Source organism: Mustela lutreola, chromosome 1 (genome assembly GCF_030435805.1).
Source record: "Mustela lutreola isolate mMusLut2 chromosome 1, mMusLut2.pri, whole genome shotgun sequence".
NCBI lineage: Eukaryota > Metazoa > Chordata > Mammalia > Carnivora > Mustelidae > Mustela > Mustela lutreola.
The window spans coordinates 90,896,251-91,036,971 of NC_081290.1; the positions used below are offsets into that span (position 1 = coordinate 90,896,251).

At 35.8% G+C, this 140,721-nt stretch overlaps 3 protein-coding genes and 1 long non-coding RNA gene across 9 annotated transcripts; 2 read left to right on the plus strand and 2 right to left on the minus strand.

Annotated features, from left to right (window-relative positions):
- The first annotated feature begins 2,120 nt into the window (after window positions 1–2,120).
- C1H4orf3 (chromosome 1 C4orf3 homolog) lies at window positions 2,121–5,264 on the plus strand. The gene is made up of 2 exons (XM_059169483.1): window positions 2,121–2,433; window positions 3,905–5,264. Coding segments are annotated over exons 1-2 (207 nt in total). The 5' UTR covers window positions 2,121–2,227; the 3' UTR covers window positions 3,906–5,264.
- Window positions 5,265–6,149: 885 nt separating this feature from the next.
- USP53 (ubiquitin specific peptidase 53) lies at window positions 6,150–73,553 on the minus strand. 3 transcript variants are annotated; one of them, XM_059169417.1, is made up of 16 exons: window positions 73,324–73,551; window positions 57,558–58,225; window positions 46,971–47,063; window positions 42,765–42,899; window positions 39,796–39,909; window positions 39,589–39,671; window positions 36,832–36,937; window positions 35,548–35,694; window positions 34,606–34,755; window positions 24,446–24,608; window positions 23,482–23,634; window positions 21,404–21,550; window positions 19,616–20,354; window positions 18,451–18,527; window positions 10,688–10,790; window positions 6,150–9,766 (listed from the first exon to the last, which is right to left on the minus strand). In XM_059169417.1, the coding sequence occupies exons 2-16, from the start codon at window positions 57,699–57,701 to the stop codon at window positions 8,782–8,784; spliced, it is 3,339 nt and encodes a 1,112-aa protein (XP_059025400.1). In that variant the 5' UTR covers window positions 57,702–58,225; window positions 73,324–73,551; the 3' UTR covers window positions 6,150–8,781. The 3 variants fall into 3 exon arrangements, with proteins under 3 accessions (XP_059025400.1, XP_059025409.1, XP_059025414.1); XM_059169426.1 differs by lacking the exon at window positions 23,482–23,634 and having other exon boundaries at window positions 73,324–73,553; XM_059169431.1 differs by lacking the exon at window positions 57,558–58,225 and having other exon boundaries at window positions 73,324–73,549.
- Window positions 73,554–73,674: 121 nt separating this feature from the next.
- On the plus strand, window positions 73,675–74,158 carry LOC131828673 (uncharacterized). The gene is made up of 2 exons (XR_009352538.1): window positions 73,675–73,834; window positions 73,941–74,158. It is a non-coding gene; the product is annotated as an uncharacterized LOC131828673 (long non-coding RNA).
- A 15,030-nt stretch (window positions 74,159–89,188) lies between these two features.
- Window positions 89,189–124,730, minus strand: MYOZ2 (myozenin 2). Of its 4 annotated transcripts, XM_059169533.1 has the most exons (7): window positions 123,945–124,031; window positions 123,026–123,098; window positions 112,447–112,672; window positions 108,066–108,235; window positions 102,155–102,284; window positions 96,554–96,737; window positions 89,189–89,583 (listed from the first exon to the last, which is right to left on the minus strand). In XM_059169533.1, exons 4-7 carry the CDS (start codon window positions 108,222–108,224, stop codon window positions 89,349–89,351), a joined length of 708 nt encoding a protein of 235 aa, XP_059025516.1. In that variant the 5' UTR covers window positions 108,225–108,235; window positions 112,447–112,672; window positions 123,026–123,098; window positions 123,945–124,031; the 3' UTR covers window positions 89,189–89,348. The 4 variants fall into 4 exon arrangements, with proteins under 4 accessions (XP_059025516.1, XP_059025497.1, XP_059025507.1 ...); XM_059169514.1 differs by lacking the exons at window positions 112,447–112,672; window positions 123,026–123,098 and adding an exon at window positions 124,576–124,730 and having other exon boundaries at window positions 123,945–124,036; XM_059169524.1 differs by lacking the exon at window positions 112,447–112,672.
- Window positions 124,731–140,721: the final 15,991 nt, after the last annotated feature.

A 140,721-nucleotide genomic window follows, 5' to 3' on the forward strand; every position in this document is an offset into this window, starting at 1 on the left:
ACCACCAGATTTCATGGCAGGCTCCAAAGCCACCCTTGTGTAACCCAGGAGCAGCTGAACCACCGAAGGCCAAAAATTACAAATTGGGAACCCCAAAATTTGCACTCACCTGGTCACATAACAAAACCAAGCCTTACAGCTGCTAAAGCCTAATTGCAGGCCTCTTCTATCTGATCTTTCACAATCTGTTCTGCTCCTATAGACTGACAGGGATACCCGGAGGATGGAAATGGGCAGGTCACCACATGACAGGTGACAAGATCACCAAACCCCAACTTAGTAAGTCACAAGTTTCATTCTGACCTTATCCATGAACAATGCTGGTCTTTTTATCTTAGGTGATAATAAGGTAATAAAGAGTTCCACCTAGATGGTCAAGAGGATGTGAACTCAGATTCCTGACACTCTCTATAACCAGGTACTCCACCTTAAATGCCAGCCAAATTACAAACTTGGGTTCCTTTGATCATAAAATAGAGCCACATAAATATACCAGACATGATGTTACAGAAAACTGGCTTGTATATCACAATTCTAAGTTTTTATGAATATTGACCTCCCTTTTCCCAGGCTTTGGAACTTATGAGTTGGAAAGGCTGTTCTAAATCTTTCCACAGAAATGGAACAAGAGTTCAGTATCACCACACAAACACTGGAAGCCACTCTATGAGAAGTTGATTATTTAGGCTCTGTTATACTCCAAAGGTACCTCGCCCTGGACACACTGACAGTCCAAAAGGAGAAGCGTATGCAATCATTACTGAAGAATGCTTCTTCTGTGTAAACTGCTTGGGACAAATTGTGTCTAACCTGACCCTTTGAAAGACAAGATAAACGCCCTCCATCAGATCAAGGAGGTCCAGCCATTCTGTTGGACTGACCTATTTCCGGGGACAGGAGACTGATTTAATGGGGGCATGAGGAAATGTGCTTGGATTTGTCATTTCCTATTTATTCTTATTCTAATCTATGCTCTTCTTTTCCTTTGCAGATAGATCCCTCCCCACTTGGTTGCTAACCCAATTCTTTCCACAACCACAATGCAACTTTTATGAGAAACATCTAAGGAATTTTCAGACAGAGGAAATGAAGTTCAGAGCATGTCACTCCAAAATACACACCCTACAAGTGGCATACTGATTAAATTAAAGGAGCTTGAGAAACAGTAGGTGCAAGAGGGTCACTGCGACTTTCCTGAATTCTTCCTGACAGGAGATAAAGCTCTCCTGGGAAAGGTGCCCTCCCTCTACCAGGAGGAAGAAAAACAGTCTTGTCACCGGAGATGGGGAATCAGGCTGAGAAACCTGTGCAAACCAACCTCGTTACACTAATGTTTATCTTCCTAGTCATTCTTCCACAGTTTGCTACCCCTGACCCAAACCCTCTGTCTCACGTGATTCGTTGTCTACAAGGTATAAAACGTTCCATTCTGGTCATTCTTTGAGTGCTCATTCTCTTGCCGAGGTTCTCACATACATGTTTTTTAAAAAAATTTAATAAAACTTGTGTGCATTTCTCCTGTTTGTCTGTCTTATGTCAGTTTAATTTCTGGACCCTGTTGAAGACCCAAAGAGGGTAGGTAGAGAATTTTCCCTCCCTTACAGTGGTCAGTCGTTTTCTTTCTGCTAGCACTCTAATCTCATAGGGGACCACACTTCCAACCCTTTGGGTTATTCTACACGCAACATTCTCGTGATTTGCTCTCTGGCCCCCTAAGAAACTCACACTCATAATACGTCTGTCTCATTATAGCTTTCACAGGATTAAATAAGTGTAACGTGTTATATACACAAAACAAAACCTATTAAGAGGGGGTCCTAAACCTGGTATAAGGGACCCCAAAGAGCAGGGATAAGGAAAGGGGACTGCGGGGAGTGGCAGGGTAGAATCCATCACCTGAGAGGAATGGGACTTGATAGTGACTTCTGACGAGGCGAACGCCTTTTCCTTCCAACGAAACCTGTCTAACCGGCTTTTCCCCAGGGGCGGGCGGACCAGCTTACTCCGCTCCCCGGTGGTGGCCGAGCTGCCTGCCGGCTGTCACGGAGACAGCGGACTTTCGGGCGGCGCCTGCGCGTTGGAAGAAGAGGGCACCAGGCCGGCTTCCGGCGATGAAGAACGCGCATGCGTAGGCGGCCAGACTGGGGCGGGTTTAACGCAAGGTGAACGCGGAAGTAGGGTCCTTGTTTTTCTGGCTACTCGGTCTGTGTGGGGTTCCTGGTGCGAGATGGAGGCGGGCGCAGCTGCGGAAGATGGTCCGGACGGTCCTCGGGAGCGGCGAGGCTTGGATGAAGCTGGGAGGCAGCAGCAGAACCACGAAGTGCGATCTCAATCCCGGGCCGACCGGTTTCCAAAGCATTCCTACTGGTTGGATCTCTGGCTCTTCATCCTCTTCGATGTAGTGCTGTTTATCTTCGTCTATCTTTTACCATGGTGAGTACTCTGAACGCAGGGTTGAACCGGTAGGGAGTTTACCACCACAGTTGGGGGGGTGGGGAGCAAGGTAACCGAATTCCAGAGAGTATGGTATGCCCGATAATATAGCTGGTGAATGGCGGGGTGGAGAGGCGGGTGGTGTTGGGGTCGGGTTGAGGCTGGAGTGAAAGTGTTCTTCCCTGGCACCTCAGTGAGCGTCTTCAAAGAGGTGTGGGAGAAACTTGGCTTCCTAATTTTTCTTCTGTTTTGGATTGAAAAGAGCTGGATTTGACTATCTGCACTACCACAAAAAAATTAAAGAAGTTATTTAGCTTTTCTGAGCTTTATTTTTCCATTTACCATTTGGGGCCATAATAACAAGGTCATAGGGGTGTAGCGAGAATTAAATGAGGATTTTCTCTAAAAGCGATTCGCATTTTTGCCTGGCAACAGCAAGCGCTTGACTAAAGGTGTTGTTACTATAACTACAGTTTGACCTCTAGGAGGCCAGGTAGGTATCTCAAACAGGTCCAAGCCTGAACGACTACTAACTTCTTACCAAAATGTACTTATTTTTCAGTGTCCGTATTTCAGTAAATGTTAACTTTATTCATTCAGTACTCCTGCCAGAAGCCTGGGACTCTGATTGTCCCCTTTTGCTTACACCCACACATCCCAAAACACCCAACTGTTAAATCACAAAATTCTGTAGGTTCCACTTGCAAAATCCTTGCTCTCCATTTTCATTGCCACTGACTCTGAAAAGACATTTTTGGAAGAGGATAAGGGGAGGAAAAGTAGAGAAGGCGCTGGGGAGCAGAACAAGAAGAGGGACAAGGACTGAGGTGATAGGAAAAGTTCAGGAGAGAAGCAGTGAGTTGAAGGGCGGGGCTGTGGAAGAAAAGCAGTGCAGCTCATTTGGACATTAGGGAGCTCTCTTGGACTTTGGAGTTGTTGACTTATCATAAATTAACTTTTCTCAATCATTATGCTTATGAGTTTGCAATCCATGATAGGCAATTATGTCTTCTTTCCCCGCCCCAAAATTTTGGCAAAGATTTGGGCATGACCTCCTCGTATCTAAGACCCCATTGTCACTGATTTCTTGGATGTGTTAGATTAGAAGGCAGAGGGTTGAGTGGAGTGAATGGAAGAGGTGGATATTTCTATAAAATACTCTGCCAGACTATTTGTAGAGTTTTCACTCTCCTCTACTTCCCCTCCTTTTTTGGTAGAGACTGATACCTCAAATACAGTGTTTTGTTTTGTTTTAATGAGTTTTCAGCTCTGGATGGAAAAATGAAAAGAAGAAGAAAGAAAATGGAAGCAGTAGGAGGAATAGTCCAGGTCTTTTTTTTTCTCTCTTATCAATACATAAATCATTTAGGAACAGGAAAGTGACTGAGACAATCTAGATTTTCAGGTATTGGGTCTAAAATATTAAATCTGGAAGGAGGAAACATTGTTGACAAATATTTGGTTTTTACAGAATGGTTTGCCTGATGTCTAGATTAAGAAGTTGACTCCTGGAGTGGATTCTGAAAATGACTGCAAACTTCTTGAACAAAGAAGACAGGGTTGTGCAACAGAATTTCAAACTCGGAGGAACTTTTTTTTTTATTTTACATACTCTTGTTACTCCTTTTGGGGACTATAGTAAGTGGGTAATGATCTCACCCATTCATAGCTAAGTTCTTAAAATTACTCTGATTCATGTTTAAAAGCTTTTCAAACATCTGATGGCTTTATAGGGGCTGAATATTAAAGTATTTATACATAAAGGTTTAGGGTATTCATTAAGAAATATGGTAATGTCTTGCCTTTAACAGTTTAAGTGTTAACCCGGGTTTAGTATGATGCAAAAATGTGGTAAAATATTAAGATGAAGTATTTAAAAATAAACTACTTAAAAACAAGGGTGAAAAAAAGGAGTTAGAGCTGTACAGAAAATGCAGGCCCACAGTGTACTGGCTGTAAGTAACAGTTTAATTTTTAAATTAAGTGGGCCTCAGTTAACAGTTACCAGATTGATAAAGTCCCAGAGAAAGCATACTATCCAACTGTGCATGTCCTCTTACCTGGATGTCCCCTTCCTTCCTTTTAAGTTCTTGAACTTCCCTAAAATAGGACTGTGTTTGAAACCCATTTTTTATTCTTGTGGTTTTATAAAGAATGCTTGCCAAAATATGAGGCTTTTTGTTTGTTTTTTAAATAATGTCTGTACCTTAAATACTTCAGCAAAGTCATTTCAACAAATATTTGAGCACTTACTCTGGGCCAGATGTAGTAGTGAGGAAAAAAGACAAAAATTTTCATGGAGCTTGCATTCTTTTATTTATCTAACAGTGTTAGTAATAATTTACATTCTAGGAGTGATCAGCTAGTGTTTAACAGAAAGGTCACACTTCCAAAGCAGCTACTAAAAGCCCTTCGGAAGCTATTCCTATTACATAACAGATACTTCTTTATGTAATGGATGTTAGAAAGGGGCTCTTGTTGAAATTGGTGACATTTGATACATGTGAATTGCCTAAATATTTTGAGGATATTCACCTCCCTTAGAAATAGGGCATAGATCTGGTGAACTCTATACCTTCTCTCTTTTAGAATGACTTTAGAATGAAATCCAGGACTGATTTTGGAAGATTTTAGTTGCCAATTGCCAAGTACAAGGTAACAATTATGCATCCAGGGTATTGCATCTACTTGAGAGAGAACCTTTTATGCAGAGGTTGATGCATCAAAAGAAACACAAAATTGGAATTTTATTGAGTATACCAAACAGTATGAACTGTTTTTCTGCTGTTTGCTAATAATTTTGTCCAATAAATGTTTATTATGTAGCTAAATTTGGTCTGATTTTGGATTTTGCATTTGTTTAAACAAATTACTTGGTAAGTAGCAGGGTTTAGAAAGGATTACCAGTTCTCATGTAGCTTAATGTTGGGTTATACACAAAATTTTATAATCCGTACTATGTTTCTGAGCCTGAAATCAGCCTACTACCACAAATACTGAATATTCTGAAAATTTCTAGCAGAGGGAATGTAGCAAGGTCTTGCTGTTATGACATGACTGTAAATGGCATACAAAAATGGTTCCAGCAGGAGGGCTGAGTCGTTTCTACAGCTAATGAATAAGAAATTATACCTACTGTGCCATCTCAAGTATAGTGAGTCCTTACACCACCCACACTTGAAGGCTAAATGGGTAAAGGGTAACTAAATGCATAAGGCTAAAGGATGAATGGGACCCCAAGAAAAATTGGCAAACTTGCTATGATGAAAACAAAGAATAACATCAATGTTTTAATCTGATAAATTTTAATCTGATAAATTCCTTTGTAAGTTTCAAAAACTTAATTTCATATAAATGAAATGATTATTTTAATAACCATTTGAAATGAACTGGCTGACCAGTTATTATGGCAAAGTCTTTAGGATTTACTTGTCTGTGAACCTGAAAATTTAGGATAGAAACATCTCCATGTATCTAGTCCCTAAATGGCATGGGGATACATTCAGAGACTACAGGATTATTTATTTAAGGTCTTTAAGGTTACTTAATATAAATTATGTTCTAGGATAAGGATCCTCAAACTGGCCAATGGGTCAAATTTGGCCTACTGCCTCTTTTGATCAGGCCTATGAGCTAGGGATGATTTTTACATTTTAAAACGGTTGTAAAAAAAAAATGACTATGTCATAATGTAAAAATTATATGAAACCCATGTGTCAATGTCAAAGTTTTATTAGAACACAAACATGCCATTCACTTACATACCATTTATGGCTTCTCTCACTACAGTGGCAGAACTGGAGCTGTTTGTTACAAAGACCCTGTGGTCCACCAAGACCAAATTATTTACTATGTGGCTCTTTATGGAAAGTTTGCCAACTCCTATAGGAGCCCTGCTTTAGACCTCACTGCAGTTACACTTTTAGGAGCCTCTAGTGATAATATTTTATAATTAGTGATAGTCCAAGTACCCTTGAACTTTAAGTTGATTTACATTTCTCATAAAATACATAATCAACATGTGAGGAGAGGAAGCCACAATTTATGAATGCACAGAAAAGTCCAAACATGTTAACTTAAAAATCAGTTTATCTTAAAAAAAATTCTGAACCGAAAGAAACTGATTTCACAGAAAAATAGAACAGTCTGAAGATACGTATTTTGAACATTACAATAATTATTGGTTGCATTATTTCAGAAGTTACCATAATTTTATAACAAGAAGAAAACACCTACAAAAATTAGGTACTCTAGAAATTTATTTTACCTGTGAATAGTTAATAATTATGTATTCAAATCTATATCTGGAGTGTTGAATCAACAAAAACAGTTTCTGGTTTTGTTAGTACTATTACATGATTCAAGTAGTTTCAGCTGGACAGTACTTTTAAAAAGAGCCAAAATGAGATTTCTATTTTGATGTTGCAACTCAAATGTTGAGTTGAAAATACATATCTATGAGACTGCTGTTAAATACAAGATACTAGTGTGTATAGGTGTCAAATAATACATTTTTAACTGGACATCTTGACCAAATAGAAATCTTAGAAAAAAACTAGACAGTGTTTTTCAAAGTTACTAAAAATGCTTGAAACCCATTTTGTAATATTTTACAATGTTATAAAAGTAGTAATTAAATACAATATTTCAAATACAATTTTAAAAACTTTACAGTATTTACAAGCCTTCCATACTAAAAGTTATGTTAAAAATAAGCTTTCTTAAAAGATAAAAGTTTAATATAGTCCATATTCAAGTATTTCTAAGTTAAGAGAATATAAAGTAATAATCACATACTGTTATGGTTAGAAAAGGCAAGTAAAAACTTCTCTAAGTGGAAGACAATAATTGACCAAGATTTCTTAACTGGGTAAGATTAGGTTTTTACAAACAATTATTTTATAGTTATCTAGGAATACTTATTTTTAATCATTTACATTTTAGAATATTTTAATTTATGGAGTTGGTCAAACATTAATTTAGTAATCAGTTTACAGAATTAAGTTATATGTATAAAATTTATTAATGTAAGAAAATTTTTAATTTTGCAGTTCTCAATTTTCCTACATGGACAATACAACACTTAGCCACAATATGTTTACCAACTTAGTACAAAATAAAATGACAACTAATGAAATAAGGCAATTAATGTAACTTAATTTCATTTAGAAGGTCATCATGATAATGGAAAATTCTTTTACTTAAAGAAAAAAAAAAAAGTCCTCTCCATGAAAGTAGGGTAAAAGGACTGTTTAGAGAAGAAAAATGGAAGGGATGCTCAAATTAATACATTTCATTAATACTAAACCCTCTATATGAAAGTAGAAATTGGATCTGGAACCCAGAAATACTCGGATTCAAGAATCTGAAAATCATTAAAATGAGTTGACAGCCTATAAAGAGAGGTTAAGATGATAGCAGGGAAAATTCAGGCAGTCACAGTGAGATCCCCAGTGGGCCCTAAGTTAATTCCTAACACTGGTTATTAGCAGCCCAAAGTAAACCAAACCAAAATAAAACCTTTCACATTTCATATAAAATTAGAAAAAATGTAACACATAAATATACTAACGTTAAGGATTTCACTTACTTTTTCTTACTTTTCACTTACATGGCTGAAGTAAGTTTACGATATAACAGAGGCCTAATTTATGTTAACTAGGCATTATGAAGATTGAAGTTCTAGGAGCAAAATTAAGTTTCTTCTCTTCTGACCTTAAGAATTTAATTTTAAAAAAACTGCTTTATCATTAAGGCTTCTCCCCTCCAAATGCTATCATTTCATATGATACCATATGAATATATGCCTCTAATTCATATGATAACCATATCATGGGTTGGTATTTTTTAAGACACTTAAAGGGATCATAGGTAGTAGACTATCACAGAAGTCAAAAACAAATGGGTGAAGCCCTCTTGGTTGGTTACCCATTAGAAAGTGCTTCTTCATAAAGCAAATACTGCTTTGACTACACCAACTATGTATCACCTGGTATTTTTCAGTTAGCATAACTTACCAATCTATATATGTGAGTACTGGTTAGTTTAATACTTAGGGTCTACCAGCCACATACAAAGGAACAAATCACATTTTTATTTAACTGCAGCAGTGACTTTTTGCATACCCTCTATTTTTTGTTTTGCAGGCACACCAAAACTATTCAAAGGGAATTTCTAAAATACCCAATAAGTTGAGCAACACAAATAAAAAATATATATAGAAAATTAATGTGATTAATAACTTTAGAAATGCCATGGTTTTAGTTTCATATATCACCAGGTTTGGTCAGTCGATTCCTATTATATTTTCATGGCCTCTGAGAAGTCTAAGCTTACCAGTTTCATCACTTATCTATTACAGTGTATACTAGGTTTATACCTCTGCTCAGAAGGGCAGTTTGAACCAAGACTGCTGTGTAACACAGGTGCTAGCCCTCTTTCACTCTGAGATAGTGCTTTATCATTACAAAAGCTACTGCTCTCTGGAACATGGAGCTTGGGTCTCTGGTGGTATTTCAGTCTGTATGTATCAGTCATGCAGCTATCAACTGAAAAATAGGTAGTTAATGAAATGGTCTCATTTGGACAAGTAGAACTAGAGTCTATTTCTGGTTGGCATAATGCATCAACAATTGTACCCAAATCTGCCTGAAAATCTTTAGTTGAAAAGCTTGATAGGTGGTTTGGTGTGTTGCCAACAGCCTCTTTTACTTGAAATGTTTCCTTAAGTCTTTGATCACGCACATGTGTACTCATTTCTGAACCTGATTCTGAATCCAAACTTAAACTGTGCTTTGGAAGACTACAAGAATTAGCTTTAAACATCTCTATAAGTTTGACATTAGGTGTGGGATTGTTTTTCTCTGACTGTAGCACACTGGTTATAGCGTATTTCTTTGGTGGCAAAGGAGGCGGTGGGTTATGGCTAACAGATTTTGACATCTGACAATCATCAGACCTGTACGTTGACTGAATTATATGTTCCCTAGACAGAGAGTTCTCAGAACATTGTTTCATCATAGTTTGCTGCTGGATGAGGGGAGAAGTTTCTGGCTTTAACCCAACAGGTCTCATGTGTGAAGACCACAATGAAGATGATGAGACTACTTCATTACTGTTCATTCTCTTTCCAGGAGCAGAATTATCATCATGAGAGAGTAAACCTGTTCTTTCAGAATTTTCTGCATTAAGCCACTCAGAAAATTTGCATTCACTTGAGGTTTCAAGTTTCTGTTCACCTGACTGGTGGATATGCTCTCTTGCTGCATTGTCCTGGAGTATCTGTGTACCTGAAGAAAGGAATAACTTCCCATTGTTTTCACGTATATGTGACCTATAACATAAAAATAAGGACAAAGCTAAAACACTATATACAAATAGGCAAAATTGTAGGAAAAACAAACTTTTGTCCTGTAGTTTAACTTCTCAATATATGCCTGATGTTACTTTTGTAACATAACAAAGATGGAAAGATATTTATAACCATTAACATTTTACACTCTCTGACTCCAAAATGTATGCCAAGATACAGGAATGCTAGAAACACCTGTCATTACCAAAATTAGATTTCTAATAATTAGCATAATTTAAAAATTCATTTCAACTTACACTGAAATTACATTTATTTGTGACAAAATGTAGCATAGGCTTGAAAAAAATGTTGTAAGCAAATACTTCAATACCCTAAAAGGCTTCTTGACCAACATTATAAAGCTTATAGCAATAGAGACAACTCTTGATATACAATGCTATAAAAGGATAGTAGACAAATTAAAAATAATTTAATGAAGATTACCTTTTTTAGATAACAATTTCTCATATGAAGATAAATGATATCACACTGCAAATTATTTTTTGTCATGAAAATTATTTTTCTCAAACTTCACGGAATTGAGTTAGAGCAAAATGATGAAAAGAATAGAGGCTTTGCAAGGTAGATAAGAGCTGTATTCAAATTTCAGCTCCATTGCTTTGGACAAATTACTTATAATAAAAGCCCCTAATTTTCTCTTATGAAATACCACCCACCTCCTACAAATGCTATGAGGATTACAACAATCATGTATTGTACCTGGTACTCTGTAGGCCTTATATCCTTAGGTCTATGTCCTTTTATGTCCCAATAATACAGGCATCATAACATTGTAGACCCATTGTTTTCAGAGTAGTAATATGGATTTTTGCCCTGATAGAGTTCCTATAATACATGCATTTAATACAAAAGATTTTAGTATTTCTAAATATCTTTGATTACCTTTTTATCAAAGGATTTTTTATTTGTAGATGTGACTCTGGGTGGAACTCATGCGAATTATAGCCTACTTCCAAATTCTTGAGTTCTTTTTTAAAGGCTGAGGCTAGGAGGGAGAAAAAAAAATTATTTAATGATCTTTTCTAATTTACTGAGCATATACTTCCCCATAATTTATGTAAGGTTTCCTACAAATAGGTTATTCTCTTACAACTAGCAAAGATTAATTCTTCAAGTTTCAGCTCAAATAGCTCTTTTCTGAATACTTTATACAAAATAAATAGCTGTTTCTATTATCACTTGAAAACGTTAGCTATGCCCAGATAACACTATTGTTGTTAAGACTGCAGGGAGCTATGTGTTTCCCCTTGAGACATAGTCTTTGCTGACAAAATGTCAGGGAAATCCTGCATTTGAAGACAGATGGCTTGGGTTGAAGTCTGGATTCACTACTTACTGGCTAGTAGCTTTAAGCAAACTTCTCAATCCCTTAGAATCTAGTTTCCTCATTCATATGAGATAATGACACCTATTTTACCTTCTTCACAGGAACATTAGGAACATCAACTGAATTAAAGTGTGGGGGAGGGTAATATGGTTAACATGTAAAATGTTAATAATATCACTCAGTAGCTACCATTTATTGACTGCTGACTCAAGTTGTAGGGAGTTCATAATAATTATTTCATTTAATCTTTACAACTGAACTTTTTTTTTTTTTTAAAGATTTTTTATTTATTTATTTGACAGAGAGAGATCACAAGTAGGCAGAGAGGCAGGCAGAGAGAGAGGAAGAAGCAGGCTCCCTGCTGAGCAGAGAGCCCGATGAGAGACTCGATCTCAGGACCCTGAGATCAAGACCTGAGCCGAAGGCAGCGGCTTAACCCACTGAGCCACCCAGGCGCCCTGAACATCATTTTTTACTTGAAAGATAACAGATAAACTTTGGTTACTCAGACTTGGGTATCTGGCAGAAATTTTCTTGAGAATAAAAGTGAACCTGTCATTTCTAAGGAAAACAACTAGCATTATTTATTGCCATTATTTAAAATTTAAGTTTTTAGATGAAAATAAGAATTTTGGAAACTTTTATCCACCACCATGAGTTTTTAGCTTCTCAAGAATTAGAAAAGCTTTCCGCTAATATTTGTGGTGATATTAACAAATGTATTTTTTAAATATAAAGAAATTTATCAACGTTTGGAAGACTTGTATAATTTAGCAAATCAGTATTTTCCAAATAAGGATATACTGATGTTACAAAATCATGCATGAGTAAAGTAAATCATTCTTTAAATGAATAAATAAATTTTCCTTTCTAAAAAATAATACAGTAATTATTAACATATATAGCCTACCAAAACAAAAGCTCTTTGAGGTCCTCAATATTCTTTAATAGTATAAAAATATCCTGAGGGCAAAGCATTGCTTCAGTTGATTGAAAATAGTCCTTAAAAAATCTCAGTCACAACTGTTCTGTGAAACAGTTCCCCTCTTTATACCCAAGGAAGTTAGGTGACCCAAGTAAGGCTATATAACTGGTAATTGACAGCATTTAAACCAATCCAGGACTAACTCCAAAGCCAGTGCTCTTTCTACTACCTGCAAGCTCTTTTTTGCATATGCCACTAAAATCCAAGATCATCATACAAATCTCCTCCTGAGGAAGCTAGGCCCACAGAAGATATAAAAATATATGGCTTTAGCTTAAATATTCAACTAATTCCCTATACTTCTGTAGAATTCCAGTAAGTTTTCAGTATTCTCCCTTATTTTTAGAAGGCATTTTCCTCATGTTCATTTCCTTTCATTCTCATACTCCTGACTGTACTCCCAAGTCTATGAATTGAAGAATATAAAGAAAACAAAGTCATTAAAGCAGCAACTTTATTTCTTAAACAATAACAAAGAAGTTTATCTTAGATGGCTTTTATCCCTAAATTGATTTTCTAGGTATATTTTTTTAAAAACTACTCTGTCATTCAAAATTCAACTGGAATATATAGTTGACCAAAACATCTAAATATTATCTGGTGAAAAATCTATATTTGATTATCAACAGCCTCTGCTAGTTAAATCTTGAATTTCTTATATAATATATATGAGAATTTAATACCTTATATTATTGCTCACACAGTAAATGTTACCTTCCAATAAAAACCTAAGATAGTAGAATGAAGGGAACTAGAAGTCTGGCGTTCATTTGCTAAAGATTTCACATTCCTACATCTACTAGACTGCAGTAAGTTCTTTATTATTGGACAATATGTCCCTTTTTTGTTATTTCCCCTAGTATATAAAAGATATTCAATGAAAGTCTAGAGAATGAATAAAAATTACATGGAAAACAAAACTGTTTTTTCTTCTTGTAAATATCCCCACCTTGTTCACCATGTTCCTGACTCACAGAACCAGGACTAGGTAAGTATAAGCTACGATCAATTCTTCTTACCTTTCCCCCTGACCTATCTTGACTCTATCAATTGCCACACTAATACAAATCTTAAAAATAAAAGGCAGTATAATTTATCCCAAAGAGTGTTAGTTGCTTGTAAGCCTAACCCACTGCCAAGGCTCATAAAACAGCCTCTCTTCAATAGCTACTTTATGGGGGGCAGGGGAAGTAATGTCAAAAAGAACTTCAATAATTCTTTAGCCTGGAAAATTTAAGTTGAAATTACATTATAATTATCCATTCACCTTGATTTTAACTTCAGAATGTTTAACTTATCCATAATTCCAGGTTTATTATTCACAAACACCAGAAAAAACAATTCTTAAAAACCTCTTTACTATTATTAATGTATTCATATAACAGACAGCAGGAGGCAGCAGAGGTCTTATAAATATGTTTGAAATTTTAATATCACGATGGCAGGCATTCAACCAAGTGGTTTGACTTCAGAATTCCAACTAACTTAAAAATAGATGTGTTATTTTTCTCTTCTGCTGACATAAACATCCATGTGTCTTTACTGGGAATTTTGGCTCCAAGTTCTTTGCAAATCTAAAATGGTCTGATTTTTACACTTGGCACAGAAGACACCTTAACATCAAGGCAAGAAGCGTTAGTTAATAATACTAATTTTGATACTTTATTTTAAAAAGCCCAATAGTGAAATAGTTTAAAAGCCCAAAATATATGTTTCATCTGAAAAGAAGATCTATATTTAAAATAGGCTTAGGCACCAATAAAACCAAACTGCTGTTCTAGACAATGTAATCTTCACTCTTGTTGCATAGAGGGATTTCAAAATATAACAGCAAAACTACGATTATAAAGCCTAAACATACAAGAGCAATAATCTAATCAATGATCTGATTTACAGTTTAAAAAAGTGTTAATAAAATTTGAATACTTTGGAAAAAAATCACAAGATTTTAACTGGCCTTTCTACCTTCTTTGTTTCATTTTCCTTCTACCTCCAGAGATCTTATTCCATCAGTTACTGGTCTGTTTATTCTTATCTTAGCACCTTTCTCTTCTCTTATGCATCATTAGTTCCTTATGCTCTGTAACATAAATGCAAAACTAAGCTCTTGGTTGCTTCTTTGTCCTCTAAGTACTACTACATTGACATTTGTTTTACTCTAATTTCCTAAGACATTTATTTGAAAATAATTTCAAAAAGTTCAGAAGAACCAAGAGATTAAAACTACTACAAAAATTACCTGTATATCTTTTACCCAGATTCACCCATTAACATTTTTTTCTGAACCACTTGAAGTTACAAACACCATGGCCCTTTACTGTAATTTCTAAATACTTCAGTCTACCTCAAGCTTGCTCCTATTTCTAATGTTCCTCTTATACTGCTTTTCCTCTATCACTAATGACTTACTGCTAATCAAACCTGCATTTTTTAGTCCATATTCTGCTCAATCTGTGGCAACCTGTCTTCTTGAAACTCCCCATTTTCCTGGTTTCCCTGTGATAATCTCTCCTTTTTTTTTTTTTTTCTCATCCTTTTAGCTACTCCTCATACTTCCCAAAGTTGTTCCTTCTCTCTATCCTTAGCTCATCTCTCTTATTTAGCAAACCCCATGTTTTTTCCTTTGTCTCTTTTTTTCCTTTGTCTCCCTTTCTCCTGAGTGATACAGTCCATGTCTATGGCATTCAATTCCCATATATGTGGCTGGTTACCGAACGAATCCTCTCTCCTGAGTTGTAGACATATGTCCTTAACAGCCTAATAAATCTATTCACCTAGATGATAAATCAAAAAATAAATTTGGCATCTTCCTCTCATCCCCCAAAAGTTGTTTCTTCTTCTATATTCTTTGATTTGGTACACTGTGATTTACTTATGTAAGTCTCAAATAATAGCTATCCCCAGCTTCTCCTCTTCCTCCCTTTTGTACATCTGTCATAAAAACTGACTCCACTGTCTACACTTCCTTATAAACTCTCAAATCTTCTTTTGTGATACTGGTACTGCCTTAGTTTATGTCCTCACCTTTTCTTTCCAGGCTGTCCCAACAGTCATCTAACTACTATTTCTCTCACTGCTCCAAATTCACTCTCTACATTGCCACAGTCTTTCTAAAATGTGAACTGGAGTGTATTACTCTCCTTGTCCTCTGGTGCCTTTCCACTTACTGTAGGATTTAAAAATAGCATAAAAATTTCATCATGAGTTGGCTTCTGTCCACTCTCTTAACTATCATCTTACAATTTCCATATACGCTCTCAGCCTTGCATAGACCAAACTACCTGTATTCTTACAATATGTGATACTTTCTCCCAACCATGTAGTTTTGAACATATAAAGTCTTCTGTCTTGAATGTCATTTAAGGCATCTGAAATTCTCCTGATCAGTGACCCGTTTTAAAAGAGGAGCTAAAATAATCTAAATGGCACTGTGTAAATTTGAACAATGTTCCCAAATAATGGCTTTAGGCAGCATTCAAACCCATAATGACATAGGCAGAGAAACCTATGTAAAATCTTTGTCAACGACAAAAATACCAATGAAATAATTACAATGGCACTACTATAGATTTTTAGTTCTCTGACATCAAGCAAACTTTGGATTGTGTTAAAACTCACTTAAATATCAAAGAAAATATGAAAATAAAAAAATTTCTAAAGCTCTTTAGCTTTCTAAATCTGTTAGCTATTTATAGAAAGTGATTCTTCAGGCCAATAAATGTGCCCCCATTTTACAAATAAGTAGGAGAAAAGTCATGCCCAAGAAAGTCATAGCAAATCACAAAGAATTAAATTGTGTCTTACTGAAAACAAAATCCACACAGGGTATGTTTTTAGCTTGGGAAAAAAAAAAATTCCTATACCACATTCTCAAAGAGTCAGGGAGGGTAATGCAAAGAGACACCGTAAGGCAGGAACATTAACAAAGATTCTCAAAGCAAAGACCAGCTTAAAGAACTATGGCAGGTTTTGACATTTCTAAGTAAGAAATAATTTTAACATAATACAACTTTTTTAAAAAGATTTTACTTATTTGACAGCGAGAGACAGTGAGAGAGGAAACACAAGCAGTGGGGAGTGGGAAAGGGAGAAGCGGGCTCCCCGCTGAGCAGGGGGCCCAATGGGGGATGGAGGGGGCCATCCCAGGACCTTGGGATCATGACCTAAACTGAAGGCAGACACTTAAGGACAGAGCCACCCAGGTGTCCTTTAACATAATTTATGCGGTTAAATAAGTGGGCTACACAAAACCACAAAAAGAAACAACTGCACACTCATTAGTGATTAGTGATAATTATCAAAACAAAATCCCAGAAGAGAGTTAAGTGTTAGTGAAAATATGGAGAAGTTGGAACCTTTGTGCACTGCTGATGGGAATGTAAAATAGAAAACAGTGTGGTGGTTCCTCAAAAAAATTAAACACATAATTACCACAGGATCCTGCAATTGCACTTCTGGGTATATACTCAAAAAGAAATGAATGCAGGAGTCTCGGGTATTTGTATACCAATGTTCATAGGAGCATTACTCACTATAGCCAAAAGACAGGAACAACCCAAATGTCCATCAGTAGATGAATGGATAAACAAAATGTGTATATAATGTAACATTACTCAGCCTTAAAAAGAAGTTAAATTATGACACATGCCACAACAGGAATGAATCTGAGAACATTATGTTAAGTGAAATAAGTCAGTCACAAAAAACAAGTACTATATGATTCTATTTATCTGAGGTATCCAGAGTAGTCAAATTCATAGAGACAGAAAGTAGAATGGTGGTTACCGGGGACTGGGAGGGAGGGGGAAATAGCTGTTTAATGGCACAGAATTTCAGTCTGAGAAGTTGAAAGAGTTCTGAAGGTGGATGCTAATAATGGTTGTAACAATGTGAATGTTCTTAATAACACTGACCTGTCACTTAAAAATGGTTAGAATGGCAAATTTTGTTATGTGTATTTTATCACAATAAAAAATATCATTTTTTCCACAATAAAAAACATATTTTCAAATAGGTTACACACACACTCTTTCATATTAAATGGGGAAACCCACGGCAAAGCTCTTACAGCAATGCATTCTTGACCATCAAAATCTCTCTGGTGTTGTGTTTTTATTACTCTCAGGAAGCAAGCATCATTTTGTAAAAAGTACTGAACTTGTAGTTATTGTTCAATTTCACTGACTTCTGCTGTTGACTTCTGGCCAGCCCTTTACTGTTTCCTGTAATACTTGCTTACCAGACTTACCAGATTTTTAAAAGAGGCGAGACATTTTATATAGGAAAGGAAAGTTATTTCCTTAATATGTTTCCTTCTGATATTATACCACTTGATAAAAACAAAATAATTTAACATTTAATCATATTCAAAGTCTGTAACCTTAAAATAATCCCCACAAAAGCCTTAAGAATGATAGATTAAAAACAAACTTTAAAATTTGTTCTACACGGCTATTTTTATTGTGAAAAATTTTATCTCTTCTAATCCTCTGAATTCTAACCTTTGAAAATACTGTTTTTGATTGCAACCTCAATAATCCCCTTTTTCATCCTTTTCCTTCATCCTTCTCCCCCAAATCCTTCAGGTATATCCTCTCATTAGAAGCCTGAATTCTGTACACATTCAAAAATGCTATGTGTGAGTAATGCATCACCTATAATAATGCCACCCCAATAATATATTTACTACTTCCAAACTGAACTTTTCCAACAGGTTGCTTATCCATTTTTCTATCCTGTCCCTAACTCCTATGGCAGACATTAGGACTGTCCAACACATTACAGATCCCCTTCCAGGCACAGGTTAAGACTACTTTCCCACCCTCTTTGAAATTAGGCTTATCTATAAGACTTGCCTTCGCTAATGAGATGTGAGTGGAAGTACATGTATCACTTCTGGGTTGAAGTTTTAAGTGATTTTTGTGTCCTCCTTCAATCTCCTCTCCCCACAATACTGCAAGGTTCAGAGAAGCATCTATGGAGATGGAATCTCATTAGCGTGGGGCCCTGAGTGTAGTTAAGAGGAGGCTCCACGAGGACCTCCACTGGTCATATACTATCAAGAAAAATCTCAGGTATTGACCCCGAGATTTTGAAGTTATTACCACTGTGTATCCCAGAACCCAGCCTATCCTGATTAACACACTCCCCTCTTTGCCAGTTGCCTGAAGTGGCTACTCCCATCCTTTCAAAGCCTTTAAAAGCATTAACTCTATCAACTTCCATCCTCATTACTCATATCTTATCAGTAACAGGACTGTTCTTAGCTTCTTTACTTTTATTACAACTTATTCTTTACAGCTACTATTACAATATATGTAAGTAAAATTTTACCTTCAAAGTAGTTTTTGTTCTGTTGGGAGGAAGAGCTGACACATTCTATATTTAGGTTGTTTGTCTTCACCTGGTCACTAAAACACAGAAGAAAACATACCAAATACATCAGCTATCATGAATTATTATTTTAGTTAGAATCTGAGAAAAAGAAAGGAAATAACATGTGTTAAACAATTATTATATGACATGTGTTATTCTAGGGGATTAATCTGCATTATTTAATTTACATCTCTACAACAACACTTAAAAATAGTTATTATCTTCATTTTATAATAGGCGATTAAGGTTGTCAAAGTCAAATCCATTTGCCCAATACTTAAAATCCAAGTCTATCTGGTTGCAAAGCCCTGATCTTTCTACTACCCTAGGCTACTCCTTTTTGAGTTGTGTTATGAAATTACTCTGCCAAACAAAAAAGTTTTCCGAAGTCCTTATTGCAACGATTATTTTAATAAAATACAAACATTTGATTTTTGCAAATCTGGCTTTTTAATAATAAATGTGATAAAAACATCAGCTAATAACAAATTAAGATGTCTTAGGTGGGTTAAAAGCAGAAATTGTGACTAGACTGATGTAAGAAATCAGCCAATTAAGCTGTGGACATATTTTAGAGGTTACAAAGAAAACGGCAAATGTACTGCTAACAGTAATATACAAATACATTCAGAATTAACTAAAAATTAATTGAACAGAGACTTAGTTATTTGGCTGCATTCTTTTACATTTGCTGAAGGAAATAAATCTCTCCTCCATGAAACTGGCTATGAAAGTAGAAAATATCCCAGCTCTGAGTTACCGATGTTAGAGATGGGATAATGGACATTAAAGAGACCAAAGATTTAAATAATTAGCTTAATGACTTAAGATGCAGCCAATTTAAACTATGCTTTGAAACCTGTAGTATGTATTAATAGTTATCAGTGGCAACAATAACAATGTATTTCTGTACTTTTAAAATTTCCTAAAAATATTTTTGGAATCAGGAAATAAACATTAAAAATAAAAACCCTGAAATATCAAATAACTTGCAATATCTCAGGTCTCTTCACTCTGCAGTCAAGCTCTTTCCATTACACTTAATCGAACCAAGACTTTGAAATTACTTCACGTAACAGGAGAGAATGATGGGAAAAAATCATTCATTTAATATGCGCATTACCTGCAGGATACTGTTTCTTTAACACCACTGATATCCATTACTGTGCCATTTCCATCGATAACAGGTGAATCCAAATTGGCAGATCCATTACTGACGTGATCACTACTTTCATATCCAGACTCAGTCCTTTGCATCTGCCAATTGTCACCATGAACTTTAGTCTCATTGAGGCCTTTATTTTTCTCTGCTCCTTTCCCATTAGATTCAAGGGAACTCCTGCTTCCTATTTCCTGCTTCATTTCATCTTCATATATGGTCATTAAACATTTTTGCTTTAGGTTGTCTTTTGGCCAATTGTTAAGGCTCTGATCTTTGCTACATTTAGGTTTGTTACTAATACTTGGTTTATGTCTTGGACTATGCTGCCTTTTTTCACTTTCATTAAAAATACTATCAACATTTAACGTTTCTCTCATAGGTTTCCAACTTCGGGTCCGGCTTTTACTACTGCCACTATAGCTGCTTCCTTTATCCCTAGAATCTTGGCTGCTGTCTGTATCATATCCAGTGCCACTGTCACTCTTAACTTTGCCAGTTACTTTCTCTCCTGGGGCAAGAATCTGGGATTTACTTGAACCCAGTGTTTGTGCAGAAGCTCGACTCTGATGGGCAACTCGGTCATGTTTACATGGTCCTCTTCCTTGACTATGATAGAGATGTGGGTTTCCATATTGTCTAAAGCCATTTGGGGCAGGAGGTGATCCAGACTTGAAATGTGGAAGGTCTTCATCAACCAAACCTTTAAATAATTAAATAAAGATACAAATGAATACTCTTCAGAGATACTTTTTAGTTACAAGCCAAATACCTTGTTTGAGAAGAAATGTTAAGCAGTAATAAGTGAATAGTAATTATAAGATTTATATTCTATCACATAGTGATTTGACATTGAAAAGTGTTTTCCTCATTCTCTATATTTATGAGAGGCATTTGTAAGGTAAGCAGTTATATACTGATTTTAAAAAATGACCTCTAAAGTAGATCATAATTAAAGCTTTAAAAAAACAAATAAACAGTATTCTATCTCATTTATCATTAATGAAAATTTTAATAATAAAAGTATTTTCCATCTCTTATACTGGTAAAGATTTAAAGTTTGTTAAGCCAACTTCTGCTAAGAGTGTGAAGAAGCAGATAATCACTCAATTAGTGGGAGTGTAGACTGGTTCAGTCTTTTAGGAGAGCAGGTAAGCCATAGCCATCAAAATTAAGAATAAACACTCCTTAACCCAGCAATTCTCCAGAAATAATTTCATGCTCTAGCTATACACAAAAAAGTACACAAAGGTGCATGTAAAAGGATACCACTGCAGCAAAAATCTTAAATCAGGTTTCAAAGTCTAGCAAGGATCATTTAAATTATGGTATGTCCATAAAGAAAAGAGGATAAAGCCATAAAGAGTAAGGCATGCTCATAATGAACTGCACACTATTAACAGAGGGAAAGATGAGAGGCTGCTTTTCTCACATAATTTTATAACCTTCTTTCTTATTTGAATGTACCATATGGGGGAACTGAATGTGTAACTAAAAGGAAAGTTAAACCATCAGAATAAGCACAAATATTCCCGGCCAGAATTAAATAAGAACCAGAAACATTGCATATTCACAGATTTAATAGGTATATTAAAGACATCATATTGAGATATGTAACATAACATGTAAACAGATATATATAACAAATATAAATAAATTATATTAAGTTGTATTAAAGTTATAAAATCTAGTTTAAAAATAAGATTTTAGCAACTCCTTTTCAAATGAATACTATTAAGCTCTTAAACTTACCTCTGTGTCGGCCCAAATCTTTTCTTTGTTCCCTCTCCAAATCTTTCCTTTGTGAGGAAAGTATGTTCCTCTGTTCAATGGCTTTTAAAGCACATTCTCTGGAAATGTCTTTTATTTTTTCCCTTTGATCACTGTGACTTAACTTAACTGTAAAAGAAATCATTCTTATAAATGATATAGATCAGTTTTCAAATTGCTCAAAAGTATGAACTGAACTATAAAAATTTTAAGATGCTATATATTTAAAACAAAATATAAAGTATACTATGAACTCATTTTTCTGTTTAACCAAAAAACTCAATGTGATTTATCCTCACACTGGAGATGCATGTTGGCTTTTAAAACTTCTTCTATAGCTCCTAAAGCCAGGTAATGGAAAAAAGAGATCTTGCACTGAAATAATAAAGGCTGAAGCTAAATGAGTGGTCACTATGTGTGACTATTATAAGTCAGACACTATTGTAAGTCTTAACTCATTTAATTCTTTGAGGTAGGGGCAATTATTGTCTCCACCGTGGATCAGGAAACTGAGGCAGAGAAAAGTTAAAAATTTGCCCAAGGTCACAAAGCTTGTAAATTTAGAAACTGGCTTATGAACCCAAGTTGCCTGGTTCTAATGTTTGTGTTTGTTATCACATACACAGTTTCTGGGCTTAAAAGTAGTTATCTTTTGACAAACAGCTTAATCTAAGAGTATGACAACAGAGACGGTAAAAGGTTCCATTAAGAACTTTTAAGAACTTTTAAAAGCATTTATTGTAGTTCTTTATTGATGACAACTGTTAATTCTGGATCCTATCACCCTTGATTAAATGGGTTAGTTTTATGGTTAGACATTACTTCATTAATGTATTTTACTTTATTTACTTGACAGAGAGAGAGAAAGAGATCACAAGTAAGCAGAGAGGCAGGCACAGAGAGAGGGGGAAGCAGGCTCCTGACCAAGCAGAGAGCCTGACGTGGGCCTCAATCCCAGGATCCCAAGACCATGACCTGAGCCAAAGGTAGAGGCTTAACCCACTGAGCCATCCAGGCACCCCTCATTAATGTATTTTAAAGCTGCTTATAAAATCATCCTGAACATCCACCTACTCGGAGTTCAATGTATTTCTTTTTTTTTTTTTTTTTTAAGATTTTCTATTTATTTATTTGACAGAGAGAAATCACAAGTAGTCAGAGAGGCAGGCAGAGAGAGAGAGAGGGAAGCAGGCTCTCCGCTGAGCAGAGAGCCCGATGCGGGACTCGATCCCAGGACCCTGAGATCATGACCCGAGCCGAAGGCAGTGGCTTAACCCACTGAGCCACCCAGGCGCCCCGTCGGAGTTCAATGTATTTCTAAACCATAACTATACACACCATGCTGCAATTTAGACCCAAGTCACAGAACTTGGTTTGTGAAAATTAAAGTTGATGGGGCGCCTGGGTGGCTCAGTGGGTTAAAGCCTCTGCCTTCGGCTCAGGTCATGATCCCAGAGTCCTGGGATCAAGCCCCACATCGGGCTCTCTGCTCAGCGGGGAGCCTGCTTCTTCCTCTCTCTCTCTCTGCCTGCCTCTCTGTCTACTTGTAATCTCTGCCTGTCAAATAAATAAATAAAATCTTAAAAAAAAAAAAAAAAAGTTGAGCGATGACAATAACAAGACAGAGTTGAATAAAAATGAGGTTAGGTATAAATTACAATTATAATAATTTTGAACTCCTACTGTTGCATTCACTAATGGTTAATTTAAATTTAGCATATATGCTAAATTAGTAACTCATGTTTTTCCCCTCCAAGTTCATAATTAACTCCTAAGAAGGCCATATTATGACTTTCTTTGGTAACTGTCCAGGTTGCCTCCAGCCTACTACAGCTCTGAGAGTATGGAGAAACCCAAATAGTAGTCAAGTCCAGTTCAAATCAAACTACAAGTCTCAGAGAAATGTGTAAAAGACAAAATTTTGTTATCTAGTTGTAGGGAAGTAGGTTAAGCACCCTCTTTTTCTATGGTACTTAACAGAAATTACAGATTTAGTAAAAAGGAAAGGGGGAAGCATAATTACTCAGGGACAACGTGAAAATGACAATTTAAACACATACCTGGTCCTCTACCACCACTTGTTTGAATGTGGCTCCGGCTAAATGATGAAATATTATCTGTTTGAAGTTTCTGATTTTCTCTCTGTTTGGCCTGATCACCAAATCCATTTTCTTTTGAATTATCTAACTTATAGACTGAGGACTTTTCACATCCTTAAAAGATAAACAAAAATGTATTATTCCCATCCTCTTCCCCACCAAAAGAAAAGAAGTCTGAATCTTTTTTTTTTTTTTTTTTTTTTTAAACGCAATTTCTACATCCAATGTGGGGCTTGGGCTCACAATCCTGAGATTGAGTTGCATGTTCCACTGACTGAGCCAGCCAGGCTCCCCTGAATAATTTTTTTTTTTTTAAATGTGGTGGATAACTGCTTATAAACTCAAAGGACGGACATTTTTGAAGGATTTCTACCTGCTTTGCAATACATTAAAAATGGCCGGGTGCCTGGGTGGCTCAGTGGGTTAAGCCGCTGCCTTCGGCTCAGGTCATGATCTCAGGGTCCTGGGATCAAGTCCCGCATCGGGCTCTCTGCTCAGCAGGGAGCCTGCTTCCTCCTCTCTCTCTCTGCCTGCCTCTCTGCCTACTTGTGATCTCTCTCTGTCAAATAAATAAATAAAATCTTAAAAAAAAAAATTAAAAAAAAATGGCCTATATCCTTTGGACTTTTTTAGTGTAGAACTCATTTTAACTCTCAATTTGTACTGCTAGAAAGAGCTTCCAGTCAAGTATCCCCTCTGTGCCTATTACCACAGAAGTGGGTGGTCCTGAGGGTGTTTTAGAGGCCACTGGTGAGGAAAGTCTTCTTTATAAAGATTAACTCAAAATAATCTAATATTCCTGAACTCTGTTTTACTGAAATTAAATTTTGAGATTATTCTCAAAATTAATTTTATCTTCACTCTATTAATACACAGTATGACTATGATACTATAAAGAACACTAAAAAGAACTTATAAAAATTACCCATATTTCCTGCAACGGATTTATAATGTGACCAGTTGATGACCTGCCTAAGTGCATCTTCTGTAGAAACTGCTGTGCCATCAGGGTTTGCGTAAAACAAAAGCAATGGCTGGAAATGACATCGGATACATTTGGAGACCACATCCTTCCATCTAGTCCCAACCTTCAAAAAAAAACCACAATGAATAAAAACAAGACAAAATCGTGTAATCAATGTGTTACATATTTGAATAGTAGAGACTAAATTAATTTGTATATTAAAAAATTTTAAGGAATTCAGATTGCTAGCAGTTAAATGTTCATATTATAGGATTACTTTTGTCTTAAACTAGTCTAATAAACATCTTTTCAACATTATTAAAAATTGAGAAAAATTGTACACACTATATCAAGATTTAGACGATCAAATTTTTTTTTGCTTGATGTTCATTTTATTTTTTTTAATTTTTAATTTTTTTAATAAACATATAATGTATTATTAGCCCCAGGGGTACAGGTTTGTGAACTGTTTACATACTTCACAGCACTCACCATAGTACATACCCTCCCCAATGTCCATAACCACACCACCCTCTCCAGAGCCCCTCCCCCCGGCAACCCTCAGTTTGTTTTGTGAGATTAAGAGTCTCTTATGGTTTATCTCCCTCCCGATCCCATCTTGTTTCATTTAATCTTTTCCTACCCCCCCAAACCCGCCATGTTGCATCTCCACTTCCTCATATTAGGGAGATCATATGATAGATCACTTTCTCCTACTGACTTATTTCGCTAAGCATAGTAGCCTCTAGTTCCATCCACGTCATCGCAAATGGCAGGATTTCATTTCTTTTGATGGCTGCATAGTATTCCATTGTATATATTTACGTCTTCTTTATCCATTCATCTGTTGGTGGACATCTAGGTTCTTTCCACAGTTTGGCTATTATGGACATTGCTGCTATAAACATTCAGGTGCACGTGCCCCTTCAGATCACTACGTTTGTTCTTTAGGGTAAATACCCAGTAGTGCAATTGCTGGGTCATGGGGTAGCTTTAATTTCAACTTTTTGAGGAACCTCCATGCTGTTTTCCAGAGTGGTTGCACCAGTTTGCATTCCCACCAACAGTGTAGAAGGGCTCCCCTTTCTCCGCATCCTCGCCAGCATCTTAGACTATCAAATTTTAAAAAGCTTTTCTACGTACAAGGTTGATTGACAAAAATTTAAAGGTAATTTAATGGAGAACGATGAGTCTATTCAACAAGGTGCTGGAACAACTGGATGGCCATATGAAAAAATGAACTTTGACACCACTACACATAAAGCACAATTAAATCAGAACAAGTCACACAAAAACTCTAAAGCTTATAGAAAAAAACAAAAGAGAAAATCTTAACAACTTTGGAGAAGATAAAGATTTCTTACTACATCAAACAGGGGTGACTGGGGGGGCTCAGCTGGTTGAGAATCTGACTCTTGATTTTGGCTCAGGTCATGACCTGGGGTCATGGGGTCCAGGGCTCTGTGAGAAGGTGGAGCTCCCTTGACATTCTCTCTCCTTTTCCCTCTGCCCCTCCCCCCTACTTTTCAACACGCACACACACACTCTCTCTCTCTTAGAAAAATAACACAAAAGAATATAAGACATCAAACAAACCATGAAGAAAAAAGTTATAAAATGGGATTCATATAAGAATAAATTAATAACTTCTGCTGTTTAAAGGTTACCATTAAGAAAATGAAGAAAACAAGTCACATACATCAAATAAAGAACTGATGTGCAGAATGAAGAATTCCTGCAATTCACTAATAAGAAAGATGACCAAATTTAAAATGGGCAAACAACTGAATACACTTCACCAAAAATAAAAATACCAAAGAATGGCCAATTAGTACACAAAAAAGTACTCAAAACATTGTTAATCATAAGCAAAATGCAAATTAAAACCACACAGAAATAACACTGTACATTCTTTATAAGGGCTAAAATTAAAGACTATCAACATAAAACTTTGCTGAGAATGTGGAGCAACTGGAATTCTCATACACTAACAGAAATGTGAATTATTATAATGACTATGAAAATCATTTTGCCAGTTCCTTATAAACTTTAACTACACTTATACAACCCAGAAGTTCCACTTCTGAGTATCTTTATATATATATATATATATATATATATATATATATTTTTTTTTTTTTTTTTTTTTGTAAATTGGGGTTGGGGGGAAGGGCAGAGGGGAAGAGAGAGAATCCTAAGCAGGCAACACATCTGGCACAGAATGCAACGTGGGGCTTAATCTCAAGAACCTGAGATCATGACGTGAGCTGAAATCAAGAATCTGATGCTTAACTGACTGAGCCATCCAGGTGTCCCCACTTCTGAGTATTAGCTAAGAGCAATGGGCAAAAAAAAATCATGTTCACATAAAAACTATTCATAATTCAAAAGGTAAATGGATAAATTGGCATGTAATGGAACACAACAATAAAAATGAACCACTAACAGACCATGAATCTTAAAAGGCATTATGCTTGGTAAAGGAAGCCAAACACAGAGAACTGAGACTGTGAGACACCATTCTTACAAAATTATAGAATGAGCCAGACTAATCTATAGTGAGATCGGTGATTTCCTGGAGCCCAGGGTGGGGGTGAGGGGTAAAGGACATGACCGAATTTTCTGGGGGATAATTGTGTAGGTTACATAGGTGTGTACACATTTGTCCATACCTATGTACAGGTGCATTTTAATGTTTGTAAACTATACCTCTAAAAAATTGATTCAAAACAAAATAAAACAAAAACCAACCAAATATAAAACAAAGCATTCTAGAATACTGGCTTTGGTATAAAGGAGGGACCTTTAAAAGTCCTAAGGAGTTTTCTCAAACCACACATATTTAGCTATTTAACCTTCTTACCTTGGAATCTAAGATACTTGAGGAACAAGAGTAATTTGAAAACAAAACAAACCTAAACCTCAGAGTGACTATACATCCAACTCTTCCTTCAAATTTTGACCATTTAAACTACGTAGATAGAAAGGAGTGCCAAAATATTACTAAACACTGATTCAAGGTGGAACTTGCTGATAAACTGTCATACAAAAGTACTATAATTTGAGCAAAGTGTTTATTTTAGAATACCCAAATTTTTTCATTAGCTTTATTGAGTAGAATTTACATGGAAGAAAACTACTCAGTTATAGTATACCAGTCAATGAATTCTGCCAAATATATACATACAATCAAGTAGCTCCCCCTCTGCAGTGACTGGACCAATGATTTACTTTCTGTCACTTTGTTGTTTTCCTTTTCATGAGTTTTAATAAGCAGAATCATAGTTTCTTATGTCTCATTTCTTTCATTTACCATATTGCTTTTCAGATTTGTCCACAATATTGCATGTATCAATAGTTCATGACTTTTTACTGCTGAGTATTATATTCCATTGAATAGTTATACCACACTTTGTTTATCCATTTACCTGTTGATGGACATTTGAGTTGCTTCCAGTTTGGGTTATTATAAACAAAACTACTATAAACATTCAAGTACAAGTTTTGTGTGTTTTTACAGGAATGGAATCACTAGTATCTATGGTAAGTAATGTTTAAGTTATAAGAAATTCATAAAGTTTTCTAAAGTTCATTTTGTATTTCCATCACTCTTCTGTGAGAGATCTAGCTATTTCATATCTTCACCAACTCTTGGTATGGTCAGTCTTTTTAGTTTTAGCTATTCTTACACATGAGATATAGAATCTCACTGTGAGTTGAATTTGTATTACTTTACACTATTAATAATTTACTGAATATCATTTTTTAAGGGTAGGGACCCAGCTTCCTATGGTTCTTCACTCTTGGCCTCTCTCACACTGAGCCCACAGATTTTTTAAATTGCAGGATTTTTATTTAATAGAAAACTAAACCTTTATTTTAGTTACGCAAAAAAAAAAAGGCAATTACAACTAATAATGCATGCATGCAAAAATCTTGCAATTCTTTTTTTTCATTTTGATCTCTTTCCTTCTTTCATACCTATGACTGGACCCCAAATTCTCTTTCATCCCAAACTCCAAAAAGAACTTGTTTTACAGACTCAGACTTGGAAGACTATGCTGCCTCTCACCCTTCTCTTCTTTCCATGCCTGCTCTTTTTCTTCCTATTGATCAGTAGCTGTATGCCTTCAGCTAGGTTCTCTGGCTACTCAAGTCCTGATGTGTATTATAAAGGTTCAGGTCTTGATGTGGCAAAACAAAATGCACTTCATGTCACAGGAGAGAAGAGAAGACCATGAGGGGATTCTCCTGTGAGGCAAGAAGATACTGTCAATACTTGTCTCACCTTGTCATGCCAGCTTTCCAGACTGCCCTTAATGTATTCCCAGAAGGCACCAGGGCACTATGAAGTAGTGGATACACCCAAAAACCCAGGAGTTACTCTGGGTTGTGGAGTCATTCACAGCTAAATGAGCCCTGAGAAGTCCTCATCCTACATAGTCCTTGTGACAATACTATTGAGTTTCTTTGCTAATATTAAGACACCTGAGTCAGATTACTTTTCTCATGACTTTCTCTAAAGATAAGTAAGGTGAACAACTTCAATATGGTGTGACCTTGGTAGCTCTCTGTAGATCTTCCTGGACCCACCTATTTTCCTTTCACTTGACCTTGCTGCTAAAAAATTTTTGGTAGAGTCAAAACACCAAAAAATACAAAACCCACTCTGGAAATAAACCTACTCAACTTTTTCTGGAGCAGAGCATCAACAGTTGTGGAGTCATAGAGGACAGCTCTCAGGGAGAGGGACACATCACAGTTGGGGAAAAGAAGAAGAAAAGGGATGTGGAGACCTTTAAGTTAAATTTACATGTCAAAGTTTGCCTGGGAGTCCTTATTCTCTCCTTTTCTCTACCTCCACTTCTGGATTAGTATCATAAGGAAAATGGTAGGCAAGTCACATATGTATCATGAGCATACTGTGTGTGTGTGTGTGTGTGTGTGTGTGTAATGTAATTTTTTTTAAGTTTTTATTTAAATTCCAGCTGGTTAACATACAGTGTTAGTCTCAGGTACATAATTTAGTGATTCAGCATTTCTACACAATACCCAGTGCTTATCACAAGTACACTCCTTTGTCCCCTCCCCTCCTTTAACCATCAGTTTATTCTCTACAGTTAAGAGTCTGTTTCTAGGTTTGCCTCTCTTTTTCCCTTTGCTTGTTTGTTTTGTATGCTATTTGTCTTTCTCTGACTTATTTCACTTAGGTTAAGACTCTCTAGCTCCATCCATCTCGTTGCAAATGGCAAGATTCCATTTTTTATAGCTGAGTAATATTCCATTGCATGCATGCATATATCCACCCCACTTCTTTTATCCATTCATCAGTCGATAACATTTGGACTCTTTCCAAAACTTGGCTATTATTGATAACACTGCCATGCACATATCCCTTTCAATTAGTTTTTCTGTGTTCGTTGGATAAATACCTAGTAGTGCAATTGCTGGATCATAGGGTAGTTCAATTTTTAACTTTTTGAGGAACATCCACACTGTTTTCCAGAATGGGTACATCAGTTTACATTACCACCAACAGTGCAAGAGGGTTCCCCTTTTTCCACATCCTTACCAACATCTGTTGTTTCCTATGTTGTTGATTTTAGCCATTCTGACAGGTGTGAGGTGATACTCCATTATAGTTTTGATTTGCATTTCCCTGATTATCAGTGATGTTGAGCAGCTCGTCATGTGTCTATTGACCATCTGTATGTCTTCTTTGGAGAAATGCTCATGTCTTCTGCCCATTTTTTTTAATTGGATTATTCATTTTTTCAGGTGGTAAGTTTTATAAATTCTTTTTTTACTTTTAAAATTTTGTTTTTGCTTTATTTGTGGCTGTGACTTAAAAAAATAATTAAAAGGTTTTTTGAATACATTATAATGAATATTACAGAGCATCTTTCAATTGGAATACACGTAGATACTAAAAACTGGTTGTATTTGATGTAGTGTCAGTGCACAAAGCTTGTATTATCTATATTAAGTGAAATATCTTTAAAGGTACAGTTGTTTCTATAAAGTAATAACATCTTTTGATATTTTTTGAAGTTCTATTGTCAGCAGCAGCTACCAATTTCATTAACACAGTTAAAGTAATCTTTAACACATTTACATCAAAATTTCACATTGTAAGTCATTATCTGTGTTATATTAACCAGAACTTTATATGTTGGCATTCCTGTTCATGAACATTTGGAGGTAGCCAGTCTTTCTCAATTAACCCAAAGCAATGAAGCAAATAGAAGTAACTCATATTTACTAAAGTTTCAGTTCTGTGTATTTTACTGTACTCAAATTCTTTGGATACTGGTAATATGCTTTCATATATTAACTACTATACTTATAGAACATGATAGATAATGGAGTTTACCACGAATTCAAGTGAGATTAATTAAATTTTTCTCCAATTCCTACTTTATGCAAAGTAGTGTGGAGAATGATGGTGGTTATGGTGAAGGATTGGGTAGAGAGAGGTAGGGATTTGAAACAAAATTCTCCCCTGCCTACTATTAGTATAAAAAGACTCTCATCAAGGAGTTTAACTAAAACTATGTGTTTAAAAATCTTTTATTATTTTTTTTTTTTTAGTGCAGATAACCCCTTGTTAGACCAGGTTAAAAAGAAAAAGGAAAGGAAACAGATAAGGGCACAAAAAAGTAGTCAAATAAAAAAACCTCAGATTGCATCATAATTAAGACTGTGTGTTGGGGCCAGAGAGATGGGGCAGAGAGAGGGAACGAGAGAGAGAAAGAGAATTTGCTAGGAAACATTTTGGATACTAACCCATTATCAGATATGTCATTTGCAAATATCTTCTCCCATTCTGTAGGCTGCCTTTTAGTTTTGTTAACTGTTTCCTTTGCTGTACAGAAGCTTTTTATTTTGATGAAGTCCCAAGAGTTTTGCTTTTGTTTCCTTTACCTCAGGAGACATATGCAGAAGGAAGTTGCTATGGCTAATGTCAAAGAGGTTACTGCTTGTGTTTTCCCTTAGGATTTTTATGCTTTCAAGTCTCATATTTACGTCTTTAATCCATTTTTAATTTATTTTTTGTATGGTGTAAGAAAGTGGTCCAGTTTCATTCTTCTGCATGTTGCTGTCCAATTTTCCCAACACCATTTGTTGAAGAGACTTTTTCCCATTGCATTTTCTTTCTTGCTATCAAGATTAATTGACCATATAGTTCTAAGTTCCCTTCCTAGTTTCTATCCTGTTGCATTGATCTATGTCTGTTTTTGTGCCAGTACCATATTGTTTGATTACCACAGTTTTGTAATATAACTTGAAGTCCAGAATTGTGATGCATACAGCTTTGCTTATCTTTTTCAAAGTTGTTTTGGCAATCTGGGGTCTTTTGTGGTTCCATATAAATTTTAGGATGGTTTCTTCCAGCTCTGTGAAAAATGCCTGTGGTATTTTGATAGGGATTACATTAAATGTGTAGATTGCTTTGGGTAGTAAGGACATTTTAACAATATTTGTTCTTCCATGAGCATGGATGTTTTTCCATTTCTGTCATCTTTAATTTCTTTCATGTGTGTTTTATAGTCTTCGGAGTACAGGTCTTTCAGCTCTTTGCTTACTTTTACTCTGATGTATCTTATGGTTTTGAATGCAATTGTAAACAGGATTGATTTCTTGACTTCTTTTTCTGATGCTTTGTTATTGGTATATAGAAATGCTACAGATTTCTGTATATTTTGTATCCTGTGACTTTACTGAATTTGTGTATCAGTTCAGGCAATTTTTGGTAGAGTCTTTCAGGTTTTCTATATAGAATATCATGTTATCTGCAAATAAAGTTTTCTTTTTCCTTACCAATTAGGATGCCTTTATTTCTTTTCATTGTCTGATTGCTTGGACTTCCAGTACTATGTTAAATTAACAGCAGTGAGAGTGGACATCCCTGTAAAGTTCCTGACTATACAGGAAAAATTCTGTTTTTTTCCCATTATGATGTTAGTTATGGGGTTTTTATATATGGCCTTTCCTACGTTGAGGTATGTTCCCTCTAAACCGATTTTGTTGAGGGCTTTTACCATTAATGGATACTGTACTTTGTTAAATGCTTTTTTTGCATTTACAGAAAAGATCAAAGGGTTCTTATCCTTTCTTTTATATTAATGTGGTATATTATGTTGATTGATTTGTGAATATTGAATCACCCTTGCAAACCCAGGAATAAATTCCACTTGACTGTGGTGACTGATTTTCTTTTTAATGTATTGTTGGATTCAGTTTGCTATTATTAAGTCCTACTGGTTGTTAGAACTTGCACAATTTGGCCCTTCTGGTTTTCAAAGCCAAATGTTAAAGCGATTTGTCTTCCCGGTGTGACAAGTCTGTTTCTCTCCCTTATCCTCACCAGCAAATGGCATATTTAAATTTATATTTTTGGGTAAATTTTGTTGTGTTGCTTTAAAATGTACTGTACTTCATTCTGGCATTTGCTAAATTATGTAGAGCCATCCTGGTGCTTTAAAGGCTTCATTTTAAGCTTTTTATGTCAGGTACAGAGTAGTATTCAGTCTAGGTATAATTTAGCCCCAAAATTAAGGTGATAATTTTCTGAGGATTCTATCTGTTGCTCTTTGCATTGCAACATCTTTCTATTCTTGCTGGTGTGTATGCAAACGATTCTTAGCCCTATATGAATTTTAAAAATTGCCTGACTTTCTGTTTTCCAGTAATTCTTTCCCCAACCTTGTGCAGGTTTGGCAACACAATGTTGGATCCCTATTCAGCCAAAGATTAAATGTGATCCCTCTACCAATCTCCAGAACTTTCCCTCTGTGCAGTGTTCTTTCTGGTAATCTGTCCAGTGAAATTTAGCTATCTTAGCCTCCCTGAACTCCAATTTCGGTTTCCTCAACTCAGTAAGACTGCTTTATCTGAATCCCACCTCCCTGCACTGTAAAAACTACCTGTAGGTGGTAAACAGGAATAACCCTAGGGCTCATCTTGTTTCCTTTTTTCTGTTCAACTGCCTGCTGGCCAATGTCTAAAAAAGTTATTTTGTCTATTTGGTTTTCTAATTTTTAATACTGGAAGGGCTATTTCCATAGCAGTTCATCCTTCAAAGAAATAATTAGAAATCCACTAAATACTGAATATTTGAACTTCCGACTTAGTAATTCATAATGATGATAAATGGCCCTTTCTTATACATTAAAATGAAAGGAAATGGAATTGTACATCATTTGCTTAGCACAATGAAATAACTTGTACTTCTAAATCCATTTACTGCTTAATAATAGGATTCTCAAAGCCAATAAGCCTAGGCATAGTATTGACAAGATCAAGAGTTTTCATATGTGGCAAAATCTTAATCTCCTATAGAACTTAAAAAAAAAAAAAAAATCAGGTATTGGCCTCTACACCTCTGAATTGAGAATTTAAGAGTCCAGGCAGATACACATTTTTCCAAAAGTTCCAAAGGTGACTCTGATAAATAGTCCTTATTACAAACTATTATTCACTAGTTTTCTAGATATTATAATGTTTGAATAAGTTACTGACCAAAAGAAAAAGTAACCATACCTAATTCTGAATAGCATATACAAAATCTAAAAAAGCAATCATAACAATTTAAAAAATAAGCAGATTTTCATCACTAATTATATAAAGCAATTGTGAATCATTCACAAAACAACTTTTTTATTATTCTGGAAAGGGACTGGTTTAAAAATTGGCTTTAAAATAAACCAGATTTCATGGGCGCTTGGGTGGTTCAATGGGTTAGAGCCTCTGCCTTCAGCTCGGGTCATGATCCCAGGGTCCTGGCATCAAGGCCCGAATCGGGCTCTCTGCTCGGCAGGGAGCCTGCTTCCCCTCCTATCTCTCTGCCTGCCTGTGATCTCTGTCTGTCAAATAAATAAATAAAATCTTTTAAAATAAATAAAATAAAATAAACCAGATTTCAAAAATAAAAGGAAGTATGAACTTAACAATGCTATTATCATTAAGGTCATTTATTATTTTATATAAGAAATGTTTACATACCATCATCATTTTACATAATAATACTACATAATTTACATTTTATATTATTGTTTCATTTATTCCTAAAAAGTAAGAAGTCACAATAATTATCCTGGTTAGTGAAAGTGTCAACTTACCTCTTTCACATTTGCATCATCAAAAAATACCCATTTGGAACTCTTGGTATGAAAAGCAAAGGCACAATAATGTCGGCTGGTGTAGCAGATCATACCAACTAGATGAAGTTCACTATTTTTGGCATTTTCATCAGTAACTCTATAAAAAAGCTGTTCAAAAAAATAAAAATGTATATTTAATACTATATCTTTTTAAAAACAAGGAATAATAATTTGGTAAGTCAGGTATTTGACTATCTATGAAAAAATTTCTTATGCAAGCTTCCTTAATCCAATATTATATTAGTACAGAAGGTACCACTAAGATTGGACTGAACAGAATTATTATTAACTATTACTTACTATTAACTATAGCTATTAGCATTCCTCCAATAAAATGAATTCACTACAATTTAGTTCAGTAACCCAGTATCTTGACACTTTATATACATAAAACTGGAAATGTGAAGTATATTACACAATTCCCAATAATTTTTCATTGAATCACATATTTGAACATGCATTAAACATATTTTCTGAAATTGTCTAAAAGTTTAATTATAATATAAACCAATCAAATATTAAGATGTTATAAACATATAGAGATCAGTGCGCTGTAGATGCCCCCAGGTGCCCCAACTGTAGATGATTTTTGACTCTTTACTTTTCTAGGTTAATATTTATATTTTGTCATTACCACACTCACACACACACACATCATTATCATCACTCTAGAGTGATACAAAACTAGAGCATGAGACAGTTTATAACTGAAAGTCATTCCCAGTCTATGCAAGAAAGGCATTCCAGTTAGCTCAATTTGATGAATTTTATCAAGATTATATCTGAATATTATTTCCTTTAAGAAAATTTAGTTTTAAAAACAAAGTGTGTTATAATATATGAATACGTTTTATAATAATTTAAAAACAGAAAGGAAGAGAATGAAAACAGCTGAGATACCCCAGGAAGATAAAGATGTGTTGCTAGATTCCGAACAACATCTTCGGTCAAGTCAGAATGTTCAGAATCCCATACTAAACCAATTGTAACAATCTCTGGGCAATTCATTAAAACACGGCGAATTTTTATTTTTTGGCCACAGTTACTCTAAAGAAAAACACAAAAGGCACATTTTGAAATTACTGAAATAGGTATACCATAAGTAATACCTTACAGTTTGTATTAAACAGTAACAACCTTCACATATATCAGAAAATTCTTTGTTCAGAATACTAAAATTCACTTTTATCCAGCTATTTGCTTAATTATTGATTAAATAGTAAGTTTGTTTTAAATCAAAGTACTTTCCTTCGGTATTTTTTAAACCTGCTACAATAAGAATTCAATCTAAAAAATGAGAAATAGAACACTGAGGTCATTAATAATATTACATTAGAAAAGAATGGTAGTGCTTATATGAAAATACAAAACTTTCTCTTTAGTCAAATGATAGATTTCAGAACTTAAAAAAAATAATCAGGAGGCACCTGGGTGACTCAATCAGTTAAGTGCCTGACTCTTGATTTCAACTCAGGTCATGATCTCAGGGTGGTTGAGATCAAGCCTCACCTAGGGCTCCAAGCTCAGCAGGGAGTCTGCTTAACATTCTCTCTCTCCCTCTCCTCCGACCCCTCTCCTCCAGCCCTGCTTGCATGCACACGTGCGCCCTCTTTCTCTCAAAAAGAAAAAAAAAAAATCAGCATACACTAACTTAAATCCTTCACGAAGAGTTTTTAAAGAAATAGTGTCGGGCGCCTGGGTGGCTCAGTGGGTTAAGCCCCTGCCTTCGGCTCAGGGCATGATCTCAGGGTCCTGGGATTGAGTCCCACATCGGGCTCTCTGCTCAGCCTGCTTTCTCCTTTCTCTCTGCCTGCCTCTCTGCCTACTTGTGATCTCTCTCTGTCAAATAAATAAATAAATAAAATAAAAAAAATAAAGAAATAGTGTTGGGGGAACCAGGTGGTGGGTATTATAGACGGCACAGATTGAATGGAGCACTGGGTGTGGTGCAAAAATAATGAATACTGTTATGCTGAAAATAAATTAAAAATAAATTCAAAAAAAAAAAAAAGAAATAGTGCTCAAACAGCTCACATGGTTAAAGAGCTGCCTAAAATAACACTGAAAAAATAAATTCTTAGAATCAAGCCCATGTATAGTTACTATTTACATGGTGATTTCTGAATATCTATTTTCAAATTTATAAACATAAAAGCACATTAATATTCTCCAAATTATACTTACAGGGCATTTCCTATAGTCATCAGTTGTATTTGCTGCTTGCAGCAATTCTGCAAACATTTCAGGCTTAAAACGTTCATGCCTTTCCATCATTCTTTCTACCTCGTTGCTACAAAACAAAGGAACAGTGTCAAATGTGTCCTTTGAACTTTAGAAAGATCTAACAAATTATGCATGAAGAATATTAAGTTATCAATATGGGTATTTTATATGTTAAAACAGGTTCTGTTTGAAAAATTAACCATAAAGTAAATTTTCGTAGAGTGAAAAATTATGAAATTCAGCAGGTTAACTTATGATGAAAAAAATTAGGTCAAGAATAAAATAACACTAAATTTTACCATTGTTTGGAACTACATGAACGAGGTAGCAAGACGATCCTAGCTCTGTCTGGAGGTAGTTCTAAGTCAAATGTTTCTTTTACATTATTATTTAACAAAAAGGGATTTGAGTTTAAATTCTGGCCTAACAAGAACAACAAATTGTTGGAAAGGCTTCCCCTCTGGCCTAAAGTTCTCAGAAACAAAGTTACCATTTTCAGCTAACAGAAGGCTCCTTTGCTGATTAATGCAGAAGTCAAAACCAAAACTATTTAGATCAGGCTTATGCCTTATGCTAAGCATTTCATTACAGCCTAGGCAGGATATCTGTGCCACTTTTTGTTTAGTCCATTTTAGAATCAAATTTTTATATAGCAAGGTATTAAGTATCTTTAAACAACTATTTAAAGACTTCCAAAAAGATATGTCATATAAGTTCAAATATCCTTACTACTTTCCATTCTAGATGCTCTGGTTCTGCTTGGTGGTAATATTAACTATCTTAGAGCTAGATATATTTAACAGTTCCATGGTTTAATATACAGTATTCAATAACAACTAAAAGCATCTATTCTTCTAAAACACTTCACAAGTATATTAGAAAGCACTAAATCTGATAAGCTTGTTCAAACTCTACATTTAAAATGATGTTTTTGTTAACATTATAAGTAATGATTTATGTGAAGCCTGGAATTCTGTAATTGGTATTCAATACTTATTACCAATACAAAGGTGATTATAGTTGTCACTTAAACAACATGGGGTAAGGGGTGCCAACCCTCACACAATCCAAAATCCGCATATAACTTCTGACACTCCCCTCAAAGTTAACTACTAATGGCCTACTATTAACTGGAAGCCTTACCAATAATAATCAATTAACACACACGTCCTGTTATATGTATTATATACTATATTCTTGCCAAAAATGCTGGAGAAAAGGAAATGTCACTAAGAAAATTATAAAGGGGGCACCTGGATGGCTCGGTCAATTGAGTGTCTACTTGATCTCAGCACAGGTCTTGAACTCAGGGTTATGAGATCAAGCCCTGCATTGGTCTCCACAAACAGTAGGGAGTCTGCCTGAGATTCTCTCCCTCTCCCTCTCCCTCTGGCCCTCCTTCTGCTTGCACATGCATGCGCTCTCTCTAAAATAAATAAATCAATCTTAAAAAAAAAAAAAAAAAGAAGAACATCTAAGGAAAAGACAACACATTTGCAGTACTGTACATTGATTATTGAGAAAAATCTGCATCTAAGTGGACCTGTGCAGTTCAAACCTGTGTAATTGAAGGGTCAACCATAATTAGAATTCAAAGTCTGGTTTCTTGCAATTGATGGTGTGGACCAGGGAGAGACTGATGGGGCTCCAACTCTTGTTACATAAGATACTGAATCAGAGCACTGTCATTTTATATAAGAGTTTCAGAGTAGAGTTAAAATTTTACGGTTTTTAATGTGTGGCCTATCCTTGTTCAAATGCCATCCTACTTTTCATACAAAGTGAAAAAAAATGAATCTATAATTGACTGAATTTTAGGGAATGGTTCCCTAAAACTATGTTCCCAAACTCTGGATATATTAAGACACTAAACACACTCAAATAATCAAATTGCTATTATTCAATAATCTTCAAGAAATATTGTGTCATATCCAAAAACCCAAGAAGTTTAATAATATAATGAAACAAATAAGCATCTGATATTTATTTTGCACAATGATAAAAATATTGGTTACTAAATTACCATTTAGTAACTGCTATACTAATGTACTGATAATTATTGATCCATGTGTTGTTTTTTATATCAAAATACCTATACATATTTATGATTTTATTCAATGTTCCTATTAAATATTTATATTTTCAAATATCTATTCAAAAGTGTTTAAACTACTCTTATTATGTAAAGTCTAGGGATCTTTTTGGATCCCTAACTCACTAATGTTTCATGAGCAGGGAAGGAGGGGACAGGCAAGCTGTCAAATTTTTATTTCAGGTGAATGTTGAGGCCCTAAATGCAATAAATCTAATGGAGAATTAATTTCACCTTTTCTTTCTTTTCTCCTTACCCTGGCTTCCATCACCATGAAGGGACATGGAGCTAAAGAGAAACACTGTTACTACAAAGATAACACCTTAGCAAAAATGAAGAAATCACATGCAGCTCCATTTTACACTGAACTTGTTGTCATTTTAAGGTCTCCTTTGCAATTCCCAAAACTTGCTATAAACATAAAGAGATACAAATTTTGACTAATATTTGGAAATTTCATCAAGTATATGTTTTTAACCAAATCAGAAACAGCTAGCTGAGCTGGACATCACTCAGCACCTCTGATGGTTGAGTATTTTCAGGTCTAAGATAGCTGATATTCACATACATTATTGTTCTATAAAATAAATACTCAATGTGGTAAACATGTTTTAACAGGCTCTCACCATAGGGCTGTTGTAGAAATGTACCGCACAAATTCTGTAAAAGGTAGAGGATCTGATGATGCTCCACAGCTGCGACACACACACTACAGGGAAGAACATATGTTTGATTAATCAACCATAAAACATAAATATAATACTATGTTACATATTATACATATATAAATGTATGCAAACAGAGTAACTAATGAAGTGGTTGAGCCATCTCACCTGTTCATACAGGGTCATAGCAAACTTCTGGTGAGTGATACAAGATTTAGAGGTACACATGTCTGCATCTCTGCTTGGCACTATATGGAAATGAATCCTCTCCAATATATTTTCCTAATTTAAAAAATTAAATGACAAATGAGTTGTGAAACTTACAGATGACACATACAGTATAGCTCTTTTAAACTTTACAAATTTAAGAATCTTTTTAAGGGGCTGCCTGAGTGGCTCAGTTGTTAAGCGTATGCCTCTGGCTCAGGTCATGATCCAAGGGTCCTAGGACCCTGCTCAGGGTCCTGCTCCCTGCTCGGAAGGAGGTCTGCTTCTCCCTCTCCCACTCCCCCTGCTTGTGTTCCCTCTCTGTCAAATAAATAAATAAAATCTTTAAAAAAAAAAAAAAAGAATCTTTTTAAGATTTTTTCAAAGTGTTTAACAGTGTCATACATACTGTCAGCTTTTCAGCTTTCCTCTTTAATCAACCCTTCAAATGCTGTGCAATTACTCACCTTTTGTAGCATTCACTCTTAAAAAAATTTAATGAAAAAATGTATGCAAAACAGAGTAACTAATGAAGTGTTATAATATAACATCATTTTAATAAATATTTTTAAAATCCTTTAAAATCAATTCATGGTGGCTGACATCTAGAATTTAATATTAGAAAACATAAGTTTCCTATGTTTTCAGCATTCTCACATTAAGAAAAGCAGTTATTCTTTCAAAAATCCTACTTGGAACATTTTTATAGTCTCTATAACTCACATTAAATAGCAATCATAAAGGTTTACAATACCTACACTAACATCCTAATGCAAGGAATCTGTCCGGCAAACAAATTTCAAATTTGTAATACAGATCAATAAGGAGTATTTATTTCTTTAACAAGTAATCCTTCTTTTTGGATTGCAAAGCTTATTCAATGGATTTTTTTTTTTAAGATTTCTTTTATTTATTTGACAGAGAGAAAGACAGCAAGATAGGGAACACAAGCAGGGGGAGTGGGAGAGGGAGGAGGAGGAGAAGCAGACTTTTCACAGATCAGAGAGCCCAACAGCAGGCTCGATCCCAGAACTCTGGGATCACAACCTAAGCTGAAGGCAAAGCCTTAAAGACTGAGTCACCCAGGCACCCCTCCAATGGATTCTTTTAATTAGCTAACTTACCCGTCTTCTGCCCTAGGAAATTTAAAAGCATTCAATTATTTAAGCCTAAATTTCTAGATAGTCCACAAATTATCATATCACTTACTAGTACATTTCATTTAAATGAAAATAAACTACAAAGTTTGGTATTGTACAAAATATATTTATATTTTAAGTGATGGATCAATTAGAAACATGAGAAATATGAAAAACATATTTTATGACTATGTGTGCTGTTTTTGAAACATTTTAATCAACATGAAAAGTATGCTAAGCAGTGGATTAGTCAAAGAGCTTTGCATCTATCCAAGGAAACAGTAAAGATGATCATTAAGGAAATAACAACAGGGGCACTTGAGTAGCTAGTCAGTTAAGTGGCCGTTCTTGGTATCAACTCAGGTTATGACCTCAGGGTCCTGGTATCAATCCCTGTTTTGAGCTCCACACTCAGCAGGGAGTCTGCTGAGGGATTCTCTCCCCCTCACCCCCGCCTCAGCCTCTCCTCCCACTTGTGTGTGTGTGCAAGTGTGAGCACATACATGCACACATTCTCTCTCTCAAATAAATAAATCTTTAAAAAAATGAGAATAACCTATAAATGCCAATTGAATTCTACAGATAGTAAATTCTACAGAAATCCAGTGAATTTTTTTTCAAAGATTTTATTTATTTATTTGACACTCAGAGATCACAAGTAGGCAGAGAGGCAGGCAGAGAGAGAGGAGGAAGCAGGCTCCCCGCTGAGCAGAGAGCGCGATGCGGGGCTCGATCCCATGACCCTGAGATCATGACCTGAGCCGAAGGTAGAGGCTTTAACCCACTGAGCCACTCAGGCACGCCAAAATCCAGTGAATTTAAAAGACATACTTTAGAAATAGAACAACCTACATTAGGAAGAAAAATTACAGGAGGAAATAAAGAGGTAAACTGGAGTTTAACTGTAAATGGCCTTAAATGTCAGAAGAGTCCAGACTGAAGTCACAAGAATATCTGAAGGGCAAAGATTAATCTAAAGAAAATTTTATTAATCTGTTGGCCACTAAAAAACACTGTAAGGGGATAGGCTGAAAGATACAAGAAAGGAGGCTTAAATAATGCTGAGAGTAGGGGTCCAAACTATTAAGAAGTGGTGTCAGGAAAACAACGTGTCAAGGAAAACCTTAAAAGATTTACTGATGAAATAAATAGAATTTTTAAATAGATATAAGACTATGAAAAAAAAAGTTTACCTCTTTAAATATATGTAACACCTGCAACACTGACACATTTAATAATCAACACATATTTTAGAAGGTATGTGTGGTTTAGTTACTATTCAAAGGAATGCTCTACTTATCAATATGGTGGTAAAACAGAGACTTGGAACATCAACCCCAGTCAATGATTCTCAATCCAGAGTGAGGTGTATAACAGAACGGCTGCCCCTGATAGCTGCCCACCAAGCTCCTCTTCTCTCCCAAAGAGAATCATTGTATGTAACGAGAAATGCTACTTCTGGGAATGCATTATTGCACATATCAACACTGCGGAGGCAGAATACTGACTTAAGTGACATAATTCATGTTTAATAAATGTTTTTTTCTAATAAATAAATTTTAAAATATTCCAGGAGTCTAATAGCCAATAAAAATGACAGCAGCACAAATAACCAAAATCAAAAGTCATGAGATTTAAACTGAGCTCTGAAGGGCAGGTAAGACATGGATCCAGTGAACAGTTATGACTTGTTTCCATTGTTAAAAATTTATGTTTCATTAACCTTGATATTTGTATCATTTAAGGAAAACAAGCTACTGTCCTGATTTAAGGATTATCCAAAATACTTACAAAGCACTCTGCAGCATCATCCATAAGGCCCAACTGAAATCGCTGCTCATCTTTAAAGCTCTCTGCTAGAGCGTGCCTTATGTTATCCGAGGGAAGTGCTTTTTCTCGACTGTGTTGAAACTGTGCAAATATATTCTGGGGACCAACAAGTACATCAGTAAGTGTAAAGCCAACCACTAAAGAAACATGTCAGTAACTTCATTATAACACAGTGAAACTTACAGCTATACCCAGAAACTAGTAGTATTTTGCTCTAAAATTCCATATAAAGATTATCTGTCTCAGTAATGTACAGAAATGGTTGCCCCAGCCTTGAAATCAAATGTTAGTGTGCACAGAATTCTCAGTTCCCATCCTCGAGGTTTCTAATTGAGTATGCTGAAGTGAGGACAATTTTTAACTGTTCCCCAGCTTATTCTGATCTAAACTGTTTAAGGAAGAGTTCTGAGATAAGTTGCTATAAGTCTAAAAGTATGCTATAAGGAATTAAAATTATGTTAACCAAAACTAAATACATAATCACATAAAAATTAGTGGGAACTCACTAGTCTTTTAAAAAAAAAAGTAGCTTGGGGCACCTGGATGGCTCAGTTGGTTAAGCATCTGCCCATCTGCCTTCAGCTCAGGTCATGATCTCACGGTTCTGGGATTGAACCTGGCATCAGGCAGGAGTCTGCTTCTTCCTCTCCCACTGCCCCTCCCCTGATTCCTTCTCTCTCTCTCTCTCAAATAAATAAATAAAATCTTAAAAACAAAAAACATAGCTTAAATGAACTTTAATAATTTTTTTTCTTCCTAAATAAACCCCAGAAAATGACAAACCCTGGTTTAAAAATAAACATCAAATAACTTCAATACAATTAAAATTTCCCACTATTTAAATTTGCCTCTAAAAACTGACACTCTACAATTTGCATGAAGTCAGAAAAGATGAGCCACCCAGGCATTCCTGACTTTTAATTTTTGAAGAAAAATTTTTTTTCAGATTATCAGTTTTCCTCACTTAGAGCATTATTTCTAACCCAAGCCTAAGAAATACTGGAAACACTCAAGAATATGTGATTATAGGTGTTAATCTGGTTTTTCATTTTCCTTATTGAATTCAAATAAGATAAACTTTTTAATAAGTTCCAGTTTTATGACAATCATCTTAGGTGGGGGAAAGTGGGGAGGGGGAGGAGGTTTTCAGTGACAACCTACCAAATAAGGATTGGCCATATTAAATTCTTAATTAGCCTAAGGGATATGTCACCTCAAAAACATTTTTTTTTCCTCAGGTCAATATATGGTAGGGTAGGAAAACATTTTAAAAATCTGTTTCACTACTTCCAAAAAATGTACTTTATAAATAAATAAAAAATTGAAGAATAATGATGCTAAATGATATTAGATATCCAGATCTATAATTTTCTAATTATAATTACAAAATGAAAAAATAAAAAAATATTTTCAGATGTCATTGGTTATTCAGGTAATTAACTTTTCAAGATAATGCTTGAAATATTAATCCTACGCCTGAATGTCACTCATTTGTTATCTGTTTTCTGTTTAGTATATGTGAGGCACCTTCACTAGAAAACAGAAAAACCCTGCCCTCATGGGGCACACATTCTAGTTATAGTAAGGAGAAAGTAAGTAATTATATAGTATGTCAGTCTGTGACAAAATAGAGAAAAAGAAAGAAATAAAATACAAGAGAGAAAAATAAAGTATTATAAATAGAAATAGAGATACTGAGAGTAAGAAGAGGTTAACTATTACCTAGGGTAGTCAGGGAAGGCCTTACTGATGTCCTCATTTGAAGACTGGCATAAAGGAAACAGGGTGTTAGCCACAAAAACATCTAGAAGAAAAGCACTGTAGACAAAATGAATAATAATGAAAATAGTCAGAGATGGAAGCCAGCTCTGAGAAACTGCAAGAGGCAGCCAGTCTGGCTAAAGTGCCGTATCTGAGACAGTGAGAGAGTGAGAGAGACAGAGAGAGAGAGAGATAATGTTTTGGGCTAGTGGGGAGGCAGGCAGGTGATTGTGTAAGGCTATGAAAGATTCAGGCTAGAAATTTTAACTATACTCATTTTACAACTGGACAAAATATTCAAAATTGACTGTCGTGTAAATAAAATGTGATACTGTAACCTGATCTAAGTTCATTCTTCATCCCCTAACAATAACCCTATTTTGCCAGTTTCTAAAAAAGAGAATATAAAATTGCCTTCTTTGGTGATTTATATTCAGGAGTATAAATCAAAATAAAGCAGGAAAATGGCACTTTATTTTCTTGCATGTATATGTGTGTGTAAGAGTATTCAAGAATGTAAAATAATGAAATATTTATCTCTGAAACATGTCAATAAAATTTTAAATTCTTGGGCAAATTTCAACGACATAAATGAGATGCTAATCGATACATGACTCCCTGTTTCTGCCTTTGCCTCTCTTCTACTTATTCCCATCCAAGAAGCCAAAGAGATCTAGTCCAAACATTCTATCTAGTTAAAACAGATTATATCACTCTTCCACTCGAAACAATCCAGAGACTTCCTAAATTACTCAGGAGAAAAAGCCAAGTTCCTAACAAAGGTCTAGAAGGAACTACACAATACGGACTCCTGTTCCAGTTATTTATTGCTCCATAACAAACGATTGTAAAACTACATTACTAAAAATAACATTTACTATGATTACAAATCATTAATTTTGGTAAGGTCAACTCAACTCTGCTCCATTAATTTTGGTAAATACAACTCGATACTGGGACCTAGAACAATCTGAAGGTTGCTCACTTACACTGAACATCACTTACACTGATGCTGGTTGTTAACGCTGCCTATCCACTTAGACTTCTGGTTTAGTTGCGGCTAACTTGGCTTCTTCACTTCATGACAGCTCACTCCCAAGAATGACAGCCCAAAAGACAAAGCCAGATGGAAATTTTATCACCTTTTCAAATGTCTGCAGTGTCATTTCTGCCATTCTATTTGGTGGGAATGAATCCTTAAGGCCAATCCATATTCAAAGAATAGACTCCACTTTTTGATAAAAAGGGTGCAGAAGAGAGGCACATGGGTTGCTCAGTTGTTTAGGTGTCCAACTCTAGATTTCAGCTCAGGTCATGAGCTCAGGGCTCTGAAATCAAGCCCCATATCGGGCTCTATCTTGGGCATGAAAACCTGTCTAGGATTCTCTCTCCCTCTCTCTCTCTCTGCCCCTCTCCTCCTCATGCTCTCTCTTTCTTAAAAAAACAAAACAAAACTGCAAAGAATGTGCAGACATGTTTTATTTTATTTTTAAAGCTTTTATCTATCTATTTATTTATTTATTTTGAACTCACAGGAGTTGGGGGGAAGGAGAATGGAAGAGAAAAAATCCTTAAGCAGCAGCCTGCTGAGCACGGAGCCCAAGGTGAAGCTCCTCGGTGTCAAGACACTGAGATCATGACCCCAGCCAAAAGTAAGAGTCTGACACTTACCCAACTGAATTACCCACACACCCCTGCAGACAGGTTTTAAATAACCACAACTCACCTTACTTCTGAGCTCACCTCTTATCAGTCTTCCCCTTACTCATAAAGCTTCTGACACCCAGGTTTCCCTGAATGTGTCACGTACACCCACCTCAGGGTCTTTGCAATTACTGTTTCCCTGCTTGCCTGGAATGCTTCACTCTATCATCTTTTCCAAGTAATGGTTTAAACTTTCCCAGTGAGGCTTTCCTGACTATTCAACATACTCTATTATTCCCTTTCCCTGATTTATTTTTCCCTCTTTGTAGTTACTACCATCTAACACACTTTATATTTTGTTTACTTGTTTTCTCCTCCCCTATAAGAATATCAGATCCATGAGAACAGTTTTTATCACCTTGTTCACTGCTATATCATCAGTAACCAAAGTAGTGCACAAAATTCAGTAGTAGTTCAAAATCCATTTCATAAAATGAAAAAAGAATTGTTCCAAAATGAAAAATGTAATATTCTTAATGTTTTTATACTACTTAGAATATTAATTTTAACTTTCTTTACATAAGAGTGGAAAAAAAAAATCCATACACTTGAATAAATCAACTTTAAGAATTCACCTTCAAAGCTCTAAGTCACTTGACAATGAACTTTAATTTCAAGTAAACTGACCAAATTAACTATCAAATAAAATTAAATTTTTGGCAAAACAATTAACAGTAATTTTCCATAATATTAAAAGGTTACCTTCAATGCACAAAATATGCAGGCATCTCCCTGACAAACATGTCCAGTTAGAACCCGCAAGCTTCGTCGGAATATATCCAATTGCCACAAAACCTAAAAAATTATAAGAAAGAAACAGTGAAGAAAGAAATACAGTAAGATTTTTTTCCCTGTAATAAAAGGCAGATTTGACTTAGACTGCAGAAGGCTAACAACTTATTTTAATCTCTTGTGCACAATCAGACATATATAAGCACTGAAACAGCAAGATTGAAACTGCTATACACATGCAATGAATACATAAAAGAGGGATTTAGAAGGTATTCCTATTGATTCACATGTCAAAACTGACAGGCAGAGAGTTAAGAAAAAACTAATTCCTCAGTTAAGGATTTTATATGAACAGGAAACATGGGACACTGAATGGAGGTCTTGGCAGTGACATGAAAGAGGAAGTGATTATAATACTTGGAACAGACTGAACTTTAGGAAGGAAATATAATTGGAGTTGAAAGCCAGGGTGTATCAAATAAGGGTCAGTAAGGAACAGCCAGAAAAAAAGGTGAGCAGAGGCTTGTGGCCTTGTGTATTGAATGACAAGGCGGCCAGCTGTGTAGTAACAGGGGGACAGTACAGTAAAATGCATCAGTTAAGGAATAATATGAATATAATTTGCTGCAATTATCCATTCATCATTTGCTACTAAAAGAAAAAAGCAAACAAAAAACACTAAGTGTTTAAATAAAATCCGTCCAGTATTTAAAATCTAAAAAAATCTGAAAACTATAAAGTGAGGATAGCTCTGCCTGCCTCATGGTGTTCTTATAGGGATTAAACAATATGTACTACTATATAAAATGCTTAGAGGCTGGAATGCAATGTACACCAGCTGCTAATTGTTGCCGTAATTACTATTACAACAAACAGACTTCCAAGTCTCCCTATATCTTTCAGTCATTTCGGGAAATAATATAACTTAGAAAATCTATTCATGATCTCTCATTTCTCCCAACTAGAAACAAAGACTAAGAAAAACAAATGATTTTAACAGATACCCTATATTTTCAATTACTCAATAACTAATGGCCATTTCAGAATTTCCCTTTGAGAGTTGCTTTTCCTTAAAGAAAACTAACAGGATCAATTTATCTATTACAAATAATTCAGTGTTTTTGCAAAACACTTGAAAATGTCTAATAATTCTCTTGCATATCATACATAACTGATCGTACCATAAAGTATGTGACACTGGAATTCATTCATCTGTTCAGATGAAGACCAGGACAGCACAACCTTGGGAAGTAGCATAGCACTGTGCTTAGTAATACAACATTTAAAGGCCAACTGCCTGGGTATTAATTCTGGATTTATTGCTTATCAGCTCTTGGGTTGACTTGAGCAAGATATTTACTAAAACTCAATTTTCTCATCAGTAAAACGAAGATAAAGCAGTACTTACCCCTTTGGATTGCTGTAAGAATTAGATTAGAGAGAACATATAGTGTTCAAGTAAGTACCAACACAAGTAAGAACACAATAAATGCTAGTTATTAAAGATTATAGCTTTGCTTTTAACTTAGAGAATTTAAAACCACATCAAGTGTCATAACTACTTAATTATACTTATGTCAGATAAAATTCTGAAATATTCAGAATATTTTAAAATTAATATTTAAAAGAGAATACCCTCCATAATCTGTTTATAAGGCCAATGAAGTATCTCTTCAAATGTAACTGGAATGTTTTCTGAATTAGCAAAATGTTTAAGTTATACTGGATTCAAACTACAGAAAAAATATTTATGTAACTTTTCTATACATTATTTAGTATAATAGTTTATCCTCTCTTTTAACAAATCCATATCAAAAGTTATTCTAATTGTTAATTTTCATCCTACTTCATTTTAAAATATTGATTATAAACAACCAATGGGTAGACAAACAAATTGAAAAAAAAAAGTTAAGTAAAATCTTGCCATTTGCACCAACATGGATGGACTAGAGGACATAATGCCAAGTGAAATAAGTCAGTCAAAGAAAGACAAATATCATATGATTTTACTTATATATGGAATTTAGGAAACAAAAATGCACAAAGAAAAAAAGAGCCAAACTAAAAAAAAAAAAAATAAAATAAAAGACTCTTAAATAGTCTGGAGGGTGGGTGAAATAGATAAAGGGGAAGAGTCCTCTTATCCTGATGAACACTGAGAACTGTGCAGAACCGGTGAATCACTATATTGTACACCTGAAACTAATATAACACTGCATGTTATGCACTTGAATAATAAAAAGACAAGGGGTAAAAAGTGCTTAGAAATGTGAAGGTGGGGGCGCCTGGGTGGCTCAGTGGGTTGAGCCGCTGCCTTCGGCTCCGGTCATGATCCCAGAGTCCTGGGATCGAGCTCTACATGGGGCTCTCTGCTCAGCGGGGAGCCTGCTTCCTCCATCTGCCTCTCTGCCTACTTGTGGTCTCCGTCTGTTAAATAAATAAATTTAAAAAGGAAGAAAGAAAGAAAGAAAGAAAGGTAGGTAGGTAGGTAGGTGGGATAAATGAAAATGGAAATACAACTTTCCAAAATCTATAGGATGCAGCAAAAGCAACTCTGAGAAGGAAGTTCATGGCAATATAGGCCTACCTCAAGAAACAAAAAAAGTCCAAATAAACAAACTAACTTTACATGTAAAGACTCTAGAAAAGAAGAACAAAGCCCAAAGTTAGTAGAAGGAAGGAAATAATAAAGGTCAGAGTAAAAATAAATGACAGACTTAAAAAAAAGAAAATTAGAAATAATAGTGAAACTAAAAGTTGGTTCGTTTAAAAGATAAAATCAATAAACTTCTCACCAATAAACTATCTCACCAGATTCATCAGGAAAAAAAGAGAGTCCAAATAGACAAAACCAGAAATGCAGGAGATGTTACAACTGACACCATATAAATACTAAGAATCTTAAGAGACTACTATAAATGATAGGCCAACAAACTGAAAAACCTAGAAAAAAATGGATAAATTCCTAGAAAAAAACACAACTTTCTAAGACCAAATCACAAAGAAATGGGAAATCTGAACAGAATGATTACAAGTAATGAAATTGAATCAGTAATTTAAAAACTTCCCCCAAACAAAAGTCCAGGATCAGACAGTTTCACAGATGAATTCTACTAATCATTTAAAGAGTTGGTAATTATCCTTCTCAAATTACTCCAAAAAAATTAAAGAGGAAGAAACACTTTCAAACTCATTTTACAGGGCCAACATTACCCTGATATCAAAAACAGGAAAGGAAAGGGAAAAGAAAAGGAAAAAGGAAAGGAAAAGAGATCAGAAGAGAGGAGAGAAGAGAGGAGGGAGAGGGAAGGAGGGAGGGAGAGAGAAAGAAAGAGAAAATATAACAGACCAATATCCCCAATGAACATAGATATAAAAATCCTCAACAAAATATTAGCAAATGAAATTCAATAGTACATGAAGAGGATCAGATGCCATTATCAAGTGAGATTTGTTCCAGGGATGCAAGGTAGCTCAACATCTGTAAATCAATTACCATATTACACCACATTACAAAACAAAGAAAAAAAATCACATAATGATCTTTAGTGATCTTTATACAGAATCAGGATTTGACAAAAATTCAACATCATTTATGAGAAAAACTCTCAATACAGTGATTATAAAAGAAACATCCTCAACATAATAAAGGTCACAATAAACCCACAGCTAATATTATACTCAACAGTGAAAGGCTGAAAACTTTTCCTCTAAAATCAGAAACAAAAGTATTCACTCTCCTGTTATTCAAGAAGTGCTAGCCACAGCAATTAGGCAAGAAAAAGAAATAAAAGGTATCTAAGTGGAAAAAAGTAAAACTATCACTATTTGCAGATAACATGATAACTGTATATAGAAAACCCTAAAGACTCCACCAAAAAGCTATCAGGATGAATTCTGTAGTTGCAGAATACAAAATTAACACACAGAAATCAGTTGTGTTTTATACTAATAATGAGGTATCAGAAAGAGAAATTAAGAAAATAATCCCATTTACAATTAGATCAAAAAGAATAAAATATCTAGGAATAAACTCAACAAAGGAGGTGAAAGACCTGTACAGGCATACCTCTGAGATATTGCATGTTTAACTCCAGGCCATTCTAATAAAGCTAATATTGCAATAAGTCAGTCACATAAACTTTTTAGTTTCCCAGTGCATATAAAGTTATGTTTACACTATACTGTTGTCTATTAACTGTGCAATAGCATTGTGTCTAGAAAACAATGTATATACCTTAATTTAAAAATATTTTATTGCTAAAAATGTTAACCATCACCTGAGCTTTCAGAGAGTTGTAATCATTCTGTTGGCAGAAAGTCCTGCCTTGATATGATAGCTTGCTGACTGATCAGGGTGGTGGTTGTGGAAAACTGGAGTGGCTATCATAATTTCTTGAAATAAGACAATAATGAAGTTTGCCATAGCAATTCATTCTTCCTTTCACCAACTACTTTTACATAGCATGCAATGCTGTTTGATAGAATTTTACCCACAGAACTTTCAAAATTGGACTCAATCCTCTCAACTCTGCAGCTGCATTATCAATTAAGTTTTTGTAATATTCTAAATGCTTTGTTGTCATTTCAACAATGCACACAGCATCTTCACAAGGGTATATTACATCTCAAGAAACCACTTTCTTGGCTCATCCATTAAGATGTTCTTACCCATTAAAGTTTCATCATGAGATTGCAGCAATTCAGTCACATCTTCAGGCTCTACTTCTAATTCCAGTTTTCATACTTTTTCTACCATATCTGCAGTTACTTCCTCTACTTAAGTCTTAAACCCCTCAAAGTCATCAGCAGGATGATTCAGTAAACCATGTTGTAAACAATGTGTTGTTTACAAGGCTTTGTTGTTACATTTATAGAGCATGGACAGAGTAGATTAAGCATAATTTTTAAAGGCCCTAGAAATTTCAAAATGGCAAATAAGTACTGGCTTCAATTTAAAGTCACCACCTATATTAGACCTTAACAAGAGAGCCAGCCTGTCCTTTGGATCTTTGAAGTCAGGCATTGACTTCTCCTCTCTAGCTATGAAAGTCCTAAATGGTATCGTCTTTCAGTAGAAGGCTGTTTTGTCTACATTGAAAAATCTGTTGTTCAGTGTACCTAGCTTCATGAATTATCTTAGCTAGATCTTCTGGATGGCTTTTTGCAGCTTCTGTATCAGCACTTTCCTTAAATCTCATGAACTAGCCTCTGCTAGCTTCGAACCTCTCTTCTGCAGCTTCCTTGCCTCTCTCAGCCCTCACAGAATTGAAAAGAGTGAGGGGCTTGCTCTGGATTAGGCTCTGACTTAAGGGAATGTCATGGCTGGTCTGATCTTCTATCCAGACCACTAAAACTTCTTCCATAACAGGAAGAAGGCTGTTTCACTTTCTTATCATTTGTGTTTTCCCTGGAGTAGAACTTTTCATTTCCTTTAAGAACTTTTTCTTTGTATTCACAACTTGGCTAACTGTTTGGTACAAGAAGCCTCACTTTCAGCCTATCTCAATTTTTGATACATCTTCTTCACTTAGTTTAATCATTTCTAGCCTTTTGCTTTAAAGTGAGAGGACAGGGGCACCTGGGTGGCTGAGTTGGTTGGACATCCAACTCAACTTTGGCTCAGTTCATGGTCTCAGGGTTGTGTGAGATGAAACCCCACGTTAGGCTCCATGCTCAGTCCAGAGTCTGTTTGAGATTCTCACCGTCTTCCTCTCCCCCTGCCCTTCTCCCACTTGTGCTCATGGGTGTGTGCTCCCTCTCTCAAATAATAAATACATATATACATACATTTTAAAAAATATAAATAAAGAAGACATGAACTCCTTTCATTTGAACACTCATAGGGCATTGGGTTATTAATTGGCCTAATTTCAATACTGTTGTGTCTCAGGGAATAGGGAGGCCCAAGGAGATGAAGAGAGATGAGGGAACAGCTGGTCAATGGAGCACTTAGAACACATATATCATTTATCAATTAACTTTGCCATCTTATATCAGAGTAGTTTGTGGTGCTCCAAAACAATTACAATAGTAATATCAAGATCAGTGACCACAGATCACCATAACAAATACAGTAATAATGAAAGACTTTGAAATACTGCAAGAATTATAAAAATATGACAAAGCCCCCACATGAGCAAATGCTATTGGAAAAATGGTGTCCACTGACATGTTTGATGTAGGGTTGTAAAAAACCTTTAATTGGTAAAAAATGCAGTATCTGCAAAGTGTAATAAGGTAAAGCACAATAAAATAAGCTCTGACTATACTCTGAAAACTGTAAGACATTGTTGAAAGAAATAAAAAAAGATACAAATGGAAAGATAGTCCATGTTCATGGACTGGAAGAATTAATACTGTTAAAATATCCATACTACCCAAAGCAATCTATAGATTCAATGCAATGCTCATCAAAATAGCAATGACATTTTTCACAGAAGTAAAAATAAACCTAAAATTTGTACAGAACCACAAAAGTACCCAAATAGCCAAAGTAATCTTGAGAAGGAAGAACACAGCTAGAGGCATCATGCCTCCTGATTTCAAACTACACTACAAAGCTATAGTAATCAAAATGGTATGGTACTGGCAGGAATACAGACGCATTTAAGTCAATGGAACAGTACAGAGAGCCCAAAAATAAACACATGCATATATGGTCAATTAACGTGTGACAAAGGAAGCCAAGACTATACAATGAAGAAAATATCGGAGTCTCTTCAATAAATGGTGTTAGGAAAACTGGACAGCTACATGGGAAAGAATGAAACTGAACCACATTTACATGACATACAAAAAAACTTCAAAATGGATTAGAAACTTGAATGTAAAACCTGAAACCATAAAATTTCTAGAAGAAAAGAAATGCAGTGAGCTCTCTGACATCAGTCTTAGATATATATATATAGTTTGTTTTGACCAGTCTCTTCTGCTAAGGGCAAAAGAGTAAATATAAAAAAATGGGATTATATTACACTAAAAGCTTTTGCACACCAAGGAAACCATCAACAAAACAAAAAGGCAACCTGCTTATTGGGAGAAGATATTTGCAACTCATACATACAGTAAGGGGCTGCTATCCATAATATATAAAGAACTTATCGAACTTAATATCAACAACATCATCAACAACCTGATTAAAAAATGGGCAGGGGACTCGAATAGACATTTTTCCAAAGAAAACATACAGGTAGCCAACAGAGATCTGAAAATATGTTCAACAGGGAAATGCAAATCAAAACCACAGTAAGATACGATTTCACGCCTATCAGATTGGCTACTGTCAAAAAAGAAAAGAAATAATAAGTATTGGTGAGGATGTGGAGAAAGGAGAAACCTCAGGCACTGTTGGTAGGAATGTAAATTAGTGCAGCAACTACTGAAAATAGTACATTTTAATAATGTCCACTTTTCATAATTTCTTATAAGACATATTCCACAATTTATTTCTCAGCAATTTTTAAAACTATTCATCAAAATATATAATAACATTTACAGACTGCCTTTTAAAAAATGAAGTCAGGCTTTTTCTATCATAAAATCTATATTTGAGTACCTGTCTTGTTAGTGAAGACTGGCTTTGCAAATTAGTTTATGGCAGGCATTTTAATATTTGGGCCAACAGATCTCCTGAGCTGAAGAGATAGAGGTGGAAGTTCAGAGATGCTAAAGCAGCTAGAGTTGGCAGGGCAGAGTACAGCAGAGAAGAGAGCTGCACACAGAGTAAACACCACAGCTCTACAGAGGCTCCCCCTTGAGTATTCAGGCAAATACTGTGAGGAAACTACCCGAGGCTGAGAAAAGAAATACCTCCCCAAAATTAGAGGGGATAGTGCCCAGAGCTCTTACCTGCCTAGGATAGTGTTGCTAATAGTCAATGTAGAATGCTTCATAATCCACAGAGCATTAGCTAAAGAAGGAAGGGTTTTATCCAGATTAATCTACTCTGATTAATCCTGGAATAAACACAACTCTGGGACTGCCTAACAAAGCTTAAAAGTAAATTGATCAAACAGCTTCTAAATAAAGCAACTCTATCCCAGAACAAAGTTCAAGAACATTCCTAGGAATAAAAAATATCTATCACCCAATAAAATAAGACTCAAAATATCTGACACCCAATCAAAAATTACCAGGCATTAAAATAAACAAGGAAATACATTCCCAAATGAGGAGGAAAAAAAAAAAATCAGTCAAAACCCAGAGTGTGCAGAATGACAGAATTAGTAGATGGGTACATTAAAAAGATTATTATAACTGTATTTCATATGTTCAAGATGCTATAGAAGAGAATGAACATGTTAAGAGCTGAAAGATGTTTAAGAAGTTAAAAAGAGGTTAAAAATAGAATGTCTGAATTTAAAATATACTGGATGGGATTAACAGCAGATTAGACGTTGCAAAGGAAAAGATTAATGAAGTTGAAAACATTGTAACAGAAACCATAAAAAAATGAAACAGAGAGAAAGAAAAAAAGACTGAGAATGAAAATTAAGGGAGTATCAGTGAACTGTGGGACAACCTAAGATAAACTATATGTAATTGCAGTCCCTCAAAGGAAGAGACAGAAAAATTTGAAGAAATAATGATCAAAGACTTTCCAAATTTGATTAAAATTATAAATCCACAGATCTAAGATGCTCAATAAACCCAAACACAGGAACATGAAGAAAACTATGTCAAGGCACATTAGTATCAAATTGCCTTAAAGTTGTGAAAAAGAGAAATCTTAAAAGGAGCCAGGAAAAAAAGGACACATTACATACAGAAGACAAAGAATGACAATAGTTTTTCACTAGAAATAATATAAGGTAGAAGTCAAGGGACCAAAATCTCTAAAGTACAGAAAGGAAAAAACTGCCAACTTAGACTTCTTTAATTAGGAAAAATATCTTTCAAAAACAAAAGTGAAACAGATTTTTTTCTAGAAATACTAAAGCTGAAAGAACTCACCAATGACAGACCTGACCTACAAGAAATGTTAAAAGAGGTCCTTGAAGGAGAATACATGATATCAGATGAAATGCTGAATCTATATAAAGGAGTGAAGAGCAGCAGAAATTTAATAACCTTCATAGTAAAGATTACTGGACTGTTCATTAAAAAAATATGTATTATATATATAATCATTGGAATGATTATATTACTATATACATTATTATATTATATATATATTATATAATATTATATATATAATCATTGGAATACTTCTCCATTTTCTTTACCATAAGTGTCCTTACTCAGAATTTTGTTATAACATGCTTTTCATCTCACTAACTACACACAGCATTTGGGAACTACAGAAATAGAGGGAAATACATAAACATAAAAAAAGAACTGGAAAAGGGTTAACAGATAAAGATTTAAAGTAATAGAAACCCTTTCTAACAGCCTGATTTAAACAAAAGCATTTATTTCTAAGTCTTTTGGTATAAACTATTTCCCTACATGCAGTGATGTTCAACAAATATTTTCCTGCAACTTTCATAGCACTTAATGCCAGTAAGATCTTTTGGCCAAGGCAGAAGAGTGTCTCCCATTTAAGGGTCCCAGTGCATTTTAGAATGCCAATTAGATCTCTTTGCCTGAGCGAATTACAGAACTTTCAAGTTTAACATCTGTCTCAGACAGAGAACAATTGAGAAAACAAGTCTGAGTCAGATGTCTAAGCATGTAACACATTCTAGATATGTTCATTTATCATGAATTAATTAACCAATATTTCTCTTTCTATTGTTTTCAGGAGAAAAAAAAACAATGGAAAAATATGTGAGAAGTGATTTATTTTAAATAAATTCTTCTAAGGTATATTTTACAGTCAATAGAATAACATTCCAATATTCTAAATCTTCCTCATCTTTAGTATTATAGAGTCAATGGTCAGAAAAACACAAGACCCTACAAAATCTGGAACTACTGAATAAAAACTACATCTTACATAAGAAAGGATATTTATCTAAAGAAGAAAAGCAGGTTAGCATATACTTGTTAATTAAAAGAATTTCAACAAGGACTGGAGCAAAATGGATCAATCTTCAATTCCACTAACAATGGTGTCCAAATATGATTCCAGAGAAGCGATTTAAGGTCAGAGTGGAGGCTGAAGGAAGTTTGAGTCCTGAGAATTAAAACTGCATTCTCATTTCAACCCAAGCTATCTACAGGGATTCTACTGGATTCCTTTTTTAAAAAAAAGTGTGTGTGGGGAGGGAGTAGTGGGGGGGTAGATTAGCAGACTCTAAAGAAATTATTTTATATATTTTAGATACATAATTTTAATTTACTAAGTAAACATTTTAAATCAAAATATTTTATATCACAGTAATACATTATTCTGTTGCAAAACCATTCCCATTTATATTAAATAAATAATATTGATTTCTATTTTTAATAAAAAAACAAAATTCTAAGTCAAAATATCTTTGATACCATTAAAAGTAATATTAAAAAGTCATTTCAGGCAACAAAAACTTTAATCTTACACTTTAAGAAACATTAAACAAAGGATCTCCTGAGAAGCACTTTTGTAAATTTAACAAGAAATTATGGTCTCACCTGTACAGCACTATTAAGAAAGCAGCTGTTTTGTCCTGGTTCATTTAACAAGCCTTTGGTAGGGGCAAGGGAGAGCATACTTCCAGGTTGATAAACTTTTCCAAGATTGCCACCAGGTTTCCGTAAGAATTTTACCCATGCCATTTTCAAGAAAATTTCTTACATTAAAGCCAAGAATTATATGTTTATGTGATATTTCTGATGATAAATGTGATGATGTCTTGAATTGTCCACTTAAATTCACTGTAGTAAATTACAGCAACATAAGTTTCCAAATACCATATCTTTCCTGATGCTGTATATTTCTGATGACTTTGTCAAGCAAAAATAGGGTATATAAACACTGAAGTTCTAAAATAGAAATCTTAAAGATTTGTATATGCATTAAATTTTATAAAAGAGTTGTGTAGTTAAGGTAGAAAGAGATTTTTTTAAAACTGCTAAAAACAATGTTGATGAACAAACAATATTCTTTAAAGCACAAGCCATTTATCTTCATGGTTTAAAAAACAGATGATAGAAAAAGATGTTGAGTTCCCATCTGGCATGATTCCTTTGGTTATTTGTTTTCCTTATGTTTTTTTAGTAAAAAAGAAGACTCTCTCTTTCACAAGTGAAGTTATCAAAGGTGGCTCCATATTTCTTATCAATGTGACCTCAAAGCAAATCTACAAGAAAGAAAATAAATGTTTAAATAAAAGCAAAAGCTAATCAAGAATGGCTAAACAAGAAAATTCCTGTTTTACTATTTGAACACAAATACTGAATATATAATCATAAAAGGATTATAATTAATAATATTCTAAAATATAAAAAAGAAAAATTATTCTTCATTAACAATTTTTTAAAGTATCAGTGTGACATCTATCACTACATACTTGAAGATTTCAGTGGTCACTGGTTACATAAGGAAAATATTCTAAAGGAAACTGTAATTAAATTGGATCTCAGCTGGTATTTTCAAAAATACTAACTTTGTTGTCAACACTGAATTGCTTTGTTTATTAAAACAAATACACAGACACTCTATGTTGTTACCTGTCTTACACAGAATCATATTATTTTTCTAAGAAATTCTGTAGATTTTACATAAATTGGTATACAATAAAACTCAGAAGAAACCTTAAATTGATAAACAAATCTTAGTAAACTTAGTGAAGCAATTTCTATGCTATTCATGAATGCATGAATGCATGATCCTGAGTAAAAGGTCTTTAAACTTCATTAAAAACAAGTATTACTAACAAGATCTTATATAACCAATTAAATTTCCTTCTTATGTCCATTCACCGAACAAACGTTTACTGAGCCAGGTACTGTGCCAGGCACTGGACTAACCTAATAATGAGGAAAGGCAAACACTAATACAATAAATAACAAATCATAACTTGTACTGGAAGAGTTATGTGTTGAGTGCTAACAGGAAAACAATGCAAGGAAAGAGGATGGGAAATGTATATAATAGTAGAGAGACTGCACTTTTAAATAGGATAGTCATGAGAAATCTAATTGAACAGGTTAACTTTGCACAAATATTTGAAGGAGGTGAAGATGTCACCTGGGAGAAGGTGTTTCTAGCAGAGTGAACAGAATGCTTGGCACGTTGGAAAAACAGTAAGCAGCCCAGTGTGGCATGAGGAACATAAACAAAGGGAGAAGCTGAAAAGGAGGGATGGGAAACAGATCATGTGGGGGTACTGAAAAACCTCTGTTAAGGACTTCAGCTTTAAACTCTTTTAAAGTCATGAGCTCCATTTTCACAGCACAAAAAGATAAGACAGAATGGCACAGATCGGAACAATACCACTGGTCAAATACCCACTAAAACAGGAAAGCACTAAGGAATAAAGCATCTTATCTAAAGAATTAAAGTCAGGACTTGTTTCCAGCCCCATATATTAGCTCATCATTTATTAGCTATTTAGTCTTAGATAAATCCTTGTCCTCCCTGGCTTCTTCATCTATAAAATGGGGACAACAGTAACAGCCCTGATTAACATAGGTTAAATGTTTCAGGAAATCTAAAACACTATACTATGTGAGTTGTTTTCTTTTTATTTTAACTCTATGGGCTGCAACTTTCTCTAAAGTGATCTGAATGATTCCCAAACCTTTCATACAAGTTAAGCTGTTAATAAATGCATAATTTTACAACATTAAGAGACCTCTATATTGGTAGTAAATTTGTATTTTTGATGAAAGAATCCTTTTGAAATTATATTCTTTCATCATTTACTAGGCACCCAGTTTGTACCATAAACTGTCCTAAGGTATATGCAACAATCTCTACCTTTACTGAGCTTAGTTTAGTGAAAGGCAAAGACAAGAACAGATAATTTAAAAATACTCTGGCTTCCATTCTTGTGCAAGACATCAAATGAGTATATACTTCTGGTTCCCTACCTGCAGCCCAAGTCTGGAGATTACACAAAAGAAACCTTAAGAACACCAAAAGTTACTGGCTTCTAACGTGGGAGGGAAACGGTAGCTAAGACATAGAGAGGGCCAAGTGTTACAGACTGGAAAAGATCTTTCTAGTTAAGACCTTTTCCGTTCCTCACTGGCAGAGAATTCCCACCTCACACAATGCAACCAGTCAAGTTCAGCTACCACCCTACTGCCATCTGGAGGGTAAGAGAGATTATAACAGCAGAAAAGCCCTAGATCATAACCAATTTGGGAATGGTAACAAGTATGTGCTAGGCCCATGTGTGTTCTGCCCTCACCCCTACTTCTGAAATAGAACAAAGGAGAGCAGGACCTGGGGAAGATCATGCCGCTAGGCACAGAAACAGAAATTTCTTTTGGGAATCAACGCTCATGCTGCATCACTCCAAATCAAGCCCCTCTACTCACATCCCACCTTTACCCTCAGAAATCATCTGAAGACACAAATGACAGCCTAGTGCTTTCACACTTCTCATGTAAATATCATTAGTTTGTAACTTGGTACTCTAAGAAAAAGAGGACCAGACACTTTAGGAGGCCCAGCAAGGTGAAACAAAGGCAACAAACTGAACATCCTATAACACAGAAAACAGAGTGAACAGACCAAAGGGAACACAAATTTAAAATAAACTTACAAATGAAATTTTGTAAAAGAATGAGCTAACTAGCAAAATTAATAGAAGCAAAAACCATATTGAGTAATAAGTTCAGGTCAGGAAATTTTCCTACAAAGCACTAAAAAAGGAATAAAGAAGTGGAAAATATAAACATTTTGAAAAAGCTAAAAGGCAGGGATGAAATCAATACTACCTAAAAGGATTCCCAGAAAGAGGATAAAGTAAATTGAGTAAATACTTTTAGAAATGACTAAGATTTTTCCAGAATTAAAGTTCAAAAAACTCAGAGACAAAATAGGTAACTCAAAAAATCCAAACATGATGTGGGGAAGGAAATAGGATAAAAATTATGAAGACTTACACTGAAAAGAGAGAGAAAAAAAGAGTTTCAAGCCCATTTATAGGCAAACAACAGAAAGAAAAAAGAAATTCAAAAGAAAACTTTTGTAAGAATATAACATAAAATCTTCACAAGCCTGATTAAAGAAAGAAAGAAAAAGAGGTATATTAACACTAAAGAGATTGATAAATGAGAAATGACCACAGATATATAAGCAACTTATGTCTTAAGTCTCTGGGCAATAACTTTTAAAACCTAAAGGAACAGGTAATTTCCCAGCAAAATACAAATTAACAAAATTAACCCAAGAAAAAGTAGAAAACATTTTCAAAATCTAGAATAATATGGAAACAAAAGCTTTCCCATTGAAAAAGCCTTCTGGGGGCACCCGGGTGGCTCAGTTGGTTAAGCGGCTGCCTTCGGCTCAGGTCATGATTCCAGGGTCCTGGGATCGAGCCCCGCATCAGGCTCCCTGCTCATCGGATGGCCTGCTTCTCTCTCTCCCCCTCTCCCTGCCGCTCTGCTTACTTGTACTCTCTCTCTAGCTCTCTGTCAAATAAACAAATAAAATATAAAAAAAAAAAAAAAGCCTTCTGAATCAGATGGATTCAAAGTTCAATTTTATCTAAAAGTTAAAGAACTGTTAATTCTAACATATTATTGCAGACCAGAGGGAAAATAATACACAAAGTATCTCAAATCATTTGATCAAGCAAACATAGCCTTAATTTCAAAACATGATAAACCTCAGACTAATGTGACTTGGATACAAAACTTGTAAATAAAGCACTAGCAGATATAATCTATCAATGTATCAAAAGAATAATGTACACTATTCAAAAGAATAATAATCAAGGAGGGTTTATTCCAGGAATGTAAATGTGATTCTATATTTATTCTTTAAATAAGTACTTGGGAGATTATGGAGAAAAGAGCTAACACAGCAATGTTTCTAACAGCTGAAAGGTGGAAACAACCCAAATGTTCATCAACTAATGAATGGATAAACAACATACAGTATGAGTGAGTTTGTGTGTATACATACTCATACAATGGAATATTATTCAGCCATAAAAAGAAAAGTACTTTTACATGCTACAATATGGATGAACATTGAAAACATTCTGCTAAGTGAAAGAAGTCATTCAGGAAGACCACATGTTACAACTCCATTCATACAAAGTGTCCAGAACAGAGAAATCTATAGACAGCTGGGAGTAAGTGGTTGCTTAGACTGGAGAAGTGGGTCTATAGAGATGAGAAGGGAAGAGTGAAAGCAAAACGGTACGAGGATCCTTTCTAAGGTGATGAAATGTTCTAAAATTGTGATGATAGGTTTACCTTCCTGTAAATATACTAAAAACCACTGAACTGTGCTCTTTTAATGAGTGAATTGTATGACATGTGAATTAAATTACAATAAAGCTACTTAAGAAACAAGGAAAAAGAAAGGACCGCATAGCAGGCCAGAGACTGCTATCCTTAGAAAGCCTGCTTGCAAGGTTTTAGGCTTTTAGAATTTAAATTTCTGGGAGGATTCCCTCTACAATAACTAGTGAGAGCTGGTCACTACACCGAAACTGTGCAGACAATGTCGTTTATCCTGAATACCTGCTTTCCTTCTGGAAGTCTGGAGCGCTGATAACATTTGAGATAGAGGACAACTATGTAGCCCCTTTCCAATAAAAAATTCTACGGACTGAATCTCTAAACAGGTTTCTGGTAGACTGCATTTTATATATGATACCACAATTTGTTGCTGAAGGAATTCATGTGTTTCATGTGACTCCACTGGAAGAAAATCATGAGAAACTGCCTGATTTCTATCATACTCATTCCATGATCCTTATCCATTTGCTGATTTTGCTTTATTTCCTTTTGTTATAATTAATAAAGCAGAGCAATAAGTATGAATATATGCTGAGTGCTCAAAATTCTACAAAATCACCAAACCTAGGAATGTCAGGAATCTTGGAGACCTCAACAGAGGTATCATGAGAGTAATTAAGATGTAATTTGTTTCTTTCCATCAGCTGGCAAAAACTTAAACACTATTGGGGAGATAAATGGAAAGAGGTACTTTCTTTTATTGTTGACTAATAAAAAATGTAATTATACTATAATAAACTTGTAGGAATATTATATCAACCTAGCAACAACTGTTAAAATTAAAAACACAATTCAATCTAAAAACCCCAATACTGAGAATCTATGCCACCCCCCCCAAAAGTACTACTTTACTGAGATATAGTTGGTAGGTACAAAAATAAGGAAAGAAACAAAATGAATGTCCATAAGTAGGGACATAATTATATAACAGGGTATTTTTGAGGGACAAAGGCAAAATGCAGAAATGTAATATAATCCTAATTCGGTAAAATAATATATGTGAAAAAATCTATATGCTTTCAATGAACATCTGGGCAAGGAGTGTATATATATCTTGTTAAAATGGGGATGGACAATCAAGCTTGAAAATTAAAATGAAAAAAAAACTGTACTAAAAAAAACTATATTATGTATATTAGTTAAATTTACATATTATATTTAGTTACATTTATACATTATATAAGTTATATATGTGCATATACACAAAACTATAAAATTAAAATGATATACCAGAAAAGTATAAGCCAAAAGAAATTTGAGGTAGCAATTTTAGGGTCAGATAAAATTGACTGTATAAAAAATGCAAGTGATCTCTGTATGTTGATTTTGTATCCTGCAATTTTATTGAATTCGAGTTATTAGTTCTAACAGGTGTTGGTGGAGTCTTTAGGTTTTTCACATATAATATAATGTCATCTGCAAATAGCAATAGTTTTACTTCTTCCTTTCCTATTTGGATACCATTTTTTTATAAAGATTTATTTATTTGACAGAGAGATCACGAGTGGGCATAGAGGCAGGCAGAGAGGGAGAAGCAGGCTCCCTGCTGAGCAGAGAGCCCAATGCAGGGCTCAATCCCAGGACCCTGGGACCATGACCTGAGAGGAAGGCAGGGGCTTAACCCACTGAGCCACCCAGGTGCCCCAGTCATTTATTTTTCTTGACTATTTGCACTGTCTAGGACTTTCACAGGTGTGGTGAGAATGGGTACCCATTCTATTTCTGATCCTAGAGGAAAAGCTTTTGACATTCATAGTTGAGAATGATGTTAGCTGTGGGCTTGTCATATATGGCTTTTATTATATTGAGACACATTCCCTCTATACCACTTCTCTGAGAATTTTTATATTGAAAGAATTTTTATATCGAATTTTGTTAAATGCTTCTTCTGCATCTAATCTTTCCTTCTCTTAATGTGGAAATGATATATATTGATTTGCAAATGTTGAACCATCCTTGCATGCCAGGGATAAATCCCCCATGATCATGGCATTACGATCCTTTCAAAAGGCTACTGAATTTGGTTTGCTAATATTTTTTTGAGAATTCTTCCATCTATATTCATCAGGGATATTGGCCTGTATATTCTTTTCTTAGAGTCTCCTTATTTATCACTGGTATCAGAGTAAAAATAGCCTCATAAAATAAGTTTGGAAGTGTTCCCTTTTCTTCAATTTAAAAGTGAACATTAAGCTTATAAAACAAGTTGAATTATGTCCACCAAATGGTATATTAAAATCCTAACCTCCAGTGCCTGTGAACATTTGGAAATAGGGCACATGTAATTAGGTTAAGATGAAGTCATTAGGGTGGGCCCTAATCCAGTAAGACTAGCAGTTATCATTAGAAGAAGAGAGACAGACACACACACAGAATACTATTTAATGACACAGAGAATACTACTAAGGATTGGAGTGATATAGCTACAAGTCAGGGAACACCAAGAATTGACAGCCATCAAGAAAGGGGAAAGGAAGGAAGGCTTCTGCTCAGAGTCCCTTAAATAAACCAACTCTGCCAAACCTTGATTTTGGACTTCTAAATTTCTATTGTTTTATGCCATCCAGTTGGTTGTACTTCATTATAGCAGCCCCAGAAAACTAATATAATAGCTGATAAAGCCATGAGACTCCTTTGTTCTTTTATATTTATTGGGGTTTGTTTTGGTTATAAAACAGAATATTATATAGACTTTTAAAACAACACAGAAGTATTAAATCAAGAAAATTAGAAATATCCATAATGCTACAGAAGTATAGAACTGCTGCCAATAAAGCTATGGAAATATACTCCGGCTGAGCCACCACACTGTAAAGTAAAATTTCATTTTAACATCTTTTCACTAATAAGAAATATAGCAGCTCAAGGAAACACTGAAGACTTTTTACAGACATACTACAATAGTTCATCTAACTAGTAAAAGTATTTAAGGTTTCTAGATAAGAAGGTAAAGGTGCACAGCAAGTTGACACCATTAAAAATCTAATTCATTACAGAAGTATGTTCACTATTATAAGTTAAAAGATTAAAGAAGATATAATTGAAGAATAAGTGTCCTTCGACATACAAAACCACTGTTACTCTACAAATGGAAGTACTAGAGAAGAGTGTACTAGAAAATTTATAAAACAAAGAAAATGAGATTAAAGTATTAAGAAAATATTATACCTCTACCAATAAAAACAGCAAATTTTAAATAATTTTCAATGTTCTGCACTTTTTTGCTCTATTTCTTTTTGTCCAGAAAAGAACTATGTTTATTTCTTATGGCTTTTACCTACTCACTAGTTCCCACTGGTAGCTAACTAGAGAAAGACATGAGTTCATTCATGTGTATCCAGAATATAGACTATGATCAGTAAAGACAATGGATTATAGCAATCTGCTTTAGGATACCATCTCCAGAAAAGAATTATACCTAAGCAGGCATAACATAACATTTCTTTGCCTTGACAAAACCCAAAAGTGAACTCTTGTTTTATCTATACCTTCCTTCCCCATCTCCGTTGATGGTAACATCATCTTTCCAGTGGCTCAGAATAAATACTTGGAATGATCTTTAACTCTTCTTTCTCACATATCTGTTAGAATGTGACCAATTCTCACCACCTCCACTTCTATTCTTGTATTGCCCATCTTCAAAACGTGCCTGGATTGCTAGAATAGCCTCCTAATTGTCTCCTAGCTTCTGCCCCTACCTTTCAAAATCTATCCTCAAGAACAGACAAAAAGATCCTTCTAAAATAAAATCACAATGTCACCCCTCTTCTTATAACCTTTCAATGGGTCTTTATTACATTCAGAGTAAACCCCAAAATGTCTTTATAATAGCCTGTGAGGCCCTGCACTATCTGCTAAAGTAAAAACCATTTTCTTCTATACTCTCACAGCGCTTGAGACCAGATGTGATTTTCCACAAGCCATTCTTCAATTGTCAGTGGACGCCAACAGGGTACCCTACAATTTAACTCAGTTTTGACACTATCTACCTGAAGTTAGTGTCAGATCCCAAGTCATGGGCTCAGTCCCACAAGGCCATCCCTCCCACTTCAGACACTGATCACATGTCCCAAGTTGTCACTCATACTTCTGGTCAATCGCCTATAATTTGGGGGATCTCCACAATCTTTTTCAAGGATGACTGATTAATTTCCTAGTACAGCTCGCAGAACTCAGGTTACTGAGTAGACTGGCAGAAACAGCCAGATGGAAGAGATGTGTAGGCAAAGTACGTGGGAAGGGGCATGGAGTGTCCATGCCCTCTCCCGACACCACCCTCTCAGCATCTCCTCATGTTCACTAATCCAAAAGCTCTTCAAACCCCTTCAGTTAAGATTTTTTTTTAAGATTATATTTATTTATTTGACAGAGAGGGAGAGAGAGAGCTCCTACAAGTAGGGGGAGCTGCAGGCAGGGAGAGAAGAAGAGGAAGAAGCTGGCTCCCTGCTGAGCAGTCAGTCAGATGCAGCGCTTAATCCCAGGACCCTGGGATCATGACTTGGGCAGAAGGCAGACGCTTAACTGACTAAGCCACCCAGGTGCCCCCAGTTAGGACTTTTCATGGAGCCTTCATTACGGTAGGCACAACTGATTAAATCATTAGCCATTAGTGATTAGCTCAACCTCCACCACACTCCCCTCCCTGGAGGTAGAGGAAGGTGCACAAACTGAGAGTTCAATTCTTCCAATCACAGAGTTGGTTCCCCTGGCAACCAGTCCCCAACCTAAGGCTATCCAGGAGCCCCCAACCAGCAGTCATCTCATTAGCATGCAAAAAAAAAAAAGAAAGAAAGAAAGAAAGAAAGAAAGGAAAGAGAAAGAAAAAGAAACAGAAAAAATCACTTCCAGAGATGCTCCAAGGGTTTTAGGAGCTGTATGTCAGGAAATGGAGCCAGAGACCAAATACAAATTTCTTACTATGTTACACCTGCCCATCCCCTCACCTTCATCTCTAACTACTTTCCCTTCACTTTCTCTATTGCCGCTGTTTCAGCCTCCTTCTTATTTCTGAATATACCATGAATATACACCTGCTTTAAAGCCCTTACTCTGGCTATTCTTCTGCCTGCAATACACTTCCTCTTGATGCACACATGGCTTCTCCCTGGCTCCCTTCATGATTGCCTTCTTCTAAAATCACCTTCTAAATGAGGCCTTTACGGACTTAAAATTGCAACCCATCATAACCTCCACTCCATACTCCAAATCCCCCTTACCATGCTTTATCTTTTCTTTTCTCCTTGGCATTCACCACCATCTTATATGCTGTTATAACTGACGTATTAGGATTATTATTGTTTCTCCTCCCAATCATCTTAGAATATAAAGTGAATCCCACGCATATAAATCAGTACCCAATACATGGTAAGTACTCATTAAATACTAACTGAAGGAAGCTCAGGAAATAAAGTGAAACTTTAATGAACAAATGAGTATTCCTAACTAAGATGACCTAGGCCATCAGAGTTCAGGACAATTTCCCACCATCTGGCCGCTAGGTCAAGGAGATAGGATTATTTCAGGCCTATATAGCATATATTATAGAAGGAAAATCTTTTAGGGTTCCAAGAGCCTGCTTGCCTAAAAACAGGGAAGACTACCATGAGAGGAGCAAGAGTTTTTTACGCAGCCTCAGAAGTTTCAAAGATGCCAAGGCATAAAACACCTGGTGGACAAAGAATGCCCTGGTAGGTTCTTGACAAGGATGGAATCCATGGTCTGATACTGACCTCGTGTGCCTCACAATCATTTCCTCCACCTCTGATAAAGTTCCCAGTAGCACAGAACATCACTCAACTATTCAACCATTAAAATCATATCAGTTACATAATCTATAATCACAATTATATAAAAAGATCATAGTCTGGGTGCCTGGGTGGTTCAGTCGGTTAAGTGTCTGCCTTTGGTTAAGCACCTGCCTCCAGCTCAAGTTGTAATCCCAGGGTCCTGCATCAGGCTCCCTGCTCCTGCTTCTCCCTCTGCTTCTCTTTCTCTCTCTCTCTCTGTCTCTCATGAATAAACAAAATCTTTTAAAAGAAGTCTTAGTATCATAAACATATGTCCAAAATATAGCAGGCATTCAGTGAATGTAAGCTAATTATAATGACAAAAAACAGTCTTCAAAGTGAAATTATTTTTAATAATATAAACATTCGAAAGAAAGTAAAAGCTGTATCATACTATTTTATATCTCACTTTGCTATCTTTCTCCATTTCCTTAAACTGATTTATCGATTTTGACTATAGCCTTAGTTATATCAGATATATTGTACAATAAAGTAACAATTTCTGAATCGTAATATCTGTTAATAAATCATTCTTAGTAGAAAATAAGCGATTTCATTTACAAAGATATCCTACTTCTAAGAAAATTTAACATGAAAAGTTCTAATTTACAAGAAAATGTTGGGAAATGGTTTACAAGTGGTTTCATCACAGTATTATTTTAAGCATTCATCTACAAGCTTTTAGACTAGAGAAACTGAGGTAAAATGTTAGAAGGCAATACATCAGAAATCAATGGAAAGCAACTCTGCAATAACGATGTAAGCAACAGAGATTTAATTTAGAAAAATCCAACCTACATACCATTCTTCAGAAAAGTAACTACAAACTTCCTTAACCACTATTTTGATTCATAAATAACATGATCTACCCAGCCATAAAAAATAACTAGAGCACCCAAAACACACCTGGACATTGCTATCATCCTGTCTCTGGGTCCCCTAGAAAGCTCCTCTGCCTACCATCCTTTGCGCTGTGCATACAGTACTCTTCTTTACACGTAGGATGGCAGTACACATACCATCATCTCCAGATTCCTTTATTCTGTGTCCCTCTACAGCAACACAGTATAGATCTTTGTATGATATGGATCAAAATATAGTGGTAACACAAAATGAAGTGATAATCTGTTGTCTTTTGGTGGATTAGAAAATACTTCACAGGTATGGTACGGGTGACTGAGAAGTGGAAAGAAGAGAAGCAGCATCTTGCAAAGGCAAGGATATAAGGGGAAAAAAAAAAAACTATTTTATCTTTGGAAACTCAGTTCAGTTGGGGGAGGATTGGGAACAGCCAGAGATAAGGCTCTGAAAAGGAAGAACTCAAATTTTTGATGACTTTAATGTTGTCTTATTAATTTTACAATCTCTGTGTCTAGCATAACAATAGATAAATGTTCATTGAGAAAAGTTGCTTAATCAAAAAATCACAAAAAATTAAGTAAAAAAGTTTCCAAATTCCAAAGGAACAGTATTTCTTCAAACTGCTTTTTGTAGGTCAATATTTACCAAATAGAAGTAAATAGAAGTTACATTTACAAAATGTACTCAAAAATACCAAACTGATTTAAAAAAATGCCACAACTCAGATGACTGAAATAACAGCTAAGATATTGGAATATGGTTTTGTTGCATAATATTGTATTTTTTCATGAATTACAAATATGAATATATGCAGCAACTTTTCTGAAGTGACTTATTTAAAACAAAAATTCTTCAACCTGGACGCCTGGGTGGCTCAGTGGGTTAAGCCACTGCCGTCGGCTCAGGTCATGATCTCAGGGTCCTGGGATCCAGTCCCGCATCAGGCTCTCTGCTCAGCAGGGAGCCTGCTTCCCTCTCTCTCTCTCTGCCTGCCTCTGTGTCTACTGTGATCTCTCTCTGTCAAATAAATAAATAAAATCTTAAAAAAAAAAATTCTTCAACCAGATGCAATGGTTTGTAGCATTTTTGTGAATGTCAGAGACACTTTTGGTGGCCTAATGAAGCTTATGGGCTCCTTGGAATGATGTTTGTAAATGCATAAAATAAAATTCATAGTTGAAAGGAAGAAAGAAAAAATCATAAGATCACAAAGAAAACCAATTATATTAAACCAATTATATTAAAATTCAGTTCTAACCACAGACCACAGTTCTAATCATGGACCCTACTTTAAGAACTACTGATAGAGGCAGGGCACCTGGGTGGCTCAGTGAGTTAAGCCTCTGCCTTCAGCTCAGGTCATTATCTCAGCATCCTGGGATCGAGTCCCACATCAGGCTCTCTGCTCTGCAGGGAGCCTGCTTCCTCCTCTCTCTCTCTGCTTGCCTCTCTGCCCACTTGTGATCTCTCTCTGTCAAATAAATGAAATCTTAAAAAAAAAAAAAAAGAACTACTGATAGAGGATATGGGTTAACTTGGAAAAGCAAAGACCAGATATTTCTCACCTAAATAGTCTATAGAAGGATACATAGATATAAAAATATAATATTCCCATTATCTTAAAAGTAACTCATCAAGATTAGGATATTATATAAAGTTATTTAAAGTTTGGGGCGCCTGGGTGGCTCAGTGGGTTAAGCCGCTGCCTTCGGCTCGGGTCATGATCCCAGGGTCCTGGGATCGAGTCCCACATCGGGCTCTCTGCTCAGCAGGGAGCCTGCTTCCCTCTCTCTCTGCCTGCCTCTCCATCTACTTGTGATTTCTCTCTGTCAAATAAATAAATAAATCAAATCGTTAAAAATAAATAAATAAATAAATAAATAAAGTTTAAATAACCTTTGAAGATTTTATCTGTGGTGGAACAGGTTGCACCCATTTCTTTTTCCTACTATGTGCATCTTTTGTAATGCAAAAGCTTCTAAAATCATTACATCTATACAAAATTAATAATAATATACATTCGTACTATCACCAATCTCTAGCTAGTTCTCCAAAGATGACATAAATTAGTACACTTCTTCCCTTAATCCAAGAGCTTAAGAGAACCAGTAGGCTTTGACAATTTGGGGGGCCCTAGTATCCTAGCACACTCTGTATTCAAAATACTTTCAGATGCACTACATAAACAACCTTGCTGTAGTTTGTCTTTGGGGTCTATAATTAAGAAACACCTTATAGTTAAAGCTGTCAAATAACAAGATCTGCTAAGTATTGTAATAAGTAAAGGTCTTTGTAGGGTAGCTTAATATACCACTTCATAGATTTCAAACATACTTTTGGAAAATTGTAGGGTAAAGCAACATCCTCCCTAGCATGGTAAGTGAGTGAATTCCAAACAGTTTCAACAGGAAAAACAACACTGATTTTGACTTTTTGATGTGTACCTCACCTTAAAATAAATAAAAATGTTCATTTTTAGCTCTCCTTTTCACTAAAACAAGGTTCTAAACCATAATTTCAAAATTGTATTTCTTGACACTATAGTTTAAAAGAAACATTTGACACTAAATAATATAAAAGATCTAGAATCACGGTACATACTAAACTTATAAGTTTTTGAAAAGAGATTTCCTTTTTTTTTTTTTTTAAGATTTTACTTATTTATTTGACAGACAGAAACCACAAGGAGGCAGAGAGGGTGGGGGGGAGCAGGCTCCCCGCTGAGCAGAGAGCCTGATGCAGGGCTCCATCCCAGGACCCTGAGATCATGACCTGAGCCGAAGACAGAGGCTCAACCAACCCACTGAGCCACCCAGGCGCCCCAAGATTTCCTTTTTCAAGGAGAAGAACACACTAGGCAGAAAAGGGTACCCCCTCACAGTAAAATAGCAATCTTTTAAAAAACTAATGTCAAGTTCCCATGAACACTATGCATTTATAAAAAAGTTTTTAAATTAATAGACAAAAAAAGGTCTGTTCTTGATCACTTATTTTTATACTGTAGGAAAAAAGTACACATAACTACCAATAACTTTAATTTATGAACTAATTTAAATAAATCACTTTCATGGGTTATCACCACTAATCATGAACCTAGACATACTGTCCAAAAAGCTTATTTTAAGAGCCTCTAAAATGTAAAACAAAAACAAAAACTGTGTTTTTGTTTGACTATAATTAACTCTTACCAACAGTGATTCTATTTGGAATTCTTATGACAATGACAGATATAAATAACTTTTGCAAAATAAAGGGTTTTTTAAAAAATTTCTCTTTTCACAAGATGAAAGTGCTTTGCCTAGGCCCATCATCAGGAAACTGAAAATAGGAAATTAAACTTAAAAGTATCAATTTAGCCAAAAGTATATTCAATCAGCATTTTGTGTTAGCACTTGCTACTTCTTTTAGACACTGAGAATTAGCAAGGGTTTTCTTTAAAGAACAGAATTAAAAGCGAATCAGACCCTAATCTAAACATCCCTCATAAATAGCCTTGAAAATCCCTTGCAAAAATACATATATTTTTCCAGATAAGGAAACATTCTGGCATACTCTGCTGTCTAACAAATAAAGCCTTGCTGTACATTTTGCAAGCATTAATCAGACTTTGCACTGACAGAGAAAACTCTGTGGCAGGATAACAAAACCTCAGAACACGCTCAGATTGCAGGCTTTAGAAAACCTCCCTAGTACACCTGTACAAGTACTTCCTGTTCTCCAACGATGTTTGAAAGTAGTTTGATAAACGCACCATAAGTCGCTGTTTAAAAGCTAAACATTAACTTTATAAATTACTACTACCACCCAGAAGCCACCAGCCCAAATATTCTACGAATCCAGTCATCTCTCTTCTCCAAGGAGCGCAACATAACCATCCGGACCCCTTTGAAAAGCTGCTGCTGGGACGAGGCAGCGGCTGCTCGGCAGGTGAGGGGCAGGGGCCAAGTAAGCGTGATATTCATAATCCCAACGCACTAAGCGACCCAGCTGGACTCCCAGGTTCTGCCTCGTGTCTGGCCTCAAACACGACAGCAGTGAACAACCACGACCCAGGAAATCCAGCACCTCCTCCCGCCTCCCGCGCGCCTCCAGCCTGGCCAGACGCATCTCCTCCCGGCCAGGACCCGGCGGGAAGGAGGCGGGAAGGCTGCGTGACCTCGGGTGCCTGAATCCCGGCACAGAGTCCGCGGAGCGGGGGCGGAGGATGTCGCAGGGCTGCTACGGGAGAAACAAGGTCTGGCATTGGAAAGGGTCTCCCACTCGGGCCCGGGGCGGGGGTCGCAGGTCGCTGGATCTCTATCCAGGGACTAGTTTCGGAGACTTACCTTGAGCTCTGCCTTCCTAACGAGAGGGAGAGTGTGGTCCAGATAAAGAAATACGGGCCTTCCACTTCCACCGGACTACCTCCCGCTGGCCCGGCTCTGCCTCGCGCCAACACCCGTCTGACTCTCTAACAGCTGCCACCGCAGCCGAGGTTCACCGGGAACTGCAGCAGAGGCGTCTGGTCTCGCCGCCCAGAGCTCGACCCTGAGCACGGAGCATGCGCACACGCCCCAACACCCAAGGGCCAGTCAGGGCAGTGACACCTGCGATCAACAGGTCCCAGGAGACCCGCCCCGCCTCCTCGGGAAAGGCCCCGCCTTCACGCTCGCCGATCTAGCCCCGCCCCACACGCGATTTCCCGGCTTTCCGGACCTGGAGAGCTGTATTCCCGCGGGGGTTCGACTGGGCGCGCGATCCAGTTGACTTACTCCAAGGCGCCAGATCCCGCGAGAGCAGGAGCTTGAAGTTCCCCTAAGGCAAGAGCCGAGTGTTAAGACTTAGCTTTTGGGGAAGGTGCGTGTGGCTCGCTTGTGTGGTGGAGAGGGAAGGAGGGGATAGGTCTCCTAAGTGGAGGTGATTATTCCGGTGCTCTTGGTCAGTATATTCGGTATTTTCTCAGGAACGCGGACCCACGAAGGACTGGGTTAAGTATTGTTACCGGAGGAAAAAAAAAAACCTGTACGGCTTGGCTTCCAAATCGCATGTGGGTATGCAGTTTCTTTTAGCTTTCTGTGGATCATTCTCGTTTGCTTACAGTTAAATGGCTTCCATTGGCATGAATGTATATTGCCCAACTGGTTGTGTCGTGACTATAAATAAAGCGAAAGCCTGGATAAACGTGTTGACTCGGTTCGTAGTTAATTGTGGTAAGAAGAATGTGGCGGTCTCCTTACTCTGCTTCAGAACAAGCTTTAAGCTACAAGCTGCTGCCTCGAAATCGGGCTAAATTTTGGTAAAATGTTGTTTTTTAAAAAATAGAAGTTTAAAAAAACCCACTGCCACCTTATTATCAAAGATCCTTCTCAATAAATAATAAAATTGTGAAACTCATTTCAAAGCTGAGGCAGATAGACCATACAGGTTATGAAAGTTCATGTAAGTAAACTTATAGGCAACTAAAAGTTTATCTGAAGAATTAGAATGAAGAAACATTTTACATTGATATAGGTACATTTTGCTTGAGACTGAATGAGTGAATTTATTGAGCGCTCACTATATTCCCTTCACTGAATTAAGCACTAAAGAAAATACAGTGAAAGTTAAGACATAGTTCCTTCCTTCAAGAAATTCAAAAGTTCTGGAGGAAGAGGGGGGGGGGGAAATGCATTGAAAAACAACAACACTATGGACGCCTGGGTGGCTCAGAGGGTTAAGCCTCTGCCTTCAGCTCAGGTGATCTCAGGGTCCTGGGATCTAACCCGGCATTGGGTTCTCTGCTCAGCAGGGAGTCTGCTTCCCCCTCTCTCTGCCTGCCTCTCTGCCTAACTTGTGATCTCTGTCAAATAAATAAATAATTAAAAAAAAAAAAACAATAACACTATTAACTCTCCTTTCGGTTTCCCTAGTACCACTATTTCTTGGTTATGCAACTACATCTCTGATACACTTTAAATATTTTTTTTAAGGCCCTCTGTGTTCCTAAGTTCTCCATTTTCTTTTGTTGTCTGACATTACTCCCCTTGTATCCTTGAACAATCTCTTTTCCATCAGGGACTTAGCTACCAGGTGTCCCAGTACACCAAGGACTCCCAGATGTATATCTTCAGGTTAGACTTTTAAGCAACAACATCTTCATTTGAATAGCCCACAGATATCTTAAATAGGTACTAAATTGATCCTGCTATCTTCAACATTCCCTAGTCCCACTCCATAACGCTTCCCACCTATCTGGAAACTAGCCCATTTTCATTCCCAATTTCAGATAATGGTACCCAGTTACCCAAGACAGAAATCCAGGAGCACCCCTATATTACACTTCCTTCACTTCCTCTATCCTAATTCTATTGACTCATCTTAAATATCCCTCAGGTCCACTCCTCTTCAATGTTCACTCTCACTGTCAGTCCATCAAGTAATTAGCACCTCTCCTGACTCATATCTCTTGGACAGTTGCAATACCTTTTGTTCTTTCCCACTCCACTCCAACCTACATTCTATTAATTTTTCTAACATGAAAATATGATCACGATATTCCTCTGCAAAAATTTTTTCAGGGGCTTCCCATCACCAATAAGGCCTTTCATGATCTTGCTTCAGACTGTTATCTTTTGCCATTCTTGCCCTTTTACTCCACACTAGCCATACTGAACTTGCTTTTCTGTGATCCTACCACGTTCTTTCAGGATCCTTTGGGTCTCAGTTGAATTGAAAACTTACCTCCTTTATGGAACCTTTCATAATTTTCCAAGACAGCTTTGCCTTTTCTTCACCTTTTTTGGGTGTATTTCTCTTATAAAAATTATATTGTACAGTAATTATTTATTTGCAAATATAACTGACAAGGCAACCCCTCTCTCCACTCTTGAAAAATAATCTGAACTGTGGATAATAAAGACTCATCACATCTCCTCTCCTCATTTAGAGATTACAGAAGAGTGCCCTTTAGTTAACCCTGCTCGAGAATTTGACTAAACCCTGACTGAACACGTTTTAATCCTCTAAGTTCAAACTTTCTACCAGTTCTTGGCATATCTAAGTACTGAGTTTTAAATTATAGGCTTGTAATAGGTCACAAGTTAAGCATCAAAAAGGCAGTCTGAAGCCAACAGATGGGAAAAAGGGAAATTGACATTGTACTATGTATCCCACCCAGAAAACTTTGTAGGTAGGAATGTCTTCCTGCTTTTAATAATAACACACCCAAAGGTTTTAATAATAACTTAGCCATAGGGTGGGCATAACTCCAAGTGGAGTATTTCACCCTTTACTGGCCCAGTGATTGGTGTATGGGTGACTCAAGCTAATCAGCATCCTTTCAGAGCAGTTTCATATTTTATCTTCTCTCTGATTGTAAAGCTGTAGATGGGACCTCAGAGCTGCTTGTGGCAATGCATGTTGCCATGTAGAGTAGTTGGTCTGAAAGAATAATGCAGATATGGGAGGAAGTGAGGTAGAGAAGAGAATCCCTGAAAGTCCTCTAGGCTATTCTAAGATGGGAAATTCAGGAGTTGAGTGTTTATCACACTTCTCAAAGCTCTGCAGCAAGACATTTTGTTAAACACCAGAAGGTCAAATTCAATATCCTTAGCATCGTAACCAGCTCTTCCTTAATCAAAACTTTACTAGCCATACATCCCAATCTTTCTAAACCTTTACTATACTATAGTCAACATCTATTAGTTAACCATAGCTAGTGGTTAGCCTTAATTTTTGCTGAGTTATTGTCAGCTTAGGGAATTTCATTACCCTTGTATGTTATTTCTCTTTGAAATATTCTAATTTTCTTGTCTGTAAAACTGTGATGAGAAATAAAATTTACATATGATATCTTTCGATACTGCCCCAAATAAAGCAAGTAAAGTCCTATAATGTATTATTACAGCCATTAGTGCTATTGTTACAATTACCAATACTGTTGTCATCAATGACAGTGTGATGCTATAAGAACCTATATATTGTTTTTCTTGCAGTACTATGTATTTTATTACAATCTCAAAGATGAGGAAGGCTTTAGATTACATCTGGTCCAGCCTCCCACTCACTGAAGGATCATCCCTACCAGTGGTTGTCCAAGTTCTGTTCAAATATAGTGACATGGTAGAAAACTTGATGTTCGTGGTACAGCCTATTCCTTTTTAAAACTAACTTAAGAAATTTTCATCACAATGAATTGAAATCAGTAATTTCCACATACTGGTCTTGTTTCTTTCTTTGTAACAACAGAAATCTATATTCACTTTTCTATAAGACACTACTTCACTGGGAAAATATTTTTGTTTTTTCAAGCCAAAAATACTCAGTTCTCTCCCAACAATTTTTTGAGGCCTAGTAAATATTAAGCTAATCAGTCCATTCATTCATAATAATTCACATCATCCTAAAAAAAGTGTTTAGAGTGAATTCTGAATATTAATAATAAAGTGAATTCAAATAGCATAAAGTAGTGACAAAATAAAAGTAAAAAGACAAATCAGAGCGATAAGAAATTAAAATATAAGTAAAATGTAAAGAATGAGAGCAAAAGAACAAAAATATGCACAAACCTGTAGCTTAAACTTGTTTGGCTCTGATCTGAAATCAAAAGTGGATATGATATTTAAGTTATTGGTAACAGGAAAACATTTTTCTGTCATCACCTAAAATTGTTTTTCCCCGTGTGGGCCTTCATCTAAGGAGGCTCTTATCTCTGTTCACTGACAATGGACTTATCAACATGTCTCTGGAAAATGCAGTAACAGGCTTCATATACCATCTGTGAACTGAGCTCAGGATGCACTTTTGCTGTCAACTTCTGAAAAAATATGACACCCAAAAATAAAGACAGATTTTTTTTTCAATTAGCCCAATTATGGTTTGTATGTAAATATTCTTTCCCTTCAATTTTTTTATAAAATAAGTTTTATAACATGTTTTACATATAAGGTGTTTTTAAAATCTTAGAGATGGAAAGGATCTTAGAGATTAGTTTGTTAAAGTCTCTCAGTGTATAGGTGAGAAAACTTAAGTTCAGGGAAGTAAAGTTACCCAAGTTTGTGCTGGATGCTAAGTAGAGCCAAAATTGAAACCCAATTCTGAAACACTTGGAATTGGCCTGTGTGAAATACTTTCCCTGAAATATTCTGAGGTTTCATAAGAGATAGTAATCTTTTGTCTCTTAAAGTACAATGAAATTTCTTCTATTTTCAAGTGTTGGTGATAAACATACTTGGCATCTTTATACCCTTTTGAAAGATAAGGGAAGGAGAATATAAGAAAGTCATCAAGAGCATTTCACAAGTAAAGATTTTCTTTTTCTGAATTGTGATATCTATAGTAGTACTTTGACTTGATGAAAAATACTAAGATGTTTGGGAATTTATCAAACTTATTTTCTCACCCCTGGGAAACTAACAAATCTAAGCCATGCACACACACACACACACACACACACACACACACACGACTTTACATCTTGGATTGACTTGTTTTTAAAATAGTTCTTTAAGAAATACAATAGTAGAATAACACCATATCTTTTGCTCATAGCATATTGGCTGAAGCACTGAGCCCAAAGGAAGTTGCCCTGGAGAGCACTTTTCTTTGTAAAGATGACAAAAATATTCAGGGCACCAGTGTTTTCAAGTTGAACTTCCTTATTGAAATTCACTTCACAGTCAAAAGGAAAGAGGGAAATACAACACCTTTTAATAGAGTAATAAAACTATTGGAAAATATTTAGTGATAGAAATACTTCAAAGAATTATAGGTATTATAAAGCAGAAATTCTAAAGGACTGAATTTATTTCTAATTCTCAACTATTATTGTTCTTGAGTCTTTCTTTCTCTTATCTGTAAAACAAGTCCTGAAACTGAAATTGTGCTGGGAGAAAACAATCTAGTTCTTGGGAAATAATATCCCAGGAACGTTTGTTAAAGACTAGTTAAATTTTATTTTTTTAAAAGATTTTATTTATTTATATTTGAGAGAGAGAGCATGAACAGGGGGAGGGGCAGCGGGAGAGGGAGAAGCTGACTTCCCACTGAGCTTGGAGCCAGACTCAGGGCTCAATCCCATGAGGGCTCAATCCTCATGACCTAAGCTGAAGTCAGAAGCTTAACCACTCCATGGGCTGAGCCACCCAGGCACCCTAGACTCTGTACATTTTAAAATTAAAGTTTTCTGATTAAATTGTTTTCTACAAGTTTTGTCCTGTTACTGTTTCAAATTCTTTTTATTCTGAATAACTCTCTTTATAGAATTAGTTATAACAGCTTTAACGTGATGAAGAAAAGTCATTTCAGTTGCTAAATACTATGCTGACCTTTCCATTTCAAACAGCAGCTAGCAGTAGGTAGAAGAGTAGCCTTTAAACATTGTGGACTGCAACCCAGAAAAAGCAGTATATTTTACACTAGGATCCAGTTCACATGGACATTATAGAACAAAATCATTAGTTTCTTAAAACAATATTATGATTGCGAGTGATGCACTCTCATGTTTTATTCTTTTCTATTTCATATGAAAATCTTTCTAATTTTATTTATTTGATAGAGAGGGAGATCACAAGTAGGCAGAGAGGCAGGCAGAGAGAGGGGGAAACAGGCTCCCCACCAAGCAGAGAGCCCGAAGCAGGGCTCGATATCAGGACCCCGAGATCATGACCTGAGCCAAAGGCAGAGTCCCAACCCACTGAGCCACCCAGGCGCCCCTCATATGAAAATCTTTTGACCATAAACAATGAAATTGATTTCTAGATCCCTTAACAGAACAAAACTATAGTTTGAGAGATGTGAACAAGAGGTTTTTTATTTTTATTTTTTAAAGATTTTTATTTATTTATTTGACAGACAGAGATCACAAGTAGGCAGAGAGGCAGGCAGAGAGAGAGGAAGAAGCGGGCTCCCTGCTGAGCAGAGAGCCCGATGCGGGGCTTCGATCCCAGGACCCTGGAATCATGACCTGAGTCAAAGGTAGAGACCTTAACCCACTGAGCCACCCAGGCACCCCAAGAGGTTTTTAATAGAAGGAGCAGTTCCCCCTTCAATATAGTGTAGAAATGTATTCCCTTCCAGTTAGAAAAAATATTCATTTTGGTTTGATATTATCACATTAACAACTTTTTGCTGACTAAAAACTTCCTAACATTATAAAAAGGCCGTTACTCTTTGGCTCCACATTTTGCTATCATTACCCCTATTCACAGCTGTGATTAAAACTATGATTAATAAATGAGATGTGCAAATTATATGAGGCTATATCCATATATTTATAGATAAACATGAAATCATATTTACAGTATGCCACTAGAAGGTGTGCAGCTTGTGTCTATGTGGACGACTGTGTTCTCAACTGAGATAGGAGAAAGAGAATAAGATAGTGGAAGGAATGTGAGATCAGAAGCAGAATTCTGGTGTCCTAATTTTAGATGTGTATTGTGAGATTGGGCTACTTTCTGAACTCCTCTAAATTTCCATTTGTAAATGAGGGGATTAATCTAGAATATTTCAAGATTGTTTCTATAGTTCTTTGATTCTTTGATGATTGTTTATTTAAACCAAAGAGACTATTTTGTTATGCTATTAACATAGTCCTGGTGGATTATATTTGGAAAATAATAACTTATTCTTTACTTGTTCTTATTAGATCTAAAATGTTAATGTCCTTGTTATGCTAACAAGAGAACACTTAAGTAAACATCAGGGTGTGGAATTGTACAAATAGCATAGTCAAATAATTTTGATAATTATGGTCATTAACCATATATGTACATGCATACATGTATGCATTGGAAAATATGATTTTTCTGTTTCTATGTGTCTTGGTATGTTTGGACTATTATAACAGAATATCATAGACTGGGTAGTTTATAAACAACAGAAATTTACTTCTTACAGTTCTGGGAACTGGGAAGTCTAAGATCAAGGTGCCAGCAAATTCAGTGTCTGGTGAGAGCCCACTTCCTGATTCATAGACAGCTATCTCACTGTGTACTTATGTGGGGAAAGAGGTGAGGGAGTGCTTTGATGTCTTTTTTATAAGGGCACTAATTCCATTCATGAGAGCTACACCATCATGATCAAATCACCTCCCAAAGGTACCACCTGCTAATACTATCACATTGAGGGTAAGGATATTAGCATATGAATTTTAAAAGAGACACATACATTCAGTCTCTATCTAAATAAGTTTGGTAACTTTATGATAAGTTTAATGTGTTTTTTATTATTTTGATGAGTTTGTGAGAAAAGTGACTGTAATCATATACTATGTTCACTGTTTTTTCTATGTCTGAGAAGTAAAGAATATTTTTCTTTTTTTTTTTAAGATTTTATTTATTTATTTGACAGAGAGAGAGAGATCACAAGTAGGCAGAGAGGCAGGCAGAGGGAAAACTGGGAAGCAGGCTCCCTGCTGAGCAGAGTGCCCGATGTGATGCAGGGCTCAATCCCAGGATCCTGAGATCTTGACTTGATCTGAAGGCACAGGCTTAACCCGCTGAGCCACCCAGGCGCCCCAAGAATATTTTTTTTAAATAAGTGTGGCCCATGTTCACATTTGACTTTATGTTTCAAAACAGGTGCCAAGCCTGGAATGCTGCATGGCCCAGAACAGAGCCTTATAAAGGAAGCCTGGGACCTAAGGCAAATCAGCTCTGTTGTAAATCTTCATTAGCCTCAATTTTTCACATGGGCAGAATTAAGGTAAAATGGATATTAGAAACTGAATTTTAAAATTAAGCTTGAGAATAGAAATTGGAAGGTATTCCTGCCTGCTTTTACTGGGTAAGGTGGAAAAGAAGAAAAGGTTATTTCAGGTAGATTACATTTAGGTGAAATTTTCATTATTTTAGCATCAGCTCATAGAGGGATCAACTCCTTTCCCTGGGTATGAACTCCAGATGCCTACTTTCTTTAAGCAAGGCAGGACACCCTCCACCCCTCACCCTCCCCCCTCCCCACCCTGCCCTGAAAGGATATGGGAGTGACTGTTTTTATTCACCATACTCTAGAGATATTTGTACCAAAACATTAGAATCTAGGGGCAATATAGCTTTTTTTTTTTTTTTTTTTAAATAATCTCTATACCAACGTGGGGCTCAAACTTACAACCCCAAGATCAAGAGTTGCTGGCTCTAGGACTGAACCAGCCAGGTGCCCCAGGGCCATTATGCTCCTTGATTTGAAACATTCCAAACAGGAATTTAAATGAAAAATTGTTTTATTTGGAGGGAAAAAAAAGAAAGGGTTATGTAGCAATCAGTTAGTTCCATGGAAACTCTGTTCTGCTTGTGTGATGGGTTTTCTGACGAGGTAGGTACACTGATCAAGGAAAGTATCCGCCATGTCAATTTTTAAAAATTCCTAAGCAGCAGGCTGCCCCCAGGGCATGGTGGCCTTGCTGCCCCAAAGAGGACTTTTCTCCCTCCTTTCTTCAGCACTTCATTGGTCCCAGCTGTCAGCTTACCCCTCCACCCCTGAAGGCAAGCAGATTCTGCCAAGAACATCTTGCCAGCAGGTTTCCAGATTCTGCCAAGAACATCTTGCCATGATTGGATAGGAATCCCAGATAAAAATGCAAACCTTTGATTTGTTCTCTTGGACGTCCCTGAAAATTGAATCACCATTGGAATAAAAGCTAGGAGAACTAAGACAAAAACCAGAAGGATGTAACCCAACAGTTCTGTGCAAAACAGAATTTGGCTTTTCATAAGAAAAAAGAAGAATTTATTCATTCAAGACTAAAAGCTAAAGGCCTGGGAACTGAAGCGGAATCAGAGCAAAAAAGAGACATTGCATGCAGAAGAAATGGCTGACTTTCACAAGGAATTTTCGAGTAAAAATTCTCAGAAGCACATGTTTTATAATAGATATAACAGAGAGTGGCACGGCCTAATTTTGCCATCACCTTCTTCATGCGGAGAATGGCCCTGGAGAGGATTTGGAACAAGCTTAGATTGAAACCGGAGAAGACCAGAAGACCAGAGCCCAGCTGCCCCACCCACTTGGTGTCTGAATTTCTACAAAAAATGGCTGGTTTGGGAGCTCATTTTAGGATGGCTCTAAAAATCTGTAGGTTATCTGTGAAAACCTCTAAGTCCCACACCCTCGTTATGCAGGCCCCTTGGCGTATGTCAGCACAAGGTGGGCTGGGAGACCGTGGGTCCTGGTGAGTCATGAGCCCTGTGGCTCTGTTCTGACTGTGGGTTCCAAGCTGGCTCTCATTCTGGGGCGTGACATTAAATAGAGCCCAAGGACTATGAGAAAAATTTCTCAAATGACATACAAAATATGTGAAAGCTCACAGGAAATAAGACTATTCTAACAAGATCCTAAAAAGGCTATCCTAACTGCAGTTTTGAGTCTAGAGAACGAAGTTAATGCTAATGCTTATCCTAAAAAGGTAGTCGGTTTAATTTTTCTATGTCTATATTTAATAAATTCCTTGCTCCAACATATGTTTGATCCAAATCAGAGCAAAGTGTATTTATCCCAAAGAATTTTCAATATAACCTCTAATCTAGCTTAGTTCTAAGTGATTTTGATATCTTACGGCATGATGTTGATATATTTTTATTATATTCATAACAACATTTATTGAGGACTTATTATATATGGGGTAGTATACTTCATAATGCAATTATTATTATTATTATTTTAATTTGACACAGAGAGAGAGAGAGAGAGATCAGAAGTAGGCAGAGAGGCAGGCAGAGAGAGAGGGGGAAGCAGGCTCCCTGCCGAGCAGAGAGCCCGATGCAGGGCTCGATCCCAGGACCCTGAGATCATGACCCGGGCTGAAGGCAGAGGCTTAACCCACTGAGCCACCCAGGTGCTCAAGGTGACCAAGGGCCCCAGTGTTGGTGCACTGTGACCTCCATCACTTCATTCAGGCCTAGACTGTCTTCCACAGTCTACTCCCAGCCAGTGAGTGACCGTGACAGGGACACCAAGGTGGAACTCTTTCAGGGAAGCACAGGGCCTCTCCTACAGGTGACTTTGGCTCCAGGATTTTCCAACAGCTGCACTGCATCTTCCCTTGACTGTATGGTAGTGTGGGACAAGTAGTGCACTGCTGTTTGAAGTCTCTTGGCTTTCCTAGACCTCTAGATTCCTTCACCTTTTTCACTTTTGAGAGCATTTTTCCTAATATTTTCAGATTTAACCCCATCTTGACATCTGCTTCTCAAAGGACCCAAACTAACACATTGTGTTAGGGAATAATAAGTGCAAATTTTAAAAAAGCAAAATAATGGGGTACCTGGATGGCTCAGTGTCTAACTTTTGATTTCAGCTGGGGTCATGTTCTCAGGGTTGTGAGATCAAGCCTTGCCTTGGACTCCATGCTGGGTGTGGAGCCTGCTTGGGATTCTCCCCCTTACCCCCGCTTGTGCGTGCACTCTCTCTCTCTCTCAAATAAATAAATAAAATCTTTTTTAAAAAACCACAATAATGTGTTAGAAATATATGTTCTGAAATAAGGGTGGTCAGGGAAGGTCTCAGGCAGAGGTAGCACTTGAGCCACATAAAGAATTGGAGAAGACTGACAGAGTGAAGTGAATTGCCTGAGATTACATCGCTGATTTGTAGTAGACCAGCAGCCAGCTGGCACCTTCCAAACAACAGCTTTTACGTTATCCGTAAGTAAGTAATGATACAGAAGATGTGCTCAGAGTATCTGTTTGGGGACAATTTACATTAGACAGTTGTGTACATGTAGAATCTGAACTACTTCAAAAGGTATGAAGAAAATCCTGCAGAAAGCACGAAATAACACAATTAATTCCTGTCCAGGCTGGCCTGTATTTCTTTTCAGCCTGCTTCATTCTGGCATTCCTTTTTTGCCCCTTTTATTTATATTTATTTTGCTAGTGCTGCAGCTTCTATACTAGTTCTTCAATCAGCAGTTTTAAAATAGGGTATGACATTGAACTTATCTTTTTTCCTTCTGACTTTTTCCGGTCCTATTTCCTGACACATCTCCATCCCCTTCAGCTGTCACTGAAATGTGTTTCAAAATGTAACACAGTACAGAAAAATAAGCACATTATTTTTGGTTCTGAACTATAACCTCTTAAAATTCTGATTTCGCCCATGTCTGCCCATACATACCAAATCTTCCTTTTATTTACATTTATTGAGAAAGCAGAAAAAAATTTCTGTCCTGAGTTAAAATTCAGCCCTTCTATCTAAGGAATTCAAATAGAGACACACCCTGTTGTTTATCTAATAAACACTCCAGCTTCAGCCCTGGAAATCTTTACACAATTTTACTTATTTTTTTTTCCTTAGTTCTGGAAAGTCTAACTTTTTAAAGTATTATAATTTCCCAAAGACTCTTTGATACGTTGGTGAAGTGCTTTGATCAGTAGGTTCCCCTTGCTTGTTCTCTGGGCAAAAGCTGGCATTCTTCCACCTTTCATAGAAAGCAAACTGCCCTTCTTCCTACAGAATAGAGCATGTGGAGGTCGAAGATATTTTTCATAAGAAAAGCAGCATTCAAAGCAATACTTTCCTAAGCTTAATAAAAAGCAGTTGAGGCTGAGAAACTGCAATGATGTCATGTAAGTTTTATCTTGCATAAGCAGCAGAGTGAGGAAATTCCAGAATTAATAAGTCTGCTGGTACAGCTGTGCCCCGAGTTGGAAAGTTCAGGATGTTCTTTTCATACTCATGACTGGACATTTTGCTCCACATTAGCCTTTGCAAGAATAATTGCCCCCCTCCATTTCCAAGCTGCTAAAACATTTATAAATGGATCTATTTAGAAAATGTAAAAGTTTAAATGGATTCAATAAATGGTCACTTAGACTCAAAATTATAGTTTATATTTGCCTTGATTCTTTAATGACCAGTAATTAGTAGTTTTTAATTATCAAGTGTTTTTGAATAGTGAGTTAAGAAATGGAAAATCCTAACTTTGAGAAATGATTGAAGGGAGTAGAGTTAAAAGCCAAGAATGGTCTTTTTAACCACAGCTCTAGTTATTAGTGTAGCTCTAGTTTTTTGTTGTTGTTGTTGTTGTTTTTAAGATTTTATTTATTTATTTGACACAGAGAGAGAAAGATCACAAGTAGGCAGAGGGGCAGGCAGAGAGAGAGAGGAGGAAACAAGCTCCCTGCCGAGCAGAGAGCCCGATGCGGACCTCGATCCCAGGATCCTGAGACCATGACCTGAGCTGAAGGCAGAGGCTTAACCCACTGAGCCACCCAGGTGCCCGCTCTAGTTATTATCTAGAGAACAATTGTCCAGCTGATCATTAGGAAATTGGCTTACATAAAATAGGAGATATAATTTCATGATCTGGAAGTCTGTTGAATGGTATAATGGAAAGGAAGAGAGTTCCATCTAAAGTTTTGAGAAGTAGAAAATATTTTCCTTTAAAGGAATGGCTTTGGTGTATTATCACACTATGACTTCTTTCAACCTTAAGATTTCTTAGTGTCATGCATTCTTTTCCTTTCTTTCCTCCTTCACCTCTGCAGGGGAAAGGAAGGGAAGATTACACAGATCAAAAGGATGCATGATTCTGAGCAGAAATGAGCAAATTTAATCAGAGTTTGCCTTCATGGTCCTCAGATTTCTATATTAAACATTCATATTGCTGGTTTTATTGAGTTCACATTCAACACATCCTAGCAGCACAGCCTCCTCTGATCATGAGTGCCTGAGTGACTTTGGAGGATAACTCTGAAATTGTCCAGTTCATAGCTATATTTGCCTCAAGTTAAGATAAAGGAGATTTATTATTATTTTGTCTAATGTAAAAAAATAGCTTAAGGCTAAATTTTATTCTGAAAGAGAAGATAAACAATGACAAGAGCATATATTTTTAGAGCCAGACTTATCAAACCTTCGTGCTAGAATTAAGCAAATCACCTTAGTTCTCCAGGGCTCAATGTTCTTATATAAAATTGAGATTATTTATTATACCTTCCTTGCAGGATAATTATTCAAATAAAAACTGACAAATATATGTTAAGGAGTCTTTAGAAAACCGTGAGTACACTGCCTGGCATTTAGTAGTCCATCAATGAAAGTTATTTTTATTCTTTTACTTTTTCTTTTAATTTTCATTCTCCTTTATTCCATTTTTCATGTATACAAATGTGACTGGAAAAGATGCCACAGTCTTTCTGCTGTTCTAAATAGACTATCATATTTCTTCAGGCTCTGAAAGATTTAGCTGCTTTTCAGGTCAATGGAAACCTATTCAAAGTTCCTTTCAAATTCTCAATTATGTAACAACCCGAGTGTGAAATTTTGGCATTTCTAAAGGTGTCAGACAGCTGAGCTAGAATTAATACACATTTCCAGGAAAGGGAGAAATATAATAGTGAACAGAGAGTTATTCCATCGTTTTCTCTCCAATCTTTAAAAAAAAAAAGGCAACTGAAGATTTTCCCTTTTTAAATATTCCTTTATGGTAGTTGCAGAAGGGGGGAGTATTGTTCTTTTAGCTAGCGTATTTAATCACGGGCCCCCTTTTAATGGTTGACAGAATGGTGACATTGAGCACACAGTTAAATTATTTGGAGATCATTGAAATCATGCAATAAAATTTCAGTTTAATGAGAAATAGTAACTCATTTCAAACTGCTAGTAAAAACTAAATGATATCATCACAATGTATAATAGAATATGACAATTTTTATTTTTTAAAACACTAAAAATGGACCGAAAATTGTCATGATGAGAGCCTTATATCTAGGTCATCAAATATGCCAATGTTGTTATTTTAAAACAGATAAACACCAAAACTTAAACTAAATTATCTTAAAGATATATTTTAAATTATGTAAATTCTCTATAATTTCAGTATGTATTAATACAATATTTTGATATTGCTACTTTGTAGGAACTTTTTTCATTAACAATTTTTTTAAAAAATTCTCTGCTTACAAGACTAGTGAATGATTAAAACCACCAATTCCAGCACTGCATACACAGATTCTTTTGTAAATATGTTGTTATGTGGCATTTTCTTTACTGTCCTCTCTCCCTAAACTTAAGTCTAGGCATAGTTTTTTATGGCTGAGTCATTCCTTCTCTGGCATAACCTTCTATCACAGAACTCTTAACTGAATTGAAATGGGAAAAATTGATACTTATTTCTTATTAGCTCTATGCTGTCTACTCCCTCTATCATATTTTAAGACAGATCTATACCTTTATATTAGTTTAGCCTTGTATATCAATATGTTTGCGAATCTCATTTGCTTTCAGATGTTTTGTGCTCTTTCAGTTCTTGTGTTTTTTTTAATATTTTATAGCATATACTCCCTAGTATTTAAGGACTAGAATTTAAAGATTCAGAAAAAAAAAAAAAACCTGTCAATTCAAATTATACATCTCTCTCATGCATACATATGTATATTTTACCTATATTATTATATATTTCATTTGTTATTACTCCTCTAAAAATGCATACATAAAGTCAAACCTAATCAACACACAGCTTTGGGATTTATGGAGTTTGAATTCCAAGTATACCCTGGCCATTAAGACGAGTATGATGTTTGCTGTATCATTGTTTCTTTGTGTGGTTGACTTAATACTAAATGAATATAGTCACCCAACTGAACTTTGGAGAATGTCATCTGGAATAGTTACCTAGTGATTGAAAGCTGGTCAAAAAATACAAAGCAGTTTAGAAATTCTAATAATGACTAATTAAAAGGCTTTATCCAGACATGCTGTTTTATCCTGGTCACGAGAAAAGAATGCTTTCCAACCCTTTTCTCCATCCATAATGTTTGTACATCAGCTTCCATAGCTTTCATCCCTTAAAGAAAACTCCAAATGTGTCTAAATATCTTGCACTGCACTCTAAGTCTAGATCCCACTTAAAAAACTTATTCAAAAATAGCTCATATTAAAGAAAAATAAGATGCAAGCTTTTTTTTTTTTAAGACTTTATTCATTTATTAGACAGAGATCACAAGCAGGCAGAGAGAGAAAGGGCGAAGCAGGAGCAGGCTCCCTGCTGAGCAGAGAGCCTGATGTGGGGCTTGATCCCAGGACCCTGGGATAGTGACCTGAGCAGAAGGCAGAAGCTTTAACCCACTGAGCCACCCAGGTGCCCCAAGGTGCAACCTTTTGTAGTCAGTTACTCTTCTGGACTTTCTCAGTGACAAGTCTGGATTGTTTAGACTGGGTGAAAACAAAATTATGAATAAAGACATGTGAGTTGAAAGTTTTTAAAACAAGATTTCAAATTGTTTATTAGTGTTTGATCTGATATTTAATTTAAAAGCAATAAAAGGAAAATTGCTAAATTGCTATTAAATTATTGTTACTAATGAAGAGTGTAAGTGATTTTGCCAGTAAGTAGAATAATGAAACAGCAACATTTATATTTAGACGGTTTTGTGGCACATACAACTTTTTTTCATAGGTCTTCTGTTTCTGGTACAGTGGTATCCTCTGTAGGCTCAGTTGTTATCACTATAGGAATATTTTCTGATATCCATCCCTTTGGAGTCCTATTAAAGGACCGTCTACCAGAAAGAGGATTGGCAAAAGCCATAAACCTGGGATCTGTTAGAAGTAGTAGCTCAAAATCTGGAACCTTGAATTTAACCATCTTTGATGCTTTTTCAAAACCTCCAAATGGGGTGGCAACTCTGTGAGAAGTGAAAAGAAAAAGAATATATTAATTAATTTTCAAATTCACTTGCCAGAGAATTTAATTCATAATTCTATGGGAATGTTTTTAAATACTTAATACAATTTTCAGTTTCTTATCTCTGAGGCAAACATTTTTATTTTAGAACAATGTTTTTATGATAAAACATATTTGTTAATACATCAATATAAAGTCCCTTTGTATGTACTCTCAGTTTGGGACTAAACTAATCTATTCTATACTCTGAGCTCATTGAAAACATTTCTTGCCTTTGTGTCTTTGCTAACAATGTTTCCCTGCTTCAATATTTCCTCCCTGCCTTCTCTCCACATGTGTATATCTTGTGGCCTTTAAGTTCTAACTTTCTCTCAATTATCCCAGCTGGCACACTGTTTGTTAGCCAAATTCCTATAGCAGTGTCAGTCATTTGGTGCTTATGATATGGTATTTTGGCTTGTTAGCTTTTTTCTTTTACCCCATAATATGATTTGGTCTGAGTTTGTTTTTTTAATAATATGGGTTGGTATAATTTGTGAATTGTAAGCTCTCTGAAGGCAAGAAGTGTGTCTTTTTCAAAAGAAAAAATTCTATTTTTCTTTTGAATAAAGTCCAACTCATTTTGGCATTCAAGGCCCCACATAACATTCTAGCTTTCTTTGATTTAACCATTAATTTATTTATTCATTCAGCAGCAGGCATTTATAAGTGGATAGGGATATAACCTTGAACAGTGAGCTCAAAGTTTGAGATCTCTTATTCTTTCTTTTTTTTTTTTTAAAGAGTGAGAAAGCATGTATGCATGGGGTGGGGGAGGAGCAGAAGGAGAGGGAGAGAATCTCAAGCAGACTTTACACTGACATGGGCCTCCATCTCACCACCCTAAGATGACCTGAACTGAAAATAAAGAGTCAGACGCCTAGCCAATGAAGCCACCAGGCACCCCACCAGCTTCTTATACTCTAATGAAGAAGATAGACAATTTATATATATATATATAGATAGATAGATAGATATATGTGTGTGTGTATATATATAGATAGATAGATAGATAGATAGAAAGAGAGAGAGAGAGAGACAAAACATCTGCTAGTAATGAGAGCTATACAGGAATTAAAATAGTATAATTTACTAGGGCATAGATGAATAACTAGCTAGCTAGTTGGGGAAGACTTCTCTGAAGAGGTGACATTTAAACTGTCATCTGATGGTAAGAAGTTAGCCATGTTAGCATCTCAGGCATAGGGAGTAAGTAATGCAAAGAATCTAAGGCAGAGATATTGTTGATATGGTCAGGAAAAGAAAGAAGGCCTATGTTGGTCGACAAGTATGTAAAGAGAGGACAGAGGTAGAAGAGGTAGAAGAGAGGACAGAGAGGTGGATTGTACGGGACTTTGTCCAAGTAAGGAATATGAATTTCATGCTAAGTGTGAAGGGCAACACTGTAAAATGTTAAGTAGGGGAGTAGTGTAATTTAATTAAATTTTTGTAAAGGTTACTCTGACTGCTGTTGCTCTGTGAATAGACTGTAAGAGGACAAGAGTGGAAGGAGAGAAGATATTGTGGCAATTCAAGTGAGAAATGATGGTGGCTTGAATTTCAGGTATTTTCCATGAAGATGGAAAGAAGTGGATGGTTTCAGGATGGGTTTGGGGAGTAGAGTCAACAGGATTTTCTGATAAAACGGATAAAAATGTTTGAGGAAATATAGAAATCAAGGATTCATTGTATATACAGAGTTTTAGTATATACAGAGTTTAGGTGGAAGATACAGAAAGGAACAGCTTTGGTGTATGGGTGGGAAACGATTTTGACATCCCAGTGGAAAGGTCAATCATGTCCATTTGTCCTGTTCTCTTTTTATGTCCCTTTTGTTCCAGCCAAATTTAATGAACTGCTTCCTCTTCTCCTTTATGCTCTCCTACTTTTAGTCATATTCTTTTTTCTCTGTTAGAGTACTCTGACACTTATTACCACATTTCTCTATCTCCTTTAGGTTATAACTTTTTCTAATTTGCACTTCCAAGTAAACTTTAAGTTCTTTAGGTTCTAAGTTTGTTATTTAAGTAACATGTAGCTTTCTTCTTGAAGCTTTCCTTGATCTCCCACAGCCAGAAGTAGCTTTTTCTCCTCTAAGTTTCCATGGATTCTGTTTTTACCTCCCCTATAACCCCAATTCCTATTTTCCATTACATCCATTGATATATCTGCGTAATTTTTGTGCTAAACCGTACTGCAAGAGGACAGGAATTCTCTCTGATATATCTTTGTAACTCATTACAATATACTTGTATAGTGCATTATACCTAGAAGACTCTCATAAAAATTTGAACAATGGAACTGGGAAGACTATCAGATTGTCTAATTGTTGTGGAGATTATTTTAAAGCCTGGAAAAAATCTGATCTTCTTTGTAGCTCTGTCACTCTGTGATCTTTCTTGAATATCTTAATTTCTGTGTGACAATAGTGAGAGACCGTGGAGTGTGATTAAGTAAGGAGACAGTGATTGATGGACTTTGAAATGTGGGATGGCTTTAACATGTGGAGCTGATGTTTTACTGAATAAAAGAATAAATGAAAAGTAAAGATACAATGTGATAGAGAAGAGGGTGCTTGAAATGATTCTGCAGGCAACACAGGTATTGGTAATGACAAACTTTAAGATAAAGCCAGGGGTGGCTGAGGTGGGATTCAGAAAGCGATCCTTAAGATGAGAGAATCAAAGGCTTGAAAGGGTGGAGAGTTCAATAAATCATATATGGATTGTGAAGCTACCAAGAAGTGTGAGCAGAATAGTCCTGGGGAGGAAGACAGTGAGCCAGACACTAAAATCCTCAGTGAAGGGAACATCCATTGAGTGGAGAGAGGATCTCAACAATGGCTGAACAGATGGTCCATGATATAGAATCTCTGTCTTGTTTCCCATCATTTTCTTATCTTCCACTAATTTACTCCTCTCTGATGAGCAGTATGTTTTATTTTCTGTTGCATCTGTTTTCAGGTTGACTGACCTGATGATATTTCCCCCAAATTGCTATGATAGATATGGATAATAACAGGTCACTGATTGGTGCAGCAACCTTAGTCCCAGGTGGTACTTAGCAAAGGTATCAGTATAGATTTTCACATTCAGGGCCTAAAACCATACCCTGGAGGTAAAAGAGATCAGTTTAGAAAAGAACTCAAAGAACTTAGATTATCATTTCAGTTCTTTATCATTATTAAGCTCCAGAAGGCATAATATTGATTACAGCTATTATTTAGTGACTAGGTACTAATATATCAAACCCTTTTTTACATGGTTCTGAAACTCTATTGATGAAGTAATCACATTGGTGTCTCATTAAAGAGCAGACACTAATTCAATCAGTCTAGTGTGTGTCCTGAGACTCCACATTTCTAATCAATTCCCAGGTAATGCCAGTGCTACTGGCCTGTGGATCAAACTTTGAAGACAAAGGCTTTGCCTTTTTTTTTTTTTCATTAAATCTTCATAACCTTATAAATTGGTTCTACTTATATCTCTATTTAATAGATGACAGAGACACAGCTAAGTTGAATGACTTGCCCAAAGTCCCCCACCTATTAAGCTGTAGAACGAGGATTTAAACCCAGTCTCCCATGAGTCCTATTTTTCTAGTCACTACTCTATACCACACCCTCATGAGATAATTCTTGGGGTATATGGGGCCTTCTGAGATCATTTGCTAAGTAGAGCAGTGTGTTTAGGAATGTCGCCCTGCTTGGGCTGTGTCTAAGTGATGTCAAGCCAGGTTGCTGTCCCATTCATGATGCAAATAGCTGATTCATTGTCTCACATTTTGTCATTTGATTTACGGAATTGAAGAGTCTTTATGACTCAGAGTTGATTCAGTACATAAGTAATACTTATCCTTGGATGTGCAAGATGTCCAAGACAGTGTTTTATCATTTTAGAAGGTGGCCATTATATATCAATAGTTTGTTTATTTGTTGATTCAGTCATTTATTTGTGCAACAAATTACTGATGGCTTATTATGTCTAAACACCTTACTATGTGCTAAGAATTCAAAGATGCAATAGATCTTATGGACAAGTAAAGAGTGAAACATGAAGATTAAAAAAAAAAAAACCATATCATTTAATAAGGCAGTTGCAAGAGTGTCCTGTGTGCGGAGAAGCTTAAGGTAAAAAGCACCTTAGTCCACCTGGTTGGTCAATAACCACTTCCTAAACTCGGAGCCTTGGATTAAGACCAGCTGTGTAATTTGTAGGCCCCAAATGAAAACCTGGGGTTCTTGCTAAGAAATTGTTAAGAATTTCATGTTAAAAACAACAAAGCATTGAAAAACCAGTCATGACCCTTTAAAGCATGGGCACCCCATGCAATTGCACAGGACTTGCACCCACTCATGGGAGTTCAGGAATATATGATTATCCACTGGATGCAAGATGCTGATTTACTTTTGGCCATGACAGGCAGTTTGACATAAAGGAGGTGATTTTTTATCCAACCTAAGATTGTGTTGATTAGGACCAGTATTTATTTTCATGAAAGCTGGTCTATTATTTGTTCACCTTTATTCTAGTGGGATAGCCTGTAAGAATCCCAACTAAAAGCTTAGAATGTTTGGACCTCTCCTCTTAGCAGACCCTATATTCCTATTTCTGGCCTTATCAGATTCAAGATTATTGAAAAGTTTGCTTACTTTCTCTACTTATTAGCTGTGGCCAATAAATCAGCAAAATCCTTAACAGGAAAAAGTGGTACCAAATGTGAGTTTACTTCTCTAACTTTACCTCATGTCTAGTTTGGCTCGTTAAGTCCTTAATTCCTTGACAGATTTTCAAACATTTTATAATAACTAGATTTTCTAGTTATTTTTTTGAAGTTGTTCTAATATAACTAGTCTTCTGTAGCTAGAAATGGATTTCCATTTCCTACCCATGTAATTTTTTATAGGCTCATTTATTTAGCAAGCATTCAAGGCAAAGATATGGTTATACTGTTTAAATGTTTGTTAAGTAGGCTAGTAGAGCAATATATGTAACAGACAAGGCCTCAAATTTTGTGTAGCCAGGTATGTATACTTTAAGGGCAAAAAGGCTCTTAAAGCTACCTGTTCGGGATTATCTATGTATCATATTTTGTTTCATCTGTTATTTAACAATAAAAAAGAATCTAAGAATATTGCAGCATTATTTACAATAGCCAAGATATGGAAGCAGGCCAAGTGTCCCTCAGTAGATGATTGGGTAAAGAAGATGCGGTATATATTCCACTGGAATATACCCAACAGACTAATACTTAGCCATAAAAAAAGGATGAGATCTTGTCATTTGCAACAACAAGGGTGGACCTAAAGTGAATTTCACTTATATTTCACTTATGCTAAGTGAAATCAATCAGAGAAAAGCACCATATCCTTTCACTTATATGTGGGATCTAAAAACAAACAAACAAACAAACAAAAACGAATGAACAACAACAAAAAAGCAGAATCAGCCTTACTTACAAATACAGAGAACAAACTGATGGTTGCCAGGTAAGGAGGGGCGTTGGGAGTATGGGCAAAATGGATGAAGGAGTGCAGGAGATACAGTCTTCCAGTTATAGAACGAATGTCATGTGACTAAAAGTACAGTGTAAGGAATATAGTCAATAGTGTTATAATAACATTCTATGGTGATAGATGGTAGCTACACTTGTGGTGAGCACAGCAGAAGCACTGTATTGTACACCCAGACCTCATGTAATACCATATGAGTAATACCATACTCAAATTTTCTTTAAAAATTGATCAGTTCTTATTTACTGTCTCATAAAATCAGTGACAATGACTAAAATATTGGCATATCTGTATGAAAAGACATTTGTATACATTAAAATAATAATGAAATGTATATTGACTTATACCAAACTATGTTCTTAAAAAAGAATCTAAGAATAGGCTGTAATATTAACATTAAGTTCTGGAGTTTTTATTTATATATTGATGTGTATATAAAAAGAAAATTTTTTCAAGGAAAGGAGAATTATTAACAGGTTAACTTCTCTTTTCGCTCTCTCACTGAAATAGCACTCATTTGGTGTGTATACAAACAATAGGCATCTCTTTATAGCCAACCCAAATATACCAGTGTGTTTGTAAAACTGGAAGCAAGCTGCTCAGCAGGCATGGGATAGGAAAACCACAAGGTGCACAAGAAGTCACACAACATCTCTAAAGCACTAATCTCAGAAACAAGCCTCAAGTATTTCATTATTTTCCATTTTCCCTTAGTGTCTTAATTTTTGTAATTTTCTACACTCTCATTTTGGAAGAAAGTTCTATCATTGGTTCCAGGACACTCCTCAATCCTTCCTTAAATTCTGTGGTATACCTCATTTATGCAGTAGATGTAGTACTAATACTATTAGCATTACCAATTAGTAATAGTATTAGGAGCAATCCTAGTAACTCTATTACTAATAAGAGGCATAATATTAATACCACTACAATTGTAAAATGTGAAAACTAACATTCTAATAGTGTAATAGTTTTAAAAGTACTACAGAAGATCACCATTTAAATGCAGACTTTGTGGTATTCTTTTGTAAATCAAAGACTTACTCCTAAATTTATTAATTTTCAAGTGAATAGTCATTAAGCAGCCTATAAATTAGGAATACTTTTCTGTGGGTGCAAAACAGCACACTGGAGATACTTCTATTTATTTATTTATTTAATAAATAATCTTGATGTTTTAACAGTGATGGTTTCTGAAACATTTCCTTCATTTTTGTACTAAAAAACCCAAGTCTTGCCATACTGTAAATATGTAATATTGTAAAAATCAGTCCTTGCCTAGGCTTAGGAGTTATCCTGTATGACTATTTTGAATCTATTATTAAAATTTCTTTTTCTTCCAGAGAATTCAGCTCTCCATACTATGATATAAAACCCTTGGTATTAGATGCCACAGTATCACCCAGGATAATTGGATTACCTGTTAAAGCTTCTGTAATCAGGCAGTTCTACCTTTCCTTCAGGCTTGAAAAATTTAGGGTATAAAGCCTCTAAAAGCTCCGGATCACCACTAATGGCCTGTTCCCAGGGCGACTGATAGTACTTCGGGACAGCTGTGGTGTTGAACTTTTCAGGAGGAATTTCCTTCAGTGGTCCAGAATATCCTTTGGAAAAATATAGCAAGAGTAAATAAATACAGAGCGCCTAGGAGTTACTGAACTCCACCTAATATTTTACCATGTTTAATTTTTCAAGTGGGGGTGAACTTATGAAGAATGCATCCTTTTTATGCTCTTGGCAAAGAGTAGTCTGAAACTGTAAGACATTTTTAACCCCTTCAAACTTATGGAATTTCAAAAGAAACCACTTTTCCTTATGTTTAATTATACCAAATCATGCAAGTGTTTCTTCCTTGATTATCCTAGTATGTATTTGTTCAGTGCAACTATTCATTTAATTGTGAAAAACTGTTTCCCTTACATTAATTTTTTTTAAAGATTTTATTTATTTATTTGACAGACATGGATCACGAGTAGGCAGAGAGGGAGGCAGAGAGAGAGGAGGAAGCCAAGCAAAGAGCCTGATGTGGGGCTGGATCCCAGAACCCTGGGATCATGACCTGAGCTGAAGGCAGAGGCTTTAACGCACTGAGCCACCCAGGCACCCCACCCTTACATTAATTTATAATGTAGGATTTAGATATCAGAGTGAATGAACTAACTTAAAAATATATGTTGAGTGTCTACTGTGGTCTAGGTGCTGGGGAAGGATCAGGGAAGACAAAATCTCCCCCCTCTGGGGGCTGATCCGGTAGAGGTAATTTTTAGTTCTTGTCTATCTTAAATTGCTAAGCGATCTGCAAACCATTTAAACTTCAAAATGGCGAAGTAACTTGTTTCCATTGCCTTAATCAGGCCCCAGTCTTATTCCCTGGTGTGCCCATCCCATGCTTACTTTGTTCCTAAAGATTTCTTACCTAACTTTTCTGCTTGGTCTCACCTCCTCAACTTCTTCTGGGAGCTGGAAATTTTTTGTAAGTGCCATTTAAAAATCACACAAATTTCTGGCATCAACTTTAAACCGCTTTTACCTGCATCAAAGTGACATTCTTCAAGTATTCAAAGGCAGCTGGGTACTCTCCAACTACACCACCATACAACTTTATTGTGTCCTTTGCCTAATTCTTTTTTCCATGACGTCAAAACCCTTTACCATTTGTTCACTCTTACTTTTAGGTTTTTCTGAGGCTCTTTCTCTTCTCTAAAATGTTTTCTGCTTTCTCGTGTACAATCATGTCTATCCATTCTTTACACTGAAGAGTTTATCTCCTCCAAAATATCTTGCTGATAATGCCACCTCTAGGCAGTTATTTGTTTGCAGTAATGTAATTTTTTTTTTGGTTACCTCTAGTATCTCATGGTAGTCTCTTTTGATGCTTGCCACTTAGCTACTCAAAGATCTTTTCTTATACTATGCATTCTCCCCAGAAAATTCCATTTATATTCCTGGTTACAATTGTGACCTACATATTCATAATTCTTTTTTTTTTAATCTCCAGGCTCTTCCTTCCATTATATTTTTCCAAACGAATATCCCCTGACACTCTTAATAATCTTTCTAGACCTTTATGTAGCCATTTTCTCCCATCCAAGTACTAACCAGGCCTGACCGTATATGTTAGCCACTTTCTACTTAGTTCTTCCTTTATACTAGTGAATACTTGGTGAATACCAACACTACCTCAGATGCCCAAGATAGAAGCATTATCCTAAACTTCCTCTCTTTCCCACAGCAGATCACTAAGTACAGCTGTACTTCTTAAGAATTGCTAAAATAGTGACTCTCAACTTCATTTCTGAGTCACTTTGGGCCAAATGGATTCTTCCTTTCAGAGATTTAGCTTTAGTAAGTCTCAAGTATGGCTTATAGATCTTAAGCAAGGGATTTGCAAACAGAACACTGGAAAACTTGCTCTGGAAAATTCCTTCTTCTTTCCTCATTCCCTTTACTACTACCTTGGTTCAGGCCTTGACCACCCCTTGCCTAGCCTTTCACGATAGTCTTCATACTCATCCTTTAGTCTCCAACTCCTCCCCAGACTCTCCACAGTGCTGCCTGAGTGACCTTTCCAATTGGAAAACTGGATCATGTCACTGACCTCCCTTTCCCAGGGTGCTATGATGGCTACCCATGACAAAAACCTAGATTATTCAGCACAGCCTCAGCTCCTGCCATTCTCCTCTCACATTTTTATGCTCCAGAACTTGGATCTGCTTGACACATCTTGTGTCCCCTCATGCTTCTCTGCTTGCTCCATTAGTTCCCTGTGCCTGGAATGCTCTTTCTAATTCTTGCTACCTGGAAATTCTTACCTTAAGCCTTGGCTTGAGGTTACCTCTTCTATTTAGCCTTTCCTATCTCCCCCAGGAAAGCAGAGTTACTTTTCTTGTGCTTTCCATTTGTATGGTGTATAGAACTCCATTATCATAACTAGCACATTTTATTTCCCATTCCTTTCCTAAAAGTGATCAGATATCAGCCATCTAGAAACTGGAAATTTTAGAATTTTATATTTTAAAAAAAGTCCTTGAAATCCCACTACCCTAATACAATTATTTTACCTTTGTGTTTTTTTCTCAGTTTTTTCACCCATAAACATAATGATCACATAACCGTAATTCTAGTAAACCTTCTATCTAGTATCTTTTATTCCTAACCAAGTTTGCTTAGAATATTTTCATGGTTATAATTACTTTCATAAGACTATCATAATAACCTACTACATTGAAAGATGATAAGGGGTCTAATCTTTTCACATTTTAAAAATATTCCTGGTTTTCTAATTTCTTTTTATAGGTAGAATTAACTAATAACTCTTTTTTGATATGCTGAATTATGTACAGGAAAGAATGTAATATGTTTAAGTTCTCAGATACATTACATTTCAACAATGCTACATGATAACATAAATACTGTCCTTAACACAACTGATTTAAATTCAAAGAACTTAATTCCTGCAGTATTATGGCATCATAATACTCTTATTGATTCATATTTGAAGAAACTTTTCAAAAAAGCTTTTGGATACATGGCATATTAACCAATAATAATTCTTGCTAAATTAGGTAAGCTTAAGTTTGCTTCCTCAGTTTGCTATACTTTTCAACTTAACAACCAAGAAGGAAGGGTCCATTACTCTGTTTCAGGATAAACTATCTGATGAGCTCCATACTCCCCCCTTTTCTTAATCTATGTTACATGGACATTTCATAATATTTAATAACTGGATATTTAGATTTAAAGCACTGTATGAGTTTATACTTTTAAATGTTCTACTTATATATGTATAAATTTACACATATGTGTGTATATATATATTCCTGACAGTAAATAAAATGCATATGATATTAAATTATATATGCAGAGAGAAAGTGAGACAACAAATGTAACATGAACTTTTGTACTGTCTCAAGGGTGAATTCCTTGAGGGTAGAGATGAATTTTTTTTTATTCCTTTTGCTGTGACATGGTTTACAATGATGACCATATAACAAAAGTTCTAACACAGTGTTGAGAGTACCAGACTGAACCAACATAAACATTTCTATATGTCTTCTCTTTACTATTTAAGAAAACAAACAAAAAACACTCCAAACATTAGAAATCAGAAGGTTCTCAAATAGTGGTGGGAGCTAAAAGGATATGTATGTGTTCTTTTCTGTTTTAAGGATGTAAAGTTGATAGGGAAAGAATTTACTTTAGCTAAGTACAGTACTGTCCCTCTTATCCTTGGTTTCACTGTCTGCAGTTTTTCAGTTAAAGGCAGTTATCCTGGTTCCGTCCAGTCCTGTCCCAAAGCAGCTAGCTGCTCCTTCTTCTGACTCATGGTCAGAGTCAATAGTAGCCTAATGCTATGGCGCAGTGTCTACATCATTCGCCGCACTTCATCTCACCACACCGGCATTTCGTCATCTCACATCATCACAAGAAAGGTGAGTATGGTACAATAAGAGATTTCGAAAGAGAGAGACCACATTCACGTAAGTTTTACTACAGTGTATTGTTATAATTGTTCTATTTTGTTATTGTTAACCTCTTACTGTCCCTAATTTATAAATGCAACCTTATTTTAAGTATGTATGTATGGAAAAAACTTTGTATATATAGGATTCGATACTACCCACAGTTTCAGGAAACCACTGGGGTCTTGGGTGTATGCCCTGTGGATAAGGAGGACTACTGTACTTTATTATATGGTTGGGAACTATATTTATCACACTTAATTCTCAGAACCCTGTGCAGTGAGATTTGTTTTGCTTATTTTACTTATGAAGACAATGGAGACTCAAAGAGAGTTACTTTCTTTCCCAACACAGTAGTAAAATGGGCAGGGATGGATGGAGCCAGAAGGCTGAACCCAGCCAGGTCTGTCTGATCCTTAGGCTTGTTTTTCTCCTGTGTGTTTAACACTGTGTATGTAGAATCTGTTACCTGCTTTGCTGCCACACACACACACACACACACACACACACACACAAGGCTACTTGAAAGCCATTTGAGAACTTTATTATGATGCTTCACTTAAGAGTTCTATGCATTCTAAGTGTGTTCTTGGTCTCCTTCAGGGCTATTTTGTCTATCAATACTTTTTCTCATGGTGTTCAGTAAGAATGTACTAATAAATCTAAGCACATCAATGACTGAGTTAATTTATTTTTAAGTAAGATTCAATATGGTACAGTTGCTTTACTTACATATTTTCAAAAACTGGCTATTTGAGAAGAACTCGAATCGCTTTTGCTAAATTTATTGCTTATTTTACAAAAATATGACATAGATATTGTTAATTTCAAGTCTTTAAAAAATCTACTTTGTACAGTACTCTTGAAGGAATACTTGAAGGTACTTGCTGTCATTTATTTTGAAAAGGTGTTGTCTAAGTAGATAATTCTTGTGACATTTAATATTTCAAAATATAACAATATTTCTGAGTAACATATACTCATTAGATAAGGATTTATTTCTCTTTTAAGATAATAAACAAATAGGCAATCTTGAAGAATTTCATTTAACATCCTTTAACGAAGCAGAGAATAATGATAGTAACCTCCACAAGGTCAATTTCACAAGGCATCTGTAAATTTGGTAACTGGATTTAATTCTTGATCAATCAATGAGTTTATAACCATTTGTGACCTCAGTTTCTTAATTTGTAAAATGAGGACTGTAATAAATATATCAGAGTTATTTTGAAATTAAAGAAGACAAGATTAGCACTTCATAAATTATAGTCCTATACAAATAGAATTTCAATGTAATTGTGACTCAATTTTTAATATAACAAATACAAAGAACCATATGAAAGAACATAGTAGAATGTTTTACATGACTCCTTAGATCTGAATCTTTATATTTATCTTGAACTTAACCACAAAATAGATATGTAATGAGTAAAGTCATGTCACTTAGATACCATTTACTAAAGCAGCCAGATGACCTGAGTCATAGATTTAAGTGCACAGCAATTTCATCCTGTTTATTTTACTTATTGTTTATTTATTGTTTCTAAGGGAATAGTTACCTGGTGCAATGTTTTCCGGATTTGGGGGACTTCGTGGATCCGGAGTGTTGGGAGGGGTAAATGGGGCTTGTTGTGAGCCACCTTCCAAGTTGCTTCCATCCAGTTTCCCATTCTGCATGGCAATGTTGTGCTGTGTGTGATCAAAAATAAACTCTGCTGAAAACTCAAAAATATTAGACACACTAATATGGAGATACCATATGTGCAAAACTCCACTGGTATATTTAAAATTTAAGTACGGCGCCACTGCCTTGTTCCTTGCGGTCTCAATAGCTTATATGTAATTGGAGCTATTGAATGAGAAATTTTACTGCTACTAACTTAAGATATGTTTTATGATAACATTCCAGTTAATAATAATTAATTGAAGCTTACTATGTGCCAGGCAGTATCTAGGGCTTTGTATCAATTAATTAATGTACTATTCACAAAGTCCCCATAAAGGTGAATCTATTTAATTTTTAAGTCTTTAATAATCTATTATTATAGAGCATACTGGCCAAATATTTGGCTTAGCCATTGTTACATTACAATCTCTATTTATATTGTTTATATTTAATTTTAATTTAAAATTTAATCTGAAATTTGAACACCAGCTGTATAAAAAAATATACTTGAAGCTGCATAGATCTGTAAAAGGAAGAATTTGGGATTTCTAGGAAACAAAATGCTTAAAAGAGATGTTTGTCTTTTAAGTTTTAGCTGAATTTGTTTTATGATTATAATTTAGGATTTATTCTATGACATTAATATAGCACTTCTAAAAACAGTTAATCTTCATTTTAACAGAGAAAAAAGACATTTTAATAGGCAATGTTCTTAGAAGCATGACTAGGCCTTATCTCTATAATAAAGAATTGTTTTAATTATATCTGGGAAATATTTATATTTTATTTTATTTTTTAAAATATTTTATTTACTTGACACAGAGAAAGAGAGAGAAAGAAAAAGAGCACAAGCAGGGGAAGCAGCAGGCAGAGGGAGAGGGGGAAGTAGGCTCCCTGCTGAGTAGAGAGCGCTACAGTGGGGCTCCATCCCAGGACCCTAGGATCAGGACCTGAGCCAAAGGCTTAACCAAATGAGCCACCCAGACATCCCAAAATATGTGTTTTAGAAAAGACGCCAACTGGGGCGTGGGTGGCTCATCATTAAAGGTCTGCCTTTGGCTCAGGTCATGATCTTAAGGTCTTGGGATTGAGCCCCGCATCAGGCTCCCTGCTCTGTGGGAAGCCTGCTTCTCCCTTTCCCAGCCCCCTGCTTGTGTTCCCTCTCTCACTGTGTCTCTCTCTGTCAAATAAATAAACAAAATCTTAAAAAAAAAAAAAAAAGCCAATCTATCTAAGAAGTATATAAAGTCAATTTTTTTAACCCTAAAAAGAAAAACTTAGTGAAGAGAACAGCAAATAAAAACCAACTTTGACCTTTCTCTGTGTGACATAAGCAAAAAATAATTGGAGATGCTTTTTCATTTCTGCATTCATTTATAATGATATGGTGGAAAATAATTTTGTATTTAATACCAAAATAAACTTCACCCTCATTTTCAGGCTTCACCCAAACAATAGCCTCTTGCCAGGTGATTTTTACAAAATTCACCTTATTCTCTGCAGCACCATGGGTAAAGCTGCTGTGGAAATGAATAGGGCACAAGTAAGCAATGGTGAGTTGGCTTGTGGAAAGGTGCAAAGACATGAGAGGTAATGTTTGTTAGGTGAGCACAGGGTTTGATTACTAGGCAGAAGAGCTGATATTTTATTCTGTAGACAATAAAGAATAATTTCTAAATACTAGTGTAATGCTGTACTCAGAAATATTAGTATTTAGCATTTTGAATGTAGTTATTATCTTAACTGTTAGACTTATTTGACCAGATTAGTATTTTTTATCACTCTGAACTTATACCACCTCTTAAAATGTTAATTATAAACAAAAAACCAGTTGAGATAAATATAGAACTATCATGCATTTAGGATTCTTTTTCTAAGTTCCGTGAAATGCATTTCAACTAAACTTACAAAGCATTCTATCTATGGTGTTTTAAGAATTGTAATACTGACTTTCATTAGAGACTTTTTCCTGGGGATTAGTGAACAGGACAATCAACTGCTTCTAGCTAGTCATTAATTATCAGGAAGACACCCAGTATTGCTATTGTCATTGTTAAGTATACAAACAAAGCCTAATAATAGTTGGGTAGCAACTTACTTTAGTTATGACATAAGCCTTAAATTATAGAGTTCCATCATATGTGATTCCCTTCATGAAAAGTTGAAGAGGTAAATGAAAATGTGTTTCTTTTTATTTCAATTAAGTTGACCCTAAACAAAATAAAACTAATGCAGCATCTTATAGGTTATAAACATAGAAGTTATAGATAAGGTCTATTACATGATTTCTGTTGAAATATCAATAGAAATAAAAGGATTTTTTAAAAAACCTGTTCTATAATTTGTACTAAATACATAGAAGTTATTTTACTTTTTATAATATACTTACTCTTTCCCCAGTATTATATAAGATCTCAACAGATTTCAAAAGTCCATAATTACCAAATATGTATGTAATCTTTACTATAAAATGTAGATTGTTTTCTTTAATATCATTTTATAGTGATTTGTAGAAGATAATTTGAATTATCATGAATCATTCTTCTATTTTATTTTTCCTTAAATGCTCATTTTCTTCATCCATTTTATTTTTTTGTCTATTGGTGCAAGAATTTCACAAGTTGGGGTACCTGTGTGGCTCAGTCAGTTAAGTGTCCAACTCTTGATCTCAGTCCAGGTCTTGATCTCAGGGACGTGAGTTCAAGCCCTACATTAGGTTCCACATTGGACATGGAGACTATTTAAAAAAAAAAAAATGGGGGGAGGGCCCTGGGTGGCTCAGTGGGTTAAGTCTCTGCCTTCAGCCTACATCATGATCCCAGGGTCTTGGGATGGAGCCCCGATTCGGGCTCTCTGCTCGGCAGGGAGCCTGCTTCTCTCTCTCTCTCTCTCTCTCTCTGCCTGCCTCTCTGCCTACTAGTGATCTCTCTTTCAAATAAATAAATAAAATCTTTTTAAAAAAAAAGAATTTGATCAATCATGAACTAAGGGTTCAAAATTGGCTTGTGTAGCAAGCAGTGGATCTTCATTTCTTGTTAAGAAAGCACATTTCCTGTTATTATTTATGTCATAAAGTTTGTGTGGCTTGAATATGCCAGTTTCTCAGCAGCAGAGTGTGACCAAAAGCTGACCTATTTTTTTAATTTTTAAGATGATACTTAATATTTGAACAAATGGCATTAAATTACCAGGGAGTTGCTTTATATTTTCATCTAATGATGTCCTAAACGTTATAATAAAATAAGACATGTATATAGAGTTATAATTATTATAATTATTTTGGCAGTATAGCTTAAGGGAAACAGTAAAAGTTCATTTCAGAAAATATAGTCAATAAATTAGGAAAATGTGATTTAAATCATATAAAGATGATTCAAGAAGTAGACTATAAGTAATAGTTGTTTTCTATCTTTCAATGTTATTTTGTTTCCCTTTCACTACACAAAAAGCTGTATTTATTTGTCTTTGAGCTCCCAACATCCTATCTAAAACACAGTAGGCATTCAATAAATATTTGCCAAAAGTGTAAATAAATGAATGGAAATAGATCTGAACCTAATATTGTTTTTAAAATTCCTCTCATATTAACAAAGCTTGCTTCAAGTTGCAATCTAATGCCTTGATAAAGCAAATATATCATTATAAAATGTGGCTCACTATTTTCCTCAATAATTTATCATACAGGTCAATTTTAGAATTAAATATAGATCATTAAAGAAGACACTTTAGAGAATACTTGAGTCCATTCACTCATTTTCTAAATGAGAAAACAGGTCCAAGAAAGCAAAGCCAAATTGCATGGCTTGTAAGATGGCTGGGACAGAACCCTGGTCTCCTGGTTTCCAACCCAGTTTCCTTTGATTATACCATGAGAAGTGTCAGTACCAAGAATTCTAGAATTCTGAGTGTTGGGTTTCAATCTTCTTTATTATAGTGTTAGTTAAGATAAATGAATATACTTCCTTGAACACTACGTTTCTCATTTCTAAAGAGAGAGTAGATTTCATCAGACTTCAGGGTATTTATGTTATATAACTCAATGACATACAAGTTCATGGTATACATTATTATTGTTTGTTGCTCTAAGTTATTTATCAGCATTTAATTGTTTATTTCAAAAGCCTGTTTTGGACTATTTTATTTATTTAGTGTCCAACTATCTAGGAATACTGAAAAACTATCAAGGCATGTTCTTAGATTTTATGTATAATTAGAATAATTGGCCACAGGTTAATGAAAATAAACTAACACACTGGAGATGAGGGAATATGTTGTGTTTATAATTACATTTAAATACTCATTGCCCCTTGATCCAGAATTGTAGTTAAAGCATAGACTTAAAGATTTAAGTATAAATTATGAAAACTGGATTTACTCATTTATTCAGATGTCTAGACTTGTAGATGACTTCTCAAAGAATTTCCTTAAGCCACCTTATTTTATACTACTCCTTAAAGCTGTTGTCATTATTAAAAGAATATGATTATATAATTGGACTCCATCAGCTGAGACAGAGATTATTTTAGTCTCATACTGTATTAGCTACAATCATTTTTGATAACTAGATATCAGACATAATTATAGAGTAACATAACATTATATTTATCCATGACTTCAAGTGAAAAATCATCCCTCACAAATGTAAATACTATTGTTCAGTAAGATTTGATGTCTAACTGAATTCATAGTTATAACTACACTTAGTACATGTTGGATGAGGCTTGTTAATGTGCAAAATAGATGATTTCATTTAAGTTATTCTCCATTTATTGTTAACCAGAGAAAACAGACATTTTGAATAACTAACATTTCAGTGTTTCTGGATGTGGATTTTAGTTATATAACTAATTATAAAAGATCTCAGTGAAACTAGTCTGTTTCTTGTAAAGAAGTAAGATGTCCATTCAAAACAACTGATTAGTGACGGCAGCTAGCAAATTCTAGGGTTTAAATTCACAAGTAAAGTTACATACTTCCCATAGCTATAGGAAGAAACCCTCAGTAAATAAAATTTAAAATTGTTATAGTTTCCACCACCTCTTCAAATTTAGAACCAATTCTTTATTCCCTTTTGATTCTTCATGCTTGGTACTTTATTTTTAAAGCCAATCCCCCAAAACTAGTTGTTTTCCTGCTATGAACTTCTTCCTTGACAATCTCTCTACATGACAGTTTAAAAGAATATAATATAAATGCAGTATGTAAAATATAATGTAATTAATTTGTCTGTTCATTTGTTTATTATTTTTCAGATGCAGAAAATTTGGTCGAAAGAGTTTTGTCCACCTTGGTTTTGTTATTAATAGGTATCAGACTTCCTTACATGATGTGGAATAAATGCTTTGAGGGAGAGAAGCTCAACTATGTCTGTAGCTCTCAGGCACGTTTCAGTGCCAGGATGTATTCAGCCAGCAAAATGCTTATGCTTACTTTGTGGAGTGCTGTGTGCTTTGGAAGTGTTTCCATCCCAAACATTTAACTGTTAGAGATAAGACCATGGAAACTTTTAGTTCCGCCAATCTCCACTCCCTCTCCCTCCTCTTAGCAGAACACACCAGCTTTTCAGTGACAAATCTACAGGTTTGTCATATCCCTACTGAACTAAAAAGATACTCATAACATATATAATACTTCTTTTGTTTATTCATCTGAACTATTTATTATCATAAAAAAAGGTCTAACAAAATCCACAGAAAAAATACGCTGAATAAATATGTAGAATACTTGTTTGGGATCCAGTGATAGAAATACACTTAGAAATGCTACCTCTTTATTTAGACACCACATAATCAAGTTATACCTACATTTATTTGTGCTTTAGATTCATACTGGAAGTTTTCAAATGTGTATTTATCAGATCTTCTTTGTCGCATCTTAAATAGTCTGGCGCCACGGTTACTGAGATGGGATAATTCTTCCAACATGATGTCTCTAGGGATGCTGACTTTTTTGCCCAGGTGCATAGCATCTACATCTGTAAAACAACATTCATGTATATGAAAACCCCAAGGTAATCATCTTTAAAGGCTTTGCTAAATTCCATAATTTATTGCCTGCTATATGCTAGTGTAGTGAGTAAGATAGAGACTCTTTACTCAGACTGCTTTAGGTTGAATCCTAGCTCCCTTACTTTCTCTCTGTATGATTATTGATATGTTACTTATTTTTCTAAGCCTGAGGATCCTCATCTCTAAAGTTTGGATAATACCTACTGAATATGCTTGATATGAGCATTAAATAAAATGCTTCATATAAATCACTTATCTATGATATCTGGCACATAGAGTAAATGAAAGTTAGATAATAACACTATTAATATAATTTAGTGTTTCCAAATTTAATGAGTTTTCAAACAGCCCTGCTTATAGTTTTAATAAGTTCTATTTGGCACCCCAAATTTGTATGTGTGTTTCAGCTGTCCTTATTGCTTGAGTGCCTACCCTGCCATCTGTGCCACTCCATTTCCCGATCTCTGTTAAAATACCATTTATTCTACAGTCATCATCAAGGAACCTAGTATAAAGTAGGCAGGTAGTACTGAATGAACAAATCATTCCCAACCTAGCTTATGCTATTTCTGTGAATCCCTTCACTAAATCTCTATTCATAATTATACATGCCTTTTTCATATCCCATAGCACTGAATCACAATTACTTGATTCCATTTTACTTATTTGATAGTTTTCATTTTTTTAATGTTTTAGTCTTTGTGTCCCCCATGCCTTAAATATATGAGATGTTCCCTATAAATCTACGAAATACAATTATAAATCCTGGACATTATGTATATAACATAAGAAGACTTTGAAAGGTGAAGAGAAGAAGACAATTAACAAGGAGACTCAGGACTCAAGGAACAATGTGGTGGTGAGTTCTCTGGGTTTTCTTTTAGCTTATAAATCCCAGACTTGGAGCTAAGATGATAGCATCCCAGACACACCAACAAGTGCTAACGAAAAAAAAACCCTAACAAAAGACAGTTATCATTAGCTAAAGGACTAGGAAAGGAGCAGCCTAAAAAAACAGAAAATTTAGACAATAGCCACTCTACTTCACCAAGATACCAAAGAAAAACCTTGGGTCCTATCCATACCAACAAGTTCCAGGTGAGGAGCTCAGAATTTTACCATTCTGAGGCTATAAGAAGGTGCCCCAATATTCCCAAAGGGGTGGTATCAGAAAAGCGAAGGAAGAAGCTGGGACTTTCATCTCTGTCAGCCAATAACAACCCTCCCTCTCTGAGTGTTAGTGAAGACCATGTGGGGATTTCAAACTAACACCCTCTCCTATCAGTAGTTAAGAGCTCTTCTCCTCAAGTTTCAATGAAGCCATGTAGGGAGCCTGCACTTCTACTTTCACCTGATAGTGATGAGGTGCCACTGTTCTTCCCTGGCTGAAGCAGTGTCAGACCAGTGTAGATGAAAAAGAAGGCTTAAATATAAGAACAAGAGTCTTAGAACATAATGTGAAAATTTCCAAGCTCATAAAAAATCTTTTCATACCAGGAACCAGGAAGATCTCAAACTAAATGAAAATGATGCCAATATGAGATGACTGGGATATTAAAATTACACAACCAAGATTTCAAAGCAGCCATGATAAAAATTATTTAAAGGGCAATTAATTACAAAGCTCCTAGAAAGAATTGAAAAAATAGAAAGCCTTAGCAAAGAAATAAAAATTCCTGGCAGAGAAATAAAAACTATAAAGACCTAATGGAAAATTAAGGACTGAGGATACATAACCAAAGCAGAAGTTTAACAGATGGAGTCAGTAGCAGAATAGAGGGGAGAAAGGAAAAAATAATCTGTGAACTGGGATATAGAATAATAGAAATCACTCAATAAGAACAACAGAGGAAAGAATAAAATGAAAAAAAAAATGAAGAAAACCTTAGGGGTTAGTGGGACTGGAACAAAAGATACAGCATTTGTGTCACTGAAGACAGGAGAGAAGAAGTAAGTGGGGCTGGAAAAGTACTCAAAGAAATAATGGTTGGAGTACCTGGGTGGCTCAGTCAGTTAAACATCTGCCTTTGGCTCAGGTCATGATCCTAGAGTCCCAGGATCAAGCTCCACACCAGGCTCCCTGCTTCTCTCTCTGACCCCCCTCTTCTCATGCTCTCTCTCTCTCTCAAATAAATAAATAAAATCTCTTAAAAATAAAAGAAATAATGGTTAAAAACTCCCAGATTAGGCAAGAAAGATAAATCTACAGATTCAAGAAGCTAAAGAGTGTCTTATACAAGATAAATCTATAGAATGTCACAAGACATAAACTTCTAAAAATTAAAGACAAAAAAACCTTGAAAGCAGCTGGAGAAAAATGACAACTTACCTATAGGGAGGGGAGAAAATGAGAATTACAGTGAATTTATCACCAGAAACCATGAAAACCAGGAAAAAGTGGCACAAAATTATGGAAAGATAAAACTGTCAACCCAGAATCTGATACCCAGTGAAAATATCCTTTAGAAATGAAGGAGAATTTGAGACATCTTCAGTTAAATGGAAACTAGGAGAATTTGTTTCCTGGAGACCTTTTCTAAAAGAATGGTTTGGGCAGCTATAACAAAACACCAAAGACCAGTGGCTTCTAAACAACAGAACTTTCTTTCTCACAGTTCTGGAGGCTGGCAGTCTGAGATCTAGGTGCCAGCATGGTTGGGGTTCTGGTGAAAGCCCCCTTCTGGGTTCCACATTGATGATTACTTCCATCTTGTGTTCTCACATGGTGGAAGGGACAGGTAGCTCTCTTGGACCTATTTTATAAGGGTACTATCTCTTTCACAAGGACTCCACTGTCAAGACTTAATCATCTCCAAAGATTCCATCTCTTAATAATCACAGGAGCATTGGGACTTCAGTATATGAATTTGGTGGGGACATGAACATTCAGACCATAGGAAAAAACTAAGAGGAGTTCTTTAAACAGTAAACAAAATATAGAGCAAAGAAAGACTATAGTGAGCAACAGTGTGGGTAAGTACAATAATCTTCCCTTCTCCTCTTTAGGTTTTTAAATTATGTTTGATGTTAGAAGCAAAAACTGATATAATATAAATATATATAGAAGAAATAGTTAAGACAATTATGTTATAAATAGAGGAGGATAAAGGGACATGAAGGTAAGTTTTCTGTACTTCGCTTGAATTGATAAAGTGATGACATCAGGAGACTTTGTTTATTTATATATTTTTAAAGATTTTATTTATTCATTTGTCAGAGAGGTGAGAGAGAGCACAAGCAGGGGGAGAGGCAGGCAGAGGGAGAAGCAGACTCCTCACTGAGCAAGGCCCCTGATGCTGGACTCAATCCCAAAACTGTGGAATCATGACCTGAGCCAAAGGCAGACACTTAACTGACTGAGCCAGCCAGAGATCTTGTCATCAATAGACTTTGATAAATTATGCATATGTAATGTAATTCTTAGAGCAACTACTAAAAAAGCTATTACAGATAGACTTGAAATCACTGTGGATAAAGAGACACGGAAATCTTAAAAATGTTTAAGCAAGCCATAGAATTAGATTCTACTGAACAACAACAGAATGCCCATATGTGATCGTGGAACATAAATGACGGTAGACCATATCCTGGGCCATAAAAAAGACCTCAACAAATTTAAAAGAGTTAAACTTGTGCAGAATGTGATTTCTGGTTACAGTGGAATCACATTAGAAATCAGTAATAGAGGGGCACCTGGGTGGCTCAGTGGATTAAGCTGCTGCCTTCAGCTCAGGTCATGATCCCAGGGTCCTAGGATCGAGCCCTGCATCGGGTTCTCTGCTCTGCAGGGAGCCTGCTTCCTCCTCTCTCTCTGACTGCCTCTCGCCGATTTGTGATCTCTGCCTGTCAAATAAATAAATAAATAAATAAAATCTTAAAAAAAAAAAAGAAAGAAATCAGTAACAGGAAGATAATAGGAAAATCTCTAAACATTTGGAAACTAAACAACATACTTCTAAATAATCCATGGGTCAAAGAGGAAGTTTCAAAGGAAATAAGAAAAAACTATCATTGATTTGAATGAAAATAAAAACAAAGCATGTCAAAATTTATGAGATATAGTTAATGCAGTGCTGAGAGGGACAGTTATAGCACTAAATGCGTACACTAAGAAAAAGAAAAAGTCTCAAATGAATAATCTAAGCTTCTACCTTAAAAACCTAGAAAAAGGGTGTACCTGGGTAGCTCAGTCAGTTAAGTGTCCAACTCTTGGTATCAGCTCAGGTCAAGACCCCAGCATTCTGAGATCAAGCCCAAGGGGAACTCCGCACTGAGCATGGAGCCTGCTTAAGATTCTCTCTCCCCGTCTTCCTCTCTCCTTCATCACACACCCCCTGGCTTTCATGCATGTATGCATACATTCTCTCTCTTTCTCAAAAAAAATAAAAATAAAAACAAAAGACCTAGAGAAAGAAGAATAAAATAAACCCATAGCAAGCAGAAGGAAAGAAATAATCAATATAACAGCAGAAATCAAAAATTAGTTAAACATGGAGTTGAGTTTTGAATGATAAATAGCATTGACAAATCTCTAGCTAGACTGACATAGACAAAAATATAAAAGACACAAATTACCAATGATAGGCATGAAGGAAGGAACTACAGGAGCAATAGACACTCTAGATAGCAAATGGATAATAAGTGAATACTATTAACCACATTATATATTAATTCACATAAATTTGAAAACTTAAAAAAAGTCACCAATTTTTGAAAAACACAAAATGTCACATCTCACCAGTATGAAGTAGAGAAGTTGATTAATCTGTAAATACGATCTAATTTATAATTTTTAAATCTCTCAAAAAAGAAATCTTCAGAGCTAGGTAATTTCACTGGAGAATTGTACCAAACATTTCAAGAATTAACACCCAAATAATAATCTCTGCCTGAAAATGAAGATGAGAGAACTGTTCCAAGTTTATTTATTAAGATAATATTACGCTGATACCAAAACTGAGAAGACACAAAAATGAAAGCTACAGACCAATATTCCTCATACATATAGAAGCAAAAATCCTTAATAACATATTAATAATTAAAATTCAACAAGATATAAAAAGAATTCTATACCATGAATAAGTAGAATTTATTCCAGGGATATTGACTGCTTTAATATTCAAAAATCAATATATTCTCCCATATTAATAGGCTAGAGAAGAAAAATTACATGATCATACCTTTGGGATAGAGGGTGGAGCAAAGCATGATTAAACGACACCACAGACACAATTCATTAGAGGAAACACTGATAAATTGAACTTCATCAAAATTAAAAACTTTTGCTCTGAGAAAGACCTTTACATGAATAAAAAGACAAGTTACAGAGTGGGAAACCATATTTGACAACAAGCTAGAATATATAAAGAACTCTCAAAACTCACAAGTAAAAATGCAAACAATCTAATTAGAACATGGGCCAAAGACATGAAGAGACATTTCACCAAAGAGGATATACAGATGGCAAATAAGCATACACAAAGATGTTCAACATCATCAGTCAATTCAAATTAAGGAAATGCAAATGAAGACCATAAAGCTATGTCACTATCAGAATGACTAAAATGAAAAATAATGATTGCTCCTAAAGCTGGGGAGGGTATGGAGAAGCTAGATCACTCATACATTGCTCTTGGAAATGTAGAATGGTACAACCACTCTGGAAAGTAACTTAGTAATTTCTGTTAAAAACCTACCATAGAATTAGTAGTAACACTGGGCATTTATCCAAGTAAAATGAAAGCTCATGTTCATGCAAAAAGCTATGTACAAATGTTCATAGCCGTTTTTTTTTCTGAATTAAAAACAAAACAGAAATAATCCAGACGTACTTTAATGGGTAAATGGTTAAAAACACTGTGGTCTATCCATACCATGGTACTCAGCAATAAAAAGGGAAAAACCATTGAAACATGCATCTCCTGGATTTATTTATTTAGTTCCAGAGAACTACACTGAGTGATAAAAGCCAATTCCCAAAGGTTAAACACTGTATATTTAAATCATTTATATAGCATTCTTGAAATGAAAAAATAGAGAGAAATAAAGAGCAGAGTAGTGATTGGCAGGAGTCTCTTGACTGTATTAATGACAATATTCTGATTGGGATAGTATACTATAGCTTTGCAAGACATTACCTTGGGGAAAATTAGGAAAAGGTACATGATGCAACAGCTCTGTATTATTTCTTAGAATTGCATATGAACTACGATTACCTCCAAAAAAAACTACCAAGCCATAAAAAGACATGAATAATCCTTATTGTAAATTGCTAAGTGAATGAAGCTTGTCAGTAAAGACTACACACTGTATGGTTCCAACTACATGATATTCTGGAAAAGACAAAATTCCAGAAGACAGTCAAAGAATCAATGGTTGCCAAGGGCTTGGGGTGGGGGAAGGGGAGGAAATAGGGATAAACGAGTAGAGTACAAGGGATTTCTAGGGCAGTGAGACTATTCCCTATGGTATTATAATGGCAGACATATGACATTATGCATTCATGAAAGTCCATAAAACACTATAACACAAAGAATGACCCCTAATGTAAACTATGGACTTTAGCTATTTTTTTTAAAGATTTTATTTACTTATTTTAGAGATAGAAAGTGTATGCGTGCATGAGGAGTAGAGAGAGGGAGAGGGAGACAATCTCCAGCAGAGTTGGCACTGAGTGTGGAGCCCAACTCAGGGTTTGATCCCAGGACCCCAAGACCATGACCCCAGCTGAAACCAAGAGTTGGATGCTTAACCAACTGAGCCATGCAGGTGCCTCTGGACTATAGTTTTTAATAGTGTATCCATATTGGTTCATCAGCTATAACCAGTATATCACACCAAGACAAGATGTCAATAATAGGGGAATCTATGTGTTGGGAGGAGAAGGGGTATATGGAAACACACTATTTTCTGCTTAGTTTTTCTGTAAACCTGAAACTGCTCTAAAAAAAAAATTAAGTGTATTATTAAAAAAAAAAAAAAACTTTAATGAAAAAAAATTCATAGCCTTCCCCCACCCCACCCCCAAAGCAATGCAGAGCAGCTTTGTCTGATCTCCCATATGGAAAAAAAAAAAAATCTATGCTATACATGCTTTACAATCCCCAGGGAGGCAGAAATTACCTGTGAAAAAGGATTGGAGGAAGAGAGCAAAGTAAATGAGGGTGTTTTATAACAGTTGCCTAGGATTTGCTTGTCAACCCTGCTCAGTTCTACAGGGAATATTCACCTTCGTTTATCTGCCAGTGTTTGGAATCTTTTTTACTGTGTTCTTGGAACATGGAAGGAGAAGCTAGGTTATTTTCAACATATCTATGAATATATACCTCAGTATTCTGGAGAGAGTTTCAACCTTTTGATCCTTTTTTTAAAAGATTGTATTTGTTTATTTGAGAGAGAGAATAAGAGAAGGAGAGAAGCAAACTCCCCACTGACAGAAGCCCCACGTGGGGCTCAATCCCAGGGTCCCAGGATCATAACCTGAGCCAAAGGCAATGGCTTAACCAACTGGGACACCCAGGTACCCAACTTTTTGATTCTGTAATAAAAATAGAAATTTCCTTTTAGATACAGAGGATAGAAGAAACAGTATTGCTTAGACTTTGTGCAGTTATGGGAAGGGGGAATCTCCTTTAAATGCTTATCAAAACAATTCAGTCAGCAATGAGAGAGAGAGAGAATAAAATAGTAACACACACACAAAATCAAAATCTACAGATTTTTTTCCCATTGAACTTTTCTAGAAATACATATTCTATGTAATGTAATATATTATAAATAATGTTTTTAAACACATTTATGTTTCTCCTGGAAAACTTTTCTAATGAGACATTTTCAGAAAATGAAAAATGCCCCAAAACAGGCAGCCACTAGAAAATGCAGAGATGACATTCTTCATAGTTATGGAATCTTTCTCCTTTTAATTAATGCTACAAAGTTTTTCCATAAAGAAACCGCAACAGAAATGCAACTTTTTTTTCCTCCCCATTTCTGTTACTGGTTTGAGTCATTACAAATAGTTAAATGAAAAGAGGGTTAGAAAAAGGAATAGCATATTATTATATTAATTTCTCTATCTTCTAAATTTCAAGCTATAGCGTAAGTTAAATTCTGTGACACCAAACATGTTTGAGAAAATGTTTTTATCGCATGGCCCTCTTCCTAATAGCCTCCTGATATTCACGGATTCCATCAAAGTTTCTGAAATAACCACATGACTTAAGTAGGTTCCATCCCGCTGCTCCATATGATTTACAGTAGTCTTCTGCGGTGTGTTTGACCAGACTTGATCAGCTCTGTGATTGATTCAGAAATCTGATCCAGGTCAATGAGAGTGACTATCAGGAATTTTCTCTGTGAATGTTGTGCCAAAGATGCTTTCTTTATACTGCCGCATGTAAGCACAGAAGTTTATTGCCCAGGAAAATGTTGACAGGTACTTGGTAGAATAATAGAGCCAGGCTTGGGGTGAAACTTACCCCAAGGAAGTCAAAACAGAGACAGAGAAACCGGAGAATCCTTGGTGGCATACTTGAGTGGCTAGATGAAGCTCTGAACTTTTCAGATGTATGAGTCATAAATTCCCTTTATTGCTTAAGCTAGTTGGCTTCTGACTTTCTCTTTTATTCAACTAAAAGCATGCAGATATAGTTATTCTCTCCAGATCTTCATGCTACTGATGTAGATCGAAAAAGTGTATTAAGATTAGAGTTGTAAGGAAGAGTGAAGAAGACCAGCTTAAAAGCCTGGAAGTGGGGGCCTCAAAGAGGAAAGAGAACAGAGAGAAGAACTATAACAAAAATGGATATACTGTTGGTCACAGACTCATCAGGTTTCATAAGAAACATTCACTCCTTTTAAGCAAAGCACTAGAACCCATTGCTCAAGTTGCTTCAAGGAATAGATGTTCAGTAAGAGCCATAAGGAACTTACCTACCCTTGATGTCAGGGATACCAAGAAATAATCAGCTGGAGCAATCTGTTATTATTAGCAAATTTGTATCATGAGGGAGAAGAAGTGAGAGACAAAAAGGAAAAATGAGAGGGTGCATAAAACAATGCACTCAACCTCTTTTAATATTCTTCATACTCCATTCCACTTCTTCTGAGCCTACATTTTCTCCCTCCTGCTCTGTGATAGACAGTGAGTTAACTAGCTTTGAGCGGCCACCTGACAGAATTCAGAGTCTCTGGGGCCAGAAATACTGGATGATAATTCAGCACTAGAGAAAGCTTCTACTAGCTCACAAGAGTCAACTGATAAATTTTCAAGAGTTCTGTGAGCCAGTAGTTAACTTCCGTAAACATAGCCCTAATTAAAATTAATTAAGTTTAATAATTAGATAATGTATTTAAAAACAAAGCAATAAATACTCAAACATATCACTTTCAAGTCTTTTTACTGCATTTTGCTATTATCTATGCTCCTGATGTTATTTATATCTGTTTGTATTTGTATGGTAGAAATACTGTATAATGTATTACTGTATATATTTTCCTGAATCTCCACTCAGAACCTTTTTGATGGTAGCTTGAAATCAGCTGTGGTGGGTGTATTTATTCCATAGAAATTGGCAAACTCTAGAAACCAAGGCATTTCTCCACCCCAAAGAACCCACTGTTTACTAGCAAGGTACTAGACACAGGAATATGTTAAGTCAACCTATTTTGCATAAACAAACAAACAGCAAAGAAATATCTAAATTCTCTAAGGTTTTCTTCCCTTCCCTTCCAATAGTTCAATTTATAACTAGAACAGGAGTTCCAGACCATCTGTGAGGGGGATCTAATGTTAAGAATACTTTCATTACTTAAACTTTCAGAGTGTAGACACTGTCAAATGAGCACATAGAATCCAAGTTCAGCTGTTCCCTGCCCTTTATTGCAAACCCCTCTGTAGGTTCTCAACAGTGTTTTTAATCTGGATGCCTGATAAATGACATAACTTATTCAGGATACATATCCTTGCCTTGATGGATTAGAAGGTTTTTTTGTGGCATTAGATGATCTATTGAAAATAATATTTCTAGTGATGTCACTTATAGTAATCCAGAATTTTCCCTTTGTTCTTTAAAGATTTTATAGGACTTGATATATTATATTTTTCTATTATTTCAAGAATCAATGATTATTTATGAACAGTTGAATATGTAATTATAAATTGATACATACATATAATCTAAGGGTCTTGATGGCCGTAACCAGATTAATTTCTACAAAAAAAAAACCCCACAATTCTTAATCTACTAGAAATATTAAATAATTGTTAACCAATATTCTTCCTCAGTAGTATCCTCAACTGTACAACACTTTGATAGTTAAACTAAGATTTAAAATCTTATGTTAAAAAGTTCAAATATTGATTTTTGAGTATACTTTTCCTCTTCATTTCATATTGTGGAGTCCCATTACTATGAGTATTAGAAACCAAATGGAAAATTACATTTTACTGAGACAATATGTGATCTTCAAAAATGTGATCAGTTCCTTTTTCAAAGCTTGCATTAATATATAGTATTATGAACAACTATTGGACTTAAGTTGTTCCAAAAGGAAACATTATTTTTTTCACTTATTTCATACATTAACATTCTGAAACTTGGTCAAATGATTTGTGAGTGCACAGGTAGTTCTACACATTTCATGGGAAATTTTGATCCTACCAAAAGCTACATATTTAGTTAGATCAGTGAGTCTAATTCATAGTTTGTAAAGATACTCATTTACACATAATTGTAGTAAGACCAAAGATCTTTTTAAAAAAATCTCTTTCCTCATGATTCCCTACAATTCTGGTAAAATGGGCAAAACCACTTGAGGGGAGTTAACTGAAACGGACTTGCTCTAAGGTGGTCCTATCGATTTCCTTAGAAGCTTGAGACCAACGATTTTCTCTGTACTTGCACAGGTTTCCTGCTTGTTTGCAGATAGTTGGCCTAAGTGGATTGAATAATAGTGCATAAAATATGCATTATTTCAAAATTTAACATACATATATACATCTTACATGAAAAATAATAGTCCAGACTGTGATTTTTGAATAATATCTGGAAAGACTATAATTGATAATAAAGTCATTAATAATTTTCTTTGCATTAAGAAATTGATTTTGAAATCCATCTGAGATTCTTTAACTTCCTATTTTATATCTCTTTGCCTTGATTTGAATTCTACAGATATTTTATAAAGTTTTCAAAAACTTACTATTAAAATATTATCATTTAATAACTGTAATTTTATAAACATTTAAGAAAATGAGATTACCAATATACTGAATTACACAATTTGAATTACACAGTTATCTAGTACTGTTTATAAAATGCACATGTACAACCTATTAGAGTGAAAAAGACAACAAAGAAACAAGGATGATAGACTAGTATGGTTGGACTTAAATACTGTGATTTCTACTTAGGTGGTAACTAGAATTTAGCCTACCTCTCTGCTGCTACTTTTCTGAAGGACCTTATTAGAAGTTAGAAACCTATGGCATGCTCAGAAAATCTCTGAATTCACAAGATGTTACTGCATACCAATTTCCAAAGAAACCCATACTTTTCGGGGGGGGTTATGGAACACTAAAATGAAAAGTTAAGCCAAGGAAAACTAATAAACTTGTACACTGAAGCATTTGGTTAAGTTCTTTTATTCCCCCAACTTTTCATATTGGATCTGTGGTATTCAAGACCTTCTTAGCATCCTAATTTTAACATTGATAGCTTGATTTTTAAATTATAGTTTAAGATATGCTGATGCAGGAAAAGCAAAAGGGGTCTTCACAAACCTTCCATCTGAATTTCTAGATTTTATACTCTATACTTTTCAAAATACCCTTGAAATTTATGTCAATATTATCAGTGTCTTTGTTATTGGAGAAACTCAAATATGTTGATGTTTGACTACTGCACACAGCTCAGTAAATCAGAATCATGGAATTTTAGAATTAAACGTATCAGTAGATCCAAACCCCTCATGTTCAGATGAGGCATCTGATGTCTGGTCTGGAACCCAGGGCTCCTGGTACCATATCAACAACAGCACTCCATTTAGAACCCAGGCTTCCTGTTTTCAGACCACAAAGCTAAACTCTTTTCCTTAAGTCACAAAAACATGCTGCTCAGTCCTCTTCTGTTTGCTGGGAAAAGCTGTTCACCAGTCATGCAAGGAAAAATTAAAAACATAAACAAAAAACATGCCAAAACAGCCCTCACAGAGCCCCAGTGAAAAAACTGTAGAGTGACTGAAGCAGCCTTCCGAGACACTGTGGTCTTCTCTGTTTCTGAAGTTCTTCTAAACTGTCAATTTTATCTGTGTGTAAGCCCCAGGTACAATATATGCCCAGTTTTTCTTGTAGGTATTTTCACTCCAGTTCCTTTTCCCCACTACTTCTTTATTTTATTATTATTATGTTCAGTTAGCCATTGTATAGTACATCATTAATCCTTGATGCAGTGTTCAGTGATTCAGTAGTTAAGTATAACACCCAGCGCTCATCACAGCATGTACCCTCCTCAATACCTGTCACCCTGCTACCCCTTCCCCTCACCCACCTCCCTTCTGAAACCCCCAGATTGTTTCTCCAGGTCCATAGTTTCTCAAAATTCATCTCTCTCCCTGGTTTCTTCCCATCCCCTTCTGGACAGATGCCAGTTGCTCTAGAGAGCATCGCCTTCTTCTAATCTTACTCCCCCCCCTTTTTCTGTCAACATATCACTCCCTATCATTTGATGCTTCCTATCTCTCTCCCTCCTCCTCCAGTATTCAAGTCTGAAAGAATTACTGAGTGAGAGAGGAACAGGAATAATAGCAGAGAATATGTACTAATCAGGAGTAAATGGCACAGGGCTGGTGGGCATGAAGCTTTGATAAGCCAACTATTCTTGCCCCCACAACTAATTCATGCACGGATAATAGCAAAATATTTGTGTATTTTTGCCTTTCTATTAGAATAGCACTTGTTAGATGGTAGCAACATGGTTCTCTTACTTCTGTATAAATCCCAGAAGTTTTGTTTCACGGCAGTAACATAAGACAACTACTACCATCAGCTCTACTGCTTCTAATATTGAGGCTGAGCATCATGATGACCATGATATAATGACATAACGATATGAAATTATGGAGCCTTAGTGTCAGGGGATACTTTCTATTAATTATTTGTTGGGAGTGTGGTATATTTGCTGCTGGGACATAATCTGACATGACAAGTATAATGGATCCATAATGAGTAACAATTTGAGGTATAGTTAGTAGAGGGTGGAAGTTATCTACACTTTTACTCATTCTATCCAGTTCTGTGTATTTTAGTCTAGGTGGGTAGGATTTTTCATTAATTCTTTGCAGTTATGTCTCCTTCAGAGAGCATGAGTGCTCTGATGTAAAACTCTCCTTTTCTGATTCTTACATTTTCCTACCAATTGATCTCAGAGGTTCCCCAGCTATAGTATCTCTCCCAGACGATAAGAAGGGAGTGAACTTGCAGTTCATGTTAAAAGACAATACATTTAGTCAGCTCGTTGTCGTGTGTCATTCTTCCCCAGGTTATTAGACATTTTTGAAAAGTGATATAAGAAACAAAGGAGTTACAACATACAAAAGAAAAAAGATCCTGATGCACAAGGAGAGGAGGTGAGAGAGGGTTTGGAAAACATCTTTCTCTGTTCAGTTTTATAAAGGAAAATCCAGCTCACGTTTGATTTACTGAGTGTTATAATTAAGATCGAAAGAGTTGCATGCTCTATCTTAAATTATCCAGATTTTTTCTGCTGCGTAATATTTGAAAATTTGGAAGATTATTCCCACAAAGGTATTTTTGCAGTCTGTCTCATCTCTGCATCCACGACAATTCCTGACAATTCTAGACAACATGTCATATCCAGGTAGTAAAATTCCATATAAGGTGTCAGAGTAGAAAAGAGAGGGAAATTATTTAAGCAGTTTCATAAAGTACTACAGCTATTTTATCTGAGATGAGTTCAGAAAGTCTGCAATCATCCTGCATTATCGGGACACTTGACCTCCAAACACAGGCAGAGCATGTGACTCCACTTAAAGGGGTTGGAAATCTACCCGTGACTTGGGAGGGAGGCTTCAGCAGACTTTACATGGTGGTACGATAATAGTTTGGAGAGTTTTTTCCCCTTTGAGATAGAATTGTATTTTTTCTTTATATTTCATAAACACAAAAGTTATGTTATAAGAAAAAGAAAAAGATATTCTTACCCTTGTAGGTCTATGTCAGGGCTAACATAGAGTAGAATCCAACACATGATTTAAACTGGGAATACATTAAATGGATCAATTGATTAATGATTAGAATGCAATTAGAAAATAACTTAAGTCCAGTTTTAAGGTAAATAATTTATTCCCAAACTCAGGTGTTCATCTAGTTTTTCCTTGTTGATCAGGAAAACTATAAAAACAATTTCAAGCAAACTACCTGATGCAGGAACTACAAAGAAGCCCAAACATTTAAAAGAAGTGTGAATTTTTTTTTAACTTTGAACAGGTACAAGTTTAGTTCTAGAATCTGATCAGAATTATTCTCACTTTATTCTGGGCTAGTCTGACATCGTGATAAAACAAGGAAACTAAATCGAATCCAGGATGCTAATTTTATATTGCAGAAAATAGAAAACGAAACTTAACAGGACTGTTTAGATATAACTACATTGTTTGGGGGCATATCTAAAACGATCTTTGATTGGTTCTATGCAGTGTGCTTTATGGAAGGTGAAATATGAAAACACTATACTTACCCCTGTTCCTGGCTGCCCCCACCAGATCTCATGCCTCTAGGTCTCAATAGTGTTCAGGTGAAAGGTTACATTCCTTGTCAATGGAGGGGAAATAAGGAGGCATTCTGAAAACTCCACAGATATATCTGGAATGGCTCAAATCAGCCCGTAAAAGCATCTGGATATTCTACCCATTTACTTTAAAAATCGATGCTATCCTTTGCTCATAAAGTTGACTTTCCTTTATAACAATCAAAATGCAGTTTATAAAGCATTGCTTTTTAGAGTTATTTGCTAGAACTTAAGGAAAAGGAGAGTGGAATATCTGCTTGGATCTAATTTATATTAAATTTTTTTGAGTCGTATGCTTTGAGACTACATAAACTTTATATTTCCCTAGAGATTATAAATAAAAGTAGATTTCTACCGAAAATATCTTAGTAAGCCAATTACTAAATATGAAGCCTTGTTTCAGGGTTAAAGAAATTCACAATATGAATTCCAACATAACAGCTTTTGTACAAAAAGGATGATAGAATATAATTTAATGTTTATGTAATATAAGGTAAAAGAAATCAAGATATGCCATGTAGGTTGGACCATGAAGACAAGTATGAGACCTGTCCCAAAAAGGAATTGAGAGTGATATTAACTTATAATGTGAAATGTGAAAGGCAAGCCAAGCAGAATGTACATCAGCTGTCTGATTGCTTCATTCCTTTAGAGCAGTTGTTCATCTGAAAATAGCTTTCAGATGAGAAAGGATGACTACAAAAGGATTAGTTACCATAGGCTTTTCTACACCCGTAGAGCTCCAGGTTTGTTATGACAGAATAGCAAGAATTTAAAGGAAGTAAACTATAGAATATTAAATAACATCAGGAAGGATCTTTGTTAATGCTGAGCTATAGTAATGCTAAAAAAGGATTTTTATTGATACCATTTCCATGGATTTCCTTCATGATGGCTGATGCTTGCTGTTTTCTCTGCTTCACCATGGTATCATGTGAAAGCATGGTTTTTTTTTGTTCCCTGTAGAAAATAAAGGAAAGTTATTGAGGCAATGTGAGGAACTCATTTGGAGTGTTTTATAATCATCCTTTTGAAAGAGAGCATTTATTATTGCTTTCTACTGAGTGACTTTACTATGCATTCTCTATCTGGTGACAGAAGATGTTATACATTGACAGGCAGTGTCACAATGAACAGAAGATAATACTCAGAGTTTCAGGCCCAGTCTTATCTATACACTTGTACAATGGTCACCAGGCAATGAGAAACAATGAAAGAGCTGCCTTCTGTCCCCTCCCTCTTTCTTTTCCACAGTGTATTTTAATCTGTCTTTGTTTCCTTGTTGGCCTTCATTTGTATCAGCATCACAGTACATCAGTTCTAGCAAACTGTAAGAATGAAGAAAGCACACTAGATTAAACCAGAACTCTTTGGCGGTGACATTTTAATATTAGCATCAACAGCTGCCCTTTAAAGCAAGAATGCCCATTTATGAGTCATAACTCTGAACCTCCTCGGACAACTGACTAATAAAACATTTTAGGAAACAATATACTCACCTTGCTCTTAGACCGTGCTTTTCAGCAGGGATGAGCCCCAATTTGTAGAGGGAAGAGTGGAGATGGAATATGGATGGCACTGAGGCCCGATGGTTTTTATCCCTGAGCCTGGGAAGGCATGGTCCCTAGCTCTGACTCAAACTAGGGACTGAGCCTTTCTGAAGAGACTGGCATCCAGCTGACATCAACTGACTATATATAGCACCAAATACTTCAGCTACTCATATCTTCCTGGCGAAAGGGAGGAACAGAGAAAGATTAGGTTCTCTCCATTGTGTTTCTAGTTTGCGAGATGGTTGAATGAACATACAGAAAGTTTTTATGGAGCACCTTCTCTTTGAGGAGATGGTAGCCAAAAGGGATTTTTAAAACTTTTTAAGATGTGGATCTTATGCTACACCTTATTGAGGTGGCAAGAGACATACATGAATTAGACCAGAATGATAGGTCATTAACCATTAAAAAGAAAGTATGAGGAATATCTACAGAGTTTCAAGAATGAAGAAAGCAATGTGGAGTGGATGGGTAGAACCATTCCTTATGTGGGAGTGAGAGAAGTTATGCTAGATTCAGCAAAATTGGTAATATTTGAATGGCAAAGTGGGGGAACACTTGGAAAATGGTATTAAAGATTGAGCCATGAAGCTATTTGAGTAAAAGCTTAGACTCATAACTGGGTCATATTTTTTGAAGAGATCCTATAAAGAACAGTGCCTACAAAGTTGACTAATCTTTGCAAGGTCTGAAGTCAAGAATTCTTCTTTGGGAGAATGACAGAATAACAGGTTTGGATGGTGGGCCTTGTTGGCTTCCTTGGCGGTCTTTGAACACTGAGGAAGAATGTTCTCCTTTTTGGGCTTTTGCTTTTACTATTTCCTGCTTGCTGTAACATGCTCTTCTTCTACTCATCAGCTCACTCTCTCATGCAATTAAGACTCCACTCAACTACTGATTCCTTTTAAAGCACTTTCCCAGTCACCTTGTCTAAAATATCACATGGTGCCATTCTCTGGTCCCTAATTTTGCTTCATTTTTATTTATATTTTTCATTGAGATTAAAGTCAAATGGAAGGAAGAAAAACCCCAAAACAGAAATTTTAAAAAGACAGAAGTTTGTTTTTCCTATATATAAACTTAGTCCAGAGGCAAATAATCTAGGGTTGATGTGATTGACATAATCATCAGGGGCTCAATTACCTTCTAATTTTTTGCTCCATTATCCCTAAAATGCGGTCTTGTTGGGCCTACATGGCTACTCCATCTCTAGCCAGCACATTCATATTTTAGTTAGCAGAAAAAGGAAAAAGTAATGAGAAAGGCACAATGTCTCTTCTTCAAAAGATGTTCTGACATTTTTCAGATCTCTTTTGCTTATATCCCTTTGTCCAGAACTTAGTCAAATAGCCATACAGAGCTTAAGAGAGGTCAGGAAATGTAGATTTTATTCTGTGTGGCTGTGTGCCCAGCTAAAATTCAGAGGTAAACTTACTGACAAAGGAAATAAATGGTTACTGTGTGACAGCTCCCAGATTTTGACACAAGAATATATCGATATTATTTTATCTATCTAGTGTCTTTTTTTTCCTACCAAAATACAAGGAACTCCATAAATGCTTGGGCATCAAGAATTGTGACTAGTGGGGCGCCTGGGTGGCTCAGTGGGTTAAAGCCTCTGCCTTCGTTCGGCTCAGGTCATGAGCCCAGGGTCCCGGGATTGAGCCCCGCATCAGGCTCTCTGCTCAGCAGGGTGCCTGCTTCCTCCTCTCTCTCTCTACCTGCCTCTCTGCCTACTTGTGATCTCTGTCTGTCAAATAAATAAATAAAATATATAAAAAAAAGAATTGTGACTAGTATGTGGTGGGCACTCAATAGTAATTGAACGAATGAATAAGTAAGTGGGTTGGAGATTAATTGTGAAACGCATGGAAGGTTTGGTAAAATTTTGGAATTCTCTTCCTTTTATGTCAAACACATGGAGGAAAAATAGGATTCTAATAAATGAAGAGTAACTTTAATAAGAGAAGATGATAGCCACTTATGGGAGAAATTGTTCTGAATGAGATCGAAGTAGGTTACACTTTTGTGGCCTGATCATGGTTCAAGGTAGTAGTGGGTTTAAGCTAAACTATTACAATTGCTTCTAAGCTATTGTTTGCATTAAGATATGAATTAGGTACCAATGGGAAACCATTTTACAAAAGTCAAATGAATTTAAATATCCTCCTAAGATCCTCCAATTACTCTTAAATTCCTGGCTCTAGCATTTACTGTATATGCTCTTAGTTAAGTCTCCTGAACTTTAGTTTTCTTACCTATAAAATGGAGATTATAGTTTCTACCACATCATGTCATGGACATTTTACATGTAACAATTTTAGAAATTTCTGATACTTAATAAAAGCTTAATGAATGTTAATTTTTCATTTACTGTTATCATTCCTGCAGTATGAAAGCATTAGAACAATCAACTGCATTATACAGGAAAAAATAAAAATATATTCAGAAAATCCCAGTTTTCCTATGTATAACCTTCATATGTTTCCAATTTTGTGTTATGTAGTTCTACAGCCTGACCTGGAGTCCTCAGCAGATAATAATTGTTAAGTTAACTTTGATTTCTAAAATGAAAGGAGATTTTTAAAATTTTTTATTTTTAAAATTTTTTGAAGGGATATTTTTAAAAATTTATTTATTTATTTGAGGGGGGAGGGGGAAAGGAGAGAGAAACCCACGCAGACTCCACACTGACAGTAGAGCCTGATGCAGGACTCAATGCAGGGTTTGCGCTCATGACCCTGAGATCACAACCTGAGCTGAAACCTAGAGTCAGACGTGTAACCAACTGCGCCATCCAGGAGTCCCTGAAATGAAAGGAGATATTTTAAATAATAGGAAAAGTTTTAAAGACTATGACACCTTACTTGTTTTTGTTTTTCAGTTATACTTAAAATTGCCTTATTTTTTAAGCTCATTGATATGCATCTTTGGTTATTTTCTGGTTTCTGAGTTATTGTTCATTCTGAAAAGAAAAAAGAACAAATCCTTGGTATTGTAACTTTCAGGCAGTGTATGTATCCATGTGCTCCCATGACAAGGCTAAATTTTAGAAAAGAACATTACTGGTTTTTATAAAGTATTTTCAGATGGTCCATTCTGAGAGGCGATGCATTTAAATTTTAAATCGAGTCACAGTTAATATATTTCTATTTCATCTGCACAGAGGTCTGGCTCTAGATGAAACTTCCTTTACATTTATCATATTGCAGTCTTCCTTTGTCCTCAGCACCCCCTCTTCCATCCCCAAGACCCAGGACAGCCCCACCGCCACCACATACACACACACACTCTGTACCAGAAAAGGAATGATAGGCAGAGGGAGAAGCAGGCTCCCTGATGAACAAGGAGCCCTACGAGGGACTCAATCCCAGAACCCCAGGATCATGACCAGAGCCGAAGGCAGAGGCTTAACTGACTGAAACACCCAGGCGTCCTCACCCTAAGTATTTTGAATGAAATGGTGCTAACAGTCAAAGATGAGATCTTTTCTTGCAGACAAAATAATGGGATTCTAATGGTAGAACTCAGCGCCTTGGGAGGCTAGTGAAGAAGAAGCTTATGGCAGAACTTGTCAGTGTCCTCGTAACCAAACCATTTTCATTACTGGGGCTGCCACAGTGTGTTTCCAACTCCTTTCACCACTTGCTACAGGAAAAAAAAGAGATTAAATAAGGTGAATCTCACTGCCAGTATACCACCTAACAAAATTCCACACCATGAAGACCATGAAAGTTAACCTTATTTAGCCAGTATAGTAAACATGAGCCCTTTAGCCAAGTGGTAAACAAGGTCTACATTGATCTTCCTCTGACTGAGCACTTGTTTTTAAATTCTGTGTTTCTCCTTGTCCTATTTGCACTCTATATTAGGTGACTGTGGGCAGTTAGAGATTAGGGCAGGATCCGGGGGATGGGGGTGCCCAGGATGTGGGAATTGGCTGTCTACTAGATGGGCAGACAACATATCACCATTATTGAGGTTCAGTTCTGGAAAGATGCACACATAACCCAAACAGGGAAGCTCCCAGGCTAATGTTAAATGACAAACCTGTTAAGATGATCAGTTGTTTACCACCTTCAGGTGTCATATATGGCACTAACCCTGGGAGGAGAGAAAGAATAACAAAGGTGTAAAAGCTTACAGTCGGCAAGGCTGTCTAAGGACTCATGGGTTTTGGTGTGTGTGAAGGGCCTATCCATTCTCCTTATGGCTAATTGGCTTGCCATGTCTTCCGTGGTTCTTATTTTTCTACGTCGAGGAAAGCCCAGGTTAAAATCAATCTCATTACCCAGACAAGGCCAGAGTAGTTACAAGCAGTGTTTGATGACCATCCCACTGGCCAAAGTGAGACAGTAGCAGACAAATTGGTGAGTTTGCAACTGATCTCACCATAGCAAAGGCCTCAGGGCCCCTGCAGGGGTGAGAGGAACTGTTACAGCCACCTCGCAGTTCATGTATGCCAGGCAGGGGCATACATCAGTATACAGTTTTGTAACCCGCTCTGCCTATAAATCGAGGGTGAAATGTTTCACCTTAATCTGGAAGGAGAAATCAAGTCCCCCAAATGTGTGTATCATATGTACTAAACAGCATCATGTGAACACATATATGCAGTGCATGTGGTCTAAAAGCTAAAGTAAGTGAAAGAGGAAGAAGTAAAAGCAAAAACATAATGTCTAAGGTAGACAAAGAGCATTTTCTTAAAAAATAAAACAACTTTTTACTTCATCATACTTTTTTAGTCTTGCTCTTGCATTACAGAGGAGGAAACTGACCTTCTGAGAGAGAAAGTAAAACCCACACGTATCATCATCTTTGTAAATTATAGAGATGGAATTAACCATTTGGTTTGTCTGATCCAAAGACTTTTGTATTTTTTTTTAAAGATTCTATTTATTTGACAGACAGAGATCACAAGTAGGCAGAGAGACATGCAGAGAGAGAGGAGGAAGCAGACTCCCCACTGAGCAGAGAGCCCAATGTGGGGCTCGATCCCAGGACCCTGGGATCATGACCTGAGCCAAAGGCAGAGGCTTTAACCCACTGAGCCACCCAGGTGCCCCAATATTTTTGTATTTTCACTATACTATGCAGAAATATGTATCTTCTCAATCTCCAAATATCTCTGCATTGATATCTTTGTAATAAAAATAAAGAAGCAGAGTTGAGAACCATCAGAATAATTATTTCAATGTGTTCCTTATCAAGTCCCTTTAGAATGGAGCATCCCAACACACACTTTATTTTGGCCGGGGTCCTTTTTACTTATAACATTTGTGGCTTTTTTCCAACTCGTGTTTTTCTCGTTTGCAAGCTTCTAGAGTTCCTCCTGGTGTCTATTCTCAGGGTGCTTTCTTTTCCTTCAGCTGTGCAAATACTAAAGTTATTAAAGTGCTGAACATAAACAAATGGAAACATGTGCCATTTGCTTGCAGACCTCTCCTTCCTTTCCTGGCCAGTGTACCACACACACAAACACACTTAACCACCTTCAGGGCCAAAAATAAGAATCAAATCCAGCTCTATCAAAATAATCCATTTATAGGCAAACCCAGGGTTTTACCTGTCTTCCTCTGCAAATTTATTCCTCTTGCTTAAGCATTTCCTTCTAGGCTCTTAAATTAAGCCTTAAGGTAAACTGGGGTGAAAAGGAGAGTCAAACAGAACCCGACGACCAGCTTGTCAAGGACGGTTCACGCAATAGCGTTGGGAACTTGGAAAGAAAGAAAGTTTCATATACAGGAATATTAAGAAATAAGTTGCCAAAGCAAACCCGCAAATCATTTTTTCCCCCTCTTGCATAATTCCAGCATTTATCCAGAACTTTGTCACATTTCCTTTCATGATGCTAGCCAGCCTGTATTTTTCCTACAGTCTATGGAGGCATTTTCTTTGACAGTTTTCTCACCTGCAAGAAAATGTACCCTTGCTTTTATATATAAATTTAGCATGACCTAATTAAATAAAAGTTCATTAAAGAAAACGTGAAGCTTTTTAAAGAATGTATAGTCCACATTTTTTTGTGACAGAGTCTGGATTTCACAGCTATGTGTCACAGGCTAGCGTATCAGCAGTACTGACTGTGCATAAGTTAAGGACGTCCATAGCAACAATGTCATAGAGCAAGTCAATGGCATGGGGCTTGTCACAATGCCTGGCTGATATTAAGTGTGTCATAAATGATAACCATCATTATTATTATCATCAAAATTTACCTGTAGCATAAACATGTAAAAGGATGACAAGCAAAATATCTGAAGTCATCTTCAATAACAATAGCTTCGTTCCCATTTGCCAGCGAGACGCAGAGAGGTTAAATCACATGATAAAGGTCACACAGAAAAAAAAAAACAAAACGGCTCCTTAACCAAGAAATATGGATGTGACTTGAGCCATGGTATTAATGCACAGAAATGAAGCATGTGTAGATCAGAAGAGGGATTGTTAAGAAATAAATTATCCAGAAATGAACAGTGAAGGTTCTGGTGTATTTGATATGTAGATATCTTATGTGAAAGTGATTTGTCAGTGTATCACAATCTAATGGCATTAATAAATGAATAGGAATAACTCTCCATGTTCTAAATCTGCTCACCATCCAAATGTCCACTAATTTGCTGGTTTCCCATGAGTTTGCCTAAATCCAACGCACCTACTTTTTCTCATTAAACTATGACACATTTTAAAAGAAAAATTCAGTGCTTTGTAAATGTTTGTTGAGTGCGTAAGAGAGTTTAAAAAAATGAATAATAAAAAAAATTAAAGAAATTAGATAAGAACCAGGAGACCAAAGTTCAAAAGAAAAGAGAATTTCCAGACACTGTCAATTTCTGCAGAGTATGACATATGAGAAAGGTCATTGGATTTGGCAAGAAGTCGGTCTTTGGCAAATAGAGACATCTTTTTAATGTGGTAGTCACAGAATCCAAATAGAAAGGATTTAAGACAATAATGAGTGGTTAGGAAGTGTCAGCTGAAATGGAAACTATTTATTTGAAAGGACTGGCTATGAACTAAAGGGGAGAAAGAGTTCAGTAGCTAAAAGGAAAACAAGTTGCATGTGTGTGTGAGTGTGGTGTATGCATGTTTTGAAAGAGGAAATTTGAACATGTTTGGAGATAAAAGAGGAAGAAGTACTCATTTGTGAAGCAATAAGAATGTTGATAATTTGAGAGTTGGAGTGGTGCACTTCATGGTAGTTGTAGGTCTATGATGGTTGATCATTGGAGAGAAATCTCGGGAGGAGAAGAGAAGTATGTGACATGCGACATTTAAAAAAAAATGTGCAGTGAGGTTTGGGCTCAGGACCAGGTGGTGCCATCAGGAGGATCTCCAGCATGACATCACCAAGATAAATCTGCAAGGGACCAGGATCTGAGCAGGTCCAGACAAGGCAGCTTCCCAACTGCATTAATCTTAGTAAGTCTATGCCCCATCAATTCATGAAATTACTGCTTAAGTTCATGAAATGACTGTTTAAGACAGTCGTAAGTGGCTGATCCTGACCTATCTCCCCACCTTTTCACCTGTTTTTCCAAATTGCAATAAGAACCCCCATTTTCATGTCCTCCAAAGGGCATAACATTAACACATCCCAAACTAGGCTCATCCCCTTTCCTCTCAAATGAGCCCCTCATCCTGAATTCCCCAGATAGACGTCTAGAGAATGTTGGCATCACTACCTACACTGCAGACAAAGCCAGGAATCACCATAGAATCCTCTTTTTTTGTTTTCCCCTTACAATCTAATCAAGCACTTAAGTCACTTTTAGGCTGGGGAAAGGATGTCTACCTCAACCCCAGCCCTCCCACCCAAAGGACCCTCCCACCCAAAGGAAAAGAGGGCATAATAACTTGAATGTTGTCTCTCAAGACACCAATCTGACCAGATTGGGTGGTAACTATAGTCACAGTGTGTTGATAGGACCTACAAGCAGGCCTCCTTCCATTCTTTGTTCTCTCTTCCAAGCATCAGCAATGGTTATAAGGCAACGGCAGCCCCAGCCTTCTTGCTTGCTCTTCTCTCCTGTTTTTCATCTCATATGATTGACAAGATTATATTAAAATTACATTTCACTTGAGATGGGTAAGCTCTCGTGTCTCTACCCGTGTTCGTTGTTTGGGAACCTGAAATTTTGCTAACAATAGGTTTCCCCCTCTACCTGGTGAGCTCTCTTGGTGAGTTTCCAGTGATTTTCTGATCACCTCCATCTACAGAAAGTTTCACCTCCTTGTAATCTTTTCTGATCTTCCCAAATAGTTTGTGCTTGCTCTTGGGTCACTTGCTTTTCTGGATTATGTTGTATTGTGTTTAAATGTACAACACATATGTTAGGTATTCAATCTCTTTGTTTTCACAAGACTCTGATATTTTACTCCCTAGTAGATTAAGTCACTTTGTAATGCCAGAGCTTAAGATAGCAATGGTATATCGTAGTCAGGTGGCAAATATCGGTTGGATAGCATAGTATAATGCATGGGCCATGGCAGGAATGTAATGGATCGTAGTTCCTTTCACCACTGTTAACTTAACCTTTCATTCTTACCTTTTGATTCCATGATATGCAGCAGTTGGCCAACTAGTGATGCTGGTTAGGAGAACTTTAGCTCCTTTATTTTGTGTCTAAACTCTTGAAGCTGAAATCGCATGCATGCCATGCAAACACAACCTCAATACATCTCAGATATACACATAGATCTTCAGTCAAAATGCATATTCAGTCTTAAAAAGGCTTTCTTTTTTTTAACTGAAGTACAGTTAACACTTAAGTTACATTAGTTCCAGGTGTTCAATACAGTGACTTTTCAACTGATTATATTATGCTGTGCTCACAAGTGAACTACCTACCACCTGTCACCATACAATGCAGTTGTAATACAAAAAGCTTTGTCTCTTTATTCCAGGAAACCATATATTCCTGGTCTTCCTCCTGTTTCTTCTTAGTTTGTTCATTCAACAAATACTGACTGAGCAAATGCATGTATTAAGTACTATTCTAGGCACTAAGTAGTAAATCAAATTTTAAAAATTCCCATCTGCATGGAGCTTACATTAGTGGGAGAGATAGGCATAGGGCAAGATAAGCAAGTAAAATATACCATGCGCTAGATAATGATAATTAAGAAAAACAATAAAGTAGAGAAGTATAGAAGGCAGGCAGCATTGTTGGGGGGAAGTGATTGATTTTAGAATGACCAAAGAAGGCCCATTGAAAAGATGATAGTTGAATAAAGACCCAAAGGTAAGGCAAGAGGAATCCACGTGGATGTATTAGAAGAACATTCCAGGAGGAAGGAACAAGTACTCCAAGGTATTAACATGTCTGGCATATTTGAGAAAAGTGAAGAAGCTAGTGTGACTAGGGCAAAGTAAGGGAGAAAGAAGTCAGGAGATTGGTCAGAGGTACATCAGTCTGCTATTTCTACATGTATTTCTACATCTCATTCAATTGAGTGCCTTTTCAAAAGGTAGCGAGGACGTTTTAAAAATCATATTTAGCTCCTCTTCTCAAAAATGCTTTCAAGGATTCATATCTTAAAGTCCAGCTCCAAGAATAGCCTAAAAATATCCTCCACATTTTTACTATCTGGTAACTCTCTCTGACCACATCTGTTCTCTCTCTTGTACTTGCTGCTATAGACCTCCAAGCTTCTTTGCTTTGTTCAAATATTCTAGGCTGTTCCTTCTACTGTTCCACTTTCTTCCAGATATCTATGTGGCTCTCTCCCACACTACTTCAGGTCTTTACTCAATGCCACCTTCTTAGTGAAGCATTCCTTATCTACCCTATTAAAAAAAATACCCCCTGGGGATAAAAATATATGTTTATAAAAAATAAAAAATTAATTAAAAAAAAATATATACCTCCTCCCTCCAGAATTCCCCAACCTTCCTGATATAACTTTCTCCGTAATACTAATCGTGATCTACCCTATTTGTGTAAATGCCACAAAACAGGGATTTGTGTAACCCACAAGTGGATTATCGTTGGATCAATTAGTGAGAGAGGATATAATATGAAAAAACTCTTCTCAATTTATTCTTAAAATTTCCAAGTTGAACATTACTTAGTTGAATTGATTAGAATGCTGGGGCTCTGGGACTGCTGGGGCAATAACCAGAAGTTTCCAGGTGATGCATATGTAAAAGGAAGCATTGTCAACCCCCCTCCACCCATGATCACCATTTAAACGACTATCATTTCTATACCCCTTGTAGTATATCGGAGACTGTTCTATGTGTTTTACATAAATTAACTCATTTAATCTTCACAACACCCTAGATAAGTTCTCTTATCATCACCGCTTCTTTACAGATAAAGAACAGACACATGGAAGACTAAGTAACCTGCCCTAGCTCAGAAGCATTGTTGCAAAGACTCAAACCCAGGTTGCGTGGCTTCACAATAGATGTTCTTTACACTGCCTCAATAGTAATGAGGAGCCAAACCATCACAATTCATAACTCCCCATTAAATTTAAAATCTTTAAGGTAGACATGTCTTTTACTCCTAGAGATGCTTGTTGTCTTACATGTACTTGTTGCTGTAAAAACTTGATGCTTTAGGAATAAAGCCATTAGCAAGAGAAAGAGACTTGAATAACCAATTGAGCTGATTTTGGGACAGATTCTCCTTCCTATGTGCAGAAAATTTACAAAGTGGTCATTGGAACGACTTTGAATGTGGATAACATTGCTAAGTCTTACCTTACACAGTTGAGCCTTGAACAACACGGGTCCACTTATGTGCAGATTTTTTTTCTCATAAATAGAGTGAAGTACTGTAAGCACATCATTTTCTCTCCCTTATGTTTTTCCTAATAACATTTTCTTTTCTCTAGCTTACTTTAATATAAGACTACATTCTGTAATACATATAACACACAAAGCACACATTAATCAACCGTGTATAGTATCAGTAAAGCTTCTGGTCAACAGTAGGCTATTAGTAGTTAAGTTTGGGGGAGTCCAAATTATATGCAGATTTTTTACTATGAGGAATGAGGTGGGTACCCCTAATTCCCATGTTGTTCAAGGCTCAACTGTGTAATTCAATGGCCCATCCCATAGTGAACTATAGCAGTTGAAGTGTCTCTGTGGGAAGAAAGGCCCAGGAAAATTTAACTATTTCCTTTAGGCAATGCACAATGGGAAAATATTTCACTTCTTAAGAATTGGAGGGGAAAAAAAGATGATTTTTAAAGTAAATACAAATTTACTTAATATATCTATGCATATGAGTCTGTATATTTAGAAACACTTTTTCTTTTAATGTTTATTTCCCCTAGTTTTATTACTAATATATGTATATTATATGTAAGTTATGAAGCACAATTTTAAAATGAATACCTGTGAATATATTGCCCAACTCAAGAAATAGAATGCTATCAATGCTATTGAAGCCCATATCTGTCCCTTTTATCTTCTCCCTGCTTCCCTGTTCCTTCCCAGAAGTACTCATAGTAATAAATACTTGAAGTCATGTCCTAGGTCTTCTTCGCAGGTTTTCCAATGAGCATGTATATATTGTTAAACTACATAGTTTGCTTTGGGTTATTTTTGAACTTTATAAAATATCAAGAAATTATCTATATTCTTCTGCTACTTCCTTTTCACTGAAAAAAATTCCAAGATTCATCCATGTTTTGTTATAGTTGCAGGTGAATATTTTTCGTTACTGTTTAGTATTCATTCATTGTATGAATATCCACACTTTTACTAATCTAATTTTTTATTGAGAGGTACTTATTTGTTTGTTTTCCATTAGAAGCAGTGTTGCTACAAATACTCGCGCATGTCTCTTGGAGGCACTTATGCAAGAGCTTTTCTGGAGAATAAAGCTAGGAGTTAAATTCGGAGCTTATAATGATTTTTTATTTTTTTTGGAGCTTATAATGATTATACCAATTTATCCTCCAACTAGCAGCCATTAAGGGTTTTATCGCATTTTGTATCCTCTACAACACCTGCAGAAGATACTAACTCCTGAGTCAAAGATAACATACTTTACTTAAGGCACAGCAAGCAGCATGGGTTTCATGTTTGCATCAGTTCTTGTTTCCAAGTCCAGCTGGGCTCAGATGGATGCCTGCATATGCACTGGGTTGCATTTTAAGTTCCTTTAAGTTCCCTTAAGCCTAGGGAACTTGAGCCTTTTTTAATTGGCAGTAAGTTTTGACTGCTTTTTGCTCCAGAAAGAGACACTGTATCTTCCAAGGCTATTCACTATGCAAACATCCCTGACAAGTTAGTCCAGAACAAAAGACAGTCAGTGTCTCTTATCTTTTAATACTTCATGTATTCTTTTATTTTTAAACTTTCTGTTACATCTGCAGTATTCCTCTTTTCGTTTTTAATATTGTTGATTTTTTACTTTACCTTTTTCATGAATCAACTTTTCTAGGTGTTTGTTAATTTTATTAGTCTTTTCAAAGACCAACATTTCATCTTGTTCTCTTCCCTTACATGCTTGTTTCTATTTCCATATGATTTTCCTCTTCTAACTATCTTTGGGTTTATTTATTATTTAATTCCAGTGTTTAAAAAATCTTTATTACACTCTTCTCCTTAACTTTTTTTTTCTCTTTAACTCTTGAGTTACCATAATAGTGTTTAGAACTTTATGAACAGAGACAATTATTTTTAGCTCTCATTTTATTTTTAATTTCTCTGTTCTTATGATAAGCTATCAGCTACAACAAAAAATTCCAAACTTCAAAGGGCCTAACACAGTAAAGTTTATTTCTTGTTCATTCAAAGTCCATCCTGAATATTTCTATGTATGACACAGAGAGTAAGCTTTTTCCCTTTTTCAAATTGCCAGCATTCTCAACATGTAGCTTTGTATGTTTTAGATGAAGGGGAAGCAAGAATGTGTAGAACTGCTCAGGATATTTTGTGTTCAGACCTGAAAGTGCATGCATCACCTCTTTCTACATTCCATAGGACAGTTCTAAGTCTTCTAAATATAAAAGAGATTCTAAAACTAGGGTTTAACTCTATTATGAGGACTGAGAAGAAGATCAGAATCCTTGCCATGATTTCTAATGGTGAGAAAAATGTGTTCTGTATGATACCAATTCTTTCCAATTACTGGTTGTAGACTTCTATATATATTAATGAAATCAAACTTGATAATCTTACTGTTCAGATTATTTGCAATATTGTTTTTTCTCTTTTTATTCCCACCATTTTATTTTTTATTGAAATACATTTGACATACAACCTTGTGCAGATTTAAGGTGTATGTGTTGATTTATTACATTTGTTATAATATGATTGCCCAATGGCAATGATAGTTAGCATCTTTAACATGTCACATAATTACCATTTCTTTTTTGTAGTGGGAATAATTAAGATCTAGTCTCTTAGCAAGTTTGGCAATACAGTATTGTTGTATATTCAGTATGCTGTGCTTTATAGATCTCCAGGACTTAACTTATTATCTATTGGTTGCAACTTTGATGGGTTTAGCTGCTCTAAGTATTAGTAACTAAAAGTTATGTGTTAGATATTCCCTACAAATATTTGCATTTGCCAATTTCTTTTTGTAGTTTTTTTTGTTTATATGTTATTTATTTTGAGGTTACAATATCAAATAATATAAACCTATAAATGTGATATTGTTTTGATTATATCTTGTTATTTCTAAAGAGTTTTCTTCTTTACTAATAGTATTTTTTTCCTTCAAAGAATAATTTTGGGGGCACTGGGGTGGCTCAGTCTGTTAAGGGTCTGTTTTCAACTCAGGTCGTGATTCTAGTATCCTTGGATGGAGCCCCACATCCAGCTCCCTGCCCAGTAGGAAGCTTGCTTCTCCCTCTGCCATTCACCTTGACTGTGCTCTCTCTCACTCTCTCTGTCAAATAAATAAAATTGTTTTTCGTCTTCTTTAAAGAATCCTGTCTGACATTAGTTACAGCTAAATTACTTTCTTTTGGTTGAACTTGCCTTGTTGTCCTGAAACTCTAACTAGATATATTTTTGGACTTCTTCTTTAATACATGTTGGACTTCCTCTGTTTTCTTCATGTCTTCAAAATCTTTTTAAAAATTATTTCCCATTTTTAAAATCTCTATTGCTTTATTCTATGTAATTTCTCTTTTTGAATAAGAATTTTCCATTTTATTAATTCTGTCCATCATGGTATCTATCTGCTGCTTTTAATCCCTACATTGAATATTTACTTTTAATTATTATACTTTTATTGTTAGATCTCTTTTCCCAAATCTATCTAATCTCTTGTTTATTAGTGAGGCTTTTACCTCTCCCTCCCCCTTTTAAAACTTCTTTAAACATATAAATTAATTTTCTTTTTTTAAATGATTTTATTTGTTTATTTGATGGGGGAGGGAAGAGCATGAGCAGGTGGAGCAGCAGGCAGAAGGAGAGGGAGAGAGAGAAGCAGGCTCCCCACTGAGCTGAGAGCTCAGTGTGGGGCTCTATCCCAGGACCCTGAGATCATGACCTGAGCCGAGGGCAGATGCTTAACCAACTGAGCAACCCAAGTGACCCTATATATTCATTTTCTAATATATTCTCTGTATTTGTATATTTCCAGTATCCAAGTTCCTATTGTTTATAATTTCTATGACAGCATTCATGGTGGCTTAGTTTCTTCTCATGTGTTTTGTGATTTTTCTCTTATTGCAAACTTTCTTCACAATTAAAACACAATCCTTTGGACTTTTCTAATTCACTCCTCCAGGGAGAATCTGTGTTTCTTTCTGGCACATGTATGAGGACATTACCGACCTGGGTTTAGTTTAAATGGGTCCAGACATGAAAATTTTTAGCTTACAATTTTCCATATCATGTGAACTGTGTAAATTTTGATCCCAAATGCGTGGCTGAAACTTCCAGTGGCTACAGATTCTCAGGAAAGCTTTGGCCCCATATTTAAATCTCTTTTATTTAAATCTCAGTTTTCTTTGCTGCTTGCCTCTGTAAAGGACTATTTATTCAAATATTTCTAGTGAACTCTTTTCCTACATACCTGGATTTTCCTGAGCATGGCTTTCATGCTGGAGGGTCACTAATGGAGCTTTCTGCTCTGGGAAGATGCAAAGTTCTAGGCATCCTGGATATACAGGTTCTCCCAGGACACCCAACCGCTTCTCACTTACTTAGCTAAACTCATACTCCTGCTTAATTCCTGGCAGCCTCTTCCATTTCCTTAAAAAGTGCTGTTGGGATTTTATCTAGCACTTTTTCAACGAATTAAGAGAATTATGAATGAATGTCTTTGCTGTTTTTTAAAGTAGCATTAAATACGATTGAAATCAGTAAGATATTTGTGGGAGAGATCATCATTTTTGCCATCTATGGAGGTGCCTCAGTGATTGGTGGGTCCCTTCAAATGACTCCTCCACCAGTGATCGGAACTGGTAAATTCTGAGTGGCATATAGACTGGAACTACTGTTCATATGAGATGTGTGAAAACCCAGTGCTCACTCTCCCACCAGGTGACTTTGTTAAACTCTTTGGTGTCAAGCCACACTTTGGGGCTTGAGTTCTCTCTTCTCTAAGATGCATTGGTTTATCTAGTATAAACTACTTGAGTGGTATGGGTTACAGAGATTCTGGGAGATACCAAGCTTCTGACACCCACCCACCGGCAGCAGGAGCCCCTTGCTGGTCATCTGTAGTCTCCAACAGTCTCAGCTCTTTATTCCAGTGTGCCACACAAATGCCATTTTCTGTTGTATTATGGAGTTTCCACTCTATTGTGAAAAAGTTTAAAAAGTATGGCCTAGAAAATCTCTTAACAGTCTTTCTGCCTCTAAAAACTCTTTTTCTAAAGTTAACTTCAGACGTGATTAAGTATTAATGTACTTTTTTTCTCCAGGCAATTGTTCAGTGAATGAGCATATTGCATCCAAGAGAAGGGAGGGTGGGTTTTACAGAGTTACTTTGAACTGAAATCTTCAAAAGGAGTTGCGTATTTTTTTGAATGAGGAAAATCCCAAGAATTTTGGGGTAAGTGACTTGTTCAGAGCCAGTAATGCCAGTCGAGGATAATAGTTCTGCTGATTTGAACAAGCCAAGACCCTTGATGGCTCCTTGGACACAAAGCATATTTTTTTAT

Bases quoted from the DNA above. Each gene is read 5' to 3' on its own strand.
- MYOZ2 (XM_059169514.1), bottom strand. From the start codon at position 124,020: ATGCTTTCACATGATACCATGGTGAAGCAGAGAAAACAGCAAGCATCA. The intron at 102,285-108,065 runs GTAGGTATAACT...GATCACACACAG, and splicing joins AATCTAAAGCACAAATAAAT to CACAACATTGCCATGCAGAA. The intron at 89,584-96,553 runs GTAATCCAATTA...CACTTCTCACAG, and splicing joins GATTACAGAAGCTTTAACAG to AGTTGCCACCCCATTTGGAG.
- C1H4orf3 (XM_059169483.1), top strand. From the start codon at position 2,228: ATGGAGGCGGGCGCAGCTGCGGAAGATGGTCCGGACGGTCCTCGGGAG.
- USP53 (XM_059169417.1), bottom strand. From the start codon at position 57,701: ATGGCATGGGTAAAATTCTTACGGAAACCTGGTGGCAATCTTGGAAAA. The intron at 47,064-57,557 runs GTGAGACCATAA...ATAATTTTTTAG, and splicing joins TTCTTAATAGTGCTGTACAG to GTTTTGTGGCAATTGGATAT. The intron at 10,791-18,450 runs GTAAAATTTTAC...TCTCCCTCCTAG, and splicing joins GAACAAAAACTACTTTGAAG to CCTCAGCCTTTAAAAAAGAA.